Genomic DNA, 144179 nt, shown 5'->3' on the forward strand with positions numbered 1-144179 from the left:
ACTTCGGAATGTGCAGGATACTCGTGTCGGTTAAGCTGTATATGTTGCGTCCGATCTTTATTTTCAGCAGTGTTATTTTATGGGGAGATCCTTCACAACAAGCCATGGTGAGTGGTGTGATCTTTCATCCACTCTCAATTGTGATCATTACTTTTCCAACCTGTCAACACAGACTTGACACACACACTTGCAACATAATGTAAATTCAACAGACAAATTCAATCTAGAATACAAAATTAAAAAGTAAAGCTAACACAAAAACAAATTACCAATAAAAGACATAAAATCTCCCCCACACTTGAACTCAACATTGTCCACAATGTTTGTGAACAAGCGCGGAAGAGGGAACTCATAGGGTCCTACTGAGGAGGTGGGTGCGGGAAATGCAACATCAACTGTCGCATCATGCTGCTCATCTCATCCAACATCGCACCCTGACGGGCTTGCTCGATGCCTTGTCTTTGTTGTTCGGTCCTCAAGTCACCTATCTCGGTTTGTACCCAGCTCCATTGGTCAGTTGACCAAGATGAGGAACCCGCCGTCTACTGGGTGGGTTCCTGATGCTGTGGAGCAAACTACTCAGGAGGTGCTTGAGGGTCTTCCTCTTCTATTGTCGTTCCTTCTGCCAGGTCATCTACAAATTGCTCACCTGCATAAAAATGGTCAGTGTCGTGGCCCTCATCCGCATCGGGATCGGCGCTCACATACAGCCAATTCGCACAATCAGTGATAACCACTCTGTCCGGATCCGGCAGAGCGATGATAAACCGTTTATGAATGAGGACGGAATAATAGGTAGGAGCAACCGCAACCATACCTTGGGAAATCAGAGCCGACATGTCATTTTTTGTATTACCTGCAATTGGCGTGTCCTCGAGTAAAACAGCCTGATACCCGAAATGCAATGCAATTTGGGTGATCATACCTCCCATGGAAATGCCTTCGGAGTTCGCTCGGCCGACTCTCCCCAGGTAGTTTGCTGCAAAGGCAACTACATTGATGGTCTTGGTTTGAGCCATCGAGTACATGAAAAATAGCTCTCTCTGAGTAGCTACTCCAGTGTTGTCGCCTCTACCGAACAATGTGTAGGCTAAACCTTTTTGGGCGTACCTGAAACAGGGATTTTGGATGCCCGAGGCTTTCACACCTTTGGAGGAGTAATTCGTCCTCCCAGTTATGGCGATCCAGAAATCCTTAGGAGAAAACCCGTCTAGGACCACTCTGGGTCCATTCAACGGGAGTCGGAGTATAACAGCTAACTCCTCAACAGACAATTCGTGATAATTGTTAAACAATCGGAAGCGTAGGGTGCCGAAATAATACCTGGTTGTGTTAACCCACCGCTTTTCTAGTTGGAACTCCAAGGTGCTGAGGAACTCGAGAGTAATGCGTTCGTAGGTCGGTGCCTCCAAACTCATAAACTCGAGCATGCCCAAAACATGGAACATTCAGTCTACCTCAATTTTCGGCCCTAGATCGGTCAGTGTCTTCTCACACATATACCTGGTCGGCGTGAGCTTGCGCTTCCGGTGAATTTGGTAACGTCGCTCTTGCTCCGGGTTGTCAAACACAATATTGTGGGGATTAGGATTCCGGCTCGGGCACTTCCGGGACTTCGCCATCTCTGCACGTTGTTGCTTTCCGGTAAGAATTCTGTTCGAGGACATTTTGGACCTGCAAAAATAACAAAATTCCGAACTTTTGAGTTAGAAAAATCCAAAACCGTGGTTGCGACCGGGACGACGAGGTGAGAAATATTTGTGAAGGGTGTTTGGGTTATAGGTGAGTGGAACTTGGTTTCATGTAGGGTTTTTGGTAGTGAGGTGAGTGAGTTTTAATGGAGTTTGTGAGAGAGTGAGAGAAGAAGATGAAAAAGTATGAGAGAGAATGATGATAATAGTGGTAAAATCTGATAATGATGAGTGATAAGGGAAAAAAGAGTGGTTAAGAGTGGTTTAAGTGGGTGGGCCACACGAAAATTTAAAATTTTCAAAAAATCCGCATGCCTGACACGGCCGTGTCAGGCTACTGTTTTACTAATTCCTTCAACTTCTTTTACAGTGATCCTGACACGGGCCGTGTCAGGCCACTATTTTACCAAACCACCAATCAATTTTTCTTCAGTGCTCCTGACACGGGTGGCAGTGTCAGGCCACTGTTTACAAGCCTCAAAACCATTTTTCTTACAGTGCTCCTGAAATGGACCGTGTCAGTTGACACGGGTGGCTGTGTCAGGCCACTGTTTTCAAGTATTTTCCCCTCTTCTGACACGGGTGGCCGTGTCAGGCTGTCCTTTTGGCCGTTTTTTGGTTTTCTTGTCAGGTCAACCGTTGGTTCTTCTGGCTCCTCCTTGTAGAACCCCTGTATACCTACAGACACATACAACTAATTAGAATCAAAGAGCGTGGGTTGCCTCCCACGAAGCGCTTCGGTTAACATCGCATGGCTCGACGGTTCTTTGTTTGCTTATGTGAGACAATTTTTTCTATAGGACCATCCTCCTGGTCTTGTATGTAAGGTTTCACTCTCTGCCCATTTACCTCGAACGTGTCTCCGTTCGCTGGATTTCTTAGTTCAATGGCTCCATGGGAATATACCTTTTGTATCTCAAAGGGTCCCGACCATCGGGACCTCAGTTTCCTTGGGAAGAGTTTCAACCTTGAGTTGAATAATAATACCAGTTGTCCTTCCTGAAGGTCTTTCTTCCGAATGCGCTTGTCATGCCAGGTTTTGGTTTGTTCTTTGTATATCTTGGCATTCTCATACGCTCGATTCCTGAACTCTTCCAGCTCTTGTAATTGAAGGATCCGAGATTTTCCCGCTTTGGCCAGATCATAGTTGAGGAATTTGGTGGCCCAGAATGCCCTATGCTCAAGTTCAAGTGGCAGGTGACAAGCTTTACCATAGACTAACTGATACGGGGACATACCTATCGGTGTTTTGAACGTTGTTCGGTATGCCCAGAGTGCGTCATCGAGTTTGATTGACCAATCCTTTCTAGAGGCACTGACAGTTTTTTCTAGGATTTGCTTGATCTGCCGATTGGATACCCCAACCTGTCCACTGGTCTGGGGGTGGTATGGAGTGGCGATTCTATGCTTGACATTGTATTTCCGCAGTAGGTTTTCCATCAATTTATTTAGGAAGTGGGTACCTTCGTCAATAATAAGTTTTCTTGGTACCCCAAACTGTGCGAAGTTACAATTCTTAAGGAAGTTGATCACCACCTTTGCATCATTCGTGGGCAGTGCAACTGCTTCCACCCATTTTGACACATAGTCCACCGCAACTAAAATGTACTGCTTTCTGAAGGAAGGTGGGAAGGGTCCCATAAAATCTATCCCCCATACATCGAACAGTTCGACTTCTAACATGGCATTCTGAGGCATCTGGTTTCTTTTAGATATATTTCCTGTTCGTTGACATCGGTCGTACTCTTTTACCACTGCTTGGGTATCTTTGAACAGTGTGGGTCAGTACAATCCAGATTAGAGGACTTTGGCTGCGGTTCTGTCTCCACTGAAATGTCCTCCATATTCGGAGTTATGACAGGCTTTTAAAATGCCCCTCTGCTCTTCCTCTGGAACACATCTCCTGACTAGACCATCTAATCCCTTTTTGTAAAGGAATGGATCGTCCCATACATAGAACCTGCAATCATGCAAAAACTTTTTTCGTCTGTTAGAGTCAAAGTCATCAGGTATCAGTCCACCTACCACAAAGTTCGTGTAATCAGTGAACCATGGGATATGCGTAACGGCTAGAATGCATTCGTCCGTGAACTCATCTTTGATGGGGTGTGTTTCTTCAGTTTCTTGAATCGGAGTCATCCGAGACAAGTGATCAGCAATAGTGTTTTCACTACCCTTTTTTATCTCTGATTTCTAGATCGAATTCCTATAGTAGGAGGATCCATCGCAGCAGCCTCGACTTGGATTCCTGTTTTGCATAAAGATATTTCAACGCAGCATGGTCAGTATAAACAATTACCTTTGATCCCAGCAGATAGGATCTGAATTTGTCAAAAGCGTATACCACCGCCAGGAGTTCTTTTTCTGTGGTTGCATAGTTCATTTGAGCAGGGTTGAGTACATGGCTTGCATAGTAGATCACATGCAAGAGCTTCTCCTTGTGTTGCCCTAGTACCGCCCCCACTGCGTTATCACTTGTATCACACATTATCTCAAAAGGAAGAGACCAATCTGGGGCAATAACTATGAGTGCTGACACCAGCTCCTTCTTCAAGGTCTCGAAGGCTTTCCTGCATTCTTTGTCAAATAAGAACGAGGTATCTTTTACCAGTAGACTAGTCAATGGTTTGACAATCTTGGAGAAATCTTTTATGAACCTGCGATAGAAACCCGCATGTCATAAGAAGCTTCAGATGCCTTTTTCATTTATTGGTGGTGGTAAGTTTGTTATTACCTCCACTTTTGCTATATCCACTTCGATACCCTTGTTGGAGATCTTGTGTCCCAATACTATTCCTTCCCGAACCATGAAGTGACATTTTTCCCAATTCAGGATCAAATTTGTTTGCTGGCATCTTTCTAAAACAAGTGACAGGTTAGTCAAACAGTTATCAAATGAAGAACCGAACACCGAGAAGTCATCCATAAATACTTCCATATGCTTTTCGAGCATGCCAGCAAAAATAGAAGTCATACACCTTTGAAATGTGGCCGGTGCGTTGCACAAGCCAAATGGCATTCTTCTATAAGCGAAGATATCATAGGGGCATGTTAATGCAGTCTTCTCTTGGTCTTCAGGGGCAACCGCAATCTGGTTGTACCCTGAATAACCGTCTAGGAAACAATAGTAACCATGCCCTGCTAACCTTTCCAGCATTTGATCAATGAATGGTAACGGGAAGTGATCCTTCCTTGCTGCCACGTTTAGCCTTCTGTAATCGATGCATACTCTCCAACCTGTAACAATACAGGTTGGAATCAACTTATTCTTTTCATTCTTTATTACCGTTGTGCCCCCTTTCTTTGGTACCATGTGGACTGGACTTACCCAAGAACTATCGGAGATAGGGTAGATTAGGCCCGCATCCAAGAGTTTTACAACCTCTTTGCGCACCACTTCTTTCATGAATGGGTTAAGTCTTCGTTGTGGTTGCACTACCGGTTTATGGTCATTCTCCATTAAGATCTTGTGCATGCAAACAGTAAGGCTTATACCTTTTAAGTCCTCAATTGCCCATCCGATTGCACCCTTGTATTTTTTTAGCACTTGAATGAGCTTTGCCTCTTGGACACTCTGTAGACAAGCATTAATGATGGCTGGACATTTTTCTTCAGTGTCTAGAAATATATACTTCAGATTTGTTGGCAACTGCTTCAGATTCACCCATTTCTTGGGTTCTTCAGTGACACCGGATAGTGGTGGTCTTAGATCTTCCCACCTGTGTGGTCTAGATCTAACCCATTCAGGTTGTTTTTCCATTAGAGCAAGCACCGCAGATTCTTCTTCATCTTCATTACTTTCAAAAATGGACAAGCTTAAGACCCGGTTTAGAGGTGACTGGGGTCTCTGCTGGTCATTTTCTTGAGCAATTACTGGGTCGATTATCTCTATAGTGTTGTTTGTGCAAACATCATCTTTGTATTGCATGGTATTCCTCACATCTATCTTTAACTTTTCATCATAGACCTTGAGGGTCATAGTTCCTTCCTCAATATCTATCATACATCGTCCTGTTTCCAAGAAAGGTCTTCCCAATATGAGAGGGATCTCCTCATCCTCCGACATTTCCAAAATGACGAAGTCGACTGGAAAGACAAACTTGTCAATTTTTACAAGAACATCTTCCACAATACCATAGGGTCGCCGAACAGAGCGATCTGCAAACTGAAGGGTCATTCGAGTATCTTGAACAGAACCGATGCCTAATTTCTTATAGATGGACAGTGGCATCAAACTTACACTCGCTCCTAAGTCAATCAGAGCCTTCTTGAATTTTCGATCACCAATAGTGCAAGGAATAGTAACCGGTCCCCTGTCTTTCTTTTTCACTGGTATTTTCATGCCTTGGAGAACGACACTGCATGTTTCAGTCAGGACGATCGATTCAGTATCAGTGGAACGCTTCTTGGAAATTATGTCTTTCATGAACTTGGCATATATTGGAATTTGTTCCAATGCTTCAGAAAAAGGGATATTGATTTCGAGTTTCTTGAACATCTCCAAAAATTTCTCAAAATTCTTCTCATGTTGATTTTTCTTCTTCTGTCGTGGAGGGTAAGGAAGTTTGATTATGGGTTTAGGAACCTTTTCCTTATCCTGGACAGGAGGTGGTATTGCTTATTTATCTTGGACTTTTGTTTCCTTGATTTCTAAATCCACCTCTATTAATCCATCTTCTTCTATATCATTTACCTCGGTTGACTTTCCACTTCGGGTTGTGACAGCGTTAACAGTGTTATGTTCCCGTGGATTTGTCACCGTACCACTAGGTAGGGTTCCAGGGGCTTGAGAGTTTGATGCCAACTGTTGTGCTATCTGTCCCATCTGAACTTCAAAATTTTTGATGGAGGTTGTGGTGTTTTTCTGATTAGTCCTTATTTCTTCTTGAAACTGTATACTGTGGGCTGCTAACTTTTCAATGGCAATCACCCATTCAGCCTTTTTAGGTGCCCGTTGTTGTTGTTGTTGCTAATACTGAGTCTGATATTGCCATGTACCTTGTTGCGGAACATTCCCTGTCTAATCTTTCCAGGAGAAGTTTGGATGATTCTTCCACCCTGGGTTGTAAGTATTAGAGTAGGGATTATTCTGCTTCAAGAATTTGATCTCTTCAATTTGTTGGGGAGTCGCAAAGCAATAGACTGTGTGATGAGATCCATTACAGATTTCACAAGTACTCGCCTGAGCTGGCTGAACCTGTGCTATCTGTTGACTACCTATATTCATAGCTTTCAACTTTTTGTCTACTTCGGCAGCAACAGTGTCTTCTAGACGGATTTTATTTGTCTCTAATTTAAGATTAATTACCCTGTCTGGATGACTGGTACACCTGTCATATAGCTCTAGATGCTCATTAGCAACTATTGCTTCAATAATCCTCTTGATACCAGTGGCTGTTGAGAAATTTGTTGAGCCACCAGCTGCTGTATCAATCAACTATTTTGTCTTTATTTTCAGCCCATTAACGAACATCTGCATTTGTTCTGTCTGATCCATATTATGAGTGGGACACGCGACTAAGATCCTTTTCAATCTTTTGTAGGTGTCTCCCAATGATTCACCATCCTTCTGTTTGAAATTCAGAATTTCATACCTTTTTCTCAAGAATACTGATGTTGGAAAATACTCATTTAAGAATGCAGTTTCCATCTCCTCCCAGGAAGTGATACTACCGGCAGGGAGAGAATAGAACCATTCTTCCGCGTCTTCAGCTAAAGTGAACGGGAACATTCTTAATTTTTTTGCTTCATCAGTGTGACCATCAATTTTCAAGGTGGTGCTCATGGTCAAAAATCTCTGCAGGTGTTTGTTGGCATCTTCATTAACCTTTTCGGTGAAAGGTTTTCTTTCCAATTGATTGATTGTGCTAGGATGCAGTTGAAAATTTGTCACATTCACCGGTTGGTTAACAATGGTCAGTCAATCATCCGGTGCGTTTGCACCTCCATTGTCACCTAGGAGTCTTTTGATCGGTCACCATTTCCATTGAATTCCCACCTTTTATCCGACATATTTTCATCACTTTGGTAAGACTTGTGGTTGTTTTTAGTTGTTTTAAAGTCATTTAACATGTTTTGTTAGTTTATTAGTGCATTGCATTTTGTTACTTGTTTATGTCAAAAAGTCTTTTTTTATGCTTCGATTTGGTAGTGTTAATGTTGCAGGTTGTTGCGTAGGTTCCAAAGGACTAATAGCCGAGTATTGGATGCTCCGGAAGGCCAAAATATGATGAAAACAGAGGGTTAACACGGGCTCCCCGTGTACATTAACACGGCCCGTGTTGTTTGCCAGGAAAAGAGCACTCAAAGAGGTAAAACAGAGGGTTAACACGGGCACCCGTGTGAATCCACACGGCCCGTGTTGATGCCTCTGTAGCTTGCTCTGAAAATGCATATTTTGAAGAGCACACACGGGCACCCGTGTGAATCCACACGGCCCGTGTTGATGGGCGCGACTGAGAAACTTTACTTTTTATCGTATGGATCCATTATGCTCATTAAGGGTACTTTGGACTTTTTGCTGGGAGAAAATCCATCAGAAGCTATTAGAAGACTTGGGAGAGAAAGAGGAAGGACACTTTTTGGACGTACGAAAGAAAACATTGCACTGGAGAAGATAGCGACTACGGAGGATTTAGAGATGGCGAGATTCAAGGGCATCAACCATTGAAGATCAAAATCTCTTAACTCTTTGTAATGTTTAATTTCCAAACTATGATTTCTTTGAATACTATGAGAGGCTAAACCCCCAATGTTAGGGTGGTGGTCCTGATTTGATCTGATGTTATGAATTCTAACTATGGATTTCCTTATTACTATGTTACGAATTTCAATTCAATTGTGTGATGTGATTATGCTTTTGTATCGGACAAATACAATTAGATCTATGACTATCAATAATAGGATTGTGATTGTTAGGGTTTTCACACAATTGGGTTTATAATTGCATCACCTAGGACTAGGAACTTTTGTAAATCACCATAAACCTTGATATTGTTTATGATTAAAACCAATGTTAATCGAATGGACATTTGAGTAAGAATTGGGAGTTTAATAGTTTCTTCTTTAAGGACTTAAGGAAGAACATCCTGAGGTTAGGTAATTGAATGTTTCACGTGTATTAAGGAAATCTTGACTGAATTCATAACTGGTTAAATCAACCACTCACCCTAGCATATTTTATCTTAATTAATTATTTCTACTATCTTTTTGTGTTTATTGTTATAAATTCCCAAACCAACCAAACCATTATCTTTTTTTTCTAATAGAATTTGAAGTAAAATAAATATTTCCTACGCAATCCCTGAGATCGATACTTGGAAATAAAACTCCGTATTACTACATCGGTAAAAATAGTACACTTGCTATTTTTCCGATCATGTTTTTGACGCCGTTGTCGGGGATTGCCAAAATACCTATTGTAATTTTTATTCTATTGAACTTTTGTTGCTCGTCAACCAAAATTTTATCTGTGACAATCTTGTTATGCAATTCTAATATTTGTCTAACTTGTTTATGCGAGGTAAGGCCTCAGCGAATTTTTCTTTTGACGTAGATCCAGAAAGAACTCTTCGCGCTAGACTGAGACAAGCTAAGCGAGAAAAACTGGAATTAGCAGAGAAGGCAGAGGAGGAATTTGTTTCAGTGCACTCAGAGAATTCAGATTCAGACGCAGAAACAGTTCCTGAAGTCATGACTGCAAATCCACCACCACCAGAGAGACTTCTTGGTGATTATGGAGGAAACAACACTCCGGGTGGTCGGATGACAATTGTGAATCAACCGGTTAATGTCGAACAATTTCAGCTGCATCCCAGCATAATTAATCAACTCGAAAGGCGGTCCTTTTCTGGAAGAGTGAATGAAGATGCCAACAAGCATCTCCAAAGGTTTTTAACTATGAGCACAACGCTGAAAATGCCTGGACATAACGATGAAGCAATAAGGCTTCATATGTTCCCATTCACTTTAGCAGATGAAGCCGAAGAGTGGTTCTATTCCTTACCTGCTGGCAGTATCACCACATGGGAGGAGATGGAAACAACATTCTTGCAGGAATATTTTCCTGCATCAGTGTCACTGAGGAAAAGATACGAGATCCTAAACTTCAAGCAGAAGGAGGGTGAGTCACTAGGAGATGCCTATAAAAGATTCAAGAGAATCCTAGTGGCTTGTCTTACTCACAACATGGATGAAACTGAGCAGATGCAAATGTTTGTTAATGGTCTTCGAATTCAAACGAGACAAATCCTTGATTCAGCAGCTGGTGGCTCAGCTAACTTGCAACAGCCACCGGTATGAAGAAGATAATTGAAGCAATTGCCGCAAATGAGCATCTGGAGTTGTATGATAGGGTGTCAAGCAAATCTGCAATAATTGATTTGAAGCTTGAAACAAACAAACAGGTAAAAATTGAAGAAGCAGTTGCTGCAGAGGTAGAGAAAAGGTTGAAAGCACTAAACAAAGGTGCTCAGAAAGTGGCTCAAGTACAACAGGCACCAAACGATGTGTGTGGCATTTGTAATGGACCATACAATACTGTTCATTGCTTTGCAACACCACAACAGATAGAAGATATCAAGTTTTTAAAGCAAAATAATCCCTACTCCAACACATACAATCCGGGGTGGAAGAATCATCCCAACTTTGCGTGGAAAGATCAGAAGGGGAATGTGCAACAGCGAGTACAAGGCCAATATCAAAACCAATATCAGCAACAACAACTACAAGTCCCAAAGAAGGAAGATTGGGAGATTGCAATTGAAAAGACGGCAACTCAAAATATGCAATTTGAAGAAGAGACTAGAAACAATCAGAAAAACACCACCGCCTCCCTAAAGAATCTCGAAGTTCAGCTGGGGCAGATAGCACAACAACTGGCAAGTTCTCGAACACCAGGTTCCCTACCAAGTGAAACAGTTCAAAATCCGAGAGGGCAAGAGAATGTTAATACTGTCACGACGACAGAGAAAAAGGCTGCTAAAAAGAAAAATATTATATCACCGAGCGAGCCGACTAAAGAAGAAACTACAAAAGGAACTAAACCGGTGATTAAGTTGCCCTACCCTCAGAGAATGACAAAGAAGGAACCTAGTGAGTCAGACTTGGAGAAATTCATGACAATGTTTAAAAGGATTGAGGGTCATATGGCCTTGTTTGAAGCACTTGAAAGGATGCTCATGTACAAGAAATCCGTGGAAGAGGTAATGGCTGAAAAGAAACCAACCACTGAAGAACAGGTATCCGGTAAGGAACAATATAATGCAAACTCCCTGGAGCAGAACATTCCTAACAAAAAAAAGGATCCAGGAACCGTCACAGTACCACGCACAATCAAAGAAAGAACCTTCAAAAAGGTACTAATAGATTCTGGAGCTAGTGTGAATCTGATGCCATTGTCGATCTATCACAGGCTGGGTATTAAAAATATCAGTGATATAAAGACCAATCTGAAGTTTGCGGATCACTCAAGAAAAGATGCATATGGTATAGCTGAAGATGTGCTGGTAACAATAGCGGGCTTGACTTTCCCAATCGATTTGGTAAAAATCCTTGACATACCTGAAGACAATGAGGCACCCATCATTCTGGGTCGACCTTTCATGAACACGAGTCGATGCAAGCTCGACATGGATGAGTGCACGTTAACCTTGAAAGTTCACAACAAGGAAATAACATTGAATGCTATTGAAGACCAGGAGATGGAGGAAGATACAGAATCTCAGTATCAAGTAGGCTTAATCAGGACATTGAATACTATCAAAGTCTCGCCACTGCCAGTAGCCACCCTAAGCGGAAAGATTCCTAACACCGTAAGGAAAGTTAAAAAGGAATCGTCTCACAAAGGAGTCCACACTGATAAAAGAGATAACGTCTGAGTTGTAGACAAGAGGTGCAACAAGGTTTTGAACCTGAAATACCCCCCATGATAAGGGAAATGAACCGTCGAGCCATGCGACGTTAAACGAAGCGCTTCGTGGGAGGCAACCCACGCGTTTGATTTCTAATTTATTTCGTTTTTCTTTTCTTTGTGTGTGCTAAAATTTTGTTGTAGGGGAGGAGGAGAATTAGAAGGGCAAAGTCACAAACACCTCAAAATGGAAGGAAACCACACAAGTGCAGTAAAACAACAGTAGTCGATGTGAGTCCCCTTTGTATCTGGATTTATACATTGAGGTCAATGTTTAGTTCAGGTGTGTGTGTGTGTGGGGGGGGGGGGGGGGGGGTTCCTTTCATGTTTTATTTTGTTTTCATTTTGTTCATGTTTTCCTTCATCGTTTTTGCTTCTGTTGTCATAGTATTTTGTTTTTATTGTTTACCTGTGTGTACAGAGTGATGAGAAATTATGGACGAATCCGGGATCGATTGTAGTGGATGAAAGACACTCCCCATACTTGTTCTGTTAAGGTACCCCAGGAGTTGATGCAACCATGAGAAAGTAAAAGTCGGACACAATTTGGTGACACTGGACCGAGAGAGCGGTATGGTAGAACCGAATCGGAAAAGAAACTACGGGACACTAGGAGGCTTCAGAGCTTGTAAGTTTAACCAACATGGTGAGAATACAAAGGCCAAACACTAAATATCATCATGAGAGTTCAGCCAGGTATGACTCTATCACTCTGACTTTGCGTATATTCTTTTGACACTTCACAGCATGACAACACACACTGAGGCAAGTTGTTTGTTTAGCCCATAGCCTTTCTAGCCATCCCTATTTGTATGTTTACCCTTCGTGAACCCCGTTGAGCCTTAGCCTTTTTGTGCGTAATAAACCCCATATTAACCATTAATCATTCATTTCTTCCATTAATCGACATGATTGTTGTAAGTTACAAAATGTGCAAAAAGCTAAGTTTGGGGTGGTAATCTTTAAAGAAAGGGCAAGTGCATAATAAGAGATCTAAAAGTAATACAAAAAGAAGAGACATGTGTATGTCCAAAAAGAAAAATGCACTTGCCAAGACTGAAGACTCTAACACCTGTAAAATGCTCACAGAGAATTGAGTAAAAAGAGTCAAAAGTGAATAAACCCCAAGAGCTATGAGTTAAGCACGAAAAGAAAAAGAGAAATGAAAACAACATGAATGCCGAGTTCAAAACCATTTGTTATCCATTTATGTGTCTATCCTACCGCACCCAATCCCCATTACAACCGAAAAGACCTCATAAAGTGTGTGGAATCTGCTGTTGTAGTGAAATTAGAATGTATTCAAATTTAAGAGTTTGGTATTGCATGTTGTGTTGTGAGTGTAAACACCATAACCATGAGAGATGTTGTGAGTATGTGAAAAAGCTTGCAGGTAACGAGGCTTCTGATGTGAAAATGTGGTGAACTGTTTGAGTCGGGAAAACTGAAAACTTGATTGGAAAGGAAGAACACAAGTTGTGAAGGACAAGGTTGCATTGTGGAAGAGGAATTTGTGGGTGATATTTGTTTGGACTCAATACATCACTTGAGGACAAGCAATTAGACAAGTTTGGGGTTGTGATCGGTCACCATTTCCATTGAATTCCCACCTTTTATCCGACATATTTTCATCACTTTGGTAAGACTTGTGGTTGTTTTTAGTTGTTTTAAAGTCATTTAACATGTTTTGTTAGTTTATTAGTGCATTGCATTTTGTTACTTGTTTATGTCAAAAAGTCTCTTTTTATGCTTCGATTTGGTAGTGTTAATGTTGCAGGTTGTTGCGTAGGTTCCAAAGGACTAATAGCCGAGTATTGGATGCTCCGGAAGGCCAAAATATGATGAAAACAGAGGGTTAACATGGGCTCCCGTGTACATCAACACGGCCCGTGTTGTTTGCCAGGAAAAGAGCACTCAAAGAGGTAAAACAGAGGGTTAACACGGGCACCCGTGTGAATCCACACGGCCCGTGTTGATGCCTCTGTAGCTTGCTCTGAAAATGCACATTTTGAAGAGCACACACGGGCACCCGTGTGAATCCACACGACCCGTGTTGATGGGCGCGACTGAGAAACTTTACTTTTTGTCGTATGGATCCATTCTGCTCATTAAGGGTATTTTGGACTTTTTGCTGGGAGAAAATCCATCAGAAGCTATTAGAAGACTTGGGAGAGAAAGAGGAAGGACACTTTTTGGACGTACGAAAGAAAACATTGCACTGGAGAAGATAATGACTACGGAGGATTTAGAGACAGCGAGATTCAAGGGCATCAACCATTGAAGATCAAAATCTCATAACTCTTTGTAATGTTTAATTTCCAAACTATGATTTCTTTGAATACTATGAGAGGCTAAACCCCCAATGTTAGGGTGGTGGTCCTGATTTGATCTGATGTTATGAATTCTAACTATGGATTTCCTTATTACTATGTTACGAATTTCAATTCAATTGTGTGATGTGATTATGCTTTTGTATCGGACAAATACAATTAAATCTATGACTATCAATAATAGGATTGTGATTGTTAGGGTTTTCACACAATTGGGTTTATAATTGCATCACCTAGGACTAGGAACTTTTGTAGATCACCATAAACCTTGATATTGTTTATGATTAAAACCAATGTTAATCGAATGGACATTTGAGTAAGAATTGGTAGTTTAATAGTTTCTTCTTTAAGGACTTAAGGAAGAACATCCTGAGGTTAGGTAATTGAATGTTTCACGTGTATTAAGGAAATCTTGACTGAATTCATAACTGGTTAAATCAACCACTCACCCTAGCATATTTTATCTTAATCAATTATTTCTACTATCTTTTTGTGTTTATTGTTATAAATTCCCAAACCAACCAAACCATTATCTTTTTTTTCTAATAGAATCTGAAGTAAAATAAGTATTTCCTACGCAATCCCTGAGATCGATACTTGGAAATAAAACTCCGTATTACTACATCGGTAAAAATAGTACACTTGCTATTTTTACGATCATGTTTTTGGCGCCGTTGCCGGGGATTTCCAAAATACCTATTGTAATTTTTATTCTATTGAACTTTTGTTGCTCGTCAACCAAAATTTTATCTGTGACGATCTTGTTATGCAATTCTAATATTTGTCTAACTTGTTTATGCGAGGTAAGGCCTCAGCGGATTTTTATTTTGACGTAGATCCAGAAAGAACTCTTCGCGCTAGACTGAGACAAGCTAAGCGAGAAAAACTGGAATTAGCAGAGAAGGCAGAGGAGGAATTTGTTTCAGTGCACTCAGAGAATTCAGATTCAGACGCAGAAACAGTTCCTGAAGTCATGACTGCAAATCCACCACCACCAGAGAGACTTCTTGGTGATTATGGCGGAAACAACACTCCGGGTGGTCGGAGGACAATTGTGAATCAACCGGTTAATGTCGAACAATTTCAGCTGCATCCCAGCATAATTAATCAACTCGAAAGGCGGTCCTTTTCTGGAAGAGTGAATGAAGATGCCAACAAGCATCTCCAAAGGTTTTTAACTATGAGCACAACGCTGAAAATGCCTGGACATAACGATGAAGCAATAAGGCTTCATATGTTCCCATTCACTTTAGCAGATGAAGCCGAAGAGTGGTTCTATTCCTTACCTGCTGGCAGTATCACCACATGGGAGGAGATGGAAACAACATTCTTGCAGGAATATTTTCCTGCATCAGTGTCACTGAGGAAAAGATACGAGATCCTAAACTTCAAGCAGAAGGAGGGTGAGTCACTAGGAGATGCCTATAAAAGATTCAAGAGAATCCTAGTGGCTTGTCTTACTCACAACATGGATGAAACTGAGCAGATGCAAATGTTTGTTAATGGTCTTCGAATTCAAACGAGACAAATCCTTGATTCAGCAGCTGGTGGCTCAGCTAACTTGCAACAGCCACCGGTATGAAGAAGATAATTGAAGCAATTGCCGCAAATGAGCATCTGGAGTTGTATGATAGGGTGTCAAGCAAATCTGCAATAATTGATTTGAAGCTTGAAACAAACAAACAGGTAAAAATTGAAGAAGCAGTTGCTGCAGAGGTAGAGAAAAGGTTGAAAGCACTAAACAAATGTGCTCAGAAAGTGGCTCAAGTACAACAGGCACCAAACGATGTGTGTGGCATTTGTAATGGACCATACAATACTGTTCATTGCTTTGCAACACCACAACAGATAGAAGATATCAAGTTTTTAAAGCAAAACAATCCCTACTCCAACACATACAATCCGGGGTGGAAGAATCATCCCAACTTTGCGTGGAAAGATCAGAAGGGGAATGTGCAACAGCGAGTACAAGGCCAATATCAAAACCAATATCAGCAACAACAACTACAAGTCCCAAAGAAGGAAGATTGGGAGATTGCAATTGAAAAGACGGCAACTCAAAATATGCAATTTGAAGAAGAGACTAGAAACAATCAGAAAAACACCACCGCCTCCCTAAAGAATCTCGAAGTTCAGCTGGGGCAGATAGCACAACAACTGGCAAGTTCTCGAACACCAGGTTCCCTACCAAGTGAAACAGTTCAAAATCCGAGAGGGCAAGAGAATGTTAATACTGTCACGATGACAGAGAAAAAGGCTGCTAAAAAGAAAAATATTATATCACCGAGCGAGCCGACTAAAGAAGAAACTACAAAAGGAACTAAACCGGTGATTAAGTTGCCCTACCCTCAGAGAATGACAAAGAAGGAACCTAGTGAGTCAGACTTGGAGAAATTCATGACAATGTTTAAAAGGATTGAGGGTCATATGGCCTTGTTTGAAGCACTTGAAAGGATGCTCATGTACAAGAAATCCGTGGAAGAGGTAATGGCTGAAAAGAAACCAACCACTGAAGAACAGGTATCCGGTAAGGAACAATATAATGCAAACTCCTTGGAGCAGAACATTCCTAACAAAAAAAAGGATCCAGGAACCGTCACAGTACCACCCACAATCAAAGAAATAACCTTCAAAAAGGTACTAATAGATTCTAGAGCTAGTGTGAATCTGATGCCATTGTCGATCTATCACAGGCTGGGTATTAAAAATATCAGTGATATAAAGACCAATCTGAAGTTTACGGATCACTCAAGAAAAGATGCATATGGTATAGCTGAAGATGTACTGGTAATAATAGCGGACTTGACTTTCCCAGTCGATTTGGTAAAAATCCTTGACATACCTGAAGACAATGAGGCACCCATCATTCTGGGTCGACCTTTCATGAACACGAGTCGATGCAAGCTCGACATGGATGAGTGCACGTTAACCTTGAAAGTTCACAACAAGGAAATAACATTGAATGCTATTGAAGACCAGGAGATGGAGGAAGATACAGAATCTCAGTATCAAGTAGGCTTAATCAGGACATTGAATACTATCAAAGTCTCGCCACTGCCAGTAGCCACCCTAAGCGGAAAGATTCCTAACACCGTAAGGAAAGTTAAAAAGGAATCGTCGCACAAAGGAGTCCACACTGATAAAAGAGATAACGTCCGAGTTGTAGACAAGAGGTGCAACAAGGTTTTGAACCTGAAATACCCCCCATGATAAGGGAAATGAACTGTCGAGCCATGCGACGTTAAACGAAGCGCTTCGTGGGAGGCAACCCACGCGTTTGATTTCTAATTTATTTCGTTTTTCTTTTTCTTTGTGTGTGCTAAAATTTTGTTGTAGGGGAGGAGGAGAATTAGAAGGGCAAAGTCACAAACACCTCAAAATGGAAGGAAACCACACAAGTGCAGTAAAACAACAGTAGTCGATGTGAGTCCCCTTTGTATCTGGATTTATACATTGAGGTCAATGTTTAGTTCAGGTGTGTGTGTTGGGGGGGGGGGTTCCTTTCATGTTTTATTTTGTTTTCATTTTGTTCATGTTTTCCTTCACCGTTTTTGCTTCGGTTGTCGTAGTATTTTGTTTTTATTGTTTACCTGTGTGTACAGAGTGATGAGAAATTATGGACGAATCCGGGATCGATTGTAGTGGATGAAAGACACTCCCCATACTTGTTCTGTTAAGGTACCCCAGGAGTTGATGCAACCATGAGAAAGTAAAAGTCGGACACAATTTGGTGACACTGGACCGAGAGAGCGGTATGGTAGAACCGAATCGGAAAAGAAACTACGGGACACTAGGAGGCTTCAGAGCTTGTAAGTTTAACCAACATGGTGAGAATACAAAGGCCAAACACTAAATATCATCATGAGAGTTCAGCCAGGTATGACTCTATCACTCTGACTTTGCGTATATTCTTTTGACACTTCACAGCATGACAACACACACTGAGGCAAGTTGTTTGTTTAGCCCATAGCCTTTCTAGCCATCCCTATTTGTATGTTTACCCTTCGTGAACCCCGTTGAGCCTTAGCCTTTTTGTGCGTAATAAACCCCATATTAACCATTAATCATTCATTTCTTCCATTAATCGACATGATTGTTGTAAGTTACAAAATGTGCAAAAAGCTAAGTTTGGGGTGGTAATCTTTAAAGAAAGGGCAAGTGCATAATAAGAGATCTAAAATTAATACAAAAAGAAGAGACATGTGTATGTCCAAAAAGAAAAATGCACTTGCCAAGACTGAAGACTCTAACACCTGTAAAATGCTCATAGAGAATTGAGTAAAAAGAGTCAAAAGTGAATAAACCCCAAGAGCTATGAGTTAAGCACGAAAAGAAAAAGAGAAATGCAAACAACATGAATGCCGAGTTCAAAACCATTTGTTATCCATTTATGTGTCTATCCTACCGCACCCAATCCCCGTTACAACCGAAAAGACCTCATAAAGTGTGTGGAATCTGCTGTTGTAGTGAAATTAGAATGTATTCAAATTTAAGAGTTTGGTATTGCATGTTGTGTTGTGAGTGTAAACACCATAACCATGAGAGATGTTGTGAGTATGTGAAAAAGCTTGTAGGTAACGAGGCTTCTGATGTGAAAATGTGGTGAACTGTTTGAGTCGGGAAAACCGAAAACTTGATTGGAAAGGAAGAACACAAGTTGTGAAGGACAAGGTTGCATTGTGGAAGAGGAATTCGTGGGTGATATTTGTTTGGACTCAATACATCACTTGAGGACAAGCAATTAGACAAGTTTGGGGTTGTGATCGGTCACCATTTCCATTGAATTCCCACCTTTTATCCGACATATTTTCATCACTTTGGTAAGACTTGTGGTTGTTTTTAGTTGTTTTAAAGTCATTTAACATGTTTTGTTAGTTTATTAGTGCATTGCATTTTGTTACTTGTTTATGTCAAAAAGTCTCTTTTTATGCTTCGATTTGGTAGTGTTAATGTTGCAGGTTGTTGCGTAGGTTCCAAAGGACTAATAGCCGAGTATTGGATGCTCCGGAAGGCCAAAATATGATGAAAACAGAGGGTTAACATGGGCTCCCGTGTACATCAACACGGCCCGTGTTGTTTTCCAGGAAAAGAGCACTCAAAGAGGTAAAACAGAGGGTTAACACGGGCACCCGTGTGAATCCACACGGCCCGTGTTGATGCCTCTGTAGCTTGCTCTGAAAATGCACATTTTGAAGAGCACACACGGGCACCCGTGTGAATCCACACGACCCGTGTTGATGGGCGCGATTGAGAAACTTTACTTTTTGTCGTATGGATCCATTTTGCTCATTAAGGGTATTTTGGGCTTTTTGCTGGGAGAAAATCCATCAGAAGCTATTAGAAGACTTGGGAGAGAAAGAGGAAGGACACTTTTTGGACGTACGAAAGAAAACATTGCACTGGAGAAGATAATGACTACGGAGGATTTAGAGACGGCGAGATTCAAGGGCATCAACCATTGAAGATCAAAATCTCATAACTCTTTGTAATGTTTAATTTCCAAACTATGATTTCTTTGAATACTATGAGAGGCTAAACCCCCAATGTTAGGGTGGTGGTCCTGATTTGATCTGATGTTATGAATTCTAACTATGGATTTCCTTATTACTATGTTACGAATTTCAATTCAATTGTGTGATGTGCTTATGCTTTTGTATCGGACAAATACAATTAGATCTATGACTATCAATAATAGGATTGTGATTGTTAGGGTTTTCACACAATTGGGTTTATAATTGCATCACCTAGGACTAGGAACTTTTGTAAATCACCATAAACCTTGATATTGTTTATGATTAAAACCAATGTTAATCGAATGGACATTTGAGTAAGAATTGGTAGTTTAATAGTTTCTTCTTTAAGGACTTAAGGAAGAACATCCTGAGGTTAGGTAATTGAATGTTTCACGTGTATTAAGGAAATCTTGACTGAATTCATAACTGGTTAAATCAACCACTCACCCTAGCATATTTTATCTTAATCAATTATTTCTACTATCTTTTTGTGTTTATTGTTATAAATTCCCAAACCAACCAAACCATTATCTTTTTTTTCTAATAGAATCTGAAGTAAAATAAGTATTTCCTACGCAATCCCTGAGATCGATACTTGGAAATAAAACTCCGTATTACTACATCGGTAAAAATAGTACACTTGCTATTTTTCCGATCATCTTTCCGGAGGTGGATGAGGTGGAATTGGAGGAACTTCAGCCATTGGTTCCTTAACTTCTGGTTGATCCGAGGTACTTTCTTTTGTAGAATCCACTCTTTGTTCTCTGCGTCTTCTGTGAAGGGTTCTCTCGATCTCTGTGTCAAAAATAATTTCAGCTGAGGGTTTTCCTCGCATACACTGGTTAGTAAAATATAAATGATAGAAAAATAATTTTATTGTAGAGAAACAAGATTTTAATTGAAATAAAATTAAACTCTATATTTTTGGCAGTCCCCGGCAACGACGCCAAAAACTTGATCGAAAAAATAGCAAGTGTACTATTTTGCCTTTTATAGTAATGATGGGGAAATTCCCCGAATGTCGATCTCAAGGACTGCACGTTAGTATTGAGTTTAAATTATCATTCAATTAAACAAAAAGTATTAATTTGGTTTTTGAGTGTAAAAAGTAAATAATAAAGAAATATGAAAATAAGGGTTTAGAGAGAAAAAGGAACAATGCCAGGGAAGGTGTGTAATTTATCCCTGTAACAACTCTGAGTTACTATTGCATCAACAAATATCAATTACTACCAGTTCTCAAGGGTATTTTCTCCCAAGTCCTTGGTGAGAAAACCTTTAATCAATCTACCATAATTCCTATGTCCATAGCCAATTAGGGTGAAGTTAAGCTGTATAATATCATGAATGCTCTGGTTCATACAGGGTATCCCTAGTCCTAGGTGATATCTACTGCAGAGTAACCTGATGAAAACCTTATCACTGGCGGTCCAGCCTAAGTGATAACCATAGATCAATCTCAATTGGCCCGAAAGAGAAAGCAATAAACACATCAAAAGGTTACCGTAAACAAAATATTATAAATGCAAATGTAAACTCAACGTCATTACAATTCTAAATCAGGGACACCCCCTAGTATAGGGGGGTTTAGCTACTCATATTGTTTAAAACAAATTCAAGATAAAAATTACACATTACAAGTAATTGGATGATTTTGATCTTCAATCGCTCCCGCTCATGAATCTCTTCAGCTCTCCAAATGCCTTGATCTCTGTAATACTTGATTGCTTCACAATACTGTATTTTTCTGTATTCCAAGATGATTTTTCCTTTGGCAAAAGACCTCTTTTTATAGTGAAAGTTCCCAGCAGTAGTTGGACAGGTCCAAAGATGTCTCCACAAAGCCTGAAGAATGAAAAGCCTGAGAAAATTGGAAATATTGGGCTTGGGCTGGCACGGCCCGTGTCAGCTGACACGGGTGGCCGTGTCAGCCTACTGTTTCTCCTGACACGCCCATGACAAGCCTAACACGGGGGGGCTTCTGCCTGACACGGGTGGCCGTGTCAGGCTACTGTTTTCCTTCTTCTGCTTCCCTTGCCCTGACACGGCCCGTGTCAGGTGACACGGGTGGCCGCGTCAGGCCTCCTGTACCGGGGTTTTCTGCTCTTTTGCGTGCCGGTCTCTGGCACTGTCGTGTTCTAAGTTCTCTGGTCCTTCTACCTGGATCTGTCGGACAAAAACACAACTATCCCACGCATAAAATCAAGATAAACAAAGTAAAACATAATAAAGATTAAAAATGCTTAAATAAAATAACGGAAGTAAAACTAATCGAATTGTACCTTAAATGTTTGCACAGTGTATCAAATGTCTCTGTTTTGCGTCGGATCAGTAATGAAAACTTACTATAAATGTTGACTGATCACTGCACTTCAAATGTTCATTGCTCAACTATTTTGATCCATATCTCCTCATATAATGTGATTTGCTTGTGTTTGTTTGGTTCTCTGAAGTCCTCGTGTGAGAGGCAAGCCAATGGTGGCTTTGATTTTGTGAGTTGTTGCATTTCAGATTGAACACCTGGATTTTCCATCTCAGATTTCTCCTTCCATAGAGATCTTTTGAGAAATCCAAGGTTATAGGGGTGATGTACATCACCCCAGCTTTAATTTGGTATAAGGCACGTGTAATTTGGTTGAGGTTGCAAAACCTGCAACTGGTGGCCGGTTTCTGTTGGCTCACCGGAGAAGACGGTGGTTTCCACCACCGTCCCCACGTGGAACCTCCTTGGCCTTTGGATCTAACCGGCATGTTCTAATCTCAACCTTTGTTTTGTTTGACTTTTTTAAATCCACGTTGCAACGTGCTTGACTCATGTACATGATGCGCGCGCGCCTCTGATCCGTTGATGTTGTCCACGTCAATTAATGAAATGGATCGTGCGTTCCCTGATTTTCCATATTTTCCTAATTTCTGTTTTATTTTCTTTTATTCTATTTATTTTCAAAAATTCATAACTCTTTTATTTGGAATCACAAAAATATGGGACCAATTGCAAAAAAATTCTTTTAAAATCTAGTTTCATAATCTGATTTTTAATTATTTTTGTGATTCCATTTAATATTTTTTGTGAACTATTTTGTTTTTGATAGTTTTTAATTCATTTTAAATACTTTTTTATATTAAAAAATTCCAAAAATATTTTCTTAACACATATGGATGATGATAAGTTTATGAAAAATATTCTCATCAATTTCTTAATTGATTTAAGATTTATTTGAGATTTTAGTTTATTTGTGTTATTTTTCTTGATTTTTTAATTATTTTAAAATAGTTTCTGTTTTCAAAAAATGTTGAGAAAATTTGTCAAACCTTGTTTGACCATGTTAGACTTATGATGATTCAATTGGACTTATTCAAGTTGATTTGAATGGAATTTGAAGTTTGACCATATTTTGTTCATTTTATTTTATGTATTATTTTAATTACAAAAAATACCAAAAATATGTTTGACCTTTCTTGACTTCTAATCTTCATTTCACTTCTGTTTACCATTTGTTTATGTTGATTCCATTCACATTTGACCATTATATTTTGATTATGTCATTTGAATTCTCATTTTCTATTCATTTCATTTCATCTTCATCTTCTTCTTTTTATTGTGGCTAATGAGTTAATGATTTGTGGTTAGCATTGACATATGAGAGGCTTAACCTTCTTTGATCTAAATCAAATTCAACTTGATCAAAGATCAAGTGAATTGCTTTGTGTCCAAGATAGGTTGCTTCTTGGTCAAGCAAAATACCTAAAATCCATACAAGGCCTTTCATTCTTTTCTTTTGGCATGGCAAGTTGTACGAGCTTGGCTTACTAGTCATGATCTCTAACTTGTGTTTGTTTCCCTATAGTTTTATTGACCGACCTCAGATAGGTGTGACTACTACATTAGTCCATTTACGATTGCTTAACATAGCGCTAAATTGCTTTATGACACACTAACACTAACTACTAATTACTAAGTTTTAATTCAAGCATTTAATTCTTGCAATTTACTTTAATGCAATTTAATTTCTTGCTCATTTATTCATATTGTCTTTTCCCTTTGCTCACACCCAATATAAGACCTTTATGACCTGATTTCACACACACACACGCCATTGAAGAGAGAGAAACCGAATCTACACATTTTAATCCTGCAAGCATTTTTCTCCATTGAAAGCTCTTCTCTCTTTATTTCTCCTGCTTCCTTCCTCTCATTTGAAGACTACAAATCATTGTTGGTGGGGTCTCTGAAGCTCAAACAAGCACAAGAGGTCGTGGACCTTCTCCACTAGGTAAGCTTCTCCTCTTTTCATCTCCTTCATTTTGGACTTGAATATGCCATGAATAGCTTACATACATTGCTTATTAATGGTTTAAAATGATAGTTTTGTTTGCTTGTTTGGATGTTAGATGTATGAGTTGCTAAAAATTTCTGAAAATAGTGTGTTTTGCTTGACTTTCGTGCTAACTTTCTCCATGATTCATACATCTTTTTGAGATTTTCTTGACATGTTTTTGTTCTACTCTATGAGATCTACAATTTTGCTTTTGATTTCATTTAATTTCATGGACTGTTGATGAAGTTATATGCATGTGAAGTTGTTGGGTAGAGGTTGCATGAATCTAGGGTTAGTTTCGTGCATGCTTTTGGGTCGAAATTGAAAATGATGTGTGGCGTGTTTTGATTGGCTGGATTTTATTTTTATCATTTCTGACTTAAGTGGGTGTGACCGGTTGATGCAAGGTCACATGATTATTTTGTTTTATTTAAAATGACATTCCCTTTTAATTCTGATTAATAGGTTTGGATCATGGACTTTGTACCTTCACTTTCCCCACCCCCTACTTTAGCCCCATCTACGTGTTTCACTTGGTTTCAGTTCATTTCTTTTTTACTCCTGCACCCTCATTTGCCATTTAGCTTCATTTTATTTCTTTTATTTTATTTTTCTATTCTGATTCAATTTTAATATTTCCAATGCTCCAAAAATACATGATTATTTTTTAACATGTTAATTAATTTTTTATATTTTTATATTTTATTTTTATAATTGTTTTAATATTTTATTTTAATTATATCATAAAATGTGTTTAGCTTGGCTTAGTTTTTGAATTAGGGTTTGACTCTTGGTGCTTCCCCTTGACTTTTAACCCCAATTTTTGTACACACTTAGGCATATGTATGTAGGACATTTGGGTATAATTTTGATGATTTAATCTTTCATTTTGGGTAATTTTTGAATTATTTCTTGATGCTTAACTTGTATGACCAATGATGGATTGTAATGCTTAATGATTAATGCCATGTTGAACTTGCTCTTGAGCCAATATTTTGGGCATTTTTAGACACCTATATGCTTAGGGTTTGAGTGTTAAGGACTTTTGATGTCAAATTGATGCATGTCTATTATGTTTTTATGAGCCTTGATTACATGCTTATTTATTGAGATACTTGTAGAAAAGTGTTGGTTGCTTCAGTTGCTTCTTGACCACACTCTTAGACACATGTTAGGACACTTATGAGTTGCTGACTTCATGATGCTTTGTTGATTTTTCAATTATTTTTGGAGCCTCCTAAACATTTCTCTTGTGTGATACAATGCATGCCTATTTGGTTGGCCTGTGTTTGCTTTGCTTGTTTGTTTAGAGAATGCACAACCATTTAAGTTTTGTTGTTCTCTCTTGTTCTTGATTAAGATATCATGAGGTAGAACCCCTTTACTCATTTTTATAGGTCATTCCATGCCATTTTTGTGTGATTACAATTGAGTTTTACTCATGATGTTTGGTTGCCTATCTTTGTGATCTTTCCTTAAGCATACCTTGAGCCATGACTTCTTGATGTTTGGTTGGCTTACATGATTAATATAGCATGTCATTTGTTTATGAATTGTGGGTTTTAATACCTAATCCCCATGTCCCCTCCTCACTTTTGCTTAACATGATGTTTGTTTCCATTTAGAGGCATGTTTAGGTTTCACCATGTTCACCTTTTGCTTCCCTCTTTGAGTGCGGTTTGATATGAAACTTTGGTGGTGATTTTAGGTCTTTCATTTGTGAGTTCCATGTTTAATCTATTGACTTCTCTTATCTAATTTCCTCGTACCAATCATTCTTTGTTAAGAATTGTTGAGTTCTTTTGTTAACTTGAATGATTATTTGCTTTGATGCTTATGCTTTTGAACTCAACTCTTGTTTGAATATTTGTATGCCATGGATACATGTTTAAGTTGAATATCTTGTTCATGTTTGTCTCTTCTTTATTCACCATGTCCCTTCTGTTTTGTCTTTTTTTGTTAGCACCTAGATTAGAGGACTAGTTTCCAATTAGGGTTGTTTCTGACTTTTCCTTTGTGCAAATTTGTGCTATCTTTTTCCCAAGCATGATTATTGTTGATGATGAGTTTATTGTGCCTTAGTTTATGAATTGTTTGTATTCTCATCTTCTTCATTTCAATTTAATTTCTTATACCATGCCATGTTAAGCACTTAACACTTATAGCCTGGTATGTTAGCTTGCTTAAATGTTTACTTACTTTTGGGACTTCTAATGCTAAAACCCCTTGTGCATGACACTTAGGGTTTGGTTTGACATGTCTAAATGTTTACTTTGATGATAAGTTGCTACCTCATGAATGTTTGATAACATGCTCTTTGCTTGAGTTTTGTTCGCAATTTGTTTGAGCCTTGTCTCCTATTACCATGACTAGTTAAGTTTGGATGTGTATCATGAAATGTTTGTTTTAAGTTGAGGTATATTAAATCATGTTTAGACTTATATTTTTACCTCTTGTACTTATTTGCTTGCTTGCTTTGGAATTATTTTTAAGTTGTGACTTCTAATTGTTTATTTGTCCTTCTACTTGCCTAGTTAGGAGATTCTCTCTTCTTCTTGACCTATGTTGCCTTGTTTAAGGTAGGATTAGGTTGGTAACATGATAAGACCATTATATTATAGTTGTTCATTATGTTCTTATAACATGTTCATTTTGTTGGTTAACCTTTGGTTATGTGCTTTACTTCCTTACTTATTTAAGTAGGATAGTTTTTAGGTTAGGAGATGTTCATCTCTTGCATACCTTAACTCTTTCTCTTTATGGTTTGATGTGTGATTGTTTAATTATAATCTTTCCTTCTACCTTGTTGATTGCTTGGGTGTTCACCTAATTTTATGTTCTTTCATCTTTGATTTCTGCTTGTTTAAGTAGGTATTGCTTTAGGTATCTTGTTTAAGTGTCTATGTGTGAGTAAGTGTTTACTTCTCATTAGATGTGTGATTGTTTAATTTTCATATCTTTATTTATTTTTAATTGATGACATTAATTCTACTTGTTTCAGTTCTCTTTGTTTTATCTATGGTCATGGTTTGTTACTTGCATATGTGTTCACCTAATTGCTTGTTCTCCTTCTTTGATGTTTACTTGCTTTCATTACCTTATTTAAGTGTGTGATTGCTTGTTTTCTATCCTCTTTTTCTTTTTTCCTTTCCTTGTTTGATTTCATGTTCCCCATAGGATCCTTTAGTTATTTCTTGGTCAATATTGAACAAAGTATACCTTAGGGTTGGTATCCATGTATGACAACATTATCTAGAAGTTTCCTCGATCCTAACTTTAAGTCCACATTTCATGACAACAAGTAGGATTGAGACTCCCCTTTTGTTACTCCTTTTTATCTTTTGAATTCATTCTAAAACTAAAACCTTTTTATTAATAAAATTCAAGAACACTCTAACACTATTGAAACTCTTTCATAATTAAGATAGAAGTACACAGATACCCCCACCTTCTGAGGGACCATCTGATGTATTCTTTCAACAAAAACATTCAACCAATCAAAACTCCTTTTGCTAGTTGGATTTTCTTATGAAAATTTTCAATAAGCGTTGTTACCCATAAAAAACACCAACACATCAAAGTTTTTTAGAAGAACTACGATGCTCTGATTCTTTTAGGATACGTAGGCATTGGGTTGCAAAATCTAAGCGAGCGCAATAATAAAAATATTTTCCTTTTTATCTGTTAATAATTAATTTTCATGCATTCCCTTTACAACCTAGCTTTAGACTTGACACACCCTTTGATTAGAACACCAATAGTGGATCATGTAGAGTACTACAAGTGTGAGGGGTGCTAATACCTTCCCCTTGTGTAATCGACTCCCTTACCCGTATTTTGGTTGCGAGACTATTAGCTTCATCCCTTTGTATGTTTACTCAGTGTTTTCTTTCCCTCTCTTGGGATAAATGACATTGGTGGCAACTCTGTTTTCGTGTGCGCGTTTCTCCGAGATGCGACATTGTGATTCATCTTTGAAAATGTATTGCTTTAAATTTTTTGACATGTGTCTTATACTTAGAGTTTGTTTCATGATCATGGTGTCATTATAGTATAGTGGTAAGTATTACTTTGATTGTACTCTTGAGAATTTGAACCATGCATTTGTTTCTATTTTTAAAAACTTGTTGATCATGGTTGCTTGGCGATTGCTTTTATTTTCTTTAGGGTGATTGATTCTTGTTTGAGGACAAACAAGTTCTAAGTTGGGGAGAGTTTGATAAGTGCTAAATTGTAGTAATTTTGTGTATGAATAATTGAAACTTATTGACTTGTTTCAATTGATTTTTATGCATAAACCTTAACTTATACGTATATATTGTATAGTTTGCATTATCATGTAAATATCACTTAGTTTGATAGTGTTCATCTCTTTTTGTAGGTTTCCTTGCATGGTTGAAGCATTGGACACTTAAAGGCAAAAGAAAAAGCTTCATGATGCATTTTGGGAGGGAAATAAAGTTCCTACTAGGGCTAAGCACGGTCCTAGCGCGCTTAGAAACAAAAGGCAGGGGGAAATTGCATTTTTTGTGCTAGGAGCATGCTTCGAGCGTGCTTAGCACACTTGTTCCAGAATCGGGCTAAGCGCAGTCCTAGAACGAGTTATGGCGGTTTGCTATTTTTTACCATGGTCGCACTAAGCGAACTTTGCATGGGCTTAGCACAATTCCACTTTTCCAAGCCCTATTTATTCATTTGTACATATATTTCTAGGGATGGTTTTGGGATATTTTAACCCCATCTCCATCAGAATCATTCTTTTAGTTAGGAGAGTTAGAGTAGTATAGAAATAATAAGTTATAATTCTTCTTGAATTCTTGAAGATCCGGAGTTGGGTTTTCCTCTATCATTGGGAAATCGTGGTGGATGTTTGTTCATCTTCATTATTCTCCTTGTAATCCCTTTCTTGTTGGGTTTGTATGTAGGTTCACTTTTATATTATGTATTTTTATTAATCATGGTGTTATGTACGATCTATTCATTAATCTATATCGATGTTATCCTTATTTATTTGTTTATCTATTGATTTGAACCTTTATTGAGAAATACTCTTTGAATCTAGATCTAAGATAATCATCTGTTAGACGCTAAACTCTAGACATAGATTTAGATCTAACATTTGTGTGGGCATCTATTCTTAATGCTTCGTATTGTTTAATAGGTTGAGAGATTGTAGATTAAACAATATGGTAGAACTCTCGACAATGTTGCAGACATGAACCTTGTTGTGAGCGATGCGTGATGATATTGATGAATGTTTAGATTGTGCATAATTGATTGGTAAATTACATGCTCGTATGGTGGATGAAATACAATCTTGTAAAGCTCTCAGATCTCTCTGAAGATTTATTTATTTATTCATTCGTTTTACATAGTTTAGCTTTTAAGTTCAAATTTTACAAACACAAACTTAGAAATGTAGATACCGTTGAGTGACATTTGATGTCGCACTAATCCCTACGGAGACGATAAAACAAAATACTTATTTTTGCTTGCTGCTTTACTGCAATTAACAAGCATGTCATCTCCTTCATCACATAAATGACGATCATATGCGCATTAGACTCACTTAAATAAAAGCTCCTATCTAAAACTCTAAAGGAGGCGACTTTAATTTGATATATGAATATTCCCAAATTCTTTGAAACCAACTATCAAGATCTATCCCAAAAACTAATCCATCTATTTTTGGCCAACAAACACAACAAGGTGTCTAACTCAAGTCTCATCAATGTGCATCAAGGAAACTATGAGCCCTTCTGAAGGTTCATATCATTTTTCAACTAAGCTACCATCAAGGTGGTAAACCTTAGCCATGATATGTTCTTAAGACCCTACAAGAATGGGCTCAAATTTAGACATTTCAACGAGTCATTTGTCTAAAAACCTGCAAACTAAATGGATCAAATAATGGTAATTGGGAAATGTTACGTGAAGGGTAATGAAAACAAGCCATAAAAAAATCCATGGACGTGAAAGAGAGAAGGAATGGCAGATCAAACTCCTTTAATCAACACAAGAATAATTATCCACAACAATTCACAGACGAGGGTACTTCAAACCTCATAAAAGAATCGTGGGAAACTACATGTTAATAAATACAATAAGAGAGCAAATATGGTGAGAAGCATTTCACACCAAATCTATTTTTGAACCACTAAATGGGAGGTTATGGGAAATTAACTACAAGGTTAAAAGCCATCATACACGTGACTATGAGAAATTGAAGAAGGAAATAAAATATCTTAGGAAGGGAATCTCAATAGATACATCCAGAGTGCTCCATCCAGTTGTAGAGCAAGAGCTCGACTTTTTAGGCCCGATAATCTAAGAAGCCCCCAACCTATGAGGGATAAAGAATCATCAGAAAGAAGCAAAGGAGAACCTGTTCATCACACCTCAACATTATAGCTGGAGGATTTTTTGTAGGGGGTAAGTTAAGCTCATCACATAAAAGATATGCATACTAGGTAATTAACGTCTTTGATTAGCTCTCGAAACCTCAGTCATCGTCTTTTCTGCATAAAGATGAACCCATGATCATCTGATGTAAATGTTTATCTAGAGCGTAAAATGAGTCCTCATTGATATCGAAACTTATGACGACGTCATCTACTAGGACTTCTTTGAAAGGTTGTAGATCTCAAACATTTAAAACCCAATAAATGTTTTCTAGTAGTTTTTTAGGATAAATGTATAAGTTTGAGTATATATCTCCATCAGAATAACCTTAGGAGTATGCGGGAATGCAAAGGCCATAAAAGTATGATATCTCATGGTAAACATCCTCTCATTATAATACATAATTATATGAAACCCTTCATTCAATATCCTGGAGGTGGTCATGTATGTGCTCTACATCACCATGAAATATTCCATAGATGACAGGTGCATAGGAGTAATGAAAGGAGATATGGTCGTGGCCAATTTTTTTATCAAGATAGCTTTAGAATAATGTTCAATTTCATGGATGCACACTCAGGGTTGAACCAAATAAAGATGAACCCCCTCAAGAGTAGTGAAACCACCTACCAGAGACTAATTGACGCAATCTTTACAGAATAAATAGGTAAGAACATAAAGGTATATATAGATGGCATGGTAGTAAATATGTAAGACAAGAAGAACAATTGTGAGGATTTGAAAGAAATCTTGAGATATGTTATGAGGTATATCATGCATATAAACATGTCCAAGTGATATTTTAGGGTCTAAGTAGGGAAGTTTTAAGGCTTCATGTTGACTAAAAGAGGAATCAAAATCAGCCCAAACAAATGCCAGGATATCATTAACATGAGAGACCTAACAACAATAAAAGAAGTTCGACAATTAACAAAGCAGATAGCTACCCTATATTTCTTCCTATCATATGTATTCGACAAGGTCTTCCACTTTTTCACCATACTGAAGAAGAAGGACGAGCTTAAGTGACTGAGGAATGTGACGAGTGTTTTAGAAATTTGAAAATCTGTTTGGAAACACATATGATCCTTACCTACTTGAAGGAGGTGTGTTATTGTACTTATATCTCTCAGTAACTAACATTTCCATGAGTTGATTGTTGGTTCAAGAGATAGACGATGTTGAAATATATGTCTACTTTGTAATAAAGGTCTTCAATAGAGGCCGAATTAAGGTATTATAAGATAGAGAGATTGGCACTAGTTGTAGTCACAAGGGTGAGGGAGCTGAGGCCATATATACAAGGCCACCACATAATGGTTAAAACAAACCATCCAACTGAGACTGACATCAACTTTGTCCCACATGAGAGTGTGAAATCTCATGTCCTATCTAACTTCTTAGTAGAACTCAATTCTCATATTAGCGAAGATACTCCTCATGAATGGATCTTGTTATTAGATGAATCATTAAATCTAAAAGGGAGCAGTGTTAGGGTATTATTAGAAGGCCCTAGTGAGAAATTGATTGAGAAATCACTACAAATTAAATTCAAGGCGAGTAAAAACCACGAGGAGTACAAAACTCTTATAACGGTAATGACGTTAGCAATGGAGATGGGGATTATAATCTTTGAGAAAATAGTGACTCTCAATTGGTAACTAGTCAAGTTTCCAATGAGTATCAAATGAAAGAAGCAAAATTTGTAAATATTTTCAAAAGGATCAAAAGCTGGCTAGACATTTTAACCTCTTTGAGGTAACATATATTCCTAGAGAACATAACTCTTAAGTAGATCTCTTATAAAAAATGGCTATCTCAAAGAAATCAATGCATAATAAAATGATAATATAAGAAAGAACGCACACCTTCAGTCTTGAAGTTGATGAAGTTAACCTTATCGAAAAAGCAGGTGGCAAGGGTTGTATGGAACCCATGATCCAGTACATGACAAGTGAGAATTTACCTCAAATGAAGAAGATGTAAGAAGAAGAAAAAGTATAATAAATATAATTTGGCTGTTGGAAATTTGTACAATATGAGAAGAGAAACATTAACAATGAGAAAGAGACAAAGTTGGTACATATAGAGGTACACGAAAGTGTGTAACGAAGCCACATAGGGGAAGAGAAATTGATAGGAAGTTACTGAGGGCTACATATTATTGATCCATTCTGATAAGGGACAATGCCAACTTCATCAACAAGTACGAAAAGTGCCAAAGATTATCATACCTACGTCACGCCTTGGTTGAGGTCCCCAATTTAGTAACCTCATCATGGCCATTCTACATGTTGAGAGTCGACGTCTTAGGACCATTACCACCCACCCCAAGATATATAAAGTTCTGACTTTTAGGTGTATATTACTTCACCAAGTGGATAGAAGTAGAGGTAGTTTCAACGATTTTAGTGGAGAAAGTAAGGAGATTTTACTAGAAACAATTTTTTTTGCAGGTTTTGTCCAACAAAATGCATCATCTCAGAAAACAAAACTCATTTCGTCAGTTCAAAAATGAGGGAATTTGGCCAAAATTTCGGAATCTATACCAGATTCATCTCAATCAAGCACCCTCGAGCTAACAATAAAGTAAGGAGTTGGGGCCATAAAAACTATACGAGGTAACATCTAAAGTATTTTTAATCTTCTTAACGCCAACAAATATTTTTTTCATCCCAGACTTCTACTTTATATATGACAACTAATACGTATAGGTATTGTGGTTATATCACACAACGCCACACTCCTCAACGAAAGAAAAATTATTTAAAAAGGTGCATGGATCAGATGTGGTGACTCTAGTGGAAATAGATACCCCAATTTGGTGACGTAAAACTTTTGATGAAAGAGGTATAAAATCAATAAGATTTATAGCCTCCCTCCTCTTACTCTATGCAATTAATATTTACTATCTTATTTGATGGTATACTCGTGATCATAATATTTTACTAACTATTTTGATTAATTTTAAGAAAACACAATATGTATCAACTGCATCCTAAATCTAATATAATACGCCGGTGAAATAGCTCACATCAAAGAACTCACAGTAAAACTAAGAATTGATAGTAAGTACATCTCATGAGTTATGCATAGGGAAATGAAGGAAGGTGACTTAGTACTCATGCATGTGGTAACATACACAAAGTTTAATAAACCTTTTTCAACCAGGAGGACCCTTACAGGGTGCATGAAAGATTATCTCATGGCTCCTACAAATTGGAATAGATGATGCAATCTTATACCTAGGATGTGGAACTTAGTAAATATGAGGCCACAATATAATAAGTTTATATATATATATATATATATATATATATATATATATATATATATATATATATATATATATATATATATATATATATATATATATATATATATATATATATATATATATATATATATATATATATATATATATATATATATATAAAATAAAGAAAGCAACGTTGTTTAAACAACCATGAGTTGTTCTCTTGTCTTGATGATTCAAAGTATTAATAAAGTGATGAAGTGACATTATTTCTCCTGCAAGGCAGATGTTTTCAACGAGACTCCTTATTTACTAATTTATCTTGTCTTCACCTTATTTTATGGTGATCAGGAAGCTCATGACACAAAATAGATGTGTGCCCTCTGGGTTATTATTGTGCCATACGAGATATAATTGCACCCTTTGGGGTATTATTATTCCTAAGTATATCATCAAATCACTCACAAGTTATACAAACTCTAAAGAAAACATAGATGATGTTTTCAAGCAATTTGACAAAATGGCCATTGAAAAATATTAAATGAAGCTCTCAATTGAATAATCAAGTGGAAGACATAACAAAAATGATTTCAATGATATTGCCCATGAAGTTGCGCATCTACATTCACAAGGACTAGGAAAATACAAGAGAAACTATAAAACTGTTATGGGCCGACCCCAATGGTCATCGATCGACCACTCAAAGAGAGTTAAAAAATTTCTAGAAACTTCACAACACAAGATAACTCCCCTACGGGAGAATATAGACGATCTGAATCCAAGATGCATCCAATGGCTTCCCGCATCACACGCCTAACAAGTATCGGGTTGTTATAACTTCTCCATTATATAAAGAGAACACATGCCAATTTTATATACATAATTTCAAATTCAAATTTCATCCATTCTTTTCCTTCTTATACTGACTTGAGTGTTGTAGTGCTAGCCTTGCAGGTCAGCCTCTCTCCACCGCATCGGAAGCTCAGATCCACTGTAGTCCTTCACAGTCATGGATTCTCCATCCAATTTTGATTCCGTAATGGAAAAGTGGTGTCTTCTATGAGAATCAACTTCTGATTCTCACGTTTTCCATAATCGCACATTCTATCTTCGATCTATCGATAGGAAACTTTTCCAATTCATCAAATCAGAGTTCTCGAAATTGAACGCTAGATTCACGTCGTCAAGCTCATCAAATGGCGTATCAACCTTATTTTTATGAATTTTTAGATTCTTGACTTCCAAGCTTCTCAACATTGGCTCGACCTAAGGTTGCTCTTTCTACAACATTGCACAAAGCTAATGTGGCTACCACTTCCTCTCAAGCGACAATCAATCAACAACCTCCTCCTCAAGGTATTGCAGATTAAGAGGCATAGATTTTGCTGCATCCAAATCTACTCTAACTTCAGCAAGTTACGGGATTTACTTCGGTCCCTCTGATCAAACCGTTAATGCCAAATCCAACTTCAAACTAAAAGCATTTACCAAATATTGCGAGCCAACCTCAGGATACAAGGCGCCAATGAATTACTGAAAACCATGTACAATATTATTCGGCAGAAAAATTCACAAGCGATAGAGGAGAGGTTGTTCCGCCTTAAAGAAAGCCTACATAATGCACCTCCGTTGGGAAATATCATGCAATAGGATATGTCAAAGAGAAGCCAAACTACCCTCCCTGAGTCGACCATGTTGAGAAGAGATGAAGCACCAAAGTCTCAGAATGACTAGAGGAACAAGAAACGCCAGACTCATCCTTAGAGCCACGACGAAGACCGAGGCAACCATGCTCCACCTTAGGATCAAGTAGAGAATCTGTCAACAAAGAATCCACAAAAACATCCTCCATGCGCCCTTATTTTCGACAGTAGGATACCAAAGTCGTTGGATAAACCTCTTAAACTTAGTGAATACAATGAGAATGAAGATCCTGAAGAGCACATGCAACTCATCAATAAACAGTTGAATTACTTATACACTAACATGATGCCTCCAAGTGTGAATTGTTTGTTGAAATATTAAACTTGATTTGGGCCTAATTTTATTATTTGATTTTGGACTTAGTTATTTGGGTTTAGTTTATATTAGATAATGTTTCTAGAAAAGTCTTGTAGTATTTAGAGTATCTAGATATTTCTTAAGATTGTAATATTTTCTAGAATACTCTTTGAATATCTAGAGTTGAGAACTCTCTAGAATTAGTGTGTCTAGAGTTCTCCTTAGAGTACTATAAATAGAGATGTAATCCAACACTTTTGAATCAAGCAAAAATAAAAAGTTGTCTCTTCCATAAATAATTCTCCTACCTATCAAGTTTTTATTCAAGCCTCTAATATTCCCACACACTTTTCCTAAACACAGAAGGGTCTATTTCCAACAAAGTGGCATCAGAGCTTCAAGGTCCTAAAAAATGGCAAATGGAGGTTTCCCTTTTCAAATGCCGATGCTCACAAAGAACAACTATTACAATTGGAGTATCAAGATGAAGGCGCTACTAAGAGCTCAAGATGTGTGGGATATCGTTGAGAAAGGCTTCAATGAGCAAGATGAAGCCTCGCTAAGCCAAGGTGTAAAGGAGACATTGAGGGAGTCAAGAAAGAGACACAAGAAAGCTCTCTTCCTCATTTATCAATCGGTGGATGAAGATACATTTGAGAAGATCTCCAATGCAACGACGGCCAAAGAAGCATGGGACAAACTTCAAACTTGCAACAAAGGAGTGGAACAGGTAAAAAATATCCGTCTTCAAACTCTTAGAGGTGATTTTGAACATTTATTTATGGAAGAGTCTGAGTCAATTTCTGATTATTTTTCTCGAGTATTGGCCGTAGTCAATCAACTTAAAAGAAATGGTGAAGATGTTGATGAGGTAAAAGTCATGGAGAAAATACGTCGTACTTTAAATCCAAGTTTTGACTTCATTGTTACCAACATTGAAGAAAACAAGGATTTAAAGACCATGACTATTGAGCAACTCATGGGTTCCTTACAAGAATACGAAGAAAAACAAAAGAGAAAAATTAAACAAAAGGAGGCTATGGAGTAACTACTACAACTCAACATAAAGGAAGCAAATTATGCGAATTACAAGAGCCAAAGAGGACGAGGTCGTGGCCAAGATCGTGGGAGTGGACGAGGACATGGAGGAGAAGGAAGAGGCAGTTACAACAACTACTCTAATAATGGAGAAAGAAGTTGGAATCCACAAGCAACAAGAGGTCGTGGAAGAGGAAATTCATGGTCGAGGTGTGACAAATCATAAATCAAGTGCTTCGACTACAACAAGATCGGCCACTATGCATCTGAGTGTAGACTCTCGAAGAAAGTTGTGGAGAAAGCTAACCTTGTAGAAGAAAAGGCAGAGAAGAAGAAACTTTGTTGCTCGCGTGCCAAAACCAAGTTGAAGAGAAAAGAAACAAATGGTACCTCAACACCGGCGCAAGCAATCACATGTGTGGCGATCGAAGCATGTTCGTAGAGATCAATGAAGCGACAACTGGAAATGTCTCATTTGGAGATGACTCAAAGATACCGGTCAAAGGCAAAGGTAAAATTCTTATACGCTTAAAGAATGGGAGTCATCAACATATCCAATGTCTATTATGTTCCTAACATGAAGAATAATATTTTGAGCTTGGGACAATTATTAGAGAAAGGCTATGACATCCACTTGAAAGAACATAGTCTTTTCTTAAGAGTTGTAGACATAACTTGATTGCTAAGGTGCCTATGTCAAATAATAGAATGTTCCTCTTGAACATTCAAAATGATGTTGCAAAGTGTCTCAAGACTTGCTATACTGACTCTTCGTGGCTATGGCATCTACGATTCGGACATCTCAACTTCGATAGTCTAAAATGTTTGTCAAAGAAGGAAATGGTGAGAGGCTTGCCTAGTATAAACCACCCAGACCAACTATGTGAAGGATGTCTAGTTGGGAAGCAATTCCAGAAAAGCTTTCCAAAGGAATCAACGTCAAGAGCGACAAAACCGCTAGAGCTCATACACACTGATGTTTGTGGACCAATCAATCCAAACTCTTTTGGTAAGAGTAAATATTTTCTCCTCTTTATTGATGATTATTCTAGAAAAACATGGGTTTATTTCTTGAAGGAGAATTCAGAAGTGTTGGAAAACTTCAAGAAGTTCAAATCCCTTGTGGAGAAAGAAAGTGGTCTTTCCATTAAGGCCATGAGATTTGACCGAGGAGGAGAGTTCATTTCAAATGAGTTCCAAAAATATTGTGAAGACCATGGAATCCGCCGCCCACTAACAGTGCCAAGATCACCACAACAAAATAAAGTAGCAGAGAGAAAGAATCGGACCATACTTAACATGGTGCGAAGCATGCTTAAGAGCAAGAAGATGCCGAGAGAGTTTTGGGCCGAAGCAGTGGCATGTGCGGTTTATCTGCCAAATCGTACCCCAATAAGAAGCGTGCATGAGAAGACACCACAAGAAGCATGGAGTGGAAGGAAGCCTGGGATCTCTCACCTCAAAGTGTTTGGAAGCATTGCCTATACTCACATTCCTGATAAAAGGAGAACAAAGCTCGATGATAAAAGTGAGAAGTATGTATTCGTCGGTTATGACTCAAGCTCCAAAGGGTACAAGCTCTATAATCCAAATAGTGGAAAGATCATCATAAGTCGTGACGTGGAGTTCGAAGAAGAAGATTGTTGGGATTGGAGTCTTCAAGAAGACAGGTACGATTTTCTTCCTTACTTTGAAGAAGAAGACGAAATGGAACAACCAATGATAGCAGAAAATATTACACCACCGGTCTCACCGACACCAAGGTTGGATGAAACAAGCTCAAGTGAGAGGACACCACGACTAAGGAGTATTGAAGAGCTTTATGAGGTAACCGAAAACATAAATGACATTAACCTCTTTTGCCTTTTGGGTAATTGCGAGCCTCTAAGCTATCAAGAAGCAGTTGAAAACGTAAAGTGGAGAGACGCCTTGGAAGAAGAAGTCAAGTCAATCACGAAGAATGATACATGGGAACTTACTACACTTCCACGAGGACATAAAGAAATCGGAATAAGATGGGTGTACAAGGTGAAATTGGAGTATGTGATGTCTAGAGATCAAGCTGCCGACATTTTCACCAAGCCACTCAAATTGGAAACTTTCGTGAAGCTAAGGAATATGCTTGGAGTCACAAATCAAGTTTAAGGGGGGATGTTGAAATATTAAACTTGATTTGGTCCTAATTTTATTATTTGATTTTGGACTTACTTATTTGGGCTTAGTTTATATTGGATAATATTTCTAGAAAAGTCTTGTAGTATTTAGAGTATCTAGATATTTCTTAAGATTGTAATATTTTCTAGAATACTCTTTGAATATCTAGAGTTGAGAACTCTCTAGAATTAGTGTGTCTAGAGTTCTCCTTAGAGTACTATAAATAGAGATGTAATCTAACACTTTTGAATCAAGCAAAAATACAAAGTTCTCTCTTCCATAAATAATTCTCCTACCTATCAAGTTTTTATTCAAGCCTCTAATATTCCCACACACTTTTCCTAAACACAAAAGGGTCTATTTCTAACATTGTTTGCGTTAACGTTGATCGGATAGGCCAAACTATGGTTTAATGCTCTTTCAAAAGGAAGTATTCAGTCTTGGATAGACTTCTACGAGAGCTTCATGACTCATTTCAATTCCCAAAAAAGGAAGACAATGACAATAGCTACCTTAAGCGGAATCACCCAACGAAGGAAGGAGAGTCTACAGTCTTATATTAAGCATTTCAAGCAAGTAGTCGTAGAGATAGAAGGGGCCGATGAAGGTCTGAAATGTTGAATATTCGAGAATGGCCTACTGCGGGATAGCCCCTTCAAACAAAAGTTGGGAAAAAGAGAGGCGCGTACCGTGAAGAAGCTATTGAACAATGCTCAATCTTTCACCAGTTTGATAACCTGGTCACTACTAACGCCAATTCTAGCCACCCGATCGAGAAGGATTATCATCGATAAAAAGACGAATCTATCGAAGAATGCACGACCTATAGAATAAGTACATTCATTTGAATGTCTCACGGGAAAAGATTTATCAAAAGTGTGCTAACACAAGGTTCCGAAAGGGAGGAATCAAAACCCCTTTTATCGTTAATGAGTCATCTTGTGTTTTTGTTAATATTTATTAATGACAAATATTTGTCACATTTTTTAATATATTAATGAAAAACATTTGTCACGTGGCTTTTTAGTATATTGGTCACAAATATTTGTTTAATATTTTTATAATTATCAGACAAAAAAAATTATTGTGTGTTTTTATATCATCGGTAACAAAAAAAATTTGAAAATATATCGATGTTCTTTTGAATTTATAAAATACGCTAAAGTCTCGTTTTTCATAAAAAAAGTTGTAATCTATATATTATAATTGTTCTCATTTTTATTTTAAAATTATAAATAGATAAACTAATTGATTAGTGACACATGTCATGCGTATGAATTGTATGTTCTAACCATTTTATACAAAATTAATAGAAGATTTGTGCGTCCGCACGTATTGGTAAGTTCATTCATATCTTAGATCATTCGACGAGATTTGATTGTTGTTTATATATAATTGTTATTATAAAATCACTAACATTTTCAAATATGTAGCATATCACCAACCTAAAATATCCAATACGATTATAATTAGAAATATTTACAAATATGACTCATAACTATAAATATTCATAAATATTTCCTTGAATATTTACTAATATATTTTTACATATTACATATTTTAATTTGTTTAGCTCATCGTCCATATGAGAAATCAATATGAAAAACTTTATACATATAAATTGTATGTTCTAACCACTTTATACAAAATAAGATGAAAAAAATATGAAACAACAACACTATGAAAAAAGTGTGAAAAAAAAAGTAGGAAACAAAAAAGTATAAATTGTATGCTCCAAATATTATTATAGTTAGTGTAAACTAGTTTCTTTCATTTTTATGTTGATCTTTATGTTGTTGGTGTGTTAAAAATCTAAACTTTGACCGTTTATTTAATGTTAAATATTTGTTTTTGGTATGATTTTTACTTTTTAGCATAAATTATAACTAATTTATTATAGTTATTTACATTTTATTTAGAAAATATTGAAAAAAAACTCTAAATTTAACTAATTAATTAATTAGTAATAAATAATTATTGTATTTTTAATTTTTATGCTTCACTATTTCTTGAAAAACAAGGTTACAACAGTGTAAAATATTATATAATTTGTGTTTTTTTTATTTCCATTTCGATGTTACTACAAAATAAATGAATTTTAAGTCATTTTAAAATGACAAATTTGTCTCATATTTGTTTTTACGCTCTAATTTTCTTTTACGATAGTGTGATTTATTTCTACCAAAATTATTTGTAAAAACTATAGCTAATCAATTTAAAAGATGTAAAAAATAATTTATTTAATTGATTAATTACAAAGTATCTTTCCATGTGTAAAAATTATGTATTCTAAGGATTTCTTAAGTGAATTAATTATAGTTGGTGCAATATAATTATTTTTATTTTTATATTAATAATATTAAAAAATAATTAACCAATTATTTAATATAAAAAATATGTTTTGTATATGAATTTTAGTATAAATTATGTTTAGTATAATGTAAGTTTTTTTAAAATTTTGAATATATTAAAAAAAAAGATAAATTTAATTCATAACACATATTTATCTCATGAATTTAGAGCCGCCAAAATGGACTAGTCCATATAAATAGTCGGCAAAATTAATAGATCATAGGGTCTTAAAATTATATATATATATATATATATATATATATATATATATATATATATATATATATATATATATATATATGTTTTATTTTTTATATTAATATTAATATTATTATCTACATTTTAATTATTGTTTTGTAAAGTTGATTTAAACATTTTATTTTTATTTTTATTTCTATGTATATTTTAAGTGCAATTATCATTTAGCACTCAAGACATTTTAATTATATAAATACAAATTAACTCTTAATTTGTTTATGCTAAAATATGAAATGAGTATAACATGTCTTACTATTTGGAGGGGATAAATCTATAGATTTATAGAGCAAGTATAAATCAAAAATAAAATAAGCAAACAATTAAACAATAATAATAATAAAAAAATTGAAATAGAAAAAAAAAACATATTTGTTGTTGGAGAAGGTTGTCTCAAAGAATAAACAAATAGACAAAATAGTATGTTTGCAATTCTAGAAAATATTTCAAATTAAAATGGATAAAAAACCAACTAATTTTTAACGCATTATAAAGTAGAGTAAAAAAAATGTAAAACCATTGATGATGTTATTAGGCTAATTTGCATAAAATCTTAAAACTATATTTTATAATACTCTAATTGAATTATAATCATGCAAACCTTAAAATATCTTTTAATTTGGGATCCATTTCTTACTCCTTGAATTGATTTGAAAGTTGGATGAATGGATAGAAAAGGTGTAATCATAATTATCATTATTTTGTGTCTTATTTGAATAATATTAATCTTGAATATAAATTGATGAAACTTTTTTATATTTGATATATTTAATTGATAAAGGATAAGTTTTAAAGAAACTATTGTGTTTTATATTTTGAAGCAACAGTCGTACCACGAAAAATAAAAGGACACGATCTCGCGAAGTGCAATTGCACGCTCGCAGAATAGACTTACAGAGTCGCCATCGAACTTTATTTATCTCAAAAAAGGAAAAAGATAAAATATTGATAAAACCCCTAAAATAACGACTAAGATTATGGTCGGTGCAACCGAATCAAGATTCAGGAGTCGATTACGCAATGGTAGGTATTAGCACCTCTCACGTCTGTTATACTCAATAGGAACCGTTTAGTTAGTTGTGTGCATTAGGGTTTGCTTGGAAATGTTAAGCTTCTCAAGTTATTAAAAACAGCTGAGTAGTTAGATTAAATGATCATGGGTTCGAACCATATCAATAACTGTTTTATATTTTCTAAACTATCACCATATACATCTCAGTTTTATAACAAAATTAAAGGGTAATATATATATATATATATATATATATATATATATATATATATATATATATATATATATATATATATTAAAATGCTCATTACATTGTTTACACAGAATATTAAAGTAAAAATATTCTTCTTCATCGTCATCGTTGAAGAACAAATGTTGGATCTCTTGGAGAAGAGCAACTGTTGGGGATCCTAGTTTCCTTGATCTTGACGAAGATCAAATGTTGAATTCAATATATTCTCTATGGCTTTTGCATTTATTTGTTTCTGATATAAAACAAAACAAAAATAGATAACTAAAATGAATATCCAGTTATATGATTATTATATAAGAACACAAACTTTGAACTCCAAATAATTTTTTACACTTACAATCCATCACTTGCAAAGTAAATACAATATTCTCACCAACCACATATTAAAAACCTAAATTTTTTATGATCTTGCAATCTATCACATTGATACAATGCTCTGATTAAACATAGAGGATTTCACGATGTTTGGGTTTCTATGCTTTTATAATGAGGCTTTTAGGTTTCTCGAAGATCACTAATAGTTGTGTCTTGACCTTTAATACTCATTAAATGGACGACAAAGATTTGTTTAAGAACGGTGAAGAAACGCACTTATATTTTACCTTAATAAAATATGTTGCAATATCTACATTTTTTACAATATCGAGGGAAACAAGTTTTTTTCCTTCAATATTTACATCTTTACACAGAATAATAAAATAAATTATTCAAATAAATCAACCACACATCTCTCGATTTTTGTTAAAAACCAAGGGGAAATGTCTTTTTTTTTAATATTTACATTGTTTACACAGTATAATAAAATATATTGTTCAAACAAATCATGAGTTTGACAAAGGATTCTTGGAGAACAATATATCTTTCTAGATTTTTGATAAGTTATTTGTTCCAAATAAGATAAAAAAAATTATGTACTTGCAATCCATCCTAGAGATATTTCATTATCTTGAGAAAATGTTTTTCATGACAAATGCTTAACGAATGTTTTTATAGTAAAATATGATGATTAAATAAAACTGATGTTTTTTATCTTCTCCTTTTAACTATCACCTCGGTAATGACGAAAATCGAGGTGTATAACTCTTTTTTATAATTACATTGTTTACACATGATATTACAATAAATTGTTTACAACAAATCTTTGCTCTTATTCCTGAAAAACTTCGTTGATATCTTTGCTCTTATGTTTTAACCCTTCGGTTAAATAGAAAACCGAAGGGTTATAAAATTATGTTTAAACTTATAAACAAATAAAATCATAAACTGTGTTAGTTGGGAATCGAAGTTTGTATTGAGTTATTTTTTCACCTCGGTGTTATGAAAAAATGAGGGAATATATGGTTTTTTATTTTTTTAAATAATAAAAAATAGCGTGCATTGGCGTTATACCTTTGTTTTCTATTGTTCGAGGTGAAAGCTTCGTCATGAAAAGCATTATTTGTTGTAGCATTTGTTGGTCGATTTTAACAAAACCTATTTTGTCTCAATCGACGGAAAAACATTACTTTATCCGAAACAAGTGAGGAACAGACGTTTGCATCATATTGAATGAATTTCTACATATCAACATTCACAGAAAAACGTCATTTATCTTAACCCACGTGATTGTGGATGAAGCATTGTCTTGCATCGTCTCGAGATGAAATATCTTTCGTTTGAAAAAGGGTTTTTAAGGTCATCGCGCAACGGTGAGAAAAGAGTTTGATGTGTTTGAAGTATTTTTGGTGATGACAAGAGTTCAAACGGGATAGAACTACATCTCATTTCTAACTCTCGGGAGCTCGTGGACTATACCAAGTTCCTTTTTCATCTTATTTGAGAAAGAGTTTTGAAAATTTTAGGTATTTTTTGGTTTCATTGAGAAAATTCACTTGATGTTGATCAAAGTTTGTTACACGCTACAAAATTGATTAGACGATGATGAGTGTTTTGATTGGCGAGAACTACATCTCAGATCCCAACTCTTAGGAGCTCATGTACTACAACATGTTCCTTTTCATCCTATTTATTGAAAATTGTTAAATAATGGTTAAGTATTTTTGTTAGACGATAAGCTAAGATCTAGAGGGGGGGTGAATAGATCAAAAGTTAAAATTTGAACCAAAATTGGTTTTAAAAAAGTTTATAGCGCGGAAGAAAGTTTCAAAAATTTCTCGGATCAAAAATCGTCTAACCGAACCTACTATCAAAAAGCTCGGATATACGTAGAGGTGTCAATGCAATGATAATAATCCACAAGTCAATCAACAATAACTAATCACAACTAGTTGAATACAATACAATAGGAAAGACTATCTCCAATGATCAAAACACACAAAAACTTAAGTCAAGCAATTTGTCGAACACTTAATGTGCGATCAACAATGTTTGGAACATTATGTATGGTATGTTGTTCTTAGAAATTCAATCACGGTCAAATGGTTTGTGATCTACACAACAACACAAAATTCAAAACAAATTCAAAATTATGATCCAAACAATATTGATTGAATGATCAATGCAATCGACAATTTTCAAACTACAAAATAAAAGAGGGAGCGAGAGAGAGAGAGAGAGAGAGAGAGAGAGAGAGAGAGAGAGAGAGAGAGAGAGAGAGAGAAGAGAGAAGAGAGAAGAGATAAGAGAGAGTACACAAGGATTTGTTTAGGCAGTTCCCCAATCAACCTCGTTATGGATACGCCTGCCCTCAATTCAAATTTGCTTTTATTGCTACGCAATATACTGGCTCATCCAAACATTGAATCCTTATAGAAGGTGCTTCATTGTACCACTTGACTTTGAACATGGATGATAAATTAGCTAAGGCGTCTTCTAGTTGATTCTCTTCTCGAGGGATGTAGTGGAAAGTAATCTCATCAAAGTAAACGATCATCTTTGGGACGTGGTCTCCATACTTGATTAGCTTAGCATTATGTGTTCCCCATTCTCCCTTGATTTAATTGATCACGAGAGCAGAATCTCCGTATACTTCTAAGAGCTTGATCCTTAAATCGATGGATTCGTCGAGTCCTAAGATGCATGCCTCATACTTTGCCACATTATTAATGCAGGTGAAACATAACCTAGCTGTAAAAGGAATGTGATAACCCATTAGAGAAGTTATGAAAGCCCGGATCCCATGCCCTTATCCGTTTGAGGCACCGTCAAATATGAGTTTCCATTGGGATCCTGGTTCGGGTCCTTGGTCGGGACTTGGGGTCTCATAATCCCTTATCACCATAACATCTTCATTGAGGAAGTCAAACCGTATAGGTTGATAATCTCCATTGGCTGGTGAGCGAGATAATCTGCTAGCACACTTCCTTTGACATCTTTTTGTATGACATATTGGATGTCGTACTCTGCCAATAACATCTGCCACCGGACTATTCTTCCAGTTAATCCTGGATTTTTAAAAATATATTTGATAGAGCATAATAAGTTTTCTCCAAGAGCGAATGTCGGGATTCACAGTCGGCAAATTTCTTGCTTAGGTAGTAGATTGCATGCTCTTTTCTTACGGATTCATCTTGTTACCTCAATACACATCCCATAGAACCGTCAAGTACTATTAGGTACACTATAAGTGGTCTTCCTGGAACTGGTGGTACCAAGTTAGGTGTTTTTTGCAAATATTCTTTGATTTTGTCGAAGTCCTTTTGACAACCTTCATTCCAGTCGATGACTTGATATTTCCCGAGCAACTTGAATATTGCATCACAAGTGGCTATGAGATGTGAGATAAACCTAGCGATGTAGTTTAATCTTCCCAAGAATCTGCGAACCTCTTTTTCTGTCCCCGGAGCTAGCATATCTTGGATGGCCCTGACTTTGTCAGGATCAACTTCGATCCCTCTCTAGCTGACTATGAACCCCAATACTTTCCTTGATCTGACTCCAAAAGTGCATTTTACAACATTCAAACATAACTTGAACTTTCTCAAATGATCAAACAGTTTTTAAAAGTTAATTATATGATATTTTTCAGTCTGTGATTTGGCAATCATATCATTGATATAGACCTCTATCTCCTTGTGATCATATCATGGAAAAGAGTCACCATTATCCTTTGGTATGTTGCCCTAACATTCTTTAATCCGAAAGGCATTACCTTGTAACAGAAGGTGCGCCATGGAATGATAAATGTGGTTTTATCCATGTCTGTGGGAGCCATCTTTATCTTATTATAACCGGAGAATTTGTCCATGAATGAAAAGACCGAGAATTAAGCGGTGTTTTCTACTAGTACATCAATGTGGGTAGAGGGAAGTCATCTTTAGGACTTTCTCTATTGAGATCTATGTAGTCTACGCACATTCTGACTTTCCCGTATTTCTTTGGGACTGACACGATGTTAGCGACTCATTATGGATACTTGGAAATGACTAGGAATATTGCGTCAAATTGTTTTCTGACTTCCTCTTTGATCTTGAGAGACATGTCTGGTCCAGTCCTTCTCAATTTATGCTTAATTGGCGGACACTCTGGTATAAGCGGTAGCTTGTGTATGACAACATTTGTGTCTAGTCCTGGCATGTCCTGATATGACCAAACAAACACATATGCATAGTTATGTAAAAGCACGATCAATCTTTCTTTGATCTTATCATCTAAGGCAGCGCTGACCTTAACATCTTTCCTATTTTCTTTGGTTCCCATATTGATCACATCCATTGGTTCCTAATGGGGTTGAATTTCTTTATCCTCTTGTTTCAACAGTTTGGCTAATTCTTCAGAAAGCTTGCAATCATCCTCAACGCCTTCTTCCGCTTGGTTAATCGGGAATTCAAAGTCGTAAGGAGGTTATAGCAGTGTTGTTTTCAATAGGTTCATTTATTAATCTGCACGAGGAAGATTTTTTCTTATTATTATCCTCTTTTGGAATGATGTGCTGAGAGTGAAAGTGTGTGAAAGATTTATTTCCATTTTTTTGAAAAAGAAAACTTGGAATGAAATAAAAATGGTCTTAACTGAAAACAAAATGCAATTTTATTCATAAATAAGTCATTAAAACAAAGGGAGGCCGCCCATTTTCCTTGGGCAAAATAAATGACTTATTATTAAAAAATAGTAAATTACTTTGAAATCGAAATTATCTTTGGAATCTCAACGACCTTCTAATTGTTAAGTCGTAAGGGGTTATAGAAGTGTTGTTTTTAATAGGTTCATTTATTAATCTGCACGAGCAATATTTTTTCTTATTATTATCATCTTTTGGGATGATGTGCTGAGAATGAAAATGTGTGAAATATTTATTGCCATTTTTTTGAAAAAGAAAACTTGGAATGAAAGAAAAATGGTATTTGTAACACGGTGGGAGAACTGACTTTAATTAAATGTTGCGGATAGCAAGAGTCGCCACCGACTTTTATTTTACCCAAAAGGAAAGGACATAAAAGAACAGGAAAGACCTTTAAAAGATTTTGAGTTCGGGGGGTAGGTTATACAAAGGGAAGGTATTAGCACCCTTTATATCCATGGTTATCCATGGGCTCTTAGTTACTTAGCTCACTTTGTTTGTTTGCAAGAGTGTAGTGTGTGATTAGAAAAATTTCTTTAAGTACTTTGTAATGACCCTCGTATGGGTGTATACAAAGCCTAGTTTAGAAATTGTGAGGTGTAAAAGTAATTTTGAAAAGTGTGAGCAAGTAACTATGAGATACCTACCCTAGATTAAGTCTTTCGTGTTCTCGTATATTCTTTCAATGGTAAGACTGTCCCTATTATTAAGGAATAGGTAGTCATTACCTTGGATGTGTTTAAGGGACGGGCGTAGGGTCATCGTATGGTCAATGAAGGCAACATAAGGGGTGTCTTTAGCAACTCGTAGGGACTATCATCATATTTACCGAAGGGACAAGATCATTATATCGTAGGCAACCTCGTAGGGACTTGATCTTTTAAGTTTATAGGGACTTGATGATTTTTCTATTTGAAGGAACTTTGCTTAAGACACCCCTATTTTCGAGGGACTTGACCATTTAAAGAAGGCAACCAAGAGGAATACCCTAGGAAGTACAGATGGCGATCAAAGATCGACTTACGTGTGTGAGTGTTATTTTTCAGATATTTGTCTTGAATTTAATTTTCTAAGTTCAATTATTTACAGTTAGTTTTTTGCACTCCCTAAATTACTAACCACGCAATAAATATTTACAAAAATAAAAGCAAGAAAAATAAATTCCTAAACTATTACATGGCTATGGGACAGATACATAATAATCAGGCGAGAAAGAATAAATTTATAACCTATACATTTGTTCCTAATATTATAAATAAAACAAAATTAAAATAAGGAAAATAATGAAGCAAAAATAGAATAGATAAAAGCAAATAATAATAAAATAATAAATAAACAATGGTAATAAAGCAATAATAAAATAACAATAATAATAAAGTGATAATAAAAAGGTTAGAATTTTAAAAGAAATTATTTTAGGTTAAACAAGTTAGATTTTTTTAGAAGTTATTAGAAAAATATGAGTTTAAAATAAGTTAGTAATAATAAAAGAATTTAAAATACATTAATGTACAAATTATAAAATAAAAGAGTTATATGAAAAATATTAAGTTTGTTATTTACAAAATAAATAAAGGTTATAGAAAATATCAAATTATTAGATTAATAGGTTTATTATTATTATTCAATTAGAAAAATGGTCAATTAGATTTTATTTACAAAATATATAAGGATTTATTATTATAAGTAAGTAATAAAAAAAGTTATTAAAATAGTTAGTATTTATTATTTATTTACAAAAATATAAAGGTTATAGAAAAATATTGAATAATTAATTTAGTAGGTTTTCACGCCCTACATTACTAAACCACGCAGTTAATATAGGATCAATGGCAGGAATTTAAATGGCAGAAAAATAAAATGGCAGAAAATAAATGGCAGAAAATAAAATCCTAATTATTACAACGCTTTGGTGCAGTTAAATAATAAAGATGGCGAAAAGTAAAACTGAAAATATTACAAGTTAAAACTTAAAATATTACAAGGGCGAAGCAGTTACAGTGTATGAATAACATAAATATGAGCGAAAATAGGAAATAATAATAAGGTTTGTTAAGGTTTAAGAAAAGGTTGATGGTTTAGAGGAAACAACACGGTTAAAGTTTTAGGTTTGAAATTTAGAGTTTGTGGCGAAATTGTCAGGGTTTAGGAAAAATCAGGGTAGTTAGTTATATAAAAAAATGTGCAGATAGTTTGTGGCGAAATTGTCAGGGTTTAGGAAAAATCAGGGTAGTTAGTTATATAAAAAAATGTGCAGATCTAAATATATGTATATATAAAAAAAAATATGAATTAAAAAAAAACAACGGCGTTGCTAGCGCAAAATTGCGATCATCGCAACTGGATCGGATAACACAAATGTCACGCCTCATACACGTATATGTGAAAACGGCGTATTGACACGATCCGATCCGAAAACATAATCAAATTATAATATAAAATAGAAATATATATATATTTAACTAAACCGCATGTATCTGGAATACATAACACAGTCACACATATGAACATGTATTTGAAACACAGTAACAAATATATCAACAAAATAGATAAAGTATATATCATATATAAACTATTACCAAACTGTGTGTACGATAGTATAGATCAGCCACTCTCAGTTTCTCTTTTTTTGTTCTATCTTTCGGCGTCTCTCTATCAGTCATGCTAGTAAATATATATAGGAACAAATTAGGTTAATGATAATGGGCCTAAGTTTATTTTGAAACCCAATATTAAATTAAAAACTGAATAAAGTTAAATAATTAAAATAGTTAAAATTAAAATAAAAACTAATTAACCTATTTATTTATTCTAGACCCAATATAAAAATAAATAGACTCAAAAAAAAAAGTCGGGCACCAAAATGCTCGAAAAAATAAAATGAACACGTCAAAATAATCAGCGCGAAATAAATGACTCGGAAAAATACAGCGTTTGGTCGGATTTTGAAATAAAAATTATGACCGTTTAAACTGCTCAGACTGATCAACATATGACCAAAAATAGTCGTAAAAATATTTTTAGCATGTCAAATTAAACCACGTGAACCGCAGATTAATGTTACCGACATTTGCAAACTTAAACTTGACATTTTTTCGTTGACTAATTTTAGGCACAGTTAAAAAGTTAATTTGACCAGTCTGTTTGTAAATTCCGAGAAATTATTCCGGCTAATATTAAGACAGAAAAAAATGTTATGCTATGAAGATGATGCAAATGAATGTGAAACAAAAAATTGGTTAGAGTTAAAAATAGAGGGCAAATTTTGGGGTGCAACAGCTGCCCCTGTTCAATTTTCTGAAACCTGAGGAGTTAGATTGGCCTGTGTGCCATTCGTGACTTGGAAGGTTGAAGGGGATTGAACACAAAAGCCCAAAAATTTGCACTCGCCGGTGCGTAAAGTAACACTGATGACTGGTTGTATATGCTTAAGTGGGCTTGAAGATGCCACTTGGAAGAACTGGAGATGGGCTTATAGATGCCATCCATAATATCAAGAGGTGATAATATCTTGATGTTGATACTGGATATCAGTACTAGGTCTTTGTATAGGTCGTCTCTGAATCGTATCTAAGAACATACTTTTAATTTAAGTGTCAGAACCAAATCTTCGTGGTGATTTCTTTCTGAATTAAGTATCAGCACTAGACCTTTGTATAGATCGTCTCTGAACTGTTTTGAATTGTTGAATAGACCAGTAGAAATAAATCTTCGTGATGATTATCTCTTCTGGAAATATCCTGGACTAGGGAATAGATCTTCGTATAGACCGTTTGCCTACTATCCAAGGACACCTTGAGTAATGATTAAGTATCAGCACTAGATCTTCGTATAGATCGTTTCTGACCTGTTGTGAATTGTTGATAGTATTTTATCTGTATATAACCATCCTGCAAGGAAAAGGTTAGTTTATGCAATATGTATGCATGCATGGCATGGTGCATCTAAGTAAATGTATTATGCACTTATGGATATGCCATGGTATGATGTAAATGATGTATGTATGAATCATGCGGCCTGAAGCGTCCGGATATCTTTGTATAACAACTGCTGGCTAGGGAAAATAAATCCCGATTCGTTGCGGAAGAATATGAGGAACTCGTTCCCGTCTTGTTTGATAGTATAGTATTTGTCACTTCCCGTATTCGTTCGCCGTACTTCTATTGAAGGAATAAGTTCCTGAGTATCCCGACTGAGGATAAAAGAGATGGACATAAATTCAAGGGGAGACGTAATTCGAAGCATCTATAAAGATAGATTTGCTCTACTGGGGATTTGTAGTGGGGATGAACCGGCGAAGCTTCGTTGAACTACTACCCTCGTTCGTCCTTAGTAAATACTATTACTGCATTTTATGCATTTCTGGTAAACATCAATCGTATTCAAAAGCATACATACATTCAAACACAACCAATGGACGTTTTCGCTTATGTAAATAGAGTAAAAGTAAATCTGGATTCAAAGATGAAATTTTATTTATATCACAAAGTGACTTATACATAGGCAAGTTTGTACAAGGAGACAGAAATCCTAGTAAGAGGAATTCGTCGTAAATTTTTTATAAAACAAAGAAAACAGCTATGTGAAAAATGATCCTATTGAGTTTCAATTCTACTATTGCCATTATCTTCAAATATCTCATCTTCTGCTGTTGAGACAGAAACGATTGGATTGATCTTTATCTGTTTGAACTTGATTTAGGTAGCACCATCAGTTGAAGTTACATGAGTGATCCAAACGAGACATAGTCACACGCTTTAATCCCTAACTTTTGCCTGGATTGCCCTTTCAGGTTTTCAATCCACCGGGATACCCTTTTTTGCCCAAGCCGCCTTTTCAGGTTTTCGACTTGCCGGGTGTACATTTTTTTTATATATATCCCTAATTTTTGCCCGAACCCTTTTGGTTTGCCGGGATGCCCTTATTTTTGCCTAGGCCAGTCAACCTAGCGGGTCTCTTTTTAGGCGTAGTATTTTTTAACTATGTCTGCATTTACAGGCTGTGGAAAGTCTTCACAATCCATAGTAGTAAGCATCATGGCACCTCCTGAGAATACTCTTTTGACCACAAATGGTCCTTCATATGTAGGAGTCCACTTGCCCCTAGGATCACCCTGTGGTAGTATGATACGCTTGATTACCAAGTCACCAGCCTGATATACCTTTGGCTTAACCTTCTTATTGAAAGCTTTGATCATCCGTTTCTGGTACATCTGACCATGACAAACAGCTGCCAACCTCTTCTCATCAATCAAATTTATCTGGTCGAGTCGAGTCTGAATCCACTCATCTTCATCCAAGCCTGCATCCTTCATGATTCTTAGAGAGGGAATCTGAACTTCCACTGGTAACACGGCTTCCATTCCGTAAACCAAAGAGAAAGGAGTTGCCCCTGTCAAAGTGCGTACTGAAGTGCGATAACCATGAAGAGCAAAGGGTAACATCTCATGCCAGTCTTTATATGTTACTGTCATCTTTTGTATGATCTTCTTAATATTCTTATTAGCAGCCTCCACGGCGCCATTCATCTTTGGCCGGTACGGAGAAGAGTTATGGTGTTTTATTTTGAACTGCGTGCAGAGTTCAACAATCATCTTGTTGTTCTTCCGGAGAGAGCAGGTTTCTCAGATGTATATTTGATAAGATCCATCTTAGAAATCAATAAAGTGGTATGATTCAACATATACTATCTTAGTCGGCGAGCAGCCTAAGCCAAAGCATAGCAAGCTTTCTCGAGCTGGGAGTATCTTGTTTCACAGTCGGTACCTTTTGCTAAGGTAGTATATTGCATGCTCTTTTCGACCAGACTCGTCATGTTGCCCCAATACACACCCTATTGAATTTTCTAACACGGTCAAATACATGATTAGAGGTCTTCCTTCAACTGGTGGCATCAGATTTATAGGTTCTTGGAGATACTTCTTGATTTTGTCAAAAGCTTATTGACATTCATCATTCCATATCATCTCTTGATTTTTCCAGCGAATACCTCTACATAGTTACGTAACATCCGACTCAATCTTTCTTTGACACTGTTTTCCAAGCCTGCTCCTATTTTGACTTCTTTCTTGTCTACTTCAGTACCCAGATTTACAACCTCAATTGATTCCTCATGCGGCTGTGTAACTTTCTCTTCTTGTTGTAATAACCTAGCAAGCTCTACAGGTACTTCACAATCTTCATCCTTTCCATCTTCAGCTTGATAGATCGGATTCTCGAAATTATAATTGGCAATAGTAGAACTGTTATCAACAGGATCCAGAGTGGATGAGGATCTGCATTTTAGTGATGTGGGTGTGTGTAAGAACACATAGCTGATGAAAATAAAATAAAAGAAAAACAAAGAGCCCAATATTTACGAAAACGAAACGTCCATTGATTTTTATTGAATGAAGTATGCAAATGAAATGACATCCCGAAACAAGCATACCATTGTGCCCCGGGTAAGGCACAAGGCTTAAAAATAACAACGCAGTAATAGTATTTACTCCTGACTAAAGGAGATAGGAATAACGTCTTCAGTCTTCCAATTGTTGAGCCCATCACCCACAGTAGGAAAAATCCAGTTATCCAGATTGTAGTCTTCATTATAGTCACCCACAACATTGATTTGATCTTTCATGTTCCCTTGATTGGTGATACGAACAGCACGAGCACGACGAACAACCTTCTGGGACTCTGCAGTGAAACCCAAACCAAACTTGTCAGACTTGTAAGGAATGTCGGGAAGCTGACCCCAAATAGTACAACCACCTTCTTCAACCACAGCTCTAGCATCTTTGAGGGAAGCCATTGTAGGAGGTACTCTGGTAACCACAGGAACTCTTTTAACCACAAGAGGAGCTTCAGTAGCGGGAACGACCCAAGGAACTACTTCAAATGTCTGGCAAGGAGTCTCAACATATTCACCTTCCACTTCAACATACTTAAATGTATTCACATGACTGACCATATATTCTTCCTCTCCATAAACAGTTACGATCTTTCCCTTCACTGGATATCTCAACTTCTGATGTAGAGTGGAGGTCACAGCACCTGCCCCGTGGATCCAGGGGCGCCCAAGCAAACAAGAGTACGCAGGACGAATATCCATTACATAGAAGGTAGAATCGAAGACTTGAGAGCCTACTTTGATCGGGAGATCTATTTCTCCATGCACCACTCTTCTTGAACCATCAAAGGCTCTCACCACTATATTACTTGATCTTAACACAGCATCTTCAGGACTGAGCTTGTTCAGAACCTCTTTGGGAAGTACATTCAATGAAGAGCCATTGTCTATCAACACATGAGACAAGGTAGTGCCCCTACATTCAATGGAGATATGTAAAGCTCTGTTATGGTTTCTTTTGGCAGGAGTCAAGTCAGCATCAGAAAAACCTAACCCATTATCATAAGTTAGATGTGCAACACAATTTTCAAATTGATCCACAGAAATTTCATTTGGTACATGAGCAGTCCTTAAGAATTTGATCAAGGCTTTAGCATGAGCCTCAGAACACAGCAACAAAGACAACATGGAAATTTTGGAGGGAGTATGCCCCAACTGGTCAACAATATCATAATCACTCTTACGAATGATCTTCAGCACTTCTTCCATCTGTTTAGAGAGATTTTCAGCAGTCGGTGCTTCAGCTTGCACAGGTTCAACCACAGGACCTTTGCCTCGAGCATCAGTACTTGGCTCAGAAGTGGAGGTAGTAGTTGGAAGAACTGTATTTTTTGAGGTAGCTGGAGGAGAGAAAATTCTTCCACTTCTGGTGATCTTACTAGATCCAGCAATATTATCAACATCAAGGTTATCATCAGTAACAGGTGTATCAGTCAAAGGTTCCTGCTTAACACCATGGATATAAACATCAGAACCGTAATTCCAGGGTATAGCTTTATCAGAAGTATAAGGAATAGGGCCAGGAGTGGTAATAATCATGGGAGGCATTCTAACTTCAGCAACAGTCTTCACCAGGCCTTCAGCAGTAATTTTGATAGGACCCTTGGAAGTGATCTTGACAGTCTGTTCAAGAGCCATTTCTGCTGAAATAAACAGCGAGAAGATAAGATACCTGTTCATAAGAAACCTGTGATGCAATAATATGGTATGTAGATGCTTATGCAATGTTTTCAAGGACCGTAGGATTTAAATTTGTTTAAACCACCAAAAAGTAAACTTTTATTAGTAATAAACTTGTTTGCCCCTTGGGCTTACAATAAAATGAAATGAATACAAAAAATGGGGTTTTAAGTCTCCCATGGACGTTTCCTCTTTGTGTTGAGGTATGATTTGAGATTCCGCTCCTCGTGAAGTTGTTTTGTTAGCTCCAGGATTCTTTCCTGACTTGTCTTGTAATGAGTCTCAAAAGTATCTTTTTGCTCCTTCAACTGGATCCAGGACCTCTGTAACTCTTCCATGTCAGTGGGCATGTCTGGATGAAGAATGATGTAAGAAGTATCTCCTTCAGCAACAGGCTCCATGGTAACTGGCAGGATAGCAGGATATGGCATCATAAGAGTCTGAGCACGAGATCGTACCCATCTGAGATATGGTTCCATAGGAATAGTGTACTTGGGTTCCAGAGTCTTGTTGTCAACCTTGTTCACTTTACCCCATGCTCGTATGAACCTTTGACGGTAACCTTGAAGATCGTTGTCGTAGTCGAACACAATACCCTGAATAAGCATGTCATGAGGACCATCAGTCCGAGCGTAACCAAACTGACGTAGAGCTAAAGAAGGGTTGTAGGTAATGCCCCCTCTTATGCCAAGGAGTGGCACATTAGGGAACTCCCCACAACGGTCAATGATGGTAACATTCTCCATAGATCTAGAGCACCAATGAATATCTGAATGAGAAAGTGACATAATCCTCTTGGACCACCTGAACCCTTGTTCATTCTTCATCACTGATCGAGGAAGGTGAGAAATAAACCACCTAGATAATATAGGTATGCAACACATCAGAGTTCCTCGTGCCTTCGTAGTACAGGTATGAAGAGAGTGTAAGATGTCTCCAAGTAATGTAGGCACTGGATTGCGAGTCAGAAATATGTTGATGGCGTGTACGTCTATGAACTGGTCTGGATTGGGGAACAATACTAAGCCATAAATCAATAGGGCTAAGATCTCCTCAAAAGTATCATAACTCATAGCCTTCAGGAATACTTGAGCTTTCTCCACCAATACCTTAGCAAGAATACCCTTAACTCCACTCCTTGTTTCTAGGACAATGTCTGATTTCTTTAAATGTAAGGCTGCAGCAATGACTTCAGGTTTAGGCTCTTTTTCCAAGCCTGTGAAGGGTTTCTGATCAAGAATAGGTATACCCAGAAGCTTGGAGAACTCTTCCATTGTAGGAACCAGCTGATAGTCGGGAAATGTGAAGCAATGATGTTTAAGTCAAAAAACTGAAACAGGATACTCATCATGTCTTCATTGAACCCTGAAGTGACTAGATCCAGTAGGTGATCATGCCTCTTGATGAACTGGGAGTTTTCAGAAACTTGAGAGACCAATTCCTTAAGCTTAGGAGGTATTCCTACAAAGTTGATCCGGATAGTATTCCTGCGAGCAGAAGCCATGACCTGCAATAAAGATAAATCCTTTGGTCCTTGAAATGGTTAGTGAAAATGCTATGCTTATGATGCATGATGATGCTATGATGTTATGCTCAATCACAAACATGTGGCACACACAAACAAGTCACACAATAGCCCTAGGTTTGAAGGCTTGCATGAGGTTTAAAGGTAAATACCCTCCGCTGAAGTTTAGTTGATTCATCCTGTCCTACAAAAGTAACCAGGTTCTAAGGGATCTCAAAATCATTGATCCTTCACAAGGGTGGTTGTTCAGTAGGCAACTTACTTGCCAACCAAAACCCTCCAAGTTTAGGATCTCAATGAGTGTAGTATCGAGTATCAACCAACTTCAGTCTTCACCAAAGCCGGTTATCTCACTACTTTCTAAAGGCCAAGATGGGATGACTAGGGTTCTAAAAGTCAGTTAGTGTATTGGCAACATATGGCAGCCTCATGTTATCCTCAACTTGCTTAAGGAACATAAGCACCAACCAAGAAGTCACACTAACTATGGCCACCAGATCAACCATATCGATATACGCCGTACAGTTTCCTTGGTCTATTGCCATTTACCTAAGGTACACTAGATCCGGGTTAGGGTCTTTCACACATAAGAGCACCCAACAGATAAGTATAAAGCAAACAAGGCAAACAATTTTAAAGTGATCTAATTCCTAAGGGTACCCCTCTTTTATTAAATCCCCAGTGGAGTCGCCAGTTCTGTAACACGGTGGGAGAACTGACTTTAGTTAAATGTTGCGGATAGAAAGAGTCGCCACCGACTTTTATTTTATCCAAAAGGAATGGACATAAAAGAACAGGAAAGACCTTTAAAAGATTTTGAGTTCGGGGGGTAGGTTATACAAAGGGAAGGTATTAGCACCCTTTATATCCATGGTTATCCATGGGCTCTTAGTTACTTAGCTCACTTTGTTTGTTTGCAAGAGTGTAGTGTGTGATTAGAAAAATTTCTTTAAGTACTTTGTAATGACCCTCGTATGGGTGTATACAAAGCCTAGTTTAGAAATTGTGAGGTGTAAAAGTAATTTTGAAAAGTGTGAGCAAGTAACTATGAGATACCTACCCTAGATTAAGTCTTTCGTGTTCTCGTATATTCTTTCAATGGTAAGACTGTCCCTATTATTAAGGAATAGGTAGTCATTACCTTGGATGTGTTTAAGGGACGGGCGTAGGGTCATCGTATGGTCAATGAAGGCAACATAAGGGGTGTCTTTAGCAACTCGTAGGGACTATCATCATATTTACCGAAGGGACAAGATCATTATATCGTAGGCAACCTCGTAGGGACTTGATCTTTTAAGTTTATAGGGACTTGATGATTTTTCTGTTTGAAGGGACTTTGCTTAAGACACCCCTATTTTCGAGGGACTTGACCATTTAAAGAAGGCAACCAAGAGGAATACCCTAGGAAGTACAGATGGCGATCAAAGATCGACTTACGTGTGTGAGTGTTATTTTTCAGATATTTGTCTTGAATTTAATTTTCTAAGTTCAATTATTTACAGTTAGTTTTTTGCACTCCCTAAATTACTAACCACGCAATAAATATTTACAAAAATAAAAGCAAGAAAAATAAATTCCTAAACTATTACATGGCTATGGGACAGATACATAATAATCAGGCGAGAAAGAATAAATTTACAACCTATACATTTGTTCCTAATATTATAAATAAAACAAAATTAAAATAAGGAAAATAATGAAGCAAAAATAGAATAGATAAAAGCAAATAATAATAAAATAATAAATAAACAATGGTAATAAAGCAATAATAAAATAACAATAATAATAAAGTGATAATGAAAAGGTTAGAATTTTAAAAGAAATTATTTTAGGTTAAACAAGTTAGATTTTTTTAGAAGTTATTAGAAAAATATGAGTTTAAAATAAATTAGTAGTAATAAAAGAATTTAAAATACATTAATGTACAAATTATAAAATAAAAGAGTTATATGAAAAATATTAAGTTTGTTATTTACAAAATAAATAAAGGTTATAGAAAATATCAAATTATTAGATTAATAGGTTTATTATTATTATTCAATTAGAAAAATGGTCAATTAGATTTTATTTACAAAATATATAAGGATTTATTATTATAAGTAAGTAATAAAAAAAAGTTATTAAAATAGTTAGTATTTATTATTTATTTACAAAAATATAAAGGTTATAGAAAAATATTGAATAATTAATTTAGTAGGTTTTCACGTCCTACATTACTAAACCACGCAGTTAATATAGGATCAATGGCAGGAATTTAAATGGCAGAAAAATAAATGGCAGAAAAATAAAATGGCAGAAAATAAATGGCAGAAAATAAAATCTTAATTATTACAACGCTTTGGTGCAGTTACATAATAAAGATGGCGAAAAGTAAAACTGAAAATATTACAAGTTAAAACTTAAAATATTACAAGGGCGAAGCAGTTACAGTGTATGAATAACATAAATATGAGCGAAAATAGGAAATAATAATAAGGTTTGTTAAGGTTTAAGAAAAGGTTTATGGTTTAGAGGAAACAACACGGTTAAAGTTTTAGGTTTGAAATATAGAGTTTGTGGCGAAATTGTCAGGGTTTAGGAAAAATCAGGGTAGTTAGTTATATAAAAAAATGTGCAGATCTAAATATATGTATATATAAAAAAAAATATGAATTAAAAAAAAACAACGGCGTTGCTAGCGCAAAATTGCGATCATCGCAACTGGATCGGATAACACAAATGTCACGCCTCATACACGTATATGTGAAAACGGCGTATTGACACGATCCGATCCGAAAACATAATCAAATTATAACATAAAATAGAAATATATATATATTTAACCAAACCGCATGTATCTGGAATACATAACACAGTCACACATATGAACATGTATTTGAAACACAGTAACAAATATATCAACAAAATAGATAAAGTATATATCATATATAAACTATTACCAAACTGTGTGTACGATAGTATAGATCAGTCACTCTCAGTTTCTCTTTTTTTGTTCTGTCTTTCGGCCTCTCTCTATCAGTCATGCTAGTAAATATATATAGGAACAAATTAGGTTAATGATAATGGGCCTAAGTTTATTTTGAAACCCAATATTAAATTAAAAACTGAATAAAGTTAAATAATTAAAATAGTTAAAATTAAAATAAAAACTAATTAACCTATTTATTTATTCTAGACCCAATATAAAAATAAATAGACTCAAAAAAAAAAAAGTCGGGCACCAAAATGCTCAAAAAAATAAAATGAACACGTCAAAATAATCAGCGCGAAATAAATGACTCGGAAAAATACAGCGTTTGGTCGGATTTTGAAATAAAAATTATGACCGTTTAAACTGCTCAGACTGATCAACATATGACCAAAAATAGTCGTAAAAATATTTTTAGCATGTCAAATTAAACCACGTGAACCGCAGATTAATGTTACCGACATTTGCAGACTTAAACTTGACATTTTTTCGTTGACTAATTTTAGGCACAGTTAAAAAGTTAATTTGACCAGTCTGTTTGTAAATTCCGAGAAATTATTCCGGCTAATATTAAGACAGAAAAAAATGTTATGCTATGAAGATGATGCAAATGAATGTGAAACAAAAAATTGGTTAGAGTTAAAAATAGAGGGCAAATTTTGGGGTGCAACAGTATTAACTGAAAACAAAATGCAATTTTATTCATAAATAAGTCATTAAAACAAAGGGAGCCCTAAAAAGCTTGTCCATTTGCCTTGGGCAAAGCAAATGACTTATTATTAAAAAACAGTAAATTACTTTGAAATCGAAATTATCTTTGGAATCTCAATGACCTTCCAATTGTTAAGAGCGGTGTCTGGTGAACAACGACACACCAAGTTAGGTATCCGATCATCTTCTTCTTCAATTACAACCACACGATCGTCCTCCATGTACCCAACACTGTGGAAAATCTCTTGAAGATTACGGAACTTCCTTTGATTGTTCTTATGAGACCGTATGTTTGTCGATTTATAACCCATCCTGAACTGATTATTTTTCTTTGGTATCTCCAACAGCTTTCCCCAGCCCAATGCATCTATTCCTTTGATCAATTCTGACATTTTCTCCCATGGCAAAGTTGACTTTTCTTCCTTGGGAACATCTCTTCTTCGACTAACTTCTGCAATCTCCAAAGCTTGGAAAGGTATCTCCAAGGTTGCTTTGTCTACGTCTATGTATTTGAATGATGAGAGGTGACTAATGAACATGTCTTCCTCCCCCTAGACGATTATCAACTTATCATCCACTATGAACTTTAACCTTTCGTGAATAGTGGAGGTGACAACTCCCGCTGCATGGATCCAAGGTCGTCCTAGAAGACAATTGTACGATAGGTTAATGTTCATCACTTGGAAGGTGAATAGAAATGTGTATGGACCCACCATTATTGGTAGGTTAACTTCTATGATCACCATTCTCTTCGAGCCATCAAAAGCTCTGACTAATAATGTGCTAGCTTTAATAGATGTCCTCACACTATTCAGCTTCCCAAGAGTGTTCTTAGGCAGGACATTCAAAGATGATCCCGTATCTACTAATACCCTTAAGAGAAGGTTATCATAACATTTGACTGATATATGCAAGGCCTTGTTGTGGGCTTGTGCCTCTAGTCGTAACTCGTCATTGTTGAACCTCAAACAGTTGCTAGCAGTGATGTTAGCCACTACTTTGTTAAACTAGTTCACGTTTATATCATGGGTAACATGAGATTCATTCAAGATCTTCAACATAGCTCCTCTATGAGCCTCTGAACTTAACAAAAGAGATAGTACAGATATTGTAGCAGGCATCTGGTTTAGCTGGTCCACCATCTTATAACCACTTTTCCTTATCAGCCTCAAGAACTCTTCAACTTCTTCTTGGGGCACACCCTTCTTAGAAGGTCATTCTCCTTATTCTACAACTTATTTTCCTTTCAAGTTTTCGGGAGTATTCTTCTTTAGTTGTTTCTCAGGAGCGAATACCCTTCCACTCCGAGTTATACCTCCAACATTATTTATGTTAGTGACTGTTGGTTCAAGCACTAGAGGCTTTTCCCCCACATATGATGTAGCGGAGTAATTCCAAGGTATAGATTTAGTATTTGTATAAGGAAATGGTGACGGAACATGTAAGACAATAGGGATTTCTAACTTTGCTGGTACCTGAACTGGAATTTGAAATGGTATCAGAATTGGTATCAAGATTGGCGCTTGAGAAGATATGGGTACAAGAATCTAGAATGATGCATGTGCCTCTCTTCTTTGATAGGGAATCTCAAAGGGTATGTGCCCCTGAAATTCTATATCTGACATATCCTATATCTTCCTTGAGTATCCAATTTGAACCAAACCTTGGTTCATCATTTATTGAAGACACCCATTCATCTTTTCACATTTGTATGGGTTAGACCGACAAACCTTGCAATCATCATGTAAATCTTCAAATAACTCATATCCAATCAATATTTTATATATTCTAGACAAAAGGGTTCTTACTTGGTCCACCCTCTGGACTAAGACACTCTTTTCTGATTTTTCAATGACATTGATAGTTGGGCCATCGTGTCTTGGCATTGGATTATTCTTGACGTTCAAATTTTCAACAACAAAAGAAATAACCTTATGGTGGAGCAAGTATTAGAACTTAAACTTGAGGGACAAACACTTCTCGATAGTATTCCCTGGTGAACCAACATGAAAATCACATCTAGTGTTTGTGTCATATCCAAGAGGAGGAGGTGTTGGTGGGGGTGCAATAAGTCTAGTCTCCACCAACCCTCTTTGTAGTAGGTAAGGCATGATTTGAGTATATGTCATGGGTATAGGGTCAAAGTCCTTCCTATTCCTTTGTTAATCCCTTCAGGGATACCCATTTTATTGTTGATTATGCGGAGGTGGTGCCCTAGGTTGTTGAGCTTGAGGCTTGAAGTATGTAGGTTGTGGGTAATGATTAAGATTTACTATAGCCACATAAGGATTGTAAGGCACCTGGGAATACCCATCAACAATAACATCATTTGTATCACCCTTGTTTGAATTATTGTTGTTAGAATACCTTTTATTATTGTGTTGACCATAAGATGATTTTCCGTTCTTACCACTTTTCAACCCATTCTCGATCTTTTCGCCAATTATCACCAGGTCACCAAAACCTATTGATATTGATCATATCATCTTTTTGTAGTATGGGCCTTGCAAAGTTCCCATGAATATATCCACTGGTTCACTCTCCAACAGTGGAGGTTATACACAGGAGGCCAATTCCATCCATCTTTGAGCGTATTCCTTGAATGATTTGCTCCTCTTTGTGACAGATTTTGCAATTACATGTTATTGGGAGTCATGTCCAAGTTATACTTATATTGCCTCAGAAAGGATTTAGCTAGATCCTCCCAAGTATCGATATGAGTTCTCTCCAGCTGCATGTACCAATCTAGAGATGCCCCACTTAGATTGTCTTGGAAATTATGCATCATTAGTTTCTCATTTGCTAGATAGGCAGCCATTTTCCTGACAAATATCCTGAGATGGTTTTCAGGAAACTGACGCCCTTGTACCTCTCAAACTCAGGAGTTTTAAACTTTGGAGGTATAATCGCGTCTCGTACCAAGCACATCCCCATAGCATCGACTCCAAATACATTGAACCCTTCAACTACCTTAAATATTTCTTTTAGGATCTTATAATTGTCATCAATCCTTGTTTCCCCAATAATGGCGATATGGTGAGCAACCGGTTTACTTTCCTGAACCATGCCCCTATGATCTTCATCTTCATATTGTTGGCTCAGATCCATATAAATATCTTGTGGAACTGATATTTGTACGGGATGAGATGCCCCATTTTGAACAAAAATTGGGATAAACCCTTCAGGATGAAGGGTGTTGATTTTTAATGAAATGTATTATCTTCCCCCCTTTATTATCAGAGACGAATCCTTGTCGAGGGTTACCATCCATAGGTGGATGGATGGATGTGAGTTGGTCGATCTTATCCTTCATCCCCTCAATATTTCCTTTTACCGAGTCCATATCCTCCCTGAGTGCAGCTTGGTTTTGTTCAATTTGATCCATGGTCTTCTTTTGACGATCCCGAGTTTGGTAAGGCGGTCAGAGAGTCAAGTTATCTTGAGCAATGATTCTGAGAAAATAAGGGAGGAAATGTGATTTTTGTTTCTTTTTATGCATGTATGAATGAATGCATGAGTATGCAAAAAAGTATTTTTAGAGGAATCTTAACCATTCAGCGATTGTAAGCAAGATAAAGATAATATAAATTGAAAGTACTTTATTCATTCAATTATTCAAAAGAAAAGGTAACAAGAAAACCCAACAATTGTTCAGCACTTATAAAAAGGGAAACACGCAAAATTGAAAAATACATTACAAGGAATTTCTACCATGTGACGATACATCTTGAGAAAGTCACAAATTTCTTTTTGGGGTTTGAAGATACTTGCCATGAACTCAACTTCCTTCAAACTTCAAGGAATTTTCTCAATTAGATCATTAGATGATATGACCAACTTCATATACTTTTCCCTATAATATCCATCCTTTTCTTTAAGCTTTAACATAATAGCCTTGTCTTCCTCGAGAGTGCCCACCATTGCTTGACTATGACTCTCCACGTAAGTGCACCATTTTCTCATTTCATTATACGCTTCTTCCAAGAGATTCATCTGTCTCTTGAGATCTACTACTTCTTCGTATACTTCACTCCATTTAGAAGGACTGAAGGGAAGGAGTCCCTCAGTAGCTCTTCTTCTTAATATTGAGTCCATAGTTTAGCTTCGGGCTTCACGGAGAGCATTGACTAGACTTTGGACTTTAGCTTCCAAAGCTTGGATACGAGCTTCATATTTGTCCTTTGTGAAATTCTGGTATCAGATATAAGATGTCGAAGGTAATGTCACGACACTAATATTTGGTAATAAACAATGGATAAACAAAACAGAATGGTAAAGCGAATAACACAAGCAATTGTTAACCCAGTTCGGTGCAACTCACCTACGTCTGGGGGCTACCAAGCCAGGAAGGAAATTCACTAAAATAGAATTAGTTCAAAGACTCTCCGTACACTTCAACAAGTTACAGTCTTTCTCACCTAATCTTTACCCGTGCAATTTCTACCTAAGCACTCTTAGATATGAGAACCCACTCACTTCCCTACAATCACACACCAGCGATTTTAAACAACAATCCCTTGTGAAAAGAAAATACTTTTCAATTACACACTCTTGATTTTACTTCACAGTTTCAATCAAGAAGACACACTTTTGATCTTGCTTCAAAGCTTTGATCAAGAAGACACACACTCTTGCTTAACAGCTTTAGAGTGACAAATTACAACCACAAATCAGTCCAATTTAATCATCAATGGATGACTTGAATGACCTACAAGTCTTACGACTAAACAGACACAAACCCTAGCTCTCTCTCTATATTTCGCTCAGTCTTGGTTGTGTGTTCAAATAGGTTTTCTAAGTCCCTTTTTATAGAAGCACCCAGCTGGGCTTGGATATCTTGAAAACCCTAAATCTATTTTCCAATCAAATCTTTTTATAACAGTTGTTTAGATCTCCTTGGAAAATAAGTAAATCTGGTTGTAATCCATGATTGAATGTGCCAGCTAGCCATATCTTCAATCATCCAAAGATTTCCATTAATTGTGCAATCACAAAACACCAGACATTCATACTGAATGTTCTGTGTATAGGATGTCATGACATCGGGTCTGACATCCTGGAAAAATCCTGCATAATCCAATAATTCCTTTTATAACTTCCAGCAGGTACAGCCATATCAGATGTCATGACATTATGTATGTCATCTGAAATAATCCTGCATGAACATGTCTTTCATTTAAGCTCCAGCAGGTACATTCAATATCAGAAGCCTTGTCATTGTATGTGGCATTCTGAAACAATCCTGCATGCACATGTTCTTGAACTCCAGCAGGTACATAGGATATCTTATGTTAAGACATCACACATGACATCTTGTGAACACTCTTTGTTTTACCAAAATTGCTGCCAACACTTAGAATCAACAAACTCCCCCTTTGGAAAATTTTGGCTAAAACATATATCTGTCCTTTTTGTTCACAAGGTAAACTATCAGCAGTTAAACAACATAACAGAAGTTTAATCAGTAGCAGAAGCAAAAAAATTACTAGCTATGGCTACTAGTAATACACACATGCACAAGGGTACTTCTCCTCCCCCTAAATCTGTGCAACAATCAACAGAATTACTAGTTATGGATGCAACTAGTAAGACACACAAATGCATAATTCACAAGTGTACTCCTTCTCCCCCTAAATCTGTGCATACAACAAACATAACAGCTACTGATCTCCAGTACCTGTACCAGCCAGAATGTCATACTGACATATGCTTCAACATCAACCCCTGTGCACTCCTTTCAATAATAGTTGTCCTTCTGTCCAGCCACATACAACTTCCACAACAGCTTCCATATTAAGCACTTCTCCCCCTTTTTAGTCAAAATTGACCAAAGGTGACCAATTAGACAAAATAAATGTCTATTAGCCTAGCAGAGAATGTTAGATCAGATGTTATAACATTAAGCATGTTAAAACAAAATATTCAGGAAGTACACACCATCATTATACACAGCTGAAAGCTGAGATAATGAACAAATTCAAGGAACTCATTAAGAGCCCTAAATATTACATAACAGGCATCAATAAGGACTGCCACAAAATACATAATAAAAAAAAATCAAGACAACAACCTTCCAAACAGCAGCCCAGCTTCCACCACACCTCCCAGTCTTCAATTCAGGCAGGAACCATTAATCAGAAGAAGAAGTATCACCTTCACCTTCATCTTCATCTTCAGACCACTCAGAGCTTCCAGAGCTGCCACTGGATTGTGCTTTTCTATCTGAATCCTTACCAGCCTTCTCTAACTCCTCCTTTTCCAGGCTACAAATAAGAGCTTCCAAAGCTTCTTTTCTTGCCTTTGCCACCTTCATACCCTTCTCCAATTCCTTGCAGGTATCTTTCAATTGATCAATTAGGCTTCCTTGAGATACAGGCTCTCTTCTGTCAGATGTCATAACAACATCATTTATATGACTTCCCTCAAACAACTTATAATGAATGGATAGAGGGGTTTTTCTTCTGCTTGGTATGTCATTTGTATTGAGTATGCCTGGTTGTTGACTTAAGATAATACCACAAATAATGGATGGGAAGGCAATGGGTAACTTCACAACATTTGTGGAGGCATGTTTGATGGTTTGGTCAAATAAAAACTTTCCAAAATCATAGTTTATCTTGGTTCCAATTGCATGAATAATTCTTCCAAGAACAATGGAGATGGTAGAGACATGATTAGTAGGAACCCAATTTGCTGAACCAATCTTGTGCAGAATGGCATATTTAACAGTGAGTTTACTAGCTGATAGATGTTTCCTACTAGGCCATTCCTTAACTTGGCCAACTGTAATAATTCTACAGACCTCATTGTCTGTGGTCTCTAGATCTACTCCTCCATCAGTTCCTCTCCCTAGGAACTTGTTGATGATGGTAGGTGAAAGTTTCACACACTTACCCCTTATAAAAACTTTGCAGACCTCCCTACTGTTTTTTCCATAAATCTCCTCAGGGATGTTAACAATGAATTCTTTGACCAAGCCATCATAGCACTGGGGCAGAGCAATCACAGTTTTCATAAGACCAACAGCTTTAATTAACTCCATGACTTCCTTTACTTCACTTGCCTCTTTTCCCAGTTCTCTTTCAACTGCTACCCTTCTTTGAGTCACAAACTTTCATTTGGCAGCACCATCTTCTACGTGAAAAGAGATATTGTCAATATGAACAGCAACCACTTTGTTTAGAGACTTCTTTACAGACTTCCTTTTAACAGGGGGGATGTCTGAGACATCGTATTCGACATCCTCATCAGATTCAGAACTCTCACTTTCTTTCTTCTTCCTGACCTCTACTTTACTCTAAGATTTGGAGGGACCTATACCAGCAACCCTTTTCTCTTTCCTACCTGTCCTTATCTCAGCCATACTCTTCCTTTTTCTCAGTCTATTAGCTACACTTGTTTTCACAAGATTGACCAACGTGTCATCTTCTTCCTCAGACCTTTCTTCCTCAATGTCCTGAGCAGTATCAGGGGACATACTAGGTAAGTTTTTTCCAAGAGAACATAGTCCCTCAGCAGCTACTTCCTTTTCTGTTTTAGATGAGTCGTCATCTTTCTCAGCTTGGGTTTCCACCTCAGGAGAGGGGTCCCTTCTGGACAGAGGGGTAAAAATGTCCTTGACTCCATGATCTTCATTCAGTATCCTAGTAACTAGGTTTCTTATGATGCGATCAGTAGAGTGCATGTCCTCTTTATCAGGCGATTTTTCAGGAGTGTTACCTTGCTTAGCTCCAGCCATGGAAGGGGAGCCCGGAACGTCACCTGGTATCATACACAGAGGAGTTACGTCCATCAAATCTTCATCTAAAAATTCCATGGAGGAAGTTCTAGTATGAAAGGATTTTGAGCTAGATGTTGATGGATGTTGAGACATGTTGTTGAACTTTTGAGAAAACTTTCTTTGCCCTAGCAGAGGTTCTCTGAGTAGTTTGATGAAGATGGAAAGAATTGTGTTCAGGCAGAGTGAGCAAATGAAATAGATATTCTTTCCAATACTAGGTGATGATTCATTATTAATGTGGCTTTTTCTTTTCATTGGGCAGACAATATTTTTGTTACCTTTTCCACTCCACATTAATTGCCATATTTTCTCAAGAAACCAAGCCCCTAATTTTCCCTTTTCATATTTCAGTTGGACATCATACAAATCCCTTGCAGTCCTGTTGGTTAGTTGCATTTCATTCTGTAGAAGTATGAGTTTGTTTTCCACATATTTTCTACATGAGTGATGAAAGCAAATAATGTACTTGGTCCAGATGTGTTGAATATGGTCTTTGGACATAGGTGTACCATACAGGTTGTCATAATACAATATCATAGCATCGAGTGTGACATTGTATATAATTATTAGTAATTTCATCCAACCTGGTTGAGCATTATTGCTTTCATCTGATATCTTTTATATCTCAATTTTCTTTGCACACATAGTCCCTTGTGTCTCAGTTCCAGCAAAGCTCTCACTACCTTCAGACTTCATACCACCAGTCATATGTTCATGTGTTTGGGCCATCATGACCTTCTCTTCCTTGAGGTTAGGTCTTAGTTTTTGGTGTAACATTCTTGTCTGACATTTTTCCTTTCCCATGAAGGTTCTTCTTGCAACTGTACTCATCTTAGAGGGGTCATCCATTTGAGAGCTCCACATGTAGCAGTTGTTTTTGGTCCTGATTCCTTTCATAATTACTTCACTGTCTTTGTTAACAATCATACATTCAGTTTTAGTGAAGATGATATTCAGACCTTGATCCCCTAGCTGACTGATGCTTATTACATTTGAAGTCAAGCCCTTGACCAGTAGAATATTGTCAAGTTTAGGAGCTCCAAGACACTCAAGCTTGCGTATCCCCTTTATTTCACCTTTTGCTCCATCACCAAAGGTTACATAGCTTAAGTCATGAGGGTGAAGATCGGTTATCAAGTTTGAGTTTCCAGTCATATGTCTAGAGCATCCACTATCAAAATACCACTCTTCTTTGTGAGCTGTTAGACTTGTAACATTAGTCTTAGGAACCCATTGTTTCTTGTTGATAGGCTTGTGCTGTTTGGGTCTGGGTCGATAGTGAGTCTGTTGATGAACAGGGGTAGGGTAACCATGCAGCTTATAGCAGAAGGACCTTGAGTGTCCAAATTTTCCACAGTAATGACATCTCCATCTTTGATGTTTGTCTTTCTGTTGTTTTCTCTTCTGTTGGTGTGACATACGATGTGACATCTTAGGACTGCTCTTACTCTTGCTGTATTTAGGTTTAGCTTGAGGTTTGCAACCAGTGTAACTACTTTCAGCCTTAGATTTATGGTATCCTATTCTAGATTTGGCTCCTGTGATTAGTCAAGATTGGAGAATCTTGTCTAAGGAGTCAGATCCATTGTTTAGCATCCTTACATACTTGGTTGTCTCTTCTAGTTTTGAGTTTAAGAGCATGACTTCAGTTTTTAGCTTGAATATGGATTCCACCTTGTAGCGGTGTATTCGTCACTTTATGATTTATTGATTAAACCAAAAGCAAAGCATACAATGAATCGAGTCGCCACCGCACTTTTATTTATCCAAAGGATTGGCTAAAAAGCGAACAAAAGCCTAAGAAGTTTTACACATAGAAAACTAATGAAAAGATCAGAGAATCTGGGTAAGGGGTAAATTACGCAATGGGAAGGTGTTAGGCACCCAAAACGTCCTAGGTACTCCTAGGGAGCCCTTTTCACACTTGTTGTATATAGAAAAAGTTTATTTGTTTATGACATATTGTGCAAACATGAATGGGATGATGAGAAAAGAATGTACAATTTTATTATTTTTGTGTTTGAACGGATGAACCCGTTGCCTACGTACCTTCCATCAAAGGTAAGGATCAAAACGCTGTAGTTCGGCTAAAAGATTTCCAAAAATTGGTGAGTTCATTTTAAAACACAAGCACTAAGGCTTTTCATTACCAATGGGAGAAAACTCAACCTGAGTCAACAATCCACCATGCGAGGACGGCTTCGACGTACTAGAGGGGTTAACCCTATTTTCAGTACGGAAGTCTTACAATCAACTCACTAAGGACAAGGTAAGATTTACATCAACCACTATGGTAATTGGAACCTATGGCTAATGTATGAAAACATATTAACAATGGACAAAGCCACAAAACAATTGAATGGGTGAAGTTAATCGATTATGAGTATTCACAAAGTATGGTCAAGATATGATTAGGATTGATTCAAAGAAGTGTTATGAAATGGAGTTTGAAAAGTCAAGGACTTAGGGTCCAGGTTTCTAATTTGAAAAAGCATGAAGATGTTTGCACAATAAGTCAAAGTTTGAAAGCAAAGTGTGAAAAGGTTTAGGACAAAGAGGGTGGATGGATAAAGGAGTGTAAAACTTCTCAGAAAGGTTCACCTCTTGAGATCATATAGAAGATGATTCAAGTGTGTCCTTAGGAATAGGCAAATGAGCAATAACAAATAAGCAAAACAAATGATACCGGAGGCCAATTACTGGACTTATACCAATCTCACAAACAAAGGTGGATACCGGATACCAATAGATGGATTTACACCAGTCTCCTAAAACAAACAAGGATGTCAGATGCCAATAAATGGACTTATTCCAATCTCCTAAACAAAACAAAACCTGGATATCAGATGCCAATATATGGGCTTACTCTAATCTCCAACATATGATCATAGGAATATAAAAGCCAACAACATGGTCTTACAATTGCATCCTCACATACAACAAACAAACAAGCACTAAGCAATGGGCATGAGTGGCCAAATGAAATGGTCTTACACTCTATCCCTTCCAAATCATAGGAACAATGGCCAATGAATGGTCTTACAGTTGTCCTCAATGGGTAAACCAAAGATGGATCACAAAGATATGAAATGATGATCATGCAATAATGAACAATTAATGATGATAAATGCACAATGGCAAACAAGCAAACATGTACAAATGAACCAAGCAATCAATCAAACAAAGTCATTTAGCACACACTATAACCAAGCAATTAGGCTCAAGCAAGGGTTAGACCGTAAAGTCAACTGGAATGGGGTAAGTGGTGCTCTTAACCTTAACATTGAGAGTTAAGGTGAAGCAGATGAAAGGATATGAGGGGTGTGCCTCATTGCTCTTATCCCTGGTCAGGGAGAGCATTGAATATCAGAAGGTGTGGGAGTTCAGAAAGTTGGAACTCTCTCCACAAGTTATTGACTCGATAGATCTTGGGTTAAGATCCACAATGCTACAACATGTAATGTGAGCAGAGGGAAGACACACAGAATAGTAGGAGATGGACTATACATCTCTTCTATCTACCAATTGCCTTATCAAAAGGACTTTTCCTGCTTGGGGACAAGGATAAACAATCACAAACATTGCCTCTTAAGGAGGACTTCAGACAGGTGCCTGGCCAAGTAACAAGCCAGGTTTTCCAGACTACATGGAGACAAGAGATTCTACCTCAATGCTAATGCTATCCAGCAAAGCAAAAGCAAGTTCACAAAGGAACTATAGCAACTAAATGTACCTGTGGAAACATCAAACAGATCAGTATGCTATACAGACAAACAACCAGCAGTTAATGCAACAGACAACCAATATAGGCAAAGGCATAAGCCACAAGTCAATCCCAATTGAATCAACTTCAACCTACAAAACACACATTAGTAATCAAAAGCAAATATCAAATGCTCTCAAGATGAGGCATCATCAATTGTGTAACTTGCATGTGCAACCTGAAACAAAGCTACAAACATGAGAAGTAAACCCTTAGGCTAAAGCCTAGGGTCCAAGATAGGGAAAAAATTTAAAACAGAACATGAAAGTTGACCAAAATCAAGATTAATCAAATAAGAACAAAGTCCAATTGGTCTCATGTCAAAACTATGCACCAATTCCATTTCATAAGCAAATCATGTCAAACAAGCAAGTTGGAATCACATTGGAGTAAACAGAATGAACACAAGCATATCAATACCACAATGGCTCAATAAATTCCAAGAAAAATCATGCTTAAACAGAACACGTTCAATGAGAAACACACCAAAAATCATGTCATTTGGATAAGTGGAAGTATGTCAATTAAAATCAACAAGTCAAAGCATATTCAAACAAGCTCATACAAGGCACTAAATCATGCATCAACTTCAAGCAAACATAAAACAGAAACCAAACATGATAAATGAATGAAACCAAAGCCATGGCAAACTTCAAGATGTCTATAATACACATGCTGAATTTCAAGTCCATCCAATAAACACCAAGGATTTCACAAATCATATAAAATCATGACTCACAAAAGGTCCACAATTTGTCAAACAGAGGGAAAATTCTCAAACAAATAGAAAATGCATTCAAAAATTCCAGGAAAAATCACACGCAAACTTAACATCCATAGGTATCAACATGCAAAAATCCAGATCAATTGGCATAGCATTAGGATGGTAAAGAAATTCCACAAAATGAACAAGAAATGGTGTGACACACATTGTCACACCTCCAATGATCACATCATAACTCATAATCCAGAAATGCAAAAATAGAAAACTATATACCAAAATGACCAGGCATGAGTCTAGAGTATGCATGTAAAATTTCAAGAATTTTGGATCAACCATCATGATTTCACAAATGAAATGGCAAGCATTGTGAAAGAAATGGCATGTGAGAACAAACCCTAGGCAATTATTTTTTCTAACCGTGCACAAATCTTGAAAAAATATCCATAAAAAAGTAGACAACATGATGAACATTTCACAAAAAATGGCACATGATTTGGATTAGTATTTTAGGAGTTATGGATTTTTTAATGTGATGAAAAATTAAAAATGATGAATGGAAGGCATATGGATATGTGAAGACAATTGAATAAAATGCCAAAAGCTAAAAATGAAAGTGTCATGGGGCGGGATCGAACCGCGTGTGAATTTGAACGCCCAAGCGCGCCAACCAAAACGCAGCCGTTTTGGCCGAGCCCTAGGCGCATGCAACATGCATGTATCGCGTGAATCCGCAGGAAATACATGTGAATCCGCAGGAAAAGCCGTGGCTAGTGCTATGAAGGTTGCGGTAAAATCCGCAGGAAATGTCCAGAATTTTAAGAACGCGATGAAGATCCTCATGATCTTCATCATCATTTTCCAGAATTTTTCCAATGTGTACATAAATTGGCAAGGCATATATCATTGTAAAGATCTATCATCCAACAACAATAATCAACAATTATTTCATCCAACAACATCCTATCAAGCAAGAATCGAGCAAATCATCTTTTGAACATAAGACTTTAAATCAATGGATCTCACTCGATATAGCATGGTTTAACACGATTTAAAGCTCATTACAACCTACATTCAAAGATCTACAAGAATCATGCATTAATTTCATGAATCGAGAACATCGAATTCTGACTTGGTTTGAAGTGCAGCTTTGGATTCGTGATTTTCTGGCTTTGGAAAGTCAAAACAGATGATCAATGATGATGAGGAAGATGAATGAAATGATGTACTTTAGCTCAACAATGCTCAGATTCGAAGAAATCTCCAAATACCATGAACATGCTCAAACTCCAAAAGTTCCAATTCTTCAAGAATCCTCCAATGTTTGCTTCAACAGATCTTCAATACTTCCTGCAGATGATGATTAGCACAAGAACAAGCAAAAGGAATGGTGAAATTTGATGAACAAAGTGAAAAAAGTTTGAGAGAATTTGAGAGAACTTGAGTGAATTGTGTTTGGATCTGAAATTGTGATTTTTTTTCTTTAGAATTCTGTTAGGATTAGTGCTTTATACCCCCTGTTAATCACACTAGCTAAACATGATTAGGCAAAATGGATTGGATTAGTGAATTAAGCATGTTATGCAATTTGGCAAAAATGCCCTTATGCATATGTAACCAATGGAACAGTGCAAATCCACTTGAAGCAAGTCACAAATTCTGTTTTAAGGCTATTGCAATTGGTTTGGAGTGAAATTTATGTGTACTTTTCAAATTCACCTTTTTTCCCACCAAAATTCAAAATGAATTCACTTGAAAAATGCACTTTTTGTGTGATGATTTTTGATGAAATGTAATGAATGATTATGATAGAGGAGATCAAAAGAAATTTGCTCAAAAAAGAATCACATGAATTGGCCTTTTGGTTCAAGAGTTATGCCTCCTTGAAGTTCAAGATTTCTTGACAATGATTTGATCATAACTTGCCAACCACATATGAGAAATGGATGTTCTTGGACTTTTTGGAAAAGTGAGAGCAAGATCTTCAACTTTCATGTTGGACAAAATTTGGTTTGAAGCTTTCTTGATGATGTAAAGTTGAGGAGAAGACCTTTCCATTTTTGGCAGTTGGAAATTACAAGTCACTTGCTATTTTTGGAAACTTTTTGTATGACCTCCAATTCTTCAATGTGGATGTTTGACATGTCATATGAGGCTTGTATGGACATGAATGAGACCTCTCCATCCATTTCCCACCATCAAATCCCTGATTAAATGCACAGTTGACCACAGTTGACTTTGCTAGGGTTTTGGTTGACTGAGCCATTCTTTGATGAAATTCAAGCCTCTACCACTTGAGATCTTGATTCAAAATGATGTCACAACTCATATGAACTTTTGATGAATGATCATGGTGCCCAAATTCTTCAGAATGGCCACCATCTATTGCTCAATGGCTGCACTGACTGTCTTGACCTAATTGCTTCATCTGCAAGTAACAAGGTTAGATGACAATATTTTTGTACTTTTGGTTAGTAAACAAATGAAAAGCAATGATATACAAATGCTAAACATGCTTGGTGATCAAGAACCACACTCACAAGATAACCCACCCACAGGGAGGGAGGCAAGGTGCACAATGATCCTTGAGGCAATGATATGGTATGATATGATGCCATGAGGGATCTTAGGGACAAAATTGGGGTCTTACAGATGCCCCTATTTAAGGTCATTCTAGCCGGAGAAGTGAAGTTTAGAAATCTTCATCTCGACACGGTAGAATGGGCTTAAATAACAGTAATGAGACAAATTTTGGTCCCTAAGAGACCTCATGATGCAGATGTATGCATGCAAAAGACACAAACTCTGTGGGGATATGGTTCGCACAGAAGAAAAGACGATCCATCGGAGTAATACACTCACCAGGAACAGAGACTCTAACATGACTCTTATGGGGATAAAAGGAAAAGAAATGCGTGAGCAGGACACGACTCTGATTTAGGGGAAACAGAAAACGGACTGGAAACTTTACTGGGGAAGTAAATGACTCACACTAGGGAAAAGAAAATTCCAAAGGACGATACATCCACTGGAAAGACTCAAGCTGACTCACAAAATGCATGTACTGGGGATAACACCAATACAGCAACACGAATAGGAACACAAATCCGCTGGGGAAATCTAGAAAAGACTTTCCAGGGGAAACCCAAAGGATGAGATGTTACCGGTTAGTGAGTAACAAACTCAGGAAGAATGAATATCTAAGACATGTATACGGGTGAGAAATATCAATCAACCAAACATCTGAGGAAGACCTAAAACAGGTACATAAACTCAGGAAAATCTGACTCCACAGGGGACCGAGGTCATAATAGGGAACAGACAGGAAGGAACACCAAGGATACCGGGTTGTAGGTATGTAACAGGTGACCGGCCAAGGCGTGAATTGGTGTGTGTTCCAAAACACTCATCATCCTGAAGAAAGCTAGAAAAGCAGACTTGTTTATAGGATGGACATTTGATTCTGTAAAGAATGCAAATCTTACTCAGTTGGGGAAACAGCAAAGGATTCGACAAAAGAGTGCATGAGATATATTATCTATAGCCGTCAAAACATAGATAATATACTCGCATGGAAGATTATCCTGAACCGGGTTGTAGGTTGTTTATAGGATAAAATCCGAAATCGTGAATTGGTTTGTGTTCCAAAACACTCACCACCCTGAAGAAAGCTAGAACAGCAATCCTGTTTATAGGATGGACATTTGATTCCACAAGGAATACGAATCTTACTCTGCGGAAAAAACAATCAAAAGATTGACCCAAGAGTGAACGAGATATAATATCCATTACCGTCAGAACGTGGATAGTATACTCAAAAGGAAGATTATCCTGAACCGGGTTGTAGGTTGTTTATAGGATAAAAATCCGAAAATGTGAATTGATTTGTGTTCCAAGACACTCATCATCCTGAATAAGAGCAAAAGCAAACTTGTTTATAGGATGGACATTCGATTCTACAAAGAATACGAATCTTACTCGACTGGGGAAACACGAGAGGCTTCGACCAAAGAGCGAATGAGATATATTATTCATAGCCGTCAAAACGTGAATAATAACCTCGCATGGAAAATTATCCTTAACTGGGTTGTAGGTTGTTTATAGGATAAAAATCCGAAAAGAAAGGCATCGGGATACCAAACTAGGTATATAAAGATGACCGATCAAAGGGAGCAACAGACATTACCAACAAGAAGGTAAATGAAAGAAGACTCGCTGGGGATACATTAATGAAAATCAATGATCCGGGGAACACAATCACTGACAAACGGTGAAGGGACCCGCTGGGGATAAAATTGCTAGCATACGGCAATTATCCACAAAAGACTTGCTGGGGATATGAGTACTTATTCAAGCAACTCATCCAAGCGAAGGAAAATCAACATCGAATACTAGATGAAGATAACCGCAAATAGGGGATTACATCGGTTGGGATGAACAACAAAGTTAACTCCGCTAGGGGAGAAAACAGGGTTTAAAACTACCGGTTCGTAGGTAGAAAAACCGCAAAGATAGGACTTATAACTGCTGGTTTGTAGGCAGAAGGCTAAAAGTTCCACTGAGGATAAGATGAATGAACGCCGGTTTGTAAGCAATTATCCATTTATACCACAGGGAAGCGCAAGAAACAGTTGAAAAAGGGCCAATTTAGGATCGAACCAAAAAGGCGGATTGAATCAAGACTTGTCCTAATGAGGATATAACTCAAAAGGGCAAACCCGTCCCAATGTGTGTTGGGAGGGAACAGAAACAACCGTCATCCACGAGGATGTATCTCAATGGGGAAATGGCAGGCAAGGATAGACACTTTCTGCTTAAGGGCTGACTCTATTTTGAGAGGTTAAACACCCGGCATCTGCTTGGGAGATCTGTAGAGGAGATCTATATCACCATAGCAGGAAACAACAAACAAAAGATATATGGCACAAAATGCAACATGAATATCTGTATGTTTATGATTATGCGTGAATATACGCGATTTATGTTTGATGAATGCTGACAAAACAGACAATTCTAACACAAACAAGTTCCAGGAATCAAACATCCGGTACTATACTTCCAGGGAGAACCCAGGAGGTCCAACTGGAAAGCCAATCTGCTGGAGATCTTCAAGCTGAAAAGCAAAGATCTGCGGGAAGGCAAAAGATCAGAGATATCACCAAATCTCTGAGTGATGGATCAACAATCAACCCAACTGGAGTACAGAAAGTCACAACAGGCAACAACGGTCACAAAGACAAATCTGTTGGGGAATGGGAGAAGTCCCGAAATATCTGCAGAGGAACAAGAGCTCACTGCACAGGCGAGAACTGCTACGAAGCAACTCCAAAATAACTCCACTGGGGAACAACCCACTAAGGGAGAACAGATCATCCACGTAGGATCCAACTGCACAAGCAACTCTACTTGGGGATGATACAAGTATTCCATTGGGGAACAACCCACTGAGGAGGAAGAAAAGATCACACAAGTAGATTCTGCAATAAGCCACTCTACTGGGGATCAAAAGCAATAAGGGAATCAACCAAATCTATGGATGATAGATCACCAACCAACCCTACTGGGGAAAACAGAGGTTTCCAACTCTGGCGGAGACTCTGAGGGGAATACTCAGATGCAACCCTGACTCTGTTGAGGAATACCCATTCTATTGGGGATTTGGAAGAGAGCTGGGGATCAACCACCAAATGTTGACCCTTCTGAAGAGAAAATCCACAACTGCTGAGGAGGAACACAATCACTGCCCTGCTGAAGGAATAAGCGCACTGATGGGGAGATATAGCAACTCCGCTGGCAACGTGGTCGGGGAAGAGAGTACTACTGGAGCAAACAAAGTCTTCCATAACACTCTGCTCTGGGGATATATCACAGATCCCACTGTCGACTGTGCCGAGGAAAGATAGCAACACTCCTGCGATGGTGCTGGGGAAGGCGGTAAAGTACCGGGATATCAATCCACCAACCACTGAATCTTCAACAGGAAAGCAACCATGCTGAGGCGAAAGACCACAACTCCACCGACGATTGCACTGGGGAGAGTGATAGGGTACCGGGGTCTCAAACCACCCACTACCGAAGCTTCCAAATGGGAAACACCCATGCTGGGGAGAATACTGCTGGAGAAGAAAACGAACTCTTCAACAACATTCTGCTTAGGGAACAACCCTAACAAAAGCTCTGCTTGGGGAACAACCCCAACAATAAAGCAGGATAAAGAGGATACAACCAATGCCAGGAATATGAACCAATGTCTTACCTGTTGGGAATCATGCCACCCTCGGGAGAGCACTGAGAGATTCTTGAGTATCCTTTCGTCATTGTGAATGTTCACTTTGTTTAAAACAACAAATTTGAAAAATTTATTTGTTTTAAAACAATGACATTTTATCAATTAAAACATGCAAACATTTGTTGAATTGAAATAAATAAGAGTGCAAATAATTGGATAAAAAGCTCAAATTGATTTGATGGAATGGTAGCCTGCAAATGGCAAGACTCCATAGATCTGTACAAATTTGAAATCAGTGATATATATTGGAAGAGGGCTACATTGAACATAATGATCCTTTCTCTACCAATTTGAATCTCGATGTATTCGAAGCTTCAGTTGACGACGAATCGAGAACTTCTGACGAACAGACGGCTGCGGAACAGAAAGTCTTGTCAGGATGCAGTTACTTGCCAAATCCCTAATTTTTGCCTAGATTGCCCCAGGGTGAGGTACTCAATCTAGCGGGATGCAAAATATTCTTTTTTTCCATGTCTCTAATTTTTGCTTGGATTACCCTTGCGGGTTCTCCACCGAGACGCTCATTTTTGCCTAAGCCGCCCTTTCGGGTTTTCAACTTAGCGAGCTATTCTGTTTTTCATTTGCATATACCTTTTTTTTTTAGGCAAAGTATTTCTTGACTGCATCTGAATTCACAGGACGAGTGAAATCCTCCCCATCCATTGTTGTAAGCATCAAAGCTCCGCCTAAAAAGGCTCTCTTAACAACATATGGACCCTCATAGTTTGGAGTCCACTTGCCCTTGGAATCGGGAACGAAAGACAAGACTTTCTTGAGCACGAGGTCACCTTCTCGGAACACACGAGGCTTGACCTTCTTATCGAATGCTTTCTTCATTCTCTGCTGATATAACTGACCATGGCACATGGCAGTTAATCGCTTCTCTTCAATCAGATTCAGCTGGTCATAACGACTCTGAATCCATTCAGCATCAGTCAACTAGGGACTTGAGGGTATACTTTTTTCTTTTTTCTTTTGAAAAATTTTTGAATTTTTTTTCCTGATTTTTGATTTTTTCATCTTTTTCACCCTCTTTTTTATTTATTGCATTTGTAATGCCCCAGTTTGACTGTTTTGCTGATTCTCATGATACAGCTGAATGAGCTTCTCTTTGTGCTCAAGAAGACGGGTCATCTCATCAGGAATCCCTTCAACATCATCTTCCTCTGCCTCGAATACAGGGGATTCAAAATTGGGAGATGGCGTTGGATCATTATGTTCAATGGGTATAAAATCCCTGCATAATGATTTTGGTTAATGAAAAACTTTAGAATTTAAACAAGCAAATCATTATGCAGATGAAAATGTTGCTTTTATCCTTGTTTTTATGGGTTTTTTGTGATCACTGATTTCATGCAAAAGCAAAAAGTGAAAACAAATGGAAAAACAAATGTTTAACAATGCATTAATTGAATGAAAACATCATTGTATTAAATGCTGCCAACAATGTCATCGCTTCTCCTTTTGGCATGGGAGAAGGGTTTTAAACAAAGTGAACAATTACTCTGATCTATGGATGACTGTAGGAACATCTACAGCGACCCAATTGTGGCAGACACCACCAGGAATGACAAAATTGTTCAGATATTCTGCATCCTCTTCCAAGATAGCAGCAGCTTCCTCAGGTTGATCGTCATGGATGAATCCTCCACTCTTGAACAAACCTTGCTCATTATATGCCCCAGAACAATAGCCAATGCCAGCCCGGGATCTATTGTCTTCAAGCTCAATCATCTTCCCTAAACCAGCAACTTCACCACATTCAATGGCCAGCTTCGTATCACGGTAGGAAGTGAATGAATGAGACTTCTTCTCAATTGGTTCATCAATAGATAAAGCTTGGAACGGAGTTCCAACTTCATCCTCGGCATCGATATACGAGAAAGAAGACAAGTGGCTAACCAGGAATAAATCCATCAAAAGCACTCTGTCTGGAAGATTCCTCCTTGAGTTCACAATTCTCTAGCTCAAAATGATCCATCACTCTTGAATAATCGGCTCTGGTGTAGTACCGGCGAGGTGCGTCTTCAAAATAAATGAAGAGCAGCAGGGATCAAACCACAGGACCAGAAGTTGAGAACGACGCCTGCCTATGCAAATGATGCATGCAATGCTCGTGCAGATGATTTGTTTTTATTTCAAAGGAACTCAAGGGTTTTATTTGCAAACTTTGAAATATTAACATTTTGATCGTATATGAGAATATCTCATCAGATATATCAGGTAAAAAAAAATTCCGGTTTTTTCCATGTTTGAAATTTTTTGCAAATAAACTCCTTTGAGTTCCTTGAAAATTTTATTATTTTCTGATGATATGGATGCAGATGAATGCATGAGTGCATGAATGCAACAATCACACTCAAGGATCAAGCAAGTCACACCAGACAAAGGTCATGGGAAAGCTCATTGTATCCCTAATATCAATCATCCATTTTGGTGGATTTAGGTTTTCACCTTATCAACACCCAAGTTCCATTGATATTAACGGTACATGAACCGGCTCAATCATCCTTAATATCAATCATCCATTTTGGCGGATTATGGTTTTCACCTTATCGACACCCAAGTTCCATTGATATTAAGGTTGTCTGAACGACTCAACCATGAATCACGGGTTTGCTGAGAGTCACGAGCATGGAGTCTCGGTTAAGAACCACCCAAAGGGAGTGTACTAGGGTTTAAACCTGCCAGACATGTTCTACCAGAGGTTCCCATCACTACAACAAACAAGACCTTAGACAGCGCTTTTTTTAGCCTTAGACAGCGCTTTAAAGCGCTGTCTAAACCTCCGCTGCTAAAGGTTTAGACAGCGCTTTTTTAAATCTTAAAAGCGCTGTCTAAGCCCCCCCCCCCCTTAGACAGCGCTTTGGCCAAAAGCGCTTTATAAGACCCTCTTATTTTAAATTTTTTAGGTATACCTTAGACAACGCTTTTGAAAAGCGCTGTCTAAGCCCCACCCCCTTAGACAGCGCTTTGGCCAAAAGCGCTTTCTAAGACCCTCCTATTTTAATTTTTTTAGGTATACCTTAGACAGCGCTTTTCAAAAAGCGCTGTCTAAGCCCCCCCCCCCCCCCCCCCCCCTTAGACAGCGCTTTTGCCTAAAGCGCTTTCTAATCCCCCCCTTAGACAGCGCTTTTTACAAAAGCGCTGTCTAAGGTATACCATCAAGAAAAAGGCAGTCAGTGCTACCCAAATCCGAGCTTTAACCCCTTCTGGAGTATTCTGAATGTCAGGAAGAGGACGTGTTCCTGTATTGAAAATCATTGTTAATCTTTGCTGGACAAAATCATATTAAATACTAACTCACATCAAGAAACTAAGCAATGCCTACAATCCCCAACTCTCCAAAAATCTAGAACTCTTGGAATATAAGTCGACGAATGGTTTAGATCTTAAACAGACACTATCATCAAAAGTCTTTTTGAAATTTAAGTGCAATATAAATAATATTTACAACCATGAACGCTAAACCTAAGTTATAGTGGCATAGTCCAGAAACAGTCATCATAGACCTATTTGTGCAATTGAGTGAAAGTTTAGTGAATAAGAAAAATAAGAAGATAGATCAAAAGGGTGCATCAATAAATGCCAAGAAGTCACCAACCTTTAAAGGTATAAGTCCTCTGTAGAGATACCTGCCTCTTCCATTCAGCATCAACAGGTTTGTCTAACATTGGAACGTATTCATCATACCCGGACAAGTTATTAGCAAAGCTTGTCTTTCCTACCACCTTAGCCTGACAAAAACACAAAGTGAATGAGAATCTTAATGTTATACTTTGATTACATCATCGTCGTCTCACAATATCTTTAAATATTGTGGACTGCAACAAACAACAACAACAGCCAAAGCCTTTTTCCACAATATGGAGTCAGCTACGTAGATCAAACAACACCACAATATCCTGTCAAATTAGTTATTCTTATATATCTGAAGCAAATAGAAATTTGTATAACAGATCAAGACTCACTTCCTCACGAACAGGGGTCAACCTAAGGTTCGAATAGCTCTTCCTTGCTTTTGGAGAAGCTATATCTTCAGCTTCTGACCCTGATTCAGCAGTAGATGTATCGCTTCCTTTTACCTGTAGGTGGGAGTAGCATAAGTGAGAGTGATATATGACAAATAGACCATTGAGAAAAATGTGTGAAGCACCAAATTGGCTCCACTTGATCAAGGTAACAATCGGCCATGCAAAGAGTTACCATTGGGTATCGAGGCTTTGCATATGCAATAACCTTCCCATCGCTGTTGAGAACCTTTACTACTTGCCTTGCCCGGCGTGGTTCACCATTGAGAACCATCTACAAAATTTTGCAAACACAATCAACTGTCAGCATATTACAAGTCAGACTGGTATATAGTATAACATTTGTAAATATCTATCAAAAAATCAACCAAGAATAGAATATGACCTTCAATATTTCAGGATTTTTCCATGGCCCTTTATCAGATCTAAGGCAGCCTCCCTCATCTGCACATGAGCAGGTACCTCCAAGAAATTCTGGCAACTCACTTTATAAAGTGCACAATGTGTTAGGTCTGTTAAAGAATGTATTTGTCAAGAGAAAATAAAAACATCATGAAGCCAGTATGTACCTGGCATCAATTACTTCGAGTAGTTTGCTTTGATACTTGTTTCCAAGAAACTAATAATTTCGAACCAAGCATCAAGCAATGTCAGCAATTTATACTATATAATTAAACAGATGAATAAGTGGGATGTCGCGGGTTCGAACCCGCACCCCTGCACCAGATGTCCCTGCACAGCTACCAATTGATTTGGCTTAACGGGACTAATTAGACAGAGTTTTAAATAACTAGAAGATGGAGTTCAACATACATGGATCTTTGAAGTTGTTTTGGGATCAAGAAAAGACTTGACAGTGCTCCACAACAATCTAAATCCAGTGCCGGCATTTATAATAAACATTTGGCAGAGTGTCTGTATCAGCACAAAAAACAACCGGTAATCACTGAACATGGTATATCCCCTTTGGAAATTCCAAGAACTGAGTAACATCAAAAAATAATAGCAAAAGCAATCTATAGGACATGAGATATCACACCTCAGGGTAATTGTCACCGTCGACCTTCTGCAATCGCATGACGAGATCCCGGGCTGACTTAGTAAAATTCTTAAGCCCCTGATAATTGAATCATAAAATAAAAATGATTTGAATGATTTAGTACTTCCGTTTACAGCTAATGCAAAGATAAATAATTATTGGCAACATACCACTCACTACAACAAACAAATTGGCAAGATAAATAATTATTGGTAACTTGGAAAATAATTATAATAGATGAATTTAGAATGAAATGCTAACCCGGTATTAAACGGTATAAAAAACAACTTCTCCGCATCTTTATTATCCATGAGGATCCGAAGAACGTACTCCGTCACGGTATCCGGTCTACTTAAGATTAAACCTAAGTTGACGGTCGCGGGTGCTAAGAATCCGAATGACACGTCCAAACCATTGGGGCGCATCAATTTGTCATACAAAAACCTAATATAAAAACATCATTAACATAAAGTAAACATCATTCACAATCAAAATAACATCTTCATTGTATATATCTTAATGTCAATTATCATTTATAATCAAAATAACATCTTTAAAATGACCATCATCTATTAAAAAAATTTAAAAATTTAATCTCTTCATCTTCAATGGATTGAAAATCTTCATCAATATCATCATTCATAATCTGCAAAATAAAATTAATATAATTGAAATAATATTATTATTTAAAGACTATAAAATAATTAGAATGTAAAGCATAAAACAATTCAACCTTACATGATTATTATTTGGAGCATATATTGATGATTCTCTCTTTCATGACCAATACTTGTAGCAAAATGTAGAAAGATCTTCAATACTACATAGCCATCACAGGAGCAACATATCTCATATTTTCCTTCTCCAATCCAACATTTATCTTCAATGAGAAATTGGTTAGGAGCTTCTGCACTTGTAAAAACAAAGTAGATGAAGTGTCATCTAAGTATAAAAACAGAGTGTTCTGAAACACTTAACAAGCAGAATACTTAAGTAAGTAAATTTGTCCCATTTAGGTTTGAATTCAATTTGATTCCAATACTTCCTTCAATTTGATTTCAATTTTAATAGATACTTACCTCTTGGAGACAAATCCAATTGGCATCAATACAAAGAATTTAGTGCCCTTGTAAGTTGTGAAGGCACTTGAGTAGTTTCACCTCACTAGTCCTCGCTTGATGTCTCGTCATTCATCAATAGTCTTATGGGTGGCTGATTTGCATAGCAGCAAGAAAATAAAGAATTAGAGATATACCCACGACAGTGGTCATGAAAAGTTCAAAAAGTCCTACGAAATTATAACATTATTTTTCAAGTTCTGCTTACGTAATTGTGGACCAAGTTAATAGGTATGAAAGTGTCTTTTTGACAAAGTCCTACGAAATTATAACATATCTATATGAGAACTAGCACCATAGGATATTTCTTACTTAGTTCTTTTGAGCTTTCTAATAGAATAATATACTAGAGTTGAAGTTGAATATGTCTTCCAATACAACAGGCATAACGGTTACCAAATACATACTAAGAACATTCATCCATATAATAGTAACACATTGCATCAAAAGGAATTTAGCTAGTTGAAAAGCAAATTATCATTCCCTACAGACTAGTGACCAACCATCAAGTAAATAGTGAATTGGATTATAGGATCATATACCTTAAGTTGCTTCCTTATGACATAAGCATTCTCCTCCTCAGCATCATTGTTGTACCGTAATTTCTTTGTGAAGAAATGAAAAGTTGCAGTGTTGCTCTTGGGGACATGCACTGCCATGTACTCAAAATTAAACTCTTCCGACTAACACAATAAAAATACACATAATTAGAATAGAATAGTAAACCCAAGAACATGTGATCAATAAATAGAATCTAAAAAATGCACTACCATGTACTTAGTACCAAAGACCTCTTATGGGTATCAACCACGCTGAGGGAAGTGATAGTAGCATGACACTTACACAATAAAACTAGAGCAGTCCCAAATTTATTTATTCCTATAAGACCAAGGGCAAGCATTCAGCCGTTATTGACATTAAAAATCAAAATTTAATTATACACAATATTTGAAACACATTATTTTAAAAACAAATAAGCCATCATGACTCTAACGAACTCCTCATAGTTGATCTGACCATCACCGTCAACATCAACTTCGCGAATCATCTCGTCAACCTCTTCATATTTCAGCTTTTAGCTGAGATTTGTCATAACATGACAGAGCATTCTATCATGTCATAAGAAATACCAAAAGCTTCTCATCTTGGCATTCTATATAATGAAAACCTCTAACCACCCAAATTTAAAACCAATTTAACACTCATTTTATGTTTCATCCCCTGCATTCAAAACGAAAATATCATGGAAAGAATAGGGAAAGTAGTACCAATTAGCAAGGTAGAGCAAAATTTAAAATAGAAGAAGAAAAATTTATTAAATAAGAAACTAGAGTAGAAATAACCATTTTTTGTTAGGAATAACATTACCGAATGGAAAAAAATAACTTACTAGTAATGAAAGGTTCAAAAATTCTTTGAGGTTTGAGAAATTTTGAACAAACAAAGTCTTTAATAGTTAGGGTTTAAGACCTGCGAAAAAGAAAGGGTTAGATTCATACAGAGAGAACAAATAAAGTTGAAGGAGAGTTTTTACAAGTTGAAGGAAGCTCGTCCGGGGAAGGAGAGCTCGTAATAGAAGGAAGCATGTTTATGAAGCGAGCCTGCACGGATCCAATCAGTAGTGAAAAACCACACAGGATAAGAATCATACATATAATGGGGGAAAGGGTTAGGGTTTAGGGGAAGAATCTTTCACACAGGATAAACAAGCTCTGATTGAGGGTTGGAAGAAGGGGGAGTGGATTTGGGAGAAAGAGAAGCAAGCTCTGATTGAGGGTTTGGGAGAAGAATGTAGGATTTTTAGGATTTGGGAGGGAATAACTTTTTTTTCGTGACATGGAGGGAATAAAGACTTTAGACAGCGCTTTTGGTTTTAATTTTTTTTTTAATTTAAAGACTTTAGACAGCGCTTTATCAAAAGCGCTGACTAAGGTCTATATTTAAAAGTGCTTTCTAAAAGCGCTGTCTAAGGGGGGGTCTTAGACAGCGCTTTTAGAAAGCGCTGTCTAAGACCCCCCCCTTAGACAGCGCTTTCATTATTTTTTTGGAACATTTTCCGTGTTTTATTTTAATTTTAACCTTAGACAGCGCTTTCTTTTAAAAGCGCTGTCTAAGATGCGCTGTTAAAAGTCATTTTTGGCGTAGTGCATAATCATCGTCCCATCTTTCGGATATTATCGGAGGAACGAATACTCGTATTCCAAAAATATTCTCAAGAGAGACTCTTATGAGTGTAGTATCGCGTAACAATCGCATCAGAACTGACATCTGAACGACCTCCGCACTACGTCCTAAAAATAGGCCAAGATGGGCTTGGTAAACTAAGGTCCTTGGCTTCTAAGGCACATGATTGAAAGAATAATGCCTAACCACAAATAACTTGTGTGACATTATTAATCCAACATGACCTCCACCAAGCGAATGGACTCGCAAGTCAACTGGCTAAGGAATACTCCACACCAGTCAACAAGACTACGCCATTCTCCTATCCTAGAGTGCACTCGAGTTCGGGTATAGAACTCATCTCACAGAGATCACCAAAGCAAACAGCAATTGTATATCAAACAATTCAAACATTACAATCAATACAGTTATCCCAAATTGTACAAAAATATGTCAAATAACACATAAACAGATATCATACAACAAGGGTGAAAAGTAGGCAATACCACCAGGGAAGGTCTAATGTCGTCCCCAGCAGAGTCGCCACTTTTCTGTAGCGGTGTATTCGTCACTTTATGATTTATTGATTAAACCAAAAGCAAAGCATACAATGAATCGAGTCGCCACCGCACTTTTATTTATCCAAAGGATTGGCTAAAAAGCGAACAAAAGCCTAAGAAGTTTTACACATAGAAAACTAATGAAAAGATCAGAGAATCTGGGTAAGGGGTAAATTACGCAATGGGAAGGTGTTAGGCACCCAAAACGTCATAGGTACTCCTAGGGAGCCCTTTTCACACTTGTTGTATATAGAAAAAGTTTATTTGTTTATGACATATTGTGCAAACATGAATGGGATGATGAGAAAAGAATGTACAATTTTATTATTTTTGTGTTTGAACGGATGAACCCGTTGCCTACGTACCTTCCATCAAAGGTAAGGATCAAAACGCCGTAGTTCGGCTAAAAGATTTCCAAAAATTGGTGAGTTCATTTTAAAACACAAGCACTAAGGCTTTTCATTACCAATGGGAGAAAACTCAACCTGAGTCAACAATCCACCATGCGAGGACGGCTTCGACGTACTAGAGGGGTTAACCCTATTTTCAGTACGGAAGTCTTACAATCAACTCACTAAGGACAAGGTAAGATTTACATCAACCACTATGGTAATTGGAACCTATGGCTAATGTATGAAAACATATTAACAATGGACAAAGCCACAAAACAATTGAATGGGTGAAGTTAATCGATTATGAGTATTCACAAAGTATGGTCAAGATATGATTAGGATTGATTCAAAGAAGTGTTATGAAATGGAGTTTGAAAAGTCAAGGACTTAGGGTCCAGGTTTCTAATTTGAAAAAGCATGAAGATGTTTGCACAATAAGTCAAAGTTTGAAAGCAAAGTGTGAAAAGGTTTAGGACAAAGAGGATGGATGGATAAAGGAGTGTAAAACTTCTCAGAAAGGTTCACCTCTTGAGATCATATAGAAGATGATTCAAGTGTGTCCTTAGGAATAGGCAAATGAGCAATAACAAATAAGCAAAACAAATGATACCGGAGGCCAATTACTGGACTTATACCAATCTCACAAACAAAGGTGGATACCGGATACCAATAGATGGATTTACACCAGTCTCCTAAAACAAACAAGGATGTCAGATGCCAATAAATGGACTTATTCCAATCTCCTAAACAAAACAAAACCTGGATATCAGATGCCAATATATGGGCTTACTCTAATCTCCAACATATGATCATAGGAATACAAAAGCCAACAACATGGTCTTACAATTGCATCCTCACATACAACAAACAAACAAGCACTAAGCAATGGACATGAGTGGCCAAATGAAATGGTCTTACACTCTATCCCTTCCAAATCATAGGAACAATGGCCAATGAATGGTCTTACAGTTGTCCTCAATGGGTAAACCAAAGATGGATCACAAAGATATGAAATGATGATCATGCAATAATGAACAATTAATGATGATAAATGCACAATGGCAAACAAGCAAACTTGTACAAATGAACCAAGCAATCAATCAAACAAAGTCATTTAGCACACACTATAACCAAGCAATTAGGCTCAAGCAAGGGTTAGACCGTAAAGTCAACTGGAATGGGGTAAGTGGTGCTCTTAACCTTAACATTGAGAGTTAAGGTGAAGCAGATGAAAGGATATGAGGGGTGTGCCTCATTGCTCTTATCCCTGGTCAGGGAGAGCATTGAATATCAGAAGGTGTGGGAGTTCAGAAAGTTGGAACTCTCTCCACAAGTTATTGACTCGATAGATCTTGGGTTAAGATCCACAATGCTACAACATGTAATGTGAGCAGAGGGAAGACACACAGAATAGTAGGAGATGGACTATACATCTCTTCTATCTACCAATTGCCTTATCAAAAGGACTTTTCCTGCTTGGGGACAAGGATAAACAATCACAAACATTGCCTCTTAAGGAGGACTTCAGACAGGTGCCTGGCCAAGTAACAAGCCAGGTTTTCCAGACTACATGGAGACAAGAGATTCTACCTCAATGCTAATGCTATCCAGCAAAGCAAAAGCAAGTTCACAAAGGAACTATAGCAACTAAATGTACCTGTGGAAACATCAAACAAATCAGTATGCTATACAGACAAACAACCAGCAGTTAATGCAACAGACAACCAATATAGGCAAAGGCATAAGCCACAAGTCAATCCCAATTGAATCAACTTCAACCTACAAAACACACATTAGTAATCAAAAGCAAATATCAAATGCTCTCAAGATGAGGCATCATCAATTGTGTAACTTGCATGTGCAACCTGAAACAAAGCTTCAAACATGAGAAGTAAACCCTTAGGCTAAAGCCTAGGGTCCAAGATAGGGAAAAAATTTAAAACAGAACATGAAAGTTGACCAAAATCAAGATTAATCAAATAAGAACAAAGTCCAATTGGTCTCATGTCAAAACTATGCACCAATTCCATTTCATAAGCAAATCATGTCAAACAAGCAAGTTGGAATCACATTGGAGTAAACAGAATGAACACAAGCATATCAATACCACAATGGCTCAATAAATTCCAAGAAAAATCATGCTTAAACAGAACACATTCAATGAGAAACACACCAAAAATCATGTCATTTGGATAAGTGGAAGTATGTTAATTAAAATCAACAAGTCAAAGCATATTCAAACAAGCTCATACAAGGCACTAAATCATGCATCAACTTCAAGCAAACATAAAACAGAAACCAAACATGATAAATGAATGAAACCAAATCCATGGCAAACTTCAAGATGTCTATAATACACATGCCGAATTTCAAGTCCATCCAATAAACACCAAGGATTTCACAAATCATATAAAATCATGACTCACAAAAGGTCCACAATTGGTCAAACAGAGGGAAAATTCTCAAACAAATAGAAAATGCATTCAAAATTTCCAGGAAAAATCACAAGCAAACTTAACATCCATAGGTGTCAACATGCAAAAATCCAGATCAATTGGCATAGCATAAGCATGGTAAAGAAATTCCACAAAATGAACAAGAAATGGTGTGACACACATTGTCACACCTCCAATGATCACATCATAACTCATAATCCAGAAATGCAAAAATAGCAAACTATATACCAAAATGACCAGGAATGAGTCTAGAGTATGCATGTAAAATTTCAAGAATTTTGGATCAACCATCATGATTTCACAAATGAAATGGCAAGCATTGTGCAAGAAATGGCATGTGAGAACAAACCCTAAGCAATTATTTTTTCTAACCGTGCACAAATCTTGAAAAAATATCCATAAAAAAGTAGACAACATGATGAACATTTCACAAAAAATGGCACATGATTTGGATTAGTATTTTAGGAGTTATGGATTTTTTAATGTGATGAAAAATTAAAAATGATGAATGGAAGGCATATGGATATGTGAAGACAATTGAATAAAATGCCAAAAGCTAAAAATGAAAGTGTCATGGGGCGGGATCGAACCGCGTGTGAATTTGAACGCCCAAGCGCGCCAACCAAAACGCAGCCGTTTTGGCCGAGCCCTAGGCGCATGCAGCATGCATGTATCGCGTGAATCCGCAGGAAAAGCCGTGGCTAGTGCTATGAAGGTTGCGGTAAAATCCGCAGGAAATGTCCAGAATTTTAAGAACGCGATGAAGATCCTCATGATCTTCATCATCATTTTCCAGAATTTTTCCAATGTGTACAGAAATTGGCAAGGCATATATCATTGTAAAGATCTATCATCCAACAAGAATAATCAACAATTATTTCATCCAACAACATCCTATCAAGCAAGAATCGAGCAAATCATCTTTTGAACATAAGACTTTAAATCAATGGATCTCACTCGATATAGCATGGTTTAACACGATTTAAAGCTCATTACAACCTACATTCAAAGATCTACAAGAATCATGCATTAATTTCATGAATCGAGAACATCGAATTCTGACTTGGTTTGAAGTGCAGCTTTGGATTCGTGATTTTCTGGCTTTGGAAAGTCAAAACAGATGATCAATGATGATGAGGAAGATGAATGAAATGATGTACTTTAGCTCAACAATGCTCAGATTCGAAGAAATCTCCAAATGCCATGAACATGCTCAAACTCCAAAAGTTCCAATTCTTCAAGAATCCTCCAATGTTTGCTTCAACAGATCTTCAATACTTCCTGCAGATGATGATTAGCACAAGAACAAGCAAAAGGAATGGTGAAATTTGATGAACAAAGTGAAAAAAGTTTGAGAGAATTTGAGAGAATTTGAGAGAACTTGAGTGAATTGTGTTTGGATCTGAAATTGTGATTATTTTTCTTTAGAATTCTGTTAGGATTAGTGCTTTATACCCCCTGTTAATCACACTAGCTAAACATGATTAGGCAAAATGGATTGGATTAGTGAATTAAGCATGTTATGCAATTTGGCAAAAATGCCCTTATGCATATGTAACCAATGGAACAGTGCAAATCCACTTGAAGCAAGTCACAAATTCTGTTTTAAGGCTATTGCAATTGGTTTGGAGTGAAATTTATGTGTACTTTTCAAATTCACCTTTTTTCCCACCAAAATTCAAAATGAATTCACTTGAAAAATGCACTTTTTGTGTGATGATTTTTGATGAAATGTAATGAATGATTATGATAGAGGAGATCAAAAGAAATTTGCTCAAAAAAGAATCACATGAATTGGCCTTTTGGTTCAAGAGTTATGCCTCCTTGAAGTTCAAGATTTCTTGACAATGATTTGATCATAACTTGCCAACCACACATGAGAAATGGATGTTCTTGGACTTTTTGGAAAAGTGAGAGCAAGATCTTCAACTTTCATGTTGGACAAAATTTGATTTGAAGCTTTCTTGATGATGTAAAGTTGAGGAGAAGACCTTTCCATTTTTGGCAGTTGGAAATTACAGGTCACTTGCTATTTTTGGAAACTTTTTGTATGACCTCCAATTCTTCAATGTGTATGTTTGACATGTCATATGAGGCTTGTATGGACATGAATGAGACCTCTCCATCCATTTCCCACCATCAAATCCCTGATTAAATGCACAGTTGACCACAGTTGACTTTGCTAGGGTTTTGGTTGACTGAGCCATGCTTTGATGAATTTCAAGCCTCTACCACTTGAGATCTTGATTCAAAATGATGTCACAACTCATATGAACTTTTGATGAATGATCATGGTGCCCAAATTCTTCAGAATGGCCACCATCTATTGCTCAATGGCTGCACTGACTGTCTTGACCTAATTGCTTCATCTGCAAGTAACAAGGTTAGATGACAATATTTTTGTACTTCTGGTTAGTAAACAAATGAAAAGCAATGATATACAAATGCTAAACATGCTTGGTGATCAAGAACCACACTCACAAGATAACCCACCCACAGGGAGGGAGGCAAGGTGCACAATGATCCTTGAGGCAATGATATGGTATGATATGATGCCATGAGGGATCTTAGGGACAAAATTGGGGTCTTATACACCTGTTCTGCCTTTTCATTCTCCAGTTGTACTATCTTCTGACTCTCAACTTGTTGACTTTCATCTAGCTTGTCCTTCAGACCCACAGCTTCTGTTTTCAATTTGGAGATGGTTTCCAAGTATTCTACCTTCTCATTTTCAAGTTGAGTTATTTCTTTCTTCTGGTTTAAAACCTGCTTGCTCAGCTCTACACTTTTATGACACAACTCTCTGTAGGTAGAGGCCAATTCCTCAAAGGTAACTTCACCATCACTTGAGTCTTCATCAGATCCCCATCTTCCTGTTAAAGCAATCCCAAGATTTGCAGCCTCCTCTGTATCACTTTCATCTGACCAGGTGGCAGCAAGACTCATCTTCTGCTTCTTGAGGTAGGTTCCACATTCTGTTCTAATGTGTCCATACCCATCACATTCATAGCACTTTACTTCTTTTCCTTCTTTGGGCTTCTCCTCTGGCCTTACTCTTCTTCCATTGCTGATGTCAAATGAGATGTTCTTGACATTTGTCTTGGATCTTACATCCATTTTCTTTAACAATCTATTAAACTGTCTCCCCAGCATTGCAACTTCATTGGCTCATTCTTTATCCATATCTTGACTGCTTTCCTCTTCTGTGTTGGATATGAAGGCAATGCTCTTGGTTTTCTTTTCAGTTCCATCATTCAATCCCATCTCAAAGGTTTGGAGGGATCCAATTAGCTCATCTACCCTCATGTTGAAGATTTCTTGAGACTCTTCTATGGCAGTCACCTTCATTGCAAATCTCTTAGGGAGTGACCTAAGTATTTTTCTTACTAGTTTTTCATCTGTCATCTTCTCTCCCAGGGCTCCTGAAGCATTAGCAATCTCAAGGATACTCATGTGAAATTCATGAATGTTTTCATCTTCTTTCATCCTTAAGTTTTCAAACTTGGAGGTGAGCAGTTGAAGTCTAGACATCTTTACCCTAGAGGTGCCTTCATGAGTGGTCTTGAGAATGTCCCAAGCATCTTTGGCCACTTCACAGTTATTTACCAGCCTGAAAATCTTCTTGTCTACCTCATTGAATATTGCATTCAAGGCTTTAGAGTTTCCAAGAGCAAGATCATCCTCCTCCTTGGACCATTGTTCTTCAGGCTTCTTCTCAGTGGTGGCTTCTCCTTCCTTAGTAATGACAGGATGCACCCATCCTGTTAGCACAACTTTCCCAGCCTTGTTATCAAGGGATTTTAGAAACGCTACCATTCGAGGTTTCCAATAGTCATAGTTAGAACCATCCAAAATTGGTGGCCTATGAACAGATCCTCCATCTCTCTCCATTGTACCAGAAAGTATTGCCCCTAGATCTCACCCAGAACCAGAGCAGGATGCCTGCTCTGATACCAATTGAAATTTTGGTATCAGATATAAGATGTCGAAGGTAATGTCACGACACTAATATCTGGTAATAAACAATGGATAAACAAAACAGAATGGTAAAGCGAATAACACAAGCAATTGTTAACCCAGTTCGGTGCAACTCACCTACGTCTGGGGGCTACCAAGCCAGGAAGGAAATTCACTAAAATAGAATTAGTTCAAAGACTCTCCGTACACTTCAACAAGTTACAGTCTTTCTTACCTAATCTCTACCCGTGCAATTTCTACCTAAGCACTCTTAGATATGAGAACCCACTCACTTCCCTACAATCACACACCAGTGATTTTAAACAACAATCCCTTGTGAAAAGAAAATACTTTTCAATTACACACTCTTGATTTTACTTCACAGTTTCAATCAAGAATACACACTCTTGATCTTGCTTCAAAGCTTTGATCAAGAAGACAAACACTCTTGTTTAACAGCTTTAGAGTGACAAATTACAACCACAAATCAGTCCAATTCAATCATCAATGGATGACTTGAATGACCTACAAGTCTTATGACTAAACAGAAACAAACCCTAGCTCTCTCTCTATATTTCGCCCAGTCTTGGTTGTGTGTTCAAACATGTTTTCTAAGTCCCTTTTTATAGAAGCACCCAGCTGGCCTTGGACATCTTGAAAACCCTAAATCTATTTTCCAATCAAATCTTTTTATAATAGCTGTTTAGATCTCCTTGGAAAATAAGTAAATATGGTTGTAATCCATGATTGAATGCGCCAGCTAGCCATATCTTCAATCATCCAAAGATTTCCATTAATTGTGCAATCACAAAACACCAGACATTCATACTGAATGTTCTGTGTACAGGATGTCATGACATCCTGGAAAAATCCAGCATAATCCAATAATTCCTTTTATAACTTCCATCAGGTACAACCATATCAGATGTCATGACATTGTGTATGTCATCTGAAACAATCCTGCATGAACATGTCTTTCATTTAAGCTCCAGCAGGTACATTCAATATCAGAAGCCTTGTCATTGTATGTGGCATTCTGAAACAATCTTGCATGCACATGTTCTTGAACTCCAGTAGGTACATAGGATATCTTATGTTAAGACATCACACATGACATCTTGTGAACACTCTTTGTTTTACCAAAATTGCTGCCAACACTTAGAATCAACACTTTGCTTCCTTTTGAGCCCTAGTTTAATTTAGCCAGGTATCCTTCCATTCATCCCTTTGGCGCAAAGCTCGGCCCAATTCCTCCTTATGTGCACAAAGGCTTGAACTAATAACCTTAAGGTCAGCATATGCTTTTCCCTTTTTATCTTCTTCCAATCTGGTCATCTCCTTACTCCTTTTGAGTTGTTCTAAAGCTACATTAAGGTCTATGTCCAATTGATTCTTCTCACATGTAGTATGGTAAAACTTCTCTTCTAACTCCTCCTTTTTCTTTCTTTAGCTGAAGAATGGTGGCGTTGAGGTTGTTTTCTTCCTTCGCGGAGATCATAATTGGAGCATGAGCCTTTGGTGCAACTTGACCCTCTTGAACAAATGGTAACTTTATTATGCATACCATTTCTCTTATCTACAAAGAATAAGGTACAATGGGTTCTTCCCCGGGTCTCTTTAGGATTCCTTTGTTGAGTTTCCCCTAAGCATGAATAATCCTCTAGACAGTAGGATGACTCCTAGTTGTTTCTTGTAGGATGAAACCTTCCAACAATTTATCTTCAGGTTTATAAGCTAAAGGATGCCCCAATTGCCTTGCACCCAATATGGGATTATAGGTTATGCATCCTCTTGATCCTATAAGGCATGTTAGGAAAGATTCCACAACTCAAGATCATGTCCTTTTGGTTAAGGATTTAAGGGAACCACATAATGTCTTATTGGGTGAGTGAGATCAAATATTGGGCCCACTTGTATTCATCCATTCCTTCAATAACGGTTATGTCCTTAGATAGGTGAGAAATAAGACATTTATAGAGTAAAAGAGCATAACATATCAGCATACCTCCCCTCTTTCTATGCCTTTTATAAAGGGTATGGTAGACATCAGGAAGGAGAGTAGGTACATGATCTTCATCCCCAACTTTTACGGTAAAAAACAGATTGATGGCTGTATAATCCACAAAGTATTTTTCAGTGGGAACAAGTATTAATCTGAAGGTAAGAAGGATCATGATATTTTCCAAGGCATCCCACTATAGGGAAGTAGAAAAGTCATCAACACTTTTCTCTAAGTACTCTCTTAGGAATCCCTTTAAGTCTCCATAAACCCTCAAGTTGACTTACAAGTCAGCTCTATGGATGCTAAGGTGATAATTTATTTCTTCCACTTTAGGACAATACCCTATCGTTTTGAATGGGCCCTTTGTGGGTGTAAAAGTCTCTAGGATCTTGTTAAACTCTTCAAGAGTCAGAGACAATTGGAAGTCTTGAAACTGGAAACACCTAAGTGTAGGGTCAAAGAATTATGCTAAAGTAGTCAAGGCTTCCTTTTGCATAGGGACACTCAAGAGATCCAAGACTTTTCCATATTTATAATATATGGAGTTCTTCCTACTTTTGCTCAAGCTCGTGGCATAATCCCTCAGGTTATATGTCTTAAATTCCCTTATTTTGAACTTAAGGGTTTTTGTTTTATTGATTTCCATTATACTTAAGGTGCTTGGATGATGATTAAGATTCCTGAAATGATTGAATACAAAATTATTTTGATGAGAATGATGATATGATTTTTTTTGAGTTTTTTCTTTTAGGATAGGTAAGGGTAATTGCAAGCATGACCTAGTTTAAGGAGTCTTCTTATGATAGGCTAGCTCCATCTTTAGACTACCCAATCCCCTAACTTGTGAGACCTAAAATGTAAGATAGTTCCCCTAAATACATGGACCATACCCTTGTTTTACCTTGAGAAGGAGCAAGTCTTCCTACGGTAATCCTTCAGGATTAGTCTCATTTGAGCAGGACCCTAGTAACAACCTTTGGAGGTTGATAACATAAGGTCACCATGAATAGAATAGGTTCTAGAAAATGGTTCTCAAAGTCATGGACCACTTACAAATCATCAACATATTAGGGGTTAACCCTACTATGAAGATATCTTTGATAGGGTATATTATGATTGTATCTCCCATGTATCTTTGAGATGTGGTACCTCAAGAAAACATTTCAGCTCTACTTCTTAACTTAGGTTTTTTCTCAAGCTTGGGTTTTAGCTTTTCACATAGCAACACTCCCATCCAATGACATGATAGTATAAGTAAAAAAATAAAATAATAATAATAAAGGCATAAAATATGGAAAGAAAAATCAAATAAATAACAGAGAAGCAAATAAATAAAGAAAGAAAACACACAAAACCCTAAATCTAGAGGTTAGGATGAACTCTCTTTAGGGAAGTATAAGGACGTCTCCAGCAGAGTCGCCAGCAGCCGCGGCTGGAAAAATCACAGAGTCACCATCATCATTTACTTGTTCCTAAGGAATAGGGAAATAATGATAAAAACCTAAAGTTAAGGTGAGACACTAGGTTTCAGGAGTCGGTTAAGCAAAGGGAAGGTATCAGACACCCCTTACTTCCATTGTACTCAATGAGATCATCCTCATATTATTTATCAATTGCTTGATTACTTATTTATAAGGAATTAAGTTATTATTAAGGAAAAATGTTTGATTAAAAAGGACAAAAAAAAAACATTTTTTGTTATTGTACTCACTAGAGTGTTACAACTCTATACCTACATACCTTCAAGTTTGTTGAAGGATCAGAGCACCGTAGTTCATCTAAAAATGCTTGTTTGTTTGTTTGGTTTTAGATTTTTGAAAAGGATCTCAACGCATCGGGGACAGAGAAAGTGTTTGATTTGGAAATGTCTTAATGCATAAGGGCAGAGGACTTAAAATTTGAATGTGCGGAGTTGATTTTAGTTAAGTTGTTAATTGCAAAAATATTATAATTAATTTAATTAAAAATTAAGTGTTATATATATATATATATATATATATATATATATATATATATATATATATATATATACACACACATAATTAATTTCATTTGAGATACTAAGCATGGTTAATTAACGAAGAAAAATTGGTATGATCTTGATTAAACCCTATTTAACCCTAATGACGTCTACATGTCAATCCTAAGATTAATCATGGAAGTAATGGGTGTTAGACCCAATTATGTATGAAGCCCAAGGGCGTGTGAGTCAACTCAGGAGAGTCAGAGATTGACTCATAACTGAGACCGCTTGATGGGATTACTGCATGGTGGGCTGATAACCCTTGGATGTGGAGTCAACCAGGTGGAGGGATGTGATCAATCGTCAACCATGGGAACACGATACTCCTATCCTCACCAGATGACTCAAAGTCAACCTAATCTAAGAGCGTCATGCTTAGCCACTTGTGGCAGATCAAGGGCTCTTTGGAGGGGGTACTTAAGCGAGCCCTCCTTTAGAAGTTGCTCATTTCACTCCCATCTTTCTTTCTCTTCTCTTGTTCTCACTCTACCCTCTTCTGTTCTCTCCCTCTCAATTCTAACTCCGACCACCCTCAATACCCAAAGCAACCACTAAAAGAACCTTGACCCCAGTTTCCGGTTGAAGTTCAACCGAAAACTTCATCCCTTACCAAGAACACGATGAATGTTCTTCATGAACATTCATATGAAACCCAGATCTTCAAACTTTTACCCAGAAACTTCAACCTAACCCTAACCCTAAGATGAATCATGTGGTTCTTATAATGAACCCTAACCCTAAGTGTAGCGGGGTATTCGTTACCATTAGAGATATTGACTAAATCCAAGGTAAATCATACAAGTCGAGTCGCCACCGCACTTCTATTTATCCAGAGGAATGGTTAGAAAGCGAACAAAAACCTAATAGTTTTAACAAAAACTAGTAAAAGAAACAGAGATCTGGGTAAGGGGGTTGGTTATGTAATGGGAAGGTGTTAGGCACCCAAAACATCCTAGGTACTCCTAGGGAGCCCTTTTCATACTTGTTGCGAGGTTGTTGTTTTGTGAAAAATTTTGTTTGTGCAAACATGATTGAAGAGATGAGAGGAGAATGTACAAGTTATTTACATTTGTGTTTGGATGGATAAACCCATTGCCTACGTACCATCTTATAAAAAGATTAGGATCAAAACCTCGTAGCTCGGGGTAAAAATTTCAAGATGAGTTGGTGAATTGAGGGATCCAAAAGCCTTAAGGTCTTTTGTTATCCAAGGGAGAAAACTCAACCAAACCACAAATCCACCATGTGAGGATAGCTTCAACATGCTAGTGAGGGGTTAACGTTATAATAAGCATGGAAGACTCATTGTCCATCACTAAGGATATAGGTGAGTATTACATCTACCACCAAGATAAATCAAACCTAATAGCTAAAGGTTATGGAAAATTTGATTAAGAAGGTGGCCATTGGAACCACAAAAGTCATTTGAATGGGTTATATTTACCAATTAGAAGTATATACAAAATGGTCAAAGTTGATTTAAAGATTCAATTTAAACTAAGTATTACGAAAAGAAGGTTTGAAAATCAAAAGCATAAGGCTTAGGTTTCTAATGTTTGAAAACAATAGTTAAATGTTTGCACGAAAAAGGTTTTGGCTTGGGTTAGAGTGGAGAGATGAAGAAGAAAGGCTAAGTCCTAAGGAAAACCAAAAGATAAGGGATGAAGAAACAAAACCACAATGGAGTTCCTCTCTTGAGATCATATTGATGATCCAAGTAGCTTCCATCCTTTGGAATAAGCAATCACAAAGTATAAGCAATCAAACAAGTCTCAAAAGAGATCCTCAATGTATCTTGTATCTTCCACTTAGATGAACATGGTAATGGTCCTCCAATTAAGCTCTCATAGAATTCCCTAGCACAAAAGCACACACATCAAAAGTTCCATGAAGTAAAACAAGAATGGACAAGAGTGAGTTTAGAGATTTGGTCCTTCTAATTCATCTTCATCATTGAGATCCATTTACTTCCAATTTTGCATAAGGAAAGTCCTAGAATCTAAGTCCAATTCTCCATTTCTTTGCATAGGGGAAATCCTAGAAACTAAGTCCATTTCTTTGCATTTGGTCCACAACAATCAAAACAAAAACACAAACACAATAATATATACACAATTATGTGCTCAGGTGAGCAAAAGGCAAATGGCATTAACATAAACATGTGCTCCAGTGAGCAAAGAGAAAAGCAAATGAATAATATGTGCAAGAATAGTAAATTGCATAAAAGTAAATTGCATAAAGTAAATGTTAATTGTCAATGGTTAGTGTTAGTAGTTAGTGTGCCATAATGCAAATTTAGCGCTATGTTAAGCAATCGTAATTGGACTTATATAGAAGTCACAACTATCTGAGGCCGGTCAATAATAATGTAGGCAAAAAACACAAGTTAGGAGTCTTGATTAGTGAACCAAGTCCCAACAACTTGCCATGCCAAAAAGAAAATGAAAATTGATCTTGTATTGGTTTAAGCCTTTTGCATGACTTAAAAGACAACCTATCCTTAATGCAAAGCCATTCACTTAATCAATTGATCAAGATGAATTAGATTTGAACCAAGGAAGGTTAAATCTCCCTAATCAATGCTAACTTATCAACCTTCAACTCATTGATCAAAAAGAAAAAAAGTAGAAGAAGAAGGAGAAGATGGATAAGAGAAATGGAAATGACAAAATTAAAGTGCATTAAATGAAATACAATGTACCAATCCTCATACGTTGACCAATAACATTGAAAGTCAAGGTCAAACAATCAAAAACAGAAGTGAGATAAAGATTGGATGTCAAGAAATAAATAAACTATTTTTGGCATTTTTTAATATTTAAAATAAACTTGAATTAAAAATAAATGGAAAGGTCAAACTTCAAAACTACTTCAAATCAACCTTGAAAGGTCCAAGTAATTTATCCTAAGTTCAACAAGGTCAAACAAAGTTTGACAAAAAATTTCAGCATTTTTAAAAGTCAGAAACTATTTTTTATCAATTAAAAATGAATAAAAATAACCTAATTGAATTAAAATCTCAAATAAATCTCAAATCAATTTAAAAATTGATGAGAATATTTTTCATAGATCCATCATCATTCAAATAGGTTAGGAAAATATTTTTGTATTTTTTGAATATCAAAAACTATTTAAAATGAATTAAAAATAACCAGAAAAGAGAAAATTCACAAAAAATATCAAATGACCAAATAAAAAATATTAAAAATCAGAAATAGAAACTAGAAATTATTTGGGAAATAATGCAATTGGTCCCATAATTTTTGGATAAAAAAAGAAAGAGATATTGATTTTTAAAAATAATTGGAATTAAAGAAATTAAAACCAGAAAATAAAAAATGCAAAAAAACGTGGAGCGTTAGATCTAAGCTAATTAATTGAGCTGACAGATCACACGCTCCTAAGGCGCGCGCCTATGGTGATCCACGGTCAATGCACGCACATGGAAAACAAATGAAAGTCATAACAAGCAACGCTCCTGATTGCATCTGGAAATCAGATCACACGGCCAGGATTCAAACTGGAGATGATGAAGCCACCAGAGCCACCGTCTTCTCCGGTGAGCTCGGATTTTTCGGCCAAAGTTGCAGAACTTCAAATCTTAATGAAAACGCACGATCTATACATCTTTAGAAAGCTGGGATGATGTACATCATCCCTGTACCATCCATTTTCCCTCTAGATCTCCATAGTGTGAGAAATCAGAGATGGAAAAATTTGGTGTTCATCATGAACTCAATGGATTTCAAAAATTGAATGCAAACATGATGCCTCTATTGAGAGGACTTCAGCCAACACAAAATTTAAGCCAAAAGGTCAATGGATGAGGAGAATCGAAGAAAATACCAGTTGGAGTGTAAGCTTGAGTTCTGGTGATTTGAGCATGATGCCTTGCTTGCTTTGCTAAAACAGAAGTTCTATGAGATAAATGATGAAGGTTTAGAAGCACTAGATCTGAGAATTCAACCAGATGAAGTTGAATTTCAGATCTGAAAAAAAATGAGAAAAGTGAACTTGCTTCTTTAGTGATGGCTATGGAAAGAATTCTGCAGCATTTCATGTTGAATTAGGCGTCTGAAATGGAGGGAATGAGGTCTCTATTTATAGAGGAAGTGGCAAGGAGAGTGTGAAATGATCCGTGTGCATGGCATGTGAAGCTTCATTGCATGGGCTTGCATGATCATGCACAAGGCCCAAAAACAATGCCAAATAAGTTCTGAACACCAGCCAGATGGAAATGGACGTGTGAATTGCAATTCAATTGCTTATGCACCAAGATTTCAAGTGAATTCCTTCTTTGTACCTAAAAATTCATCTCTTCAAAAGTACCCTTTAGAAAGTCCAAGCATAGGCATATGGGTAATGGTTGGAAAGGTCTTGATGTAAGGAACAATTGTTATGTTGGTCAAAAATCCATTTGGAATGTGTAAATTTATGAAATTTGAGTTTAAAGTGTGATGTGCAAAACATGTCAAGGTAAGGTTTCTAAAATTGGCCAACTTTCAAGCCCTTCTTTTTTGATGATTCAAGCTTCAAATGGAAACACCTCCAACATCAAAGTTGTACGTCTTTTCAAGATAATCAAAATGGACTTAAATTTTGCATCATTTGGATTTTTTATGAAAGAGTTATGGGCACTTGAAGTTGGACTTTTTTGACTTTTAATGCCTTTGACCCAAAAGGACCTATAATGTCTTGCATTATCACATGTATTTCCTTTGAGATTTTGAAATTTTGTTCAACATAACATTTTAAGTAGACATCTCAAGCTTTCCAATGCATTTGATCCCACCTCAAAATCATAAAAAATGAATGAGTTATGTCCTTGGGAAGTTGACCTACAATTAGGGTTTCAGTCAAAATGACCTATAATGTCTTGGAATAGAAGATGGTTTTCCAAGCTTCAAATCAAATTTTGATGAACATTAAAGTTGTTCATATTGTCCTTAAGAACATATTTTCTTTTGGAACCATCTCCATTTGACCAGCACATTAAAAGTTAGGTCTCAGTGCATTTCAAAATAGTCAGATGAATTGACTGATCAACTTCTCAAGTCCATGACTCATATCTTGATGAATTGATGATTGAGGACACTCAAATAAGTTCAAATATGCATGAAATGATGAGTTAAAGAACTTCCCTTGATTGTATTTGATCATGGGCTGAGGTTGCTTCATGAGCAAGGCATTGTGGTGCATAGATGAATTAGGGTTTCTCTGGAGAACAAGACCTCAAACCCTTTGACTTGCTTGATAAAAATGATGCCTTGAGGCACTAGGAAGGCATATTTGATGGGTGAGAGATTTGGGAACCATTACCATGCTTGCTATCATCTTCTCTTGACCATATCATTGCATAGATGATCTCCTAGAAGTTTTGGACCTTGTGGTTGCTCAAGCTACAAACAAAAGATGTTAGTGACATATTTTTGTGCTTTTTGGTTAGTAAACAAAATAAGAAAAGCAATGATATACAAATCAAGCATGCTTGGTGATCTCAAACCAACTCACAGAAGGTCCCACCCAAAGGCAAAGGGAACCAAGATGCTAATGATCCTTGAGGCTATGCAAATGCAAAGTTATGATGCCATGAGGGATCTAAGGGACAAAATTAGGGTCTTACAGATGCCCCTATTTAAGGTCATTCTAGCCGGAGAAGTGAAGGTTAAAATCTTCATCTCGACTAGGTAGAATGGGTTTAAATAATAACAAAGAGACGAATTTTGGTCCCTAAGAGACCTCATGATGCAAATGTATGTATGAAAAATGGTAACACTCTGTGGGGATATGTGTCCACAAAGTAGTAAAGAAATCAGGAGGCACTGACAATCCATATGAGTGATACATTCCATGGGACCAAATCCTGGGGACTCTCATGGTGATAGAAGAGGGATAAAAATGCATGAGCAGGGCACGACTCAAAGTTTGGGGAGCAGAATTCCAAAGGGAATAAACCAATGGAAAGACTCGAGCTGACTTGAAGACGCCCGTATTGGGAAATATGCCAATACAGCAAAAACTAACCACAACAGATACTTCGGATAAAAATCCGGACGAGGACGATCCAATAAAGGACTTCGTTGGGGATGTCTAAAAAGACTCTCCTGGGGAAGTAGCGAGATGAGGTGTTACCGGTTACTGGGTAACAAGCTCAAAGAGGCATGTGATCTGAACACCGACATAAGAGTCAGATATACAACATGCTCGGGAAGAAATGAATATCTAAGACCGGTATAAGGGTGAGAGATATCAAACATCCGAAACCATCTGAGGAAGACCTAAAAAAGGTATGTTTCAACTCGGGAAAATCTGACTCCACAGGGGACAAAAGTCATAATATGGAGCAGAAGGAAGGGACACCAGGGATGCCAGTTACTGGGCATATAATAGGTGACCAACCAAGGCGTGAATTGGGGAATATTCCCAAGACACTCATCATCCAAAAGAGGGCTAAAAGCAAACTCGATTATAGGATGGATACTCGATTCCGCAAAGGGGAAACGAATCTTACTCAACTGGGGAAAAACAAAAGGCTTCGACCGAAGAGTGCATGAGATATACTATCTATTACCGTCAGAGCGTAGATAATACACTCGCATGGAAGATTATCCACAACCGGTTACTGGGTTAATAAAGGATAAATTGACCGTCAAAGAGAAAGGCATCGGGATACCAAAACTAGGTAAATAAGGATGACCAATTCAGGAGAGAAACAATCGTTACCAACAACAACAGGGTAGACAAAAGATGACCCGCTGGGGATAAATTGCGTAAGCAGGGCAATTATCCAGGCAAAAGAGGGAGTATTAACACCGAATATTGGATAATGATAACCATCAAGGAGGGGATTACATCTACCAGATATGGGGTAAAGAACCACGGAAAAGTAACCGTCATCGACTAGGATGAGCAACAAGGTTAACTCTGCAAAAGGAAGAAAGTAGGATTCACAACTACCGGTACAAGGGTAGAAAACCACAGGCTCCACCGGGGATAGGATGGATAATTAGTGGTTACTGAGCAATTATTCATCTATACCACGGGGAAACATAAGAAACAGTCACAAGAGGCCAATTTAGGATCAAACCAAAGAGGCGAACTGAATCAAGACTCGTCCTAATGAGGATATAACTCAATAGGGGAACCCATCCAAATATATGTGTTGGGAGGAAGCGAAAACAACCGCCGTCCACGGGGATAGAACTCAATGGGGAATGCGGAAAGAAAGATAAACACTTTCTGCTTAAGGGGCCGACTCTCTATATTGAGGGATCAGACACCGACACCTGCTTGGGAAAAGTATTACCCACTAGCAGAGGGATAACAAACAAAGATATATGGCAAACAATGCAATATGAATATTCAAATGTTCGAAAATTGTATGCACACATGCGTGGTTTATGGATGATGAATGCTGACAAACAGACATTTCGAACACAAACAGGCTTCATAGGAATAAGCACACAAACATCCGGTACTACATCTCAAGAGAGAAAGCCAAAATCACCAGAGAGCAATCAATCTGCCGGAGATCAGAGATACCAGGAAACAACAAAATCTCTGCGGGGGAGGAATCAATAGTCAACCCGGCTGGGGACAGGAGTTACAATGAGACCATATCTACCACATGAGCAACTCTACTGGGGAGTCTATCCGATGGATAAAGGGATTCTAGAGAATCAACTGCCAAAAAGATCACATCTGTTGAGGAGGAAAGATCGTCACTCTACTGAAGGGACAGGTGGTGAACATCTCAACAATCACACCACTCCGGGCTCCGGAAGAAGAAGAAAAAAATACAGTCATGCCAGGAATATGAACAAATATCTTATCCTGTTGGAGGTCATACCATCCTTGGGAGAACACTGAGGATCTCCTAAGTACCCTTTTTATCATGGTAAATGTTCACTTTGTTCAAAGACAAATTATATTAAAAAAAAATTGTTTATTCGAAACAATGATATTTTCTCAATTAAAGCATGTAAAACATTTGTTGAATAGAAACAAATAAGAGTGCAAACAATTGGATAACAGGCTCAAATTTATTTGATGGAATGGTAGTCTGCAAATGGCAAGACTCCATAGATCTTTACAAGTTTGAAATTGGTGATATATATTGGAAAAGGGCTACATTGAACATAATGACCGTTTCTCTACCAATTCTGAATTCGATGTATTCGAAGCTTCGGTTGATGACGAATGAAGAAGAATCTCTGACAGATGATAATTGTAGAACAACGTCTTGTCAGGATGCAGTTACTTGCCAAATCCCTGATTTTTTTGCCTAGATTGCCCCAGGGTGAGGTACTCAATCTAGCGGGATACAAATATTCATTTTTTTTTCATGTCTCTAACTTTTGCCTGGACCGCCCTTTCGGGTTTTCAATCCACTGAGACACTCATTTTTTCCTAAGCCGCCCTTTCGGGTTTTCAACTTAGCGAGCTATTCTGTTTTTATTTTCTAGGCGAAGTATTTCTTGACTGCATCTGAGTTCACGGGACGAGTGAAATCCTCCCCATCCATAGTTGTAAGTATCAAAGCACCACCTGAAAAGGCTCTCTTAACAACATATGAACCTTCATAGTTTGGAGTCCACTTGCCCCTGGAATCGGGCGCGAAAGACAAGACTTTCTTGAGCACAAGGTCACCCTCTTGGAACACTCGAGGCTTGACCTTCTTATCAAAAGCTTTCTTCATTCTCTGCTGATACAACTGACCATGGCACATGGCAGTCAATCTCTTCTCTTCTATCAAATTCAGTTGGTCATAACGACTCTGAGCCCATTCAGCATCAGTCAACTTTTCCTCCATCAAGATTCTCATTGATGGGATCTCCACCTCTATTGGGAGTACGGCCTCCATGCCATAAACAAGAGAAAAAGGGGTTGCCCCTATTGAAGTGCGGACAAACGTACGATATCCATGTAAAGCAAATGGCAGTATCTCATGCCAATCTTTATACATAACAACCATCTTCTGGATAATCTTCTTGATATTCTTGTTAGCAGCTTCAACAGCCCCATTCATCTTGGGTCTGTAAGGCGAAGAATTATGATGCGCGATCTTGAACTCGCTACACAGCTCTTTTATCATCTTGTTGTTCAAGTTAGATCCATTATCAGTAATTATCTTATCTGGCACACCATAGCGGCATATGAGTTGATTCTTGATAAACTTCACGACCACTTGCCTGGTCACATTTGCATATGACGCCGCTTCAACCCACTTGGTGAAGTAATCAATTGCTATAAGAATAAATCTGTGTCCGTTAGACGCTTTCGGCTCTATCATGCCAATCATGTCGATTCCCCACATGGAGAAAGGCCATGGTGATGAAATCACATTTAGAAGTGTCGGAGGAATATGAATCTTATCCGCGTAAATCTGACACTTGTGGCATTTCTTCACATATTTGCAGTAGTCAGACTCCATTGTCAGCCAATAGTAGCCTGCTCTCAACATGGCATGTCCATTGGAATGAGTACCAAATGAACCCTCGTGGACCTCAGTCATCAACAGGTCTGCTTCGTGTCTATCCACGCATCTGAGCAGGACCATGTCAAATTTTCTCTTATAAAGCACTTCGCCATTGAGGTAGAAACTGCCTGACAATCTCCTCAAAGTCTTCCTATCTTTCACAGATGCCCCAGGCGGGTAAACCTGGTTCTTGAGGAAACACTTGATGTCATAATACCATGGTTTATCATCTTTTACTTCTTCAACTGCAAACACATCAGCTGGTCTATCCAAGCGCATCACAGTGATATTGGGAACTTCATTCCACAATTTTACCACAATCATTGAAGCGAGCGTAGCAAGAGCATCTGCCATCCGATTCTCATCTCGAGGAATATGATGGAAGTCAACCTCAGTAAAGAACGTTGAAATTCTTCAGGCATAATCCCTATAGGGAATGAGACCAGGCTGACTCGTCTCCCATTCACCCTTAATCTGATTAACAACGAGGGTCGAATCACCATAAACATCAAGATGCTTGATCCTTAGATCAATGCATTCCTCCAATCCCATAATACAGGCCTCATACTCAGCCATATTATTCGTGCATTTGAAAGTTAGCCTTGCTGTAAAAGGAATATGTGTGTCCTGAGGAGTAATAATCACTGCCCCAATACCATTCCCATACTGATTTACAGCACCATCAAATACCATACTCCATCTGGAACCAGGTTCTGGCACTTCATCGAGTGTAGGCTCATCACAATCTTTCATTTTCAAGTACAGGATTTCCTCATCTGGGAAATCAAACTGAACTGACTGATAATCCTCGATCGGCTGATGTGCCAAGTGGTCAGCCAAGATACTACCTTTAATAGCCTTCTGAGCTCGATACTCAATATCATACTCAGATAACAACATCTGCCAATGGGATATCCTCCCTGTTAAAGCAGGCTTCTCGAAGATGTACTTGATTGGGTCCATTCTGGATATCAACCAAGTTGTATGATTTATCATATACTGGCGTAAGCGCTTGGCAGCCCAAGCCAAAGCACAGCATGTCTTCTCAAGCATTGAGTATCGAGACTCACAATCACTGAACTTCTTGCTCAGGTAGTAAATAGCATATTCTTTCTTCCCTGATTCGTCCTGCTGACCAAGGACACAACCCGTTGAGTTTTCAAGAACAGTCAGATACATGATCAATGGTCTCCCTTCCACAGGTGGGGACAGAATCTGAGGCTCAAACAGATACTCTTTAATGCTATCAAAAGCTTTTTGGCAATCCTCGGTCCAATCATGAGACTGATCTTTTCGGAGGAGCTTGAATATTGGCGCACATGTGGCAATCATGTGGGATATGAATCTGGAAATATAATTCAAGCGGCCAAGAAAACCTCGGACTTGCTTCTCAATTTTGGGCGCAAGCATCTCTTGTATTGCTTTGACCTTTGCAGGATCAACCTCAATACCTCTTTCACTGACGATAAAGCCTAATAACTTGCCGGAATGGACTCCAAATGTACACTTGTTGGGATTCAGACGAAGCTTATATTTTCTCAAACGCTGGAAAAGCTTCAACAAGTGCTCTACATGTTCAACTTCCGTTCTTGACTTAGCAATCATATCATCAACATATACCTCAATCTCCTTGTGCATCATATCATGAAACAAGGTGGTCATAGCTCGTTGGTACGTGGCTCCGACGTTCTTCAAACCGAAGGGCATCACTCGATAATAGAATGTTCCCCAAGGTGTGATGAATGTTGTCTTTTCCATATCCTCGGGTGCCATCTTGATCTGGTTATATCCGGAAAATCCATCCATAAATGAGAAGACATTGAATTTAGTTGTATTGTCTACCAACATATCAATATGTGGTAGAGGAAAATCATCTTTCGGACTAGCTTTATTCAAGTCTCTATAGTCCACACACATCCGGACTTTTCCGTCTTTCTTAGGCACGGGCACAATATTGGCCACCCATTGAGGATATGTAGAAGTCACCAGAAACCCTGCATCAATTTGCTTCCGAACTTCCTCTTTGATCTTTATTGCCATATCAGGATGAGTTCTTCTGAGCTTCTGCTTCACAGGCACGCACTCAGGCTTCAAGGGTAGGAAATGTTGCACAATATCAGTATCTAGACCCGGCATGTCTTCGTATGACCAAGCAAAGACGTCGACGTATTCTTGTAGAAATTCAATCAACCCCTTCTTAACAGATTCTTCAAGGAGTGCCCCAATCTTCACCTCTCGCACACAATCCTCTGACCCCAAGTTGACTGTTTCCAAATTCTCGAGATGCGGCTGAATGATCTTCTCTTCATGCTCAAGTAGACGGGTAATCTCGTCAGGAATCTCTTTAACATCATCTTCTTCTGCCTCAAATACAAGGAACTCAAAATTGGGAGATGGTGTTGGGTCATTATGTTCAATGGGTTTGATCAACCTGCATAATGATTTTGGATATACAAAGCTTTAGAATTCAAATAAGGCAATCATTATGCAGATGAAAAGATTTATTTTATTTTATTTTTTAGGTTTTATGTGATCACCAATTTCATGCAAAAAAGCAAAAGGGGAAAATAATTGGAAAAACAAACATTTAACATGAATTTATTGAATGAAAATATCATTGCATTAATGTGCCAACAATGTCATCACTCCTCCTTTTGGCATGGGAGAAGGGTTTTTTAAACAAAGTGATCATTACGTTCACTTATGGATAACTATAGGAATATCCACAGCGACCCAATTGTTGCAGACCCCTCCAGGGATAATGAAATTGCCAGAATCCTCTATATATTCTTCCAAGACAACAACAGCTTCTTCATCCTGACCATTGTGGATGAACCCTCCACTTTTGAACAGCCCTTTCTCATTGAAGATCCCAGAGGAAAAGCCTATGCTAGCCCGAGACTTATTGTCTTCTAGCTCAATCATTTTTCCTAGACCAGCAATTGCACCACACTCAATGGCCAACTTCGCATCTCTATAGGAAGTAAATGAAGGAGTTCTCTTCTCAATAGGCTCAACCATAGATAAAGCTTGGAAAGGAGTTCCAACTTCATCTTCAGCATCAACATATGAGAAGGAAGACAAGTGGCTGACCAGGAGAGCCTTCTCCCCCCTACCACCACCAGCTTTTTATTCTTTACAAACTTCAGTTTCTGGTGTAGGGTGGATGTCACGGCGCCCGCCTCGTGAATCCATGGCCTGCCTAAGAGACAGCTATACGATGGGTGGATATCCATAACCTGGAAGGTAATCTGGAAATCACTCGGTCCGATCTTGACTGGGAGATCAACTTCCCCAATTACAGTTTTACGCGACCCATCGAAAGCTTTCACAATAATTCCACTCTGCCTCATGGGAGGCCTTTGATAAGACAGTTTTGAAAGGGTGGTTTTTGGCAATACATTTAGTGATGACTCAGTGTCCACCAGCACATTGGACATGGCGTCGTCTCTGCAGTTCATAGAAATATGTAAAGCCATGTTGTGGTCTCTTCCCTCCTCAGGGAGATCAGAGTCACAGAAACTCAAATTGTTACAAGCAGTAATGTTTGCAACAATACTATCGAATTGTTCTATAGTGACGTCATGATCTACATACGCCACATCCAATACCTTCTCCAGTGCCTCTCTATGTGGTTCTGAATTCAATAGCAAATATTATACTGATATTTTGGATGGCGTTTGTAGAAGCTGGTCTACAACATTGTATTCACTTCTCTTGATGAGCCTCAGCATCTCATCGCAGTCTTCTTTCACATTGCCGCTTGGGCCAACAGAAGCAGGAGTTATCAATGTAGAGGAGTGCTCACAGCATTCCCAATCAGGCGTTCAACAAAATCAGCCTTAGCTTGGGGCTTGGGAGGTGCTGAAAACACACGACCGCTGCGGGTCAAACCACTTACATCCGCAATATTAACAATGGAGGAGGATGGTAAGGACACTTCTTTCCCATCTTCCACAGCAACAGCGGTGTAATGAAAGGGAATTGCTTTTTCAGAAGAATATGGTACTGGACCGGCAGGCTTAATGATAAGAACAGGAGAAACCTTCTGCTTGCTACCATCATACTTAATGGTAACAGGCTCGGGCATCTGGAACACTGGGGAAATTACGTTGACCTCTGGCTCATCTTCGTCAACATTCCTATTCTGAAGAATCTCAATGACTCATTCATCCAGCATTTCCTGAAGATCCTTGCGCACCTGGCGACAACCCAATCGGTTAACAGGGCATATTCGGCATCTATCATGATCGTGCTCATAATGACTGTACTCGCATAGCAAAAGATGCATATCAACCAGAGATTGTCGAATATGACTAACATATTTGACTTTGTACTTGCCAGGGCAACCCTGGACCATGTTGACAGATTTCCCATGCTCGGGCAATGGGTTCTTCTTCACATTAGGACCTACGTCCTCGAAACACAGAATGCCATACCTCACAAGGTCTTGAACCTTGGTCTTCAAAGGGTAACAATTCTCCACGTCATGGCCGGGAGCACCAGAATGGTAGACGCAATGCAATTCGGGCTTATACCACCACTGGGGGTTGGCAGGTATAGCCGATGGGTCTCTCGGAGTAATCAGCTTCCTCTCTATCAAAGAGGGATATAATTCTGCGTACGTCGTCGGACTAGGATCAAAGGTGACCCTTTTCCTCTCGTAACTCGTGCTGGTTTGATTACTGTTTCGAGGCTGGTAGGCCTGCTGTTGCGGACGGTGCTGTTGTTGTTGATATTGCTGAGGTGGTTGTTGATTGTTGTTGTGTTATTGGTACTGTTGATTATCTCTGAAAACAGGTGCTATGTGAGCCACCTGGTGCTGGTTACCGGCGGGACGCACGGTCTTCCTCCTCACAGAGGGTCTTCTTGATTTCACATGGGAGGTCACAGCATGTGCCTCTCCATCTTTCTTCTTTGTAAACGACCCATAGCGCTTGGCAGAAGAGCCTTCTTCCTTGGTTAGACGTCCTTCTCTAACCCCTTCTTCAAAATGCATCCCCATATTCACCATCTCGGTGAAGTTAGAAGGAGCACTAGCAATCATCCGCTCATAATAGAATGAACTCAAGGTTTTCAGAAAGATCTTGGTCATGTCCTTCTCTTCTAGCGGAGGCACAATCTGTGCTGCCACTTCTCTCCACCTCTGGGCATACTCTTTGAACGTTTCTTTGTCCTTCTGGGACATGGATCTCAATTGATCCCTATCGGGAGCCATATCCACATTATATTTGTACTGCTTGACGAAGGCCTCGTCAAGATCATTGAAGGATTGGATGTTCGCACTGTCCAGACCCATGTACCAGCGCAGAGCGGCACCGGACAGACTGTCCTGAAAGTAGTGGATGAGCAATTGGTCGTTGTCAGTCTGAGTAGACATCTTCCTGGCATACATGACCAGGTGGCTGAGAGAACAAGTATTTCCTTTATATTTTTCAAAGTCAGGGACCTTGAATTTCACGGGAATCTTCACATTAGGAACCAAGCAGAGATCGGCAGCAGACTTGCCAAAGAGATTCTTTCCTCTAAGAGTCTTCAATTCCTTGCGAAGCTCAAGAAATTGATCGTTCATAGCGTCCATCTTCTCATAGACATCTGGGCCCTAAGATGGCTCAGAATGATAGATGGTGTCGTCTGCTCTGGGCATAGTATGCACGACAGGAGGAGGAACAGCAAGGACCGGGCTAGATGCCGGCATAGAAGCAAAAGTAGGAGCAGGACCCTCAGGCATGAAATTAGGAGGCATCCCCCACGGAAATCCGGCTGGCATGGCTGTCGGAACAAAGTTTGCACTGGCTGCAGGCACAATTGAGGAGATAATCTCAGAGATGACTGTCCTCTGGGGAGGAGTTGAAGGCGTCGGAGAAGACTGGCTCTGGGCGGCCAAGAATGATTCCATCAAGGCACTCAGTCTGGCCACTTCCTCTTTGAGTTCATAGTTCTCTTGCTCTAGTTGATCCATCAGTCTTGAAGTGTTGGCTCTAGTGTAGTACCGGTGAGTCAGCTTGTCTTCAAAATAAATGAAGAACACAGAGTTAGACCACAGGACAAGAAGCCGGGAACCAAAACCTGCTTATGCACATGATGCATGCAATGCTTGTGCATATGATTTGTTTTTATTTCAAAGGAACTCTAGGGTTTTATTTGCAAATTTTGGAGATATTAACTATTTATCACATATGGAAATATCTCATCAAATAATATCAGGAGAAGGAAGTACAAAGTTTGTCAATCATATACAAGAGAAAAGGAAAATAATCATCCTATGGATCCCTAGAAACAATCATCTAAAGCTCGGGACACAGGAAGATAGGATGCACGAAGCCTCTTCACCTCCCTCTCGTAGGCTGCCTCCATATTTGCTTTTTCCTTGGCGAGTCGATCGTACTTCCTCTTCCGAAACTTGGAAGACTGAGGAAGTAGAGAAGTTCATGCATCGTCAGGGTCATCAATAACTTGATGCTCGAGGAACTCAATCAAAGCATCCTTCTCCTTAATCTTCTGAAGCAACTCTTCTCTTTCACGGATCCAGGCACGTGATAGATCTTCGTCTCTCGACTCCTCTACTCCTTGGTTAGGGAGGGTTGAAGGCCCAGCCATAACCAAAGGTGTAGGTCTCGGATACTCGCAAGGCATGGGATATTCAAAAGCTCTCCTCCTTACCCAAGCAGTATAAGGCTTCATGGAAACACAATTCTTAGGACCCAACTCCTTCCTTCCTTTCCTATGAATCTTGCGCCAGGCGCGAACCATCCTGCCCTTCAAGTTTTGGGGATCTTTACCCTCCTGAAAGAATACACCCTCTAACATAATGTTATTAGGTTTATCCTTTAGGGGGAACCCAAGCTGACGACGTGCTAAGACAGGATTGTAGTTAATCCTACCACATGTACCAAGAAGAGGCACATTGGAGAATTCACCACAAGAGTCAATAATCTGCACACCATCATACACACGGTTATACCAAGAGATATCATCATTAGTGAGAGACATAAGTCTCGTGGACCACCGTAGACATCCTTTGTTCTCCTTGAAGGCGACCGTCTGAGGTAAGTGAGAAATAAACCACTTATACAACAGAGGCAAACAACACACAATGGCGCCACCACCCTTTGCATTCCTCATATGCAAAGAGAAATAGGTATCACCCAACAGAGTCAGAACGGGATTAAGGGTAGAAAAGATCCTAATAGCGTTCACATCCACAAACTTGTCGATGTTGGGGAATAATACCAATCCATAGATGAGAAGTACGAATATGGCTTCAAAGGCATCCTCACTCATAGCCTTCCCATAGATAGTAGCTTGAGCAATGAGGAACTCAGAAGGGAGACCTTGAATTCCACCTTTGATAGTCATATTAGCACCAACCAGAGATTCATCTATGTGCAACATGTCAGCTATCTCTTGAGAAGTAGGAATACTCTCCAAGCCACTGAACGGCAACTGGTCTAGAATAGGTATACCCACAAGATAGGCATACTCCTCAAGCGTAGGGAAAAGCTGAAAATCCGGAAACGTAAAGCAACGGTACAAAGGATCATAAAACTGCACCAATACACTCATCAACCCTTCATCCACCTGAGTAGTCAGAAGAGGAAGAAGCTTCCCAAAACGAGCTTTGAAACCCAAAAGATCTAATACATAGGATGTCAGATTCCTTAACTCTTTCAAATCTGGTTGTCTGAAGTTGTACTTCTTTGTATTCCTTCTTTGCTTTTCCATGTCTAAAATTTTGCAAATAAACCCCTTAAGTTCCTTGAAAATTTTCTTCATTAATGATGATATGGATGCAAATGAGTGCATGAATGCATGAATGCAATAATCACACTCAAGGATCAAGCAAAGCACACCAAACAAAGGTCATGGGATGGAACAAATGGACTTAGTTTCTAGGACTTCCCCTATGCAATTTACTTTTATGCAATTTACTATTCTTGCACATATTATTCATTTGCTTTTCTCTTTGCTCATTGGAGCACATGTTTATGTTAATGCCATTTGCCTTTTGCTTACTTGAGCACATAATTGTGTATATATTATTGTGTTTGTGTTTTTGTTTTGATTGTTGTGGACCAAATGCAAAGAAATGGACTTAGTTTCTAGGACTTCCCCTATGCAAAGAAATGGAGAATTGGTTTAGGGTTTTGATTGTTTTTGTTTTGGTTGAGTTTTCTCCCTTGGATAACAAAATACCTTAAGGCTTTTGGATCCCTCAATTCACCAACTCATCTTGAAATTTTTACCCCGAACTACGAGGTTTTGATCCTAATCTTTTTATAAGATGGTACGTAGACAATGGGTTTATCCATCCAAACACAAATGTAAATAACTTGTACATTCTCCTCTCATCTCTTCAATCATGTTTGCACAAACAAATTTTTTCACAAAACAACAACCTCGCAACAAGTATGAAAAGGGCTCCCTAGGAGTACCTAAGATGTTTTGGGTGCCTAACACCTTCCCATTACATAACCAACCCCCTTACCCAGATCTCTGTTTCTTTTACTAGTTTTTGTTAAAACTATTAGGTTTTTGTTCGCTTTCTAACCATTCCTCTGGATAAATAGAAGTGCGGTGGCGACTCGACTTATATGATTTACCTTGGATTTAGTCAATATCTCTAATGGTAACGAATACCCCGCTACAGAAAAATGGCGACTCTGCTGGGGACATTTGCCAGAAGAGGAAGAAGCTTCCCAAAACGAGCTTTGAAACCCAAAGGATCTAATACATAGGATGTCAGATTCCTTAACTCTTTCAAATCTGGTTGTCTGAAGCTGTACTTCTTTGTATTCCTTCTTTTCTTTTCCATGTCTGAAATTTTGCAAATAAACCCCTTAAGTTCCTTGAAAATTTTCTTCATTATTGATGATATGGATGCAAATGAGTGCATGAATGCATGAATGCAACAATCACACTCAAGGATCAAGCAAAGCACACCAAACAAAGGTCATGGGATGGATCATATCATCCTTAATATCAATCATCCATTTTGGTGGATTATGGTTTACACCTTATCAACACCCAAGTTCCATTGATATTAAAGATATATGAACGGATCAACCATGAATCAAGGGTTTGTTGCAAGTCACGAGCATGGGGTTTAGGTTAAGAACCACCCAAAGGGAGTGTACTAAGGTTTAAACCTGCCAAGCATGTTCTACAAGAGGTTCCCATAGTCATCATCTCATCTTTCGGATATTATCGGATAAACGACTACTCGTATTCCAAAAATATTCTCAAGAGAGACTCTTATGAGTGTAGTATCGCGTAACAATCGTATCAAATCTTACACTTGAACGACTTTCGCACTACATCCTAAGAATAGGCCAAGATGGGTTTGGTAAACTAAGGTCCTTGGCTTCTAAGGTCTATATTTGAAAGAGTAATATCTAACCACAACTACTTGTGTGACATTATTGATCCCAACATGACCTCCACCAAGTGAATGGGCTTGCAAGCCAACTTGCAAAGGAATAACTCCACACAAGTCAACAAGACTATGTCATTCTCCTATCCTAAGTGCACTCGAGTTCGGGTATAGAACTCATCTCACAAAGATCACCAAACATACAAAGAATTAATATCAAGCAAATCAATCATTACATACAATACAGTAATCCCAAATTGCACAAAAATATGTCACAAGATAATACAAATACAACAAGCATGAAAAGTTGGCAAAACCCACTAGGCAAATGTCCCCAGCAGAGTCGCCACTTTTTTGTAGCGGGGTATTCGTTACCATTAGAGATATTGACTAAATCCAAGGTAAATCATACAAGTCGAGTCGCCACCGCACTTCTATTTATCCAGAGGAATGGTTAGAAAGCGAACAAAAACCTAATAGTTTTAACAAAAACTAGTAAAAGAAACAGAGATCTGGGTAAGGGGGTTGGTTATGTAATGGGAAGGTGTTAGGCACCCAAAACATCCTAGGTACTCCTAGGGAGCCCTTTTCATACTTGTTGCGAGGTTGTTGTTTTGTGAAAAAATTTGTTTGTGCAAACATGATTGAAGAGATGAGAGGAGAATGTACAAGTTATTTACATTTGTGTTTGGATGGATAAACCCATTGCCTACGTACCATCTTATAAAAAGATTAGGATCAAAACCTCGTAGTTCGGGGTAAAAATTTCAAGATGAGTTGGTGAATTGAGGGATCCAAAATCCTTAAGGTCTTTTGTTATCCAAGGGAGAAAACTCAACCAAAACAAAAACAATCAAAACCCTAAACCAATTCTCCATTTCTTTACATAGGGGAAGTCCTAGAAACTAAGTCCATTTCTTTGCATTTGGTCCACAACAATCAAAACAAAAACACAAACACAATAATATATACACAATTATGTGCTCAAGTGAGCAAAAGGCAAATGGCATTAATATAAACATGTGCTCCAATGAGCAAAGAGAAAAGCAAATGAATAATATGTGCAAGAATAGTAAATTGCATAAAAGTAAATTGCATAAAGTAAATGTTAATTGTCAATGGTTAGTGTTAGTAGTTAGTGTGCCATAAGGCAAATTTAGCGCTATGTTAAGCAATCGTAATTGGACTTATATAGAAGTCACAACTATCTGAGGCCGGTCAATAATAATGTAGGCAAAAAACACAAGTTAGGAGTCTTGATTAGTGAACCAAGTCCCAATAACTTGCCATGCCAAAAAGAAAATGAGAATTGATCTTGTATTGGTTTAAGCCTTTTGCATGATTTAAAAGACAACCTATCCTTAATGCAAAGCCATTCACTTAATCAATTGATCAAGATGAATTAGATTTGAATCAAGGAAGGTTAAATCTCCCTAATCAATGCTAACTTATCAACCTTCAACCCATTGATCAAAAAGAAAAGAAGTAGAAGAAGAAGGAGAAGATGGATAAGAGAAATGGAAATGACAAAATTAAAGTGCATTAAATGAAATACAATGTACCAATCCTCATACGTTGACCAATAACATTGAAAGTCAAGGTCAAACAATCAAAAACAGAAGTGAGATGAAGATTGGATGTCAAGAAATGAATAAACTATTTTTGGCATTTTTTAATATTTAAAGTAAACTTGAATTAAAAATAAATGGAAAGGTCAAACTTCAAAACTACTTCAAATCAACCTTGAAAGGTCCAAGTAATTTATCCTAAGTTCAACAAGGTCAAACAAAGTTTTACAAAAAATTTCAGCATTTTTAAAAGTCAGAAACTATTTTTTAACAATTAAAAATGAATAAAAATAACCTAATTGAATTAAAATCTCAAATAAATCTCAAATCAATTTAAAAATTGATGAGAATATTTTTTATAGATCCATCATCATTCAAATAGGTTAGGAAAATATTTTTGTATTTTTTGAATATCAAAAACTATTTAAAATGAATTAAAAATAACCAGAAAAGAGAAAATTCACAAAAAATATCAAATGACCAAATAAAAATTATTAAAAATCAGAAATAGAAACTAGAAATATTTGGGAAATAATGCAATTGGTCCCATAATTTTTGGATAAAAAATGAAAGAGATATTGATTTTTAAAAATAATTGGAATTAAAGAAATTAAAACTAGAAAATAAAAAATACAAAAAAACGTGGAGCGTTAGATCTAAGCTCATTAATTGAGTTGGCAGATCACACGCTCCTAAGGCGCGCGCCTATGGTGATCCACGGTCAATGCACGCACATAGAAAACAAATGAAAGTCATAACAAGCAACGCTCCTGATTGCATCTGGAAGTCAGATCACACGGCCAGGATTCAAACTGGAGATGATGAAGCCACCAGAGCCACCGTCTTCTCCGGTGAGCTCGGATTTTTTGGCCAAAGTTGCAGAACTTCAAATCTTAATGAAAACGCACGATCTATACATCTTTAGAAAGCTGGGATGATGTACATCATCCCTGTACCATCCATTTTCCCTCTAGATCTCCATAGTGTGAGAAATCAGAGATGGAAAAATCTGGTGTTCATCATGAACTCAATGGATTTCAAAAATTGAATGCATAAACATGATGCCTCTATTGAGAGGACTTCAGCCAACACAAAATTTAAGCCAAAAGGTCAATGGATGAGGAGAATCGAAGAAAATACCAGTTGGAGTGTAAGCTTGAGTTCTGGTGATTTGAGCACGATGCCTTGCTTGCTTTGCTAAAACAGAAGTTCTATGAGATAAATGATGAAGGTTTAGAAGCACTAGATCTGAGAATTCAACCAGATGAAGTTGAATTTCAGATCTGAAAAAAAATGAGAAAAGTGAACTTGCTTCTTTAGTGATGGCTATGGAAAGAATTCTGCAGCATTTCATGTTGAATTAGGCGTCTGAAATGGAGGGAATGAGGTCTCTATTTATAGAGAAAGTGGCAAGGAGAGTGTGAAATGATCCGTGTGCATGGCATGTGAAGCTTCATTGCATGGGCTTGCATGATCATGCACAAGGCTAAAAAACAATGCCAAATGAGTTCTGAACACCAGCCAGATGGAAATGGACGTGTGAATTGCAATGCAATTGCTTATGCACCAAGATTTCAAGTGAATTCCTTCTTTGTACCTAAAAATTCATCTCTTCAAAAGTACCCTTTAGAAAGTCCAAGCATAGGCATATGGGTAATGGTTGGAAAGGTCTTGATGTAAGGAACAATTGTTATGTTGGTCAAAAATCCATTTGGAATGTGTAAATTTATGAAATTTGAGTTTAAAGTGTGATGTGCAAAACATGTCAAGGCAAGGTTTCTAATATTGGCCAACTTTCAAACCCTTCTGTTTTGATGATTCAAGCTTCAAATGGAAAAACCTCCAACATCAAAGTTGTAGGTATTTTCAAGACAATCAAAATGGACTTGAATTTTGCATCATTTGGATTTTTTATGAAAGAGTAATGGGCACTTGAAGTTGGACTTTTTTGACTTTTAATGCCTTTGACCCTGAAGGACCTACAATGTCTTGCATTATCACATGTATTTCCTTTGAGATTTGGAAATTTTGTTCAACATAACATTTGAAGCAGACATCTCAGGCTTTCCAATGCATTTGATCCCACCTCAAAATCATAAAAAATGAATGAGTTATGTCCTTGGGAAGTTGACCCACAATTAGGGTTTCAGTCAAAATGACCTATAATGTCTTGGAATGGCAGATGGTTTTCCAAGCTTCAAATCAAATTTTGATGAACATTATTTGAAACCATCTCCATTTGACCAAGACCATTTGGCAGATGGTTGTTCATATTGTCCTTAAGAACATATTTTCTTTTGGAACCATCTCCATTTGACCAACACATTAAAAGTTAGGTCTCAGTGCATTTCAAAATAGTCAGATGAATTGACTGATCAACTTCTCAAGTCCATGACTCATATATTGATGAATTAATGATTTAGGACACTCAAATAAGTTCAAATATGTATGAAATGATGAGTTAAAGAACTTCCCTTGATTGTATTTGATCATGGGCTGAGGTTGCTTCATGAGCAAGGCATTGTGGTGCACAGATGAATTAGGGTTTCTCTGGAGAACAAGACCTCAAACCCTTTGACTTGCTTGATAAAAATGATGCCTTGAGGCACTAGGAAGGAATATTTGATGGGTGAGAGCTTTGGGAACCATTACCATGCTTGCTATCATCTTCTCTTGACCATATCATTGCACAGATGATCTCCTAGAAGTTTTGGACCTTGTGGTTGCTCAAGCTACAAACAAAAGATGTTAGTGACATATTTTTGTGCTTTTTGGTTAGTAAACAAAATAAGAAAAACAATGATATACAAATCAAGCATGCTTGGTGATCTCAAACCAACTCACAGAAGGTCCCACCCAAAGGCAAAGGGAACCAAGATGCTAATGATCCTTGAGGCTATGCAAATGCAAAGTTATGATGCCATGAGGGATCTTAGGGACAAAATTAGGGTCTTACACTAAGCATATAAAAATTCATCTTCTACCTCCACCAAACCCTAACATATGCCCAGATATCACATTCCCCTACCTAGATCCACACCAAATCTTGGCTGATCCATAGATCGACCTTCCATGAATCCCAATCAAACCCCAAAATTTCCAAAATCAAACAAAATTTCCAATTCCCCAAACACTAACCCTCTTTGATTTACCCTAAATTACTCTACAAAAATTAAACCCTAAACTACAACAACAATTAACAATAGACAAGCACACACAAAATATACAAGTCAGAGATTATGAAGAAGAAGGTGACTAACCTACAGAGAGGCAAATTTCTCTGGTCAGAGTTTCCGATTTTTAATTGATCTGATTTCTCTGTTAATGGAAATTTCTGATTGAATTTAAAATTGCAGCTTTTGATTCATTATGCTTCTAATCATGCATGACAATTAGGGATTGTGAATGGATTGGGGCATTTTAGGACGAATCTGGGTCATGGACATGACCCGGTGGAGTGGCGGACTTGGGTCTGCGCTTGACCCAGTTGGATTTGGACTTGGGTCTTATCTTGACCCAATAGGCTTAGGCTTTGGTCAACCCTTGACTAACCCATTAGACAGAAATAACACTAACAATAAGTTTGACTAATTAAATAATAATTTGATTAAAATAATAAAATTAAACTAATTAATTCATACTTATTAATTTAGTTATAATCTAATGGATTATATTAATATTAATTAATATTTTAATAAAAACTAATTAGTTTTATTAATAATATATTTAATAAATATTAACCTAATTAATCTTAGTAAAACTAAACTAAACTCCCTAATCTAAGTTAATTATTAGTTAATCTTTAAACCATATCTTATTAACTTAATTCTAATAATAATATAACATCTAATTAACTAAAATTAAAATTACCCTAATTAATTATAAGAACAAAATGTTATCAGTTAATCAAGATGGATCAGGAAAAAGTCAAAATGATCATCGGTTGACTTTTTAGGTAATTGGGACTGACCAAATGACTTATATCGGCTCCGGATGTGTTACTGATTTAAGCCTTAGGTTAGAAAAAAGATGGTCAAAATTCGGGGTACGACACACTTAATAAAAACTTGGACAAAAAGAGGGGCCGTTGAAGTCTAACATTTCAGTGGAACCTTTAAACAATCAACTCCGAGGTACACGTCTCGTTCTTGTTGAATGTTCGTTGTCCATCAATTTTTTTTCATAAATACATTAATTGAAAAGGAATCGTTGGAGTCTAGGATTCTAGTAATCCCCGAATAATTGGTCATGAGGCTTACGTCTCGTTCTCACTGAGTATTCGTCATTCACTTAAAAGCACTCAAACACATCAAACTTATTTTCTCACCCCGTGCGATCGAAAACTCTTTTTTTTTCAAAAGAACATTGTTTAATCCTTTCTAATGCGTATACAAACTAGCTCTTAAGTCTCCACTACGAGCATGCAAGCCAATATTTAACCGTTAGAATGCGATCTAAACACATGTTCAATAAAAAATAAATAATCAATCAAACCCTTTTTCAAAAGAACATTGCTTAACCCTTTCTAATGTGTATATAAACTAACCTTTAAGTATCCTCCATGAGTATGCAAACCAATGTTTAACCGTTAGAATGTGATCTAAACACTTGTCCATTAAAACAAACCAACCAACAAAACATAATCTTCCCCCGAACCACGAAGCTTTGATTTCCTCATTGTACCCGAGGATACGTAGGAGCGAGACCCACAATCTCGTCAAACACCCTAATAAAAACCTTTATGCGAACCCTTTTCTTTTCCTTTTACATCTTTTATCATTCAAATAAAACAATGAACATAAGATAACATTCAATCGCAAGTTTAACTAAAAGGTTCCCGTTGAGTACAGTTGATGTGGGGGGTATTAATACATTCCCCTTGTGTAGTCGATTAATGAACCCGAATTTGCTTGAGGTGACCATTTTGTTTTTCTTTTAAAGGTTTTATAGATATCTTCCTTTTCCTCCATTGGGATAAATAAAGTTCGGTGACAACTCTGTTCAAACTGTTTTTTTCGCGACTTCGCGAAGGATTGTATTTTTCGAGATGTGACAGTAGTGTTGGGAAATTTATATTGCCTTTCATCATGAAAGGGGTCCTCCATGAAGGTTTTGTGTTTTGATGGACCTCCAACATCTTGATTTCCTCCTGGGGAGGAAAGGATCCTTCTTAGGATCCAACCGTTTGATCGCCTCTTAGGTAGACAAGAAACCCTCTTAGGGAGTCCATCATTTGATTACCTCTTAGGACGACGAGGATATCTCTTAGGGAATCCAGCATTTGATCTCGTCTTAGGGAGGGAATCCAATATTTGATCTCCTCTTAGGGAGGCAAGGATTCAGGAATCAAACATTTTCACCGCCTCTTAGGGCGGCAAGGATCTCTCTTAGGGACCTAGAATTTTAATCGCCTCTTATCACGGAAAGGATCCCACATAGGGACCCAATATTTGATAGCCTCTTAGGGAGACAAGGATCTCTTAGGAAATCCAACATTTAATCACCTCTTAGGGAGACAAGGAACCCAACATTTCAATCGCCTTTTAGGGAGGCAAGAGTCCCACATAGGGACCCTGCATTTGATTACCTCTTAGGGCGGAAAGGATCCCTCTTAGAGAATCCAACATTTGAATCATCTCTTAGGGAGGCAAGGATCCTTCTTAGCGACCCAAATTTTTTATCTCCTCTTAGGGCGGCAATGATCCTTCTTAGGGATCCAACAATTTGATCGCCTTTTAGGGACAATCTTCACCATAACATTTGGATTTCCTAAGGGAATAACTAGAAAATATAGATTCTCTTAAACGATAAAAATAGGGTTCCTCATTAAAAACCCTATCAACATGCAAGGGACAAAGGTAAATAAGTCCATCCAATGAAATATCACGTCCTTACAAACGACAGATATGTAATACTCGCCTATTAAAATTAACAACAAAATAAGTAAACGACAGTAAAGAAAACAAACAAATGACGATAGGGAAAATGGCGCCATAAGACAATCCTTCTAGACTTTTAATCTTCAGTTTCCTCATTGGCTAGATAGGGAACCTCCTCGCCTTTGCAAGTTTATATCGGCGGCTTTATTCATGAGCCTACTTTTCCTAGCGTTCGCTCCTAGAGTGCGGCCCCCTTTTAGCTTAAGGCTATCTACATAAAAAATTTGGGCGATCTTCTGGTCTCATTGGATAACTTCCAATTTCCCATCAGGAAGTGAGTACTTCATGCATAAATGCAAAACGACACCTAATTGATTAAAAGTTGACAGTCATATAATCATATTATATGAATAGGGGGTATCAATAACAAAATACATAACCTTAATTCCTTTGGCTTGATCTACTCCCCAAAGGAGGTTTTCAGAGTGATGTATCCTTTCACTTGCACCTGCTCCCCCATGAATCAAACTAGCACATTGTTGAATGTTTTTAAGTTCTCTGGGTTGAGGCGAAGTCTTTCAAATACCTCTCAATATAGAATATTTGCAGAACTTCTTGGTCTATATGGATCTTTTGATATCCCATTCATCGTATATAATGTTAATGATCATGGGATCATCATTTTGAGGGTGAATGTCAGTTGGATCTTTCTCAGAGAAGGAAATTATGGCTTCTGGTGCCTTCGGCTCACATTTTCCTTCAATATTATGGAGGTCTTCTATATTTTAGATTTAGAGAGCGTACCTTCTACAGACAGAGTTAGCTTCCCCGCCTTCGGTGAATCTTCCTACAATATTATTGAGCATGTGTCACACAACTTTTCTTCCCTTGCCTTGGGATGTCTCTTTTTGCCTTGTTGGGCTCAGGGCTCCCTGCGTCGTCTCACCCGCGAGAGTTGGATTTGTCTGGTCCATATGAGGAGTGTCCATTGACATACTTTTTGAGATGTCCCTCATACATCAACCTCTCAGTCTCTTTTTTGAGTTAGTAATAATATTCATTGTGGTGCCCTTTGACTCTATGGAACTTGCACCATCTACCTAACTCAGGACCTCTTACATACTTCTTCAGAGCCGGAGGCGTAGGAATGTTATATAGGTCAAGAACCTCGCGCAATATCTATTCACGATGCATGTCCAGAGACGCGAAGCTCTCCGTCATATTGCCTACTCTCTTAAACGCATTTTTTAATCTTTAATGGATGAGGTATAATTACTCTTCCTCTTATGGTTTGAACCTTCGGCGTTGAGAACATGCTCCTTGATGTATCATGCCTTCTTCTCGACGTCGGTCTCTTCGCCTTTTATATAAGATTCCACCCTGATGACCACCTCTGCTAACGAGAGTGTTGGCTTCTGGGAGAGAGACTCATTAAAGTGTCCCACATTGAGTTTATTCTGAAGTGCTCCCATGAACATTTATTTGTTTGGGGGAACGACTCTAATAGTGGCTTCATTGAACTGGGCGAGATAGTCTCTCAATGATTCTGAAGGATCTTATCGTATGTTGATCAGGCTAATGATGGACATCTTCCTATGATAGTTGACGTTGAACTGTTGTATGATCTTCTTTGTGAGTTCATGATAACTGGTGACGAAGGCTCGACAGAGACCCATATAACATCGCAAGGCTGCATCCTTGAAGGTGCCAGACAATAATTTGCACTTCAGGAAGTCAGGTGCTCAAATAATGTCCATATATGTTGATGATATGACATCTTTGTAAGGACCATTGCGCCCATCAAACTTGGCAAGAGATGGAGGTTTAAATCCTTTAGGGATAAGTGTTTCCCATATCTCATTTGAGAGTGGATAGGGATCCAACACTTGCATCCCCTATGGGGAATTGGACTCTTGTTGGCGTTGTATAATATTATGGACATTGTCCTCTAGTGTTTGATTCTAACGACGTAGTTCGTCTATGGCGGGATGCATCTTCGCCATGGCGTTGGCATCACCACTACCACTGATATCCTCTAACGTAGGGGATGAAGCTCTCCTGTTAACCATGGTTGAGGATGACTAGGTATATGTGTGGAGGGTATCAATGAGTATGGTGATTGTAATGAAGAAGGTGTGGCCTATGTTAATTTTATCGTAGGCCCACGGTGGGCACCACTTTACTGGTTAAAAAATATAGGTGTGTTGATATCCCTATAAGGGTAGGGGATTCTTAGAGGCCTTAGTAGGTTTATAAAAATTTAGGGTGGTTAGGACTTGCCAATGGCGACGAGAAGCCCTGTATGGTAGACTTACAATATTTATTATGGTTATTAGAGGACACGCTCACGTGAGGTGAGAGGCTCTATATATCAGCGTAATACTTAGGTATCAGTATGTAAGTTATGATCCTCTTTCTCCCATCAGGGGAGAAGTATTTACAGGGACCTAGGGTTTAGGAACCCCTTAAAGGCAGTAACCGTTTCCATTTGACTAAGGAATATTTTTAACTACTTACTTTCTAGGGAGTCGTGACATGATCTTTTCTTATATCTGAAATAACTAATGTGAAGGTAACAATATTATTCACTCCTCTATCCCGAGGACGAGCCCTCATAACATGTGGAAATGTCGCCTGAGTGACGTCGTATTAGGCGGAGACTCTGGAGTTGTCCCTGTTTGGTACTCTAACAAATATAACATTACACACTCCAAAGATTTTTTACTAACTCATTTTATAATATTATTTTTATTTCAAAAATATTAAAAAATAATAAAAATAAAAATATTTACTCAAATAAAAAAAAATACTGAAGTAACAATATAAAATATAGTCCAATAAAAATAATCAATCTTTTCTCATTTAACTAATTTTAATATATTTGAGTGATTTGGCGGAATATATAATATTTATTAAATATTAATATAAAATTATTTTAGATTGATAATATATCTTTTATAAATTTAAATTTATTTGAAGGGCATTGGGTGGACAAACGCATACTTAGTACTCGTTTGATCAGATTGAGTTGGATAAGAAAAAACTCACACTGAAAACGAAAAAGAAGAGCAATGGCGGGTTCTGCAATTTCGCTTGGAAACACTTTCGTCTTGGCTTCTATGGGCACAGTTTCACCAACCAACTCTCACAAACCTTCATCCATCTCTACCCGTAAGTAACTAAAATCTTCTCAATTTCAATTTCAATTTGCTTTCTTATGTTGTGCTGAATCTGTGTTATCAACAATACTCGTTGCTATTTTGTGGTTTCAGAATTAGGGTTCCTGAATTCTCAATTAACTGGTCTCAGAATCTCCTCTCAGACTTCACTGAAAACGCCTACACCCGTAGTTGCTTCTCCCTTTCAACCCATTGTTGCTAGTAAGTTTTTTCTCTTTATTTCATTTTCAGTTCTGTTTTTTTCTTCATTTTGTGTTTTCCCTTTGCATTACAATGCTGCTTTTAGAGTAAGACTAGGACTATTGAAAACAAGAATTACTACTCTGATTGGTTCAAAATGAGATTAATGGTTATACAGTAGTTTTACATTGTTATCCAATAGAAATTCATCACTCAGCCATGTCTCACCAATAATTTAAAAATTACAGTTTGATTTGGCTGACTACACCAGGCTGATTGGTTGACAGTGTAAAATTACTGTTAGTGGATATCCTATTTTCTCTTCAAAAATTAATAAAATTACTATTTTGATTCTGCACATGTTATGGAATGTGTACCATAGCAAGCACGACCATACACAAAACGCTGACATGTAGACACCGATAATACTGAGTAAATGAAGAAAAAAAGAAAAGTGAATGAATTGACAAAACGCGTCCAGTGTCTGACACCCGCACATATCACATCGAACACATTTAATTTGAAATGTAGCTGCCAATACTAGTTTGTTTATATGAACAAACTATACAAAGAGGGAGTTTTCTCGTAAGTGTAATAGTCATAACCAATATAGTGAAGCACAAGACCTTAAGTAGGGTTGGTCGGATTGTTAGCACGACATGTAAGATCCTACCGAAGGGAAAAATGGTAATTTCATACATATGTACACACACGTACGCAAAAAAATGAGAATCATAATGTACACACACGTACGCAAAAAAATGAGAATCATAATGTACACACACGTACGCAAAAAAATGAGAATCATAATACAGGCCCAAATAAAAGCCCCAACATGTTTTTTTTAACGATCTTGCTTTAAAAAGATCGATCTTGACCATGCTGGCGATGAAAACGATCTTTCTATGATCGTAGCACTCTCAGGCATCGTTAGCACGTAAGATCTTACTATCTTACGATCCAACACTCAATCTTGACTACACACTAGTCATAACAATAACGTCCTTTAAATTTCATAACAATAAGGTTATTTCATCAATAGACTATTTCTCCTTCTTAAACAATGGGGAGGGATGGCTATCTGTCAAAGTGACCAACTATGTTGTGCATTTGTTTTGCGTAAAATTTGTATTGATGGGTTAATCTATATTTTTAGTTTTTTTACAGTATTGACAGAAGATCGCACAAATATTTATTCCATCTTCATCTTTAGAATGACACATACTCTTCCTGCCTCATGTTGGCTTACTATGTTAGTTTACTTTTTGTAAATTGAAGAACATGTATAACATAGTATGGCACAATCGACCGATAACTGAGTTCCTTTAGCATGTGATTAACTTGTTTGTATATCAGAGACATATGTTGGGACATGCATGCCCTTTAAATGATTGGTCTTTGTTCTCAGCAAAACATACACTTACTAGCAGTAGTACTTTGGTTTAATTTTTTCAGAGAGAGTGTGTCCTTTCACCGGAAAAAAAGCAAACAGGGCCAACAAAGTATCTTTCTCAAACCATAAGACAAAGAAGTTGCAATTTGTAAATCTCCAGTACAAGAGAGTTTGGTGGGAAGCTGGAAAGCGCTATGTAAAGCTTCGTTTGTCGACTAAGGCATTGAAGACCATAGAGAAGAATGGACTTGATGCAGTTGCGAAAAAGGCTGGAATTGATCTTAGTAAGAAATAAGAGCCTAATTTGCATTGTAATTGAGTGGAATGATAAATCCATGTTGATTAAGTTTTCTTGTAGAATTTCTTTATTTATGTATTATTTTTAGGGACTATGGTCGACTTTCTCTATGGTCAAAAGAACTATAAGTTATGTAGAAACATATATGATGAGTTGATAAAATTTACTTGCCATAAATCTCTTGAATGGAAATGTCTTTGATCACCCTTTTCATATTCAAGTGTTTGAATCATATGAAATTAGCATGTTGGTATATTGATTATTTATTTCTAGAATAGATATATTTTATCATTGCATTGAACTTGTAAAGTGGTTCATTAGATTGTAATGTGTTAAAGGATTTCACTATTGTGAAGACTTTGAAGGAGGGAAAAAACTTTTAGACAAATACTTTTTCGAATTTATCCTAAATCTGTGAAATCACTATTGTAGTGTAGTTTGCAAGCACTGAATGTTAGCTTTCAAAATCTTTCTACCCTCTTCAAACTGTGAGATTTCCTCCAACTATTCAACTGCATAAAAAAATAGTCTAGATGGATGTCAAGTTATTGTTAATATGTAACTATAATATTATTAATCGTTTTCGCTTTTCATCTTCAATGTGATTTAATGAATTATTTTATTTGTAAATTTCTGAAATGTTTGACAACTATGTTGTTTCTGTGGATATATGTGAATATTTTGGGTGAATAATTGATGTTAAAACAAGGCATAAAACTGTGGTAGCATGGAGGGAAAATTAAATAGATTTGATTTGAGGCTTTCTTTGATTAAGTTAAAATATGTTGAAACTTATTAAATGAACTAATGCATGCCTGGACTTAAGTTCTTATAAATGAATAATTGTTTGTCATTTTATCGCTGATGAAAATCTTGAATGAAGCTATGTCACAAAAGATATCACTATAGATCAATTTGATGAGGGGTTTGTTAATACCACTGCCAATAGTTGTTTGGGATTAAGTAATGAAGAATTATCAATGGGGGGCAAGCCCAAAACAAAGCTTTGCACATATCCATGAAGTGCCTCGATAGCATTCTCTCTAGTTCATCTTTGAATGTTATGCCTAAGTCGACGCTCAAAGCCAAATTGTGTTTGGCATCACTTCAAAGTCCAACCTTACTTGACACCTGTTGAAAAGTATATTTCTGGCAAATATTTTTATATCGTATCCACAGAGATTGGTTGATATTACCGGCATTCTATAATTTTAATTGTTGTAAGTTTGAAAAGTAACCAAGTTGTTTTTTAATGAATAGTTATCTCTTAATTAAAATGACACTAAGACAATGAAATTAGTTTTAATCAAATATAAAAGACTTGTCAAGATTGGAGTTCACTATCCCAATTTCTTATGATTCCTTAGTGACAACTATATGGATTCAAGATTATTGATAATATTCAAGTATCCTCTCAATAACATTTATTTCTAAATGAGATTGTGATAATCACTATATTAATCTTTAGACGATTTCTCCACCTAACTATTAATATAACAATCTTTAATGTTTGATACAAAAGAAGAGTAGTGTATAAATCTATTTCTACAATTTATTCACTACTTGAAAGCATATTTTAAGTCGAGACTTGAATAACCTTTCTCAACAATAACTCAAATCTGAATATTCAAAATAGGTTGAAAATATCAATCATTACATCAATAATCTTTTGTCACATACAAGAGTCAATAGGAATACATAATCAATAAGGGATAGCTACTACCTCCAATCTTGACAAAGTGGGGTTTTAGCTCCTCATCACCATGTTTGACAGCAAATGGAATAACAAAATAGCCTCAGTTTTTCTTCTCCAAAACTTGTGATAATCTCTCCTTTTCTCCCATTGTGTGTTTAAAGAGTTCATTCTTTCCCTAAATATCTCCTTTTGGTCTAAAACAGAAAACTGAACTCCAAAGGTTCTAAAACTGTCACACTTAAGTTGGGTTCAAAACATAACAAGTGGCCCAAAACTAATAAACAAGCTTGCTGTCTTCGCAGGGTTCGCGGCGCCAACCTGGGTCGCGGCGCGAACTGAAGGAAGTTCAGCTTCTTTGTCTTGCAAGCTTCCTTCACACTATTTCTTCCAAGCTTTGTTCTTCAAATGCTTCCAAAATGCCCATCAAACTCCTTCTAAATTTTGCTCATGCAATCCAATACTCTCTTGTCCACAATTTCTACAAAACTAACAAATAAGTGAAATATCTACTCAAAACATAATTAAAATAAACTTAATTGCATATTTACTAAATTGTGAGAATAAAAGTGTGTAATCCAATAAGAAAATGGTAAAAGGGACCAATAAAAATATATGAAAAGTAGTGATAATTGGTGCCTAACAACTCTCCCCAACTTATCATTTTGTTTGTCCCTAAACAAAAAAAATTCACCAAAGTAACCAAAGTAATGAAACAATAGAATGAAACAAGGATTAACCAAAGACACTCAAATGGTTCAAAAGTGTACGGTCTTTTCTCAATCCACTTACCTCAATGCTAGACAACACATGAATAAGAACAATGGTTGGGTGCAAATGACATACCATGAAATTCAAAGCAATACATGTCAAAATTGAATCAAATCTACACACACATCATAGTAATGATGAATAAACATGAGGGTTTTCTTTCACTCATCCGAACAATTAAATCAACATCAACTCGAATCATGCGGTTATCAAAGCAAACACTAAATCATGTGAAAAATTGAGAATCAAGAGGTCTTTCAAAGGTTGTAATGTGGCTTGGGTTACAAAGAAATGATATGATTAAGAGAATTCAAATAAAAATGTCTATCCCAAGGGAGCATTCCCATAAATTCAAACTCAACAACAAATTCAGTTTTTGATCCCAATTTTTTCTTCTTTTCTTATTTTTCAACAACAACACAACCATGAGCTCTCTTTTTGTTTTTTTCTTTCTTTTCTTTTTCTTTACTCCATAATTTCAAAGGTGACTTATTGTTCTTGTTTCTTTTCATACTTTCACCCTTTTTTTCTTTTAAAACACCATTTTTTCAAGTTTTTATCTACTCTTCTAAGATATTCTCCCTAACTTTAGACTTTAAGACAAAATTTATGCAATAATTCTCCCTACTTAGACATAGGTAAAAGACAAAAATTGCAACCAAATTCGATTGAAGGTTCAATTGAAACGAAAGAAATTAGGATTCATTTATTTGCAATATTTCAATGGAATTTGCACTTATCAATCAAATGAATCCTAAAACAAGCTCAAAGGGGTTAAACTAAGGATCACTCCTCACAAGGTTAGTTGATTCAAAACTTTTTGGCCAAGTGGTTTTTCTCAATAACAAACAATGCCTCTATCATTTTCACAATTTTCACAAAAATAGACTAATGCATGATTTAGCATGATAAGAATGAATTGAAATAATATTCGGTCTCCCGCATTTAGTGCACAATGGAAAGCTACCTCACAATTGGTTAAGTTCTACTTTGATTCAAAATTGACATGTATCTCAAGGAATTTATGATATGAAATTTGCAACACACCATCAAACTATTCATGTTAAGTCTAGAAAGCGATAAAGTGTACCTTGAAATACCGACAACCAATTCTTATCATCACCACTCGAAGTGTCCTACGCTTCCTTCCTTGCAAGCATCACTTGGTTCCTTCAAGCTTAACTTAAGAATAAGAGAAATTAAACAAACAAATGGGGCATACCAAAGTTCATAGAAACACACAATTAAACCTCACAATAAAGATCCATGCAATTAACAAAACCAAAGTTTACGGTGAAACGAGAGCCACCAAAAGTACAATCATAATTAAAAATATAAAAATAATAATAATAAAAAACTACAAATAAAAATCTAATACTACTTAAAACAAAGTCTTCAATCCTCCTCATCAACTCCACCGCCTACGGACCCAATGACATCTTCCATGTCTTCATCGTGACTCGCACCACTAGCTCGACCACTACCTCTTGCACCCCCCATAAATGTTAGCCTGCCCTCAGGCCAATTAGAATAAGAAGCATACTCCACCTGAGTCAGAAAAGTGCGGGCTTCGGGCGCTAAGAAGGTATTCTGAAACTGTTGCTGCATAGCATCAAATAGGAATGATTGAGACCTCCTAGAAGCCTCAAAATTTTCACAACAGTAGGTGGCGAACGTCATCTAATCAAAAGCTGGTGTACTGCAGGCGCGAGGTCTAGATGAGGAAGTGCCTGCTCCCTTAGCTCTATCCATTTGACTCTGGCAGAACCTGTTCAAAAATGCATCACTAATTACACTGGTAATGGAAAGGTGCACCTCATCCGGAATAGGCACATTTGCCTTTCGGCAAAGCCCCATAATCAGCCCTGGATACATGAGCACACCAGTTTTCCCTCCGAACTTGGTTCCGCTAGTCTCCATTTTTCCCATCTCCCCCGCGATGATAAACGCCACATCCACTGATTTCCCAATCATGATGTAATACAAGAGGCATCCAACATCTAGTGGAATTGTGGTGCTATGGCTCCGCGGCCGAATATTGTTCAACAAAAGAACCAAGTAAGCCCTTGCTTCCAAATTCAGGTTCTCCCTCTTCCAAGACTTTGGAAATCCTTGATCATTCAAGTCAAATGTCCTTCCCTCAATGCAAAGGTGAGCACTGAAGGTGAGAAAAACAAGAAATGGGGGTTTGAATTGTTTTGGAAAATAAGTGCTTTTGCAGAATAAGAACACACAGGATTTTATACTGGTTCGCTTATAACACAAAGCTACTCCAGTCCACCCGACCAAGGTGATTTCGCCTTCAAAAAGGACTTAATCCACTAATCTTGAAAGATTATTACAACCAACGTCTAAGAGAAAGATCTCTTAGTCCTCTCAAGTATACAGACTACGCAAAGTCACTTGAGGAACAAAATCAATTTAACAAAAGGAATTTGTAATCTAAAGTGCTTCTAAGATTAAGCAAATATTACAGCAAGTAGAGCAAGCAAGTGTTTTCACGTATGAGCAACAGCTTGTGAAAAACTAAGAGAGAAGATAGAAAATATTCTGTGTGTTCAGGTGTATCTCTCAATGAAGTATGTCGTCCTTTGAGAGTTTAATGCCATTACTTATGTGTTTCTTGCCATAACCAATTTGTCTCCCTGAATAACTTCTTTCCAAATATACTTTCTTTCCATTTGAAGTTGTTGTTTCTGTTACTCTTTCTGGATTAGGAGATCCTTCGTCAGAATCTACGTTAACTCTGTCAATCTGAGATTGTGTTGAAGTTACATTGAAGCTTCTGATAGTCCTGGTCTTTTAGATCATCAAAGTTGATTCCAGGGGAAGTTTAGAGCTTCTGGTATTCTGTTATTCTGTTTTGCTCAGAGTCAGAACTTCTAGAGCGCGCTTCTTCTTCAGATGCTTCTAATCTTCTAGTACTTTGTATCTGATTAGATTCTGTATCTGATAAAGCGATCAGATTCCTTTGTTCTTGTCCAGAGTCCTGCACACTTAGAGAAATTTCGTTAGGGTGTCATTTTTGGTTTCATCCTTTGTTATCATCAAAATCCTGGAATCTATTGTAGAACTAATTTTGTTCTTACAATCTCCCCCTTTTTTATGATGACAAAACAATCTTAATAAATAGATGAAACATTCAGATATAAGAATTTATCAGATTAGATAGAGGTGAGCTCCCCCTGAGATAAGCCTGGGAGTTCAGAAGTTCTTACCAGAGCTTCCATGCAATGATGTTTCTAGATACTCTTCTATAAATATCTGAGTCAAAGAGGGTTAGATAGATTTTTATTGAATAATATGTTTGCAGAGTACTAAAGGATTTAGATATGTTTTCATCAGAGTTGTTTTTATTTCTCCCCCTTTTTGTCAGAATCAAAAAGACTTAGCAAAAATAAAGGAAAGGAAATATATATATATATATATATATATATATATATATATATATATATATATATATATATATATATATATATATATATATATCCAGATAAGAGCATAAACAGCAGAAAGCCGAAACATATAGCAACAAGCAAAAAGAGATCCTAGGTGCCTAAGGGTTGGGAGGAGGAGGCATCCTCTGAAGCAGTTGGGTCAGCAGATTCTGGATGTTGGCGTTGACTGTGTCCTGTTGAACCAATCTGGCTCGGACTTCCTTCTGCTCTTTCTGAAGCTCCTCAAGGGTCTTGAGAACCAGAGGGACAAAGGTAGAGGACTCCCCCTGAGTCAGAGCATTCTGTTCTTCAGCACGGAGAGCTTCAGCTTCAGCGGCGGCTTTAGCTTCAACTTCAGCAGCAGCTTTTGCTTCAGCTAGAGCTTTGGCTTCAGCTTCCTTAACCCTTTGAATTTCTTCTTGCCTTGCTCTTTCTTCTTCTTCCTTTCTAGCTTGTTCCTCAACTTCTCTGGCTAAGCGCTCCTGTAGTTTTGCCTCAGGGTCTCTGATGAAGCCGTTTCTGACTTGCTCAGAGAGGTTCTTCAGCTTGAAGGCCTCAGAGGTCATCAAGCCAATAACTTTGTTCCAGTGTGTCCTAACAGAGGAAGGATCATCAATGATACCAGAGTTGATGGTCAGAGACTTGACCTTGTCAACTGATGCTCCTGTAAACAACATAATTGCTTCCTCTAGGATTGGCAGGGAGCTTTGTGGTTCAGATGGTATAGGTGAAGAAGTGGGAGGGCTTAGGTTGAGAGTTTGTGGTTCAGCGGAAGTGTTTGGTGGGGGTGTGTTAGACGTGTTTAGGTCAGAGGGTTGAACGTCAGATGGTGTTAGGTTTGGTTGTTCTGAGGGTGGTGAGGTTACTTCAGGTTCAGGTGGGTTTTGTTGTGGTTGTTGTGAGGCAAGATTCTGAGTCTGAAGTTGGGCTAGAGTGGGAGAAGAGGGGTCAGAGAATTCTATGTCAGATGAGATGACGAAGTATGGGGGTGATTATGGGGAAGAGGATGAAGAGGTGGTTTCATTTAGCTTTTCAGCTTCAGATAAGGGTAAGGTGGTGGTGGCAAGGTTGAATTTTTGTGATGGTTGCTGAGATGTTTTGGTGGTTGAAGGGGAGGTTTCATATTGAGTGTATATGGGTGTTGGTTGAGGGATAGAAGAAGCAATTTGCTGTGTTTGTGCAGAGGGAGCAGGAGAGACAGACTTACCAGAGGGCTCATGCAGAGGTGCTGGAGGTCTTGATCCGGAGGATTCTCCTAGTTTTGCTTTCTTCGCCTGTGATGTCTTCTCAGAGGGACCTCTTTTATGCCTCATGAAGTTCGGAGCTTTATCTGGTAGATCGCTTAAGTGGAAGTCTGAGATATCTACGCCTTCTTCCTTCAGACCTTGGAGATAAAAGAGAATTACATCTCGGGGCTCTTCCTTTGAGAACAGATATAGACCATGGGGAATTTTCCTCTGATCTTTTAAGGTATCCCATGAAGTGTCCATAGTAGGTTTAACTTTAACCTGATCCAGAATCCCCATGCTCTTCAGATTTTTGGAGTTCAGAGGCTTTCCAGTGTCGATTGCCATGTCCTCCATGAGCCTGAGCTTTACCAGATGGTCCACGAGACCACTTTCTATCAGTACATCTGAGATGAGTCTTCCTAGAGGGATGTAAGTTCTAGGCTTCATGTGATTTCTGGTATCTCGTACGGAGTCTCTGAGGTATTTGAAGAGAAGTGCTGGGAGGCAGAGCTTCAGTCCCTTGTGAATGCAGTACAAAATACATTTCTGATCTGTGTTGATGTAGTCTGAGGAGTTTGACGTTGGGCGGTGATGGATGGTACTCAGAATGATCTTCAGCCAAACCCGAAGGTTCTGAAGTAGTTCCTTGTTCTTGGAGGGATTTCCTTCTGCGTTTTGCTTGAAGATTGTTGGATTAATTTCTTGAGACATGTATTTTGCCCTGGGATTGATGTTGTAGATTCTTCTGCCTCCATCTTTCTCCATGCTCAGAAGAGCAGCGATGGACTTCTCAGTTATTACCATCTTGACTCCCAGAACATAGGAGACAATGAAGTGATCATCAACATCAGCAAATCTCCAGAATTCTTTTACAAGATTTGGGTAAACTGGACCATAGAGACATTGAAAGTAGTTTCCCCAACCTTGTTTGTTGAGTTCTTCAGTGAGGTCTATGTCATTCCTTTTCATATTATCAAAATCCACCAAGGATTCACATGAAACTTCCAGTTTATCAAAGGGCGTTGCAAGATGAATATGAGGCTCACGATCGAGAATGTGAGGCTCCTTGTAGATTGGTGTTGTGGTGACGCATGTAACTGTTGGGTTGCTTGAGCTTTGAACTTGTTCGCTTGAACCCATTTGTTGAGAGAGGTTGTATACAGCTTGTTGTTGAGCATCCATGATGTTTATGAAGAGCTGAGATGAAGATGAAGAACTGCTTGCAGAAATGCCTTGAGAGAACTGAGGTTATAAGAGTGCGTGAGAGTGAGAAGTGTGCAATGTGTGAAATGAATGTGTTTAAATACCCAAATAAGGGCGCATGCAAAACGGCACACAAATCAGAGTTTAGCACAAAAACCAAGTTAGCACGTTTGGGGGGGAAAATGATTACAGCTCATAAATGATGTCTAATCCCAACAGCTGGTAAACTGCTCGATGAGATTTCAAGGGACTGTTCCTTGATTACTGCTAGACAGCTGTCTAGAAGTTCCAAGGTCAGACGCAAGGCACTCCACGTGATTGCTTTATCTGATCTTTAGGAATACCAAAGGATTGGTTCCTGGAGATTTCTAACTCAGATAACTTCTAACTTGGTAGAAGTATCAGAGTCAGAGGTAGAGTCCATTGTGTTTACATCAGAGTCTCATTTAACAATCTCAGAGGCACATTTTATTCAGGGCAGTTTTGAATGTTCAGATTTTCTAAGATAAAAAGGAATCTATCTTCAGCTAAGGGTTTAGTAAAGATATCTGCCCATTGATGATCTGTATCAATGAATTTCAATGTTACTATCCCTTTCTGAACATAGTCTCTGATAAAATGATGTTTAATTTCAATGTGCTTAGCTCTGGAGTGTAAAATGGGATTCTTACTTAAACAAATGGCAGCAGTATTATCACAAAAGATAGGAATGTTACTCTCGAAGATTTGCAGATCCTCTAACTGATTCTTCATCCAGAGCATCTGAGTAATGCACAGTGATGCTGAGATATATTCTGCTTCTGCCGTGGACAGGGCAATGGTTGATTGTCTTTTGTTGGCCTAAGATATCAGATTGTTTCCCAGGAGCTGATAATTTCCAGATGTGCTTTTTCGTTCCAATCTATCTCCTGTGTAATCTACATCACAAAAACCAGATACTCTATACTCTGATGTTTTCTCATACATCAGGCCCAGATTAGGAGTTCCTTTCAGATATTTGAAAATTCTCTTAACTGCTGTTAAGTGAGTTTCTCTAGGATCTGATTGAAATCTGGCACAGAGACAAACACTAAATAGAATATCAGGGCGAGTAGCAGTCAGATAGAGAAGGGAGCCTATCATACCACGATAGAGCTTCTGACAAACCTTTTTACTGACTTCTTCTTTTTCAAGAATGCGGGTTGGATGCATGTGAGTCTTTGCAGAATTGCATTCAGCCATATTAAATTTCTTTAGAACGTCTTTTATGTATTTGCTTTGATGAACGTACGTGACTTCTGAAGTTTGGTTAATTTGAATTCCTAGAAAGAACTTTAGTTCTTGCATTAAGCTCATTTCAAATTCTGCCTGCATTAGCTCAGAGAATTCTTGACATACAAAGGTGTTAGCTAAACCAAAAATGATATCATCGACGTATATCTGGCATATCATGAGATCATTGTTAAGGTTTTTACAGAAGAGTGTGGAGTCAACTTTCCCTCTGATAAAATTATGTTCCAGAAGAAAATTACTTAATCGTTCATACCAAGCTCTGGGAGCTTGTTTAAGTCCATATAAAGATTTCTTAAGTTTAAAGACATGTTCTGGATAATTTGGATTTTCAAAACCTGGAGGTTGGTTGACATACACTTCTTCTGATATATAACCATTAAGGAATGCGCTCTTGACATCAATTTGATACAATTTGATAGAATGATTTATAGAGAATGATACAAGTAGGCGAATAGATTCTAACCTGGAGACTGGAGCAAAGGTTTCATTGTAGTCAATACCTTCTTGTTGACTGTAACCTTGAGCCACCAGTCGAGCTTTGTTTCTGACGACTTCTCCTTTCTCATTCAACTTGTTTCTGAACACCCATCTGGTTCCGATAACGTGAGTGCCTCTGGGCTTAGGGACAAGATCCCAGACATCGTTCTTTATGAATTGATCTAGCTCTTCTTGCATGGCTAGAACCCAGTCGCTATCTTGAAGTGCCTCATCACAGGACGTAGGCTCGATCAGAGATACTAGTCCCAGAGGAGTTTCTTCAGAAGTCTTGAAGGTAGATCTAGTTCGAACAGGTTCGTCCTTATTTCCCAGAATCAACTCTTCAGATATATTGAGGCGACTTTTAGCTTTCTTTAGGATAACTAGGGAGTTAGTTCCTTCAGGAGTTTGAATGGCAGTTGCTTCTGGAGCTTCAATCTTCTTGTCAGATCCTGCAAGAGTGATCTCCAAATCTGCAAAATTCTCAACTAGCTTTGACTTTTCAGGGTCAAGCTTATCATCAAATCTGACATGAATTGATTCTTCCACAATTTTGGTTTCTGTATTATATACTCTGTAGCCTTTAGAGCGTTCTGAGTATCCTAACATAATACCTTTTTGTGCTTTGGAATCAAACTTGTTCAGATGTTCCTTAGTACTTAAGATAAAGCAAGAACATCCAAAAGGATGAAAATATGAAATGTTTGGTTTCCTTCCTGTACACAGTTCATAGGGAGTCTTTTCCAGAATAGGTCTTATGGAGATTCTATTCTGAATGTAACACGCTGTATTTACAGCTTCGGCCCAAAAGTGTTTAGCCACATTTGTTTCATTGATCATAGTTCTGGCCATCTCTTGGAGTGTCCTATTCTTCCTCTCTACAACTTCATTTTGTTGTGGAGTTCTAGGGCAGGAGAAATCATGGGATATTCCATTAGAGTCAAATAATTTCTCAAAAAATTTGTTTTCAAATTCCCCACCATGATCACTTCCGACTCTTATAATTTTAGAGTCAAGTTCTTTTTGCACTTTGGAACAGAAGCTAGTGAATACAGAGTGAGACCCACTCTTGTGTTTTAGGAATTTCACCCATGTCCAGCGACTGAAATCATCGACAATGACTAATCCATACTTCTTTCCATTGACTGATGTTGTTTTCACAGGACCAAATAAATCAATGTGAAGAAGTTCCAGAGGCTTAGAGGTAGAAACAATATTTTTCTTTTTGAAAATTTTCCTTTCTAACATGCTTCACGCAGAGCATCTGAAGAAAACTTCAGCTTAGGTAGGCCTCTGACTAACTCGAGTTTATTTAGCTGAGATAATTTCCTCTTGCTAATATGGCCCAAGCGTCTATGCCATACCCATTGCTCTTCGTGAACAGACATCAGACATTTCACATTTTGTTCTTTTAAATCAAAAAGGTTTATTTTATAAATATTGTTTTTCCTCTTGCCTGTGAATAAGACATAACCATTGTTTTGATTTATGGCTTTACATGTTTTTTGATTAAAGATTACATCATAATCGTTATCACTTAATTGACTTATGGATGACAGGTTATGCATTAATCCTTCTATGTAAAGGACATCAGATATAGAGGGAAGAGTATAATTACCAATAGTTCTGGAGCCTCTGATCCTTCCTTTCTGATCTCCTCCGAAGCCTACGAATCCAACATCTTTAAGTTCCAGGCTTTGGAACATAGACTTTCTTCCCGTCATGTGTCGCGAGCATCCAGAGTCCAGGTACCATGACTGGTGTTTGAACTTTGCTGCATAAGATATCTGCAACATAAACAATCTTATCCTTTGGTACTCAGAGTCTTTTGGGTCCTTTATGATTAGTTTTCCCAGAGTTTCTTATTACTTTGGGTTTTCTAGCATTATCAAATTTTTGCTCTTGTGTGTGTGTATAGTGATATGAAAATGGAGATTTAGGTTGGTCACTAGTAGAAGTTTTATCTTCCTTAGGATCATACCCAATTCCTTTTCTATTGTTCTGACTGACTCCATAAATCATGGATGCCATTACACTCCTTCCTATCCCATTTTTAAGAAACTTTTGAAAGGCTTTTTCGTATTTATAAATTATCGTGTTTGAAGTCTGTGGAGCTTGAGATAACGCTTCTTCCAGTTTTAAACAATTTTTCTTTGTTGCATCTCTTAGTAATGTCAAAACTTTGTTTTCATCTTTTAGTTCTAGAATCGTTGTCTCAAGTTTGCCACATTCTTCAAATTTTTCTTCAAGACATCCTTTTATTGCTTTAAATTTTTGTTTTAGTTTCTGATATGAGCTGAGAGTTTCAGACAAACATGATTCTAGGTCAGATCGAGAGAGTTCAGAAAATACCTCTTCTGATTCAGATTCTTCATCTGAGGTGTTCCTAGATGTGGTAGCCATGAGCGCCACATTAGCCTGTTCATCAGAGTCAGATTCTGATGAGTCAGATTCGCTATCATCCCAGGTAGCCATCAATCCCTTTTTGATTCTGAGGGAATTTTTCTTGAAACTCTCTTTTCTGGAACTGTCTTTCTTTAACTTGGGGCACTCATTCATGTAGTGACCTGTTTCTTTACATTCATAACAAGTAACATCTTTGTTAGTTTTACCTTTTGAGGTTGATTCTGATCGATCCCCTCTGGGTCTTGGTCTCCTGAAGTTATTATTCCTCTTTTTCCAGAGTTGTTTTACTCTTCTGGTCAGGAGGGATAATTCTTCTTCATCATCAAAATCTTCCTGTTCAGAGTCATCAGCATCTTCTATTTCGGCCTGGAAGGCTTTGTTTCTATCAGACTTGCGCCTTTCAGATCTGGACTTTAATGCTACAGATTTGTTCTTTTTCTGAGGTTCATCTTCCTCCAGTTCTATCTCATGACTTCTGAGTGAACTGACAAGCTCTTCAAGGCTGATGTTGCTCAGATCCTTTGAAAGCTTTAAGGCAGTGACCATGGGTCTCTACTTCTTTGGCAAGCTTCTGACTATCTTTTTGACATGGTCTGCAGTTGTGTATCCTTTGTCTAGTACTTTGAGACCTGCAATAAGAGTTTGGAATCTAGAGAACATTACCTCTACAGCTTCATCATCCTCCATTTTGAAGGCTTCATATTTCTAGATTAGAGCCAGAGCCTTTGTTTCTTTGACCTGAGAGTTTCCTTCATGAGTCATCCTTAGGGAGTCGAGTATATCTTTAGTTGTTTCCCTGTTGGTGATTTTTTCATACTCATTGTAAGATATGGCATTGAGAAGTATCGTTCTGGCTTTGTGATGATTCTTGAAGTCGCGCTTCTGATCATCTGTCATCTTACTTCTGGGAACTTCAACTCCAGCATCTGTTACAGGAGTTTTGTATCCATCTGTGACAATGTCCCAGAGATCAGCGTCATAGCCTAGAAAGAAACTTTCAATTATATCCTTCCAGTAATCGAATTTCTCTCCATCAAAGACAGGAGGCTTAGCATTGTAACTGTCTCTTTCATTTGTGTTGGCCATAGTTTTTCTCGTTCTGGATCTCCCTACACGATTAGGTGTTTGATTAGAAAACAATAACAGAGCCGAAGCTCTGATACCAATTGAAGGTGAGAAAAACAAGAAAAGAGGGTTTGAATTGTTTTGGAAAATAAGTGCTTTTGTAGAATAAGAACACACAGGATTTTATACTGGTTCGCTTATAACACAAAGTTACTCCAGTCCACC

At 37.4% G+C, this 144179-nt stretch overlaps 3 protein-coding genes and 1 long non-coding RNA gene across 5 annotated transcripts; 2 read left to right on the plus strand and 2 right to left on the minus strand.

Annotated features, from left to right (window-relative positions):
- Positions 1-29752: 29752 nt before the first annotated feature.
- On the minus strand, positions 29753-32576 carry LOC127096577 (uncharacterized). 2 transcript variants are annotated; one of them, XR_007792721.1, is made up of 2 exons: positions 32034-32576; positions 29753-30106 (listed from the first exon to the last, which is right to left on the minus strand). It is a non-coding gene; the product is annotated as an uncharacterized LOC127096577 (long non-coding RNA). The 2 variants fall into 2 exon arrangements; XR_007792722.1 differs by having other exon boundaries at positions 29753-30281.
- A 3258-nt stretch (positions 32577-35834) lies between these two features.
- LOC127095138 (uncharacterized) lies at positions 35835-36470 on the plus strand. Its single transcript, XM_051033871.1, has one exon. The coding sequence runs from the start codon at positions 35835-35837 to the stop codon at positions 36468-36470; it is 636 nt and encodes a 211-aa protein (XP_050889828.1).
- A 28387-nt stretch (positions 36471-64857) lies between these two features.
- LOC127095139 (phosphatidylinositol/phosphatidylcholine transfer protein SFH8) lies at positions 64858-84421 on the minus strand. Its single transcript, XM_051033872.1, has 9 exons — positions 84383-84421; positions 84157-84258; positions 83913-83962; positions 83729-83828; positions 83519-83617; positions 83284-83397; positions 82948-83049; positions 82475-82588; positions 64858-64950 (listed from the first exon to the last, which is right to left on the minus strand). Exons 1-9 carry the CDS (start codon positions 84419-84421, stop codon positions 64858-64860), a joined length of 813 nt encoding a protein of 270 aa, XP_050889829.1.
- Positions 84422-128324: 43903 nt separating this feature from the next.
- Positions 128325-130614, plus strand: LOC127092885 (50S ribosomal protein L28, chloroplastic). The gene is made up of 3 exons (XM_051031776.1): positions 128325-128522; positions 128624-128731; positions 130166-130614. The coding sequence occupies exons 1-3, from the start codon at positions 128423-128425 to the stop codon at positions 130396-130398; spliced, it is 441 nt and encodes a 146-aa protein (XP_050887733.1). The 5' UTR covers positions 128325-128422; the 3' UTR covers positions 130399-130614.
- Positions 130615-144179: the final 13565 nt, after the last annotated feature.

This window comes from Lathyrus oleraceus, chromosome 6 (assembly GCF_024323335.1).
Source record: "Lathyrus oleraceus cultivar Zhongwan6 chromosome 6, CAAS_Psat_ZW6_1.0, whole genome shotgun sequence".
NCBI lineage: Eukaryota > Viridiplantae > Streptophyta > Magnoliopsida > Fabales > Fabaceae > Lathyrus > Lathyrus oleraceus.

Coding starts and splice junctions, on each gene's coding strand:
- LOC127095138 (XM_051033871.1), top strand. CDS start 35,835: ATGGCAAATGGAGGTTTCCCTTTTCAAATGCCGATGCTCACAAAGAAC.
- LOC127095139 (XM_051033872.1), bottom strand. CDS start 84,421: ATGCGATTGCAGAAGGTCGACGGTGACAATTACCCTGAG. Junction 83,963..84,156: donor AAACAACTTCAAAGATCCAT/GTATGTTGAACT, acceptor CGAAATTATTAG/TTTCTTGGAAACAAGTATCA. Junction 83,829..83,912: donor CTCGAAGTAATTGATGCCAG/GTACATACTGGC, acceptor CACTTTATAAAG/TGAGTTGCCAGAATTTCTTG.
- LOC127092885 (XM_051031776.1), top strand. CDS start 128,423: ATGGCGGGTTCTGCAATTTCGCTTGGAAACACTTTCGTCTTGGCTTCT. Junction 128,523..128,623: donor ACCTTCATCCATCTCTACCC/GTAAGTAACTAA, acceptor TTGTGGTTTCAG/AATTAGGGTTCCTGAATTCT. Junction 128,732..130,165: donor CTTTCAACCCATTGTTGCTA/GTAAGTTTTTTC, acceptor TAATTTTTTCAG/AGAGAGTGTGTCCTTTCACC.